Source organism: Peromyscus leucopus, chromosome 16_21, assembly GCF_004664715.2.
Source record: "Peromyscus leucopus breed LL Stock chromosome 16_21, UCI_PerLeu_2.1, whole genome shotgun sequence".
Classification (NCBI taxonomy): Eukaryota; Metazoa; Chordata; class Mammalia; order Rodentia; family Cricetidae; genus Peromyscus; species Peromyscus leucopus.
The window spans coordinates 10,486,828-10,592,152 of record NC_051084.1 but is presented as its reverse complement, the minus strand read 5'-3'; the positions used below and the strand labels follow the sequence as shown (position 1 = coordinate 10,592,152).

The 105,325-nt window shown below is 48.7% G+C and overlaps 2 protein-coding genes across 3 annotated transcripts; both read left to right on the top strand.

Moving 5' to 3' along the window:
* Positions 1 to 25,564: 25,564 nt before the first annotated feature.
* Positions 25,565 to 31,205, top strand: Rps10 (ribosomal protein S10). The gene is made up of 6 exons (XM_028888341.2): positions 25,565 to 25,669; positions 26,595 to 26,744; positions 27,014 to 27,185; positions 28,839 to 28,916; positions 30,304 to 30,359; positions 31,119 to 31,205. The coding sequence occupies exons 2-6, from the start codon at positions 26,595 to 26,597 to the stop codon at positions 31,158 to 31,160; spliced, it is 498 nt and encodes a 165-aa protein (XP_028744174.1). The 5' UTR covers positions 25,565 to 25,669; the 3' UTR covers positions 31,161 to 31,205.
* Positions 31,206 to 37,331: 6,126 nt separating this feature from the next.
* On the top strand, positions 37,332 to 102,495 carry Nudt3 (nudix hydrolase 3). Of its 2 annotated transcripts, none has more exons than XM_028888339.2 (5): positions 37,332 to 37,672; positions 74,082 to 74,192; positions 95,910 to 95,954; positions 97,334 to 97,418; positions 100,882 to 102,495. In XM_028888339.2, exons 1-5 carry the CDS (start codon positions 37,574 to 37,576, stop codon positions 101,046 to 101,048), a joined length of 507 nt encoding a protein of 168 aa, XP_028744172.1. In that variant the 5' UTR covers positions 37,332 to 37,573; the 3' UTR covers positions 101,049 to 102,495. The 2 variants fall into 2 exon arrangements, with proteins under 2 accessions (XP_028744172.1, XP_028744173.1); XM_028888340.2 differs by lacking the exon at positions 37,332 to 37,672 and adding an exon at positions 73,885 to 73,974.
* The last annotated feature ends 2,830 nt before the right edge of the window (positions 102,496 to 105,325 follow it).

The window sequence follows — 105,325 nt, the reverse complement described above, 5'->3', positions numbered from 1 at the left end:
GTGTGTGTGTGTGTGTGTGTGTGTGTGTGTGTGTGTGTGTGTGTGTGCACCGAGGACAAGGGCCTGCGGTCTGGCCCTGGTGTGATGACCCTCTCTTTTACCCATGTGTGTGTGGGGTGCATGCAGGACAGGGGCCTGTGGTCTAGCCATCATGTGATGACTCCCTCTTCTATCCATGTGTTGGGGGGGATGCATGCCAGACAGGGGCCTGCGGTCTAGCCCAGGTGTGATGAGCCCCTGCTCTATGTGTGTGTGGGGGGGGGTGCGCATGCAGAACCGGGGGGCCTGTGGTCTAGCCAAAGGGAGAGAGAGACCGCTCTCCTCCACCCTATCCCATGGCCCACCCAACCCTCAGCTTTGCCAAGAAGGCCCGTGTGGACCCTCAGGCCACAGTTCCGGTTCAGCTGGCTGTCAGCAAAGCCCACCCAAGGCCTTCTCTGAGGCTGTCTGAGACTTGGGATCTAAAAGGTGGCCCCAGATGCTCTCATGTTCCCAGGAACCTGACTTCTGCCCCAGGGGGTGGGGCCTAAGGCGAAGATTCAGTCAGTGTGTCTGCTGAGTCTGCTGTAAGCCAGGCACTGAGCACAGCTGGGCTTCAGTAGGACAGAACTGACCACCTGGGGGGGGGGGTGTTGCGGCCAACACCTTCAATCCCAGCTCTCAGGAGGCAGAGGCAGGGGGATCTCTGTGAGTTCGAGGCCAGCCTGGTCTACAGAGAGAGTCCTGGCTATACAGAGAAACCCTGTCTTGAAAAACAAAACAACCAAAACCAACCAACCAACCAAACAAACAAAAACCTGACTACCTCTGTCCTTCCCTAGCTCACGCTCATGAGAGAACTGGGCATTCACCAAGGGTAGGAGCGTGTATTTTGAAGTGGTATGCCCAAAATTGAAAACAGATCTGGAGAGAAGAGGCTACAGGGCTGTGGCCAGGCCCAGAGTGGTGAGGCTGACCTTGAACACTAGCCTTCCAAAGAGGCGATGCTGAGTCCAGTTTGCTGCAGACTTCACTGCCCTTTATTGCCCCCCTGAGCCCATCTGCACGAGTCTACACTCCCTGGATGCCCTGGCCGTGAACCCTCACTGTGAGCCCTGAAGTTCACCACTCCAGGGACCCGGAAGGGTGCCTGAGTACAGGGTGCGTGCATTTGGTAAGAATTCTCTGAGCACTGATTCCAAGCTAGATGGTTAGAGCAGGCCACAGGGCGGAACCCACACCAAGGTTGGACCAGACCGTCAAGTGTGTAGACGGATTAGTCAGGGAACAGCGATAGAATGGATGTCTATTACCAAGGGGCTGGTTAGGCTGGCTTTCACAATACAAGCCGTCTGCGTGCTGGAGAGGCCGCTCCGTGAGGCTGGGTGCCTTGGCAGTCCCAGTTTGGCACTGAAGGCCTGGAGGACTTCTAAAGAGCCACGGTAGTCATCGTAGGGCCTACAGTAGGCATTGGAAAGGGGAGAGGCGGGGGTCTGGCAGCAGCCGCAGCGGGCAACGGGACTGATGCGTTCTCACGCACAAAGTGAAGCCGGGCAAGCAAACAACACTGTTTCCCCCAAGGCTTCTTATATCAGACCACCACCAGGGGCCACCCACGGTGGGAAAGTGTCTTCCAGACTAACTGCCACAGGGGACGGAGGTCCAGGGAAGGCTGGGGGGCTCTGGGCAGAGCTGTCCTGCAAGGTTTGCTGGAAGTGCTGCAGGACAGCTGAGATTCTGGTGAGCCGGATGGCACAGGGGCCGGGGAACTGTTAGCAAGGCCGGCACCTGTACACGGGGTGGATGGGGCCGATGAGGCCCACCCTCTACTCCAGCCTCAGCACCTCCATTCTCCACCCCTCCTCCTGGAGTTTCCCATCAGCCCCAGGCAAAGATGTGAGGCCCGCTGGGGTGCGACAGAGTTCACGCAGCTCCAGGCAAACTCTCTGTGACTCAACCTCCTGTGACAAGCTGTTAAAGTGGGGTGCCGGGCCTAGGGGAGCCATGGACACACCCAGGGCTCACTGGGTTCATCGTGTTGACAGTGATGGTGGTTACACTTTCCGGGTAGGGTGCTGGAACCAGACAAAGCATGCGGAGTACCAGCCTAATGGCTGTGGGGAAAATGGTGCTCATCTCTATAACCACAGCTATGTGTACCCCGGTGCTGTCAAATCCCGCCTCTAAGACAGACCTGTCTTCATGCCAAGAGGCTGAGTCCCCACAAAGGCTCTTTTTTTGGGAGGGACTCCCCCCAAAAAGCAAGACAGGGTTTCTCTGTGTAGCCTTGGCTGTCTTAGAACTTACTCTATAGATCAGGCTGGCCTCGAACTCATAGAAACCCACCTGCCTCTGCCTCCCAAGTGCAGGCATTAAAGGCGTGCGCCGCCACCGCCCGGCTTCCCTGTGGAGGCAAAGGCTTCTACAGAGCTGTGGAGGAGGGAACGGCTAGAAAACCTGCCCCCCCCCCTTTTCATGCACTGGCCTAACTCAGCGCTAAAGTGTTTTCATGGAGACAGATTGGAGCCCAGAGGGTAAGGGTTGAGAAGGCAGAGAGAAGCCAGTGAGCTCTCTCAATAATAATAACAACAACAACAACAACAACCAGAGTTCATAGCACGAGACTTTGCAGACAGGACATGTGCTGTCCCTTAATGGCAGACATTTGGAGGGGTGAGAAGAGTCAGGAGGGGTGCTCACAGGGGAGAAGGTTGTGATTCAGTGGCGAGGAGAGGCTGAGAGCAAAGCAGCTGCCCTCACAGGAGCTGCGGACCCAGGCAAGAGGCCGGGAGGGCTTTGAGGAACTGCTGAGCTGGCTGAGCGCTTGCCTAGCATGCCCAGATCCGGGGCTCCAGCTCTGGCACCGGTCTACTGGTACAGTGGTCCCAGCACGCTGGAACCAAGGCTAGAGGTCAGAAGGTCAGGAGTGAGCTTGAGGTCAGCTTGAGCCACTTGAAAAATCAAACAGGAGGTGAGGCAGGGTGGCACATGAGTTTCATCCCAGCACTCGGGAGGCAGAGGCAGGTGGATCTCTGAGTTTGAGGCCAGCCTGGTCTACAGAGCAAGTTCCAGGTCAGCCAGGGTTGTTTTCAAGATAGAGAAACCCTGTCTCAAGAAAACAAAACAAAAACCAACCAACCAAAAAACAAAAACAAGCCCCCCCCCCCCAAAAAAAAAACATCAAAAACAGAGAAGGGGTGGGTGAGAAGACAGCCAGAGGCACTGTGTGTGTAGAGCTGAGGTGTGGCTGGGGTTGAATTCAGACTTTAGCAACCAAAAAGCTGAAAAAACTGAAGACACCCCCACCACACACGCCCACACACTCCATCCCTGTATAACCCAAAATAAAATGTTTCAGGAACTGGCATGGAATGTCCACGCTTCCTAAATTAGACCCTCTTCCTCCTAGACTGACTCTGATTGCAGACCTGCTTTCCGAGGTGAACCTGATCCACCTTCCCGCTGTGTTCCCCGCCCAGACCCTCCTTCCCTCCAGTCCTGAGCCTCTGCCTGACACTCTTCTCAGCCTGGTGAGAGTGACCAGTCTTTGTTTCCACAGGACTGCCTCTCCCTCCCAGGGCTCTGAGCCTCCCTCAGGCCAAAGCTTCCTCCCTCAGACTTTGTGCCTCGAGGAGCCAGGCGCAGCTGTCCCTCGGGGGTTTTCGGATGCCAGTGAGACACAAAGACATGTGGACTGTGCCGAACAGGCGTGGGAATAAATAAATCAATGAATGAATAATAGATTGGTAATTGATACTGTGTGCTAGGACTGGGAGAGGGGCAGGCAGAAGAGAGAGCTCAGTTCCTCTTTCTTCCAAAAAAAGGCTGGGGGGCAGGGGGGGAAGGGGGAGGAGTGAGGAGGGGGCCTGAGTTCTCTTTCTCGCTCTCTGAGACAGTTGAATGTATTTTCCTAGGGTAGCCTTGGACAGTTGAGGGTGATGTTCTACTTCTTTGGGGTTTTGTTGTTGTTGTTGTTTTTGTTTTTTGAGACAGGGTTTCTCTGTGTAACCCTGGCTATGCTGGATCTCACTCTGTAGACCAGGCTGCTCTCGAACTCACAGAGATCCGCCTGTCTCTTTCTCTCAAGTGCTGGGATTAAAGGCGTGTGCCACCACCTCCGGTTTCTAACCTTTCCCTGGCCTCTAGAGCACTGGAATTACAAGCATGTGCTGTCATGCCCAGTTTGGGGTTTTGTTGTTGTTTTAATTTCTAAAAAATCATTTTCTTTCTTTCTTTCTTTCTTTTTTTTTTTTTTTGAGACAGGGTATTCCTGACTGTCCTAGAACTCACTTTGTAGACCTGTCTGGCTTTGAACTCACAGAAATCCGCCTGGCTCTGCCTCCTGCCTGCTGGGATTAAAGGTGTGCACCATCCTATTGTGGCTAAAAATGATCTACTATTACTGTATGTGTGTGTGGCATGGGTGACATGTATGTTTGCGCTCAAGTGTCACAGTGCGCAAGTGGAGGTCAGAGGACAACTTTCGGGTGTCAGTACACTCCTTCCTCCAGGTGGGACCACCAGGCTTCTGTGGCAAGCGCCTTTCCTGCTGAGCAGCCCCGTGCCTGGGTTTATAACCAGGGCCCTGTGCATGCTCATCAGGAACTGTGCCAACCCACCCACCCCCGGCCCGACCACCCCGTGCAAGGCCAGGGATTGACCCCACTTTAGGGGATTCTGAAGCCCAGGGAGTGAAAGTGACTCACTCAAGGTCACACAGCACATCAGTGACAGCCAGACCCGGGCTAAAAACAGATCTCTGCGCTCTGATCAAGTTGTGGCTTCCTAGTCTCCTTACTTCCCCATGGAACCTGTTTGGAGGCTGGGTAAGACGGAGCAGGGGATCTGACTGGCTGGGTCGTGGCTGCTCAATGCAGTCTTTTATTTTCTGAGCTCCCTTTCAGCAACATGACGCGGGAACAGGCTCCCCTCTGCCCTCTCCTCATCCCCCGGCCTGTTGGCCTCAGGCTTGAAGATTGTGCTGTCACCTGCCTCGGGGACAGAGACTGTCACCAGCTTCACCTTGAATCCCAAGACCAGGGTGTCAGGAGCCTTGCAACTGTGGGTTTCTCTCCCTGTGACTCACGTCTGGGAGGTGCCCAGACTTAGGACCCACCGTTGGCCTGGAGGCAGTCAACCCCGGACACACAGACACTCGGACAGACAAGAGACTTTCTCCGTACCAGGTTCTTTTGAATTTGAGGCACATGAGCCGTGGGGAGACTGTGATTACTGACTGTCATGTTACAGCAGGGACATGGAGGCCAGAGAAGTTAGGTAACGTGTGCAGTGTCACACAGCTGGAACGCGCTGGAGCTGCCATTCAAAGCCAGGCTGTCTGGTTCCAGGGACTCCATTCTGCTCTGCACCTAGATAGAGCAAGTGCAGACTGGGTGCCGACTCCATCCACTGGGGCTTGACCCTCACTGTGGTATCTGTGCCTATGGCCTGGACACTCTCGCCACCTAGTGGTATGGGACCTCAAATACAAGCGGAATTGCCAAGAGGAGCCAGCGTCCATCCCAACCTGTGTGTATGGTTGGTGGGGGTTGAAGGTGCTGTTTGGTTGGTTGGGGTTTAGGTTTTTTGAGACAAAGTCTTCGGTAGCCCAGACTGGCTGGACTCACTGTGTAGCTGAGGATGGTGTTAAATTTATCATCCTCCACTTCCCAATTGATGGCGCTCTAATCCGCTGGAGCTGTTACAGACAGATGTGAACAGCCACGTGGGTGCTGGGAACTGAGCCTGGGTCCTCTGCAGTGTGTGCTCTTAGCCTCTGAGCCAGCTCCCCAGCCCTCAATTGTCTTCTGAGACAAGGTTTCACCCTGTAGTCCAAGTTGGCCTTGTACTCAGTGTAATCCACCTGCCTCAATCTCCTAAATTCTGAGATCACAGGAACCAGTCCCACAGTGCCCATCTATTCCTTTTTTAAAATTATTTTTATTATTATCAGTGTGTGGTGGAGGGTCAGAGGACAACTTCCTAGAAATGTTCCTCTTCCTAACTATTGAAGAGGGCTAACTTAACACTAGTGCAGCCATGACAGGCTGCAGACTAACAATACTGGGACTAGGTCTCACCCTTATAATAACCAGGAAAAGCCACAAACTACCTTCGGGGGGCCAATCAGAACTGAGACAAACAAGTACTACATGCTCCAGAACATTAAGGATAGCTTACACCACATTAAGTTGCCAATTTCCTTGCAGCTACGCCAGTACCAATCCCTGTTTAACAAGACTTCTGTTACCTCACTCCTGCCCAGTCAACCACCATCTGAATCCAGAATTGCCTACCCCCACATCCTTTACTCCTTAAAAACCCTGTCTCTGGTTAATAAAACAAAAAGACAGCCTACAGAATGGGAAAAGATCTTCACCAACCCCACATCTGACAGATGACTGATCTCCAAAGTATATAAAGAACTCAAGAAACTAGATATCAAAACACTAAACAGTCCAATTAAAAAAATGGGCTACAGAGCTAAACAGAGAATTCTCAAAAGAAGAATCTCAAATGGCTGAAAGACATTTAGAGAAATGCTCAACATCCTTAATCATCAGAGAAATGCAAATCAAAACGACTCTGAGATACCACCATACACCTGTCAGAATGTCTATGATCAAAAACACCAATGACAGTCAATGTTGGAGAGGATGTGGAGCAAGGGGAACACTCCTCCACTGTTGGTGGGAATGCAAACTTGTACAACCACTGTGGAAATCAGTATGGCGGTTTCTCAGAAAATTGGGAATCGAACTACCTCAAGACCCAGCCATACCACATACCCAAGGAATGCTCAATCATACCACAAAGATACATACTCAGCTATGTTCATAGCAGCACTATTTGTAATAGCCAGAACCTGGAAACAACCTAGATGCCCATCAACTGAAGAATGGATTAAGAAAATGTAGTACGTATACACAATGGAGTACTACTCAGCAGAGAAAAACAATGACAGCCTGAAATTTGCAGGCAAATGGATGGAACTAGAAAATATCATCCTGAGTGAGGTAACCCAAATCCAGATGGACAAACATGGTATGTACTCACTCATAAGTGGATACGAGATATAAAGCAAAGAACAATCAGACTGCAACCCACAGAACCAGGGAGGCTACATAGCAGGGGGGACCCTAGGATGACTGTGGCTTATAATAAGTTTCGGTTTTACTCAATTACTGAGCAAGCCTTAGTGAAACATTTCACTATTGGGATAAGAATTTGTACTTATTTATTTATGTATTAAGCTGATAATAGAAAAATAAATAAATTAATTAATTAAAAAAAAGATCAGCCCTGAAAACACCCATCATACATTCAAGTAACTTCATAAAGACTGAGTAGGTTGCATTTATGTGTATATGTGTATGTATGTGTAATATATTCACACATATATGTAACATATATATAACTTGTGTGTATTTTTCATAAAGACTGAGCAGGTTGAAAAAACCCACAGATTGTACATTGTTCACTATACTTTTCTAATAAAGTCATAAAATGAAAAAAAAAAAACAAAAAACCCTGTCTCAACTGAGCTCGATGCTCTCCCGGATCCAACTGCTGTGTCAGAATGGATGGGAAGCCCAAGCTTGAGCTTACAATAAAGGCTCTTTGCTTTTGCATATGAATTTGGACTCCTGGTGGTATCTGGGGGGCTCATGACTTGGAGCATAACACTACATGGTCTCCTGGATTTGAATTCAGATCCTCAGACTTGCATCTTTGGGGAGCAAGTACCTTTAAACCATCTTGTTACCCTATTCTTTTTTTTCAAGTTACTATTTATTTATATGTGTCAGTGTGGGGGTGGTAGGACATGTAGAGGTCAGAAGCCAACTTTTGGGAATTGGTTCTCTCCTTCTGTTGTTATGCCCAGACCTTGGGAACCCCCAAAAGACCACCATGGAGATCTGGAGACCGAATCTGTATGCAAAAGCAAAGAGCCTTTATTTCAAGCTAGAGCTTGGTCTCTCTGTCTGTCCAATGCAGTGGTGAGAGCAGAGAGTGCCAAGCCTGGGCAGGGTAGGGTTTTATCATAGTAGAGGTTGGGGATAAGGGAATTCCAGGGTTCAGGACCTTGAGTGGCTGACATTTGTGTAGGGGTGTCTTGTCAAAAAAGGGAATAGGTGTGTACTGGGCTCAGGGACATCTGGTGATTTATCTAATCTTATCTAAGAGTTGAAATGTTTGGAATATCAGGTATTTCCCCTTAGATGCTGGCCTGTTCCTGGGTGGTACCAGGGTGGTATCAGTTTATAGTCTTTTCTAGAACCAGGTGTTGCCTTAGCGTAAACCGAAACTCAGGCCTATTTTCTGGCTGGTCTCTATAGATCCGGTCACGGCAGCTGTGTAGCCAAGCTGCTGCTTGGGTCCCACACGATCCTATGGGTCATAGGGATCAAACTAGGGTCACTGGGCTTGGCAGCAGGGTCCGTCCCCATTGAGCCACACCATCCCCCTCTATTCTTAACATTCATACGTAGAGCGGACGTGGTGATGCACACCTGTAATCTCAGCGTTCAAAAGACCGAGACAGGAGGATCGAGAGTTTCAATAAGTTTGGGCTGCAGAGCAACACCTTGTCTCAAAGAATCAGATAAAAAAAATACAGTAGTCGGAGGAGGGGCAATCCGTGCAGAGTGTTGCTTTTGCAGTGTTCCAAGGCTTTCAGGCGAGGCTAGTCTCATTCCTCACCATGACAAACACCTGAGGGAAGCCATTTCAGAGGAGAAAGCGTTTATTTTGGCTCGTGGTTTGAACTCAGGGTCGACTGGATCTATTGCCTTGGGTCTGAAGCCAAGCAGACTGTCCTGGGGTGGGAATGTGTTTGTCATACCAGCCAGGGGAGATACAAATTCCTGTACTACTTAGACTCTCTTTCTTTTTCTTTTTTTCTTTCTTTTCTTCCTCCTCCTCTGCTGTGGATATCGCTCTGTACAAATAAAGCACTGATTGGCCATTAGCCAGACAGGAAATACAGGCAGGACTAACAGAGAAGAGAAAAAAAAAAGGAGAGGAAGACAGAGGAAGGAGACACCAGCTGCCGTCCAGGGGGCATCATGTAGAGGCAACAGATAAAGCCACGGAACACATGGCGGCATACAAATTAACAGAAATGGGCTGAGTATAAGAGAGCTAGACAATGGTAGGCCTGAACTAATGGCCGAACAGTTTAAATAATATAAGAGTCGGTGTGTTTATTTTATAAGTGGGCTCTGGGACTGGCGAGGCTTGGCGGGAGCTGGAGAGAAATTCTCCAGCTACACTCCTCCAGTGTTGTGCCCAGATCACACAGCAGTGAGAGCAAAGAGTGCCGAGCCTGAGCGGGGTAGGGGTTTTATCATAGTAGAGATTGGGGGTGCAGGGATTTCCAGGGGTTCAAGACCCTGATTGGCTGACATTTGTGTAGGAGTGTCTTGGCAAAAAGGAGAATAGGCATGTGCTGGTCTCAGCGACATCTCTTGATCTTATCTAATCTTATCTAATGGTTGGAATGTCACGTACTTCCCCTTAGATGCTGGTCCTCCCTTGGTGGTACCAGGGTGGGGTCAGCTTATGGCTTTTCCTGGATCCGGGTGTTGCCTGCCAGTAAGCCTGTCACGGCAGCTGTACGGTCAAGTTTGGGCGCCCCCACATCTAGTAAATCTCTAACATCCCTATTCTTGGTGTAATTAGGAGGACACAATGGGATTCCTGGTTCTGAGGTGGTGGGGATTTTTTTCCCCAAAGAATTATTTTGTTTAGAGAGGCTGCCAATGTATACATTTTCATCCTTCACCAAAGCCTACAAAAAATTTCCCAAAGGGAAAGGCATTAATAGTGAGAATTATTAAAAATGAAAGTTACAGTGTGCTGGAGAAGTGTGGTCTGCAATGTTGAAATGCTGGACCTTTGTCGAGCAGCCATGATGGGCATGTGGTCCACCCCACGATACTACTTTGAAACCCACATTAATTTGATAAGGAAATGGACTGTGCTGATGCTGAACCAAGCCCAGTTCTCCGAAGGCTGCATCTTGTGTCCGTAGGGGCCATATTTGATCAAACAATCTTGCTCTCGGCTGCAAGGTTGGGTGCCTTGCCCACAGGTCTAGGGACACCTATGGGTCTCAAGGCAGGTTCTCCTGAATTGTAGAACGCAGTCTCTCTCCGATCCCGGCTGTCACTGCTTCTTTCTCCAAATCCAACCCCATTGGAAGAGGGCGGGGTTTATGCAGAGACACTGTCCAGGGTCATGGGAACCTTCTAGCCTGTGCTCTCTGCTTTTCTGCTCTCTGTTTTTTAGGGCTTTTTGTTTTGGAGTGTGTGTGTGTGTGTGTGTGTGTGTGTGTGTGTGTGTGTGTGTGTATGGTGTGTATGTATGTGTGTGTGTATGTGTGTATGTATGTGTGTGTGTGGTGTGTGTGTATATGTGTGTGTACATGTGTGTGCGTATGTGTGTGTATGGTGTGTATGTGTGTGTGTATATGTGTGTGTGTATGGTGTGTATGTGTGTGTGTGTATGTGTGTGTATGTATGTATGTGTGTGTATTGTGTATGGTGTGTGTGTATGTATGTGTGTATGTGTGTGTGTATATATGTGTGTGTATGGTGTGTATGTATGTGTGTGTGTATGGTGTGTATGTGTGTGTGTATATGGTGTATGGTGTGTGTATGTATGTGTGTGTGTATGGTGTATGGTGTGTGTATGTGTGAGTACATAGGAGTACATGTACGTGTCATTGGTGTGTGGAGGCCAGAGGTTTGTGACGCAGTCTCTCACCTGGAACTCACAAATTGGGCTAGGTGAGCTGGCCAGTGACACTTGGCCCCTCCTCTCTCCGCTGCCTCAGCACAGGGATGACAAGTGTGCTCCACCACATCTGGAAGCTTTGCATGGGTGCAGGAAACGTAAATTCAAGTCTTTGGGCTCACACGGTTAGCTCCTGACCAACTGAGCCTTCTCCTCAGGCTCTGCTCTGGGGGACATTGTTTTATGTATGTGGGTGTCTTGCCTGCATGTATGTCTATGTACCACATATAACCCAGGATGTGACCTTGTCTCTAAAAACAAACAGAGCTAGTGTGGTGTCGCACCCTTTTGATCCCAGCACTCAGCTGGCAGAGCAGGTGGATGTCTATGAGTCTGAGGCCAGCCTGGGCTACAGAGCCAGTTCAGTGTTGTAGAATATTAGTTTAAGATGTGTTACATTGCTGTGGGATAATGCTTTTGTACATTGTAAAAATTTGTCACTTGAGTTGGTTTAATAAAACGCTGATTGGCCAGTAGCCAGGCGGGAAATTTAGGTGGGGAGAACAGACTAGGAGAATTCTGGGAAGAGGAAGGGCGGAGTCAGGAGTCGCCAGCCAGGCCCAGAGGAAGCAAGATAAGAATGTCACACTAAGCTACCAAGCCATGTGGCTAAACATAGATAAGAATGATGGGTTATCCCAACACTCAGGAGGCAGAGGCAGGCAGATCTCTGGGAGTTTGAGGCCAGTCTGGTCTACAAAGCGAGTTCCAGGACAGGCTCCAAAGCTATACAGAAAAACTCTGTCTCAAAAAAACAAAACAAAACAAAAAGATGGGTTACTTTAAGTGTAAGATCTAGTTAGTAATAAGCCTGAGCTACTGACTGAGCACTTATATGTAATATTAAGCCTCTAAGTCAATTATTTTGGGAAGTGGCTGCTGGCTATTTGGGAGTTGCTGGTGGGACAGAAACTCCATTTACATTACATTTGTTTGTGCTGTGGAATATTTGTTTAATGATGCAAAAATGTGTTGCATTCTTCAATGTTGCATTTGTCTAAGTCTGTGAAGCTGTGTTACTGTGTCTGTCTAAAACACCTGATGCTCTAACAAAAAGCTGAATGGCCAGTAGCAAGGCAGGAGAAAGGATGGGTGGAGCTGGAAGGCAGAGAGAATAAACAGGAAGAGAAATCTGGAAAGAGATCGAGGAGCAAGAAAAGGAGGAGTCCATTAGGGGCCAGCCACAGTCACACAGCAAGCCACAGAGTAAGAAGTGAAGAAAGGAATACAGACTAGAGAAAGATAAAAGACCAGAGGCAAAAGGCAGACAGGGTAATTTAAGAAAAGCTGGTTAGAAACTAAGCCAAGTGAAGGCCAGTCATTCATAATAAAGAATAAGCCTTCATGTGATTTATTTGGGAGCAGGGTGATGGCCCCCCAAAAAGAGTCAAAAAATAAAAACAACCAACTACAGTTCAATTCAGCCAAGGCGTGAACTCACTACAAAGTGAGACTCCATCTCAAAAACAAAACAAAACCCACCACCAACAAAACAGAGTGAATAATGGACTGTTCTTCACAAGGGAGGTCACTGGATGTCTCGAGGATACCATCAATACAATATAAAAATAACCTCAGGAAGAAAAAAATCAAAAATTCTTGCCAGTGGGAGCCTGGCTGGCCATCAGAGGACCGTGGGTGAGGCTAGAGCACCAAGTGCTCACAGACAGGGTGGAGACAGGTCAGCTCTCCCGGAAGAACCCTGCTTCTGAAGGCCAGGCTCACTATCTGGTCAGGGGTGGGGTTGGGGGCCACTGGAAAAGAGTGGTTGGTGTCTTCCGCCAAAGATGAGTCCCACCACCATCCCCAGCATCTGTCTTGGTCTCTGACCAAAATACCTTCCATGGTCCTAAGTGGCCCTGTCTCCCTCAGCCCGCTCTGCCCACTGAACCCCACCTGAAGCAGAGTGGCCAGAGGCAGGAGCAGAGTGAATCCAGCCCCCATTTTGTCCCACACCTAGTCTTGCTTCCACTGACCTTGAACCCGAACTAGGATAAAAAGCCATGGAGGTGACAACAGAGTCCCCAACAACCCTCCAAAGCTGTAAGACTTGGTCAGACTGTAACACATCCCAACACCTGAGACCCTGGCCTCAGCTGTTGACCAGGAAACCATACCAAGTAAGCTCCTGAGATGACCTTGGTCCTTGGCACCATAGATCAGTACATAGTAGTAGAACCACCTGTGGGAATAGTGAGGGTCACCATGTAGGACATTTGAAAAGGGTGTCAGAGCCAGGCCTGAGACACTGCTATGGTGTGGTGATATTTTATTTGTGCTCTAATAAATAAAGCTTGCCTGGAGATGAGAGGAAAAAACCAGCCATTATAAGTTATCACAAAAGTCATGCACTGTTGGCACACACCTTTAATCCTGTCACTTGGGAGGCAGGGATCTGTCTGGATCTCTGTGAGTTCAAGGCTACACTGGGAACAGAGCCAGGCGTGGTGGCACATGCTTTAAATTCCAACACTAGTTAACAATGGAGGTCTGGAGGTCTGTACAGACAGACAGGAAGTGACAGAGCTGGGCAGGAAGAAGTGATGTAGCTGGACAGAGAGGGCAAATCAGATGGCAGAACAGAAAGGCATATAGACCTGGGTAGACAGGAAGTATCTCGCCTTTGGAAGCTGCAGAGTTGGTAAGATGAGGTTAGCTGTGGCTGTTCCTATTCCTCTGATCTCTCTAGGGTTTTCACCCCTATATTTAGCTCTGTGTTTTTCATTTAATAAGACCATTTAGAAATTTGTCTACACTGTGGCACATAATTTCACTTAAGTGCCTTACAGACCATGTGTCTTGGTGCCATTTACCATCCCTGATAGATCTTTGTGTTTTTTTGTTGTTGTTGTTTTTTTTTTTTTTTGCTTTTTTGAGACAGGGTTTCTCTGTGTAGCTTTGCACCTTTCCTGGCCTCAAACTCACAGAGATCTGCCTGGCTCTGCCTCCCGAGTGCTGGGATTAAAGGCGTGCGCCACCACTGCCCAGCAGATGTTTGTGTTTTGTTTTGTTTGTTTGTTTTGTCTCGTTTCTGAGACTTAATCTTACCAATTCCAGGCTGGCCTTTAACTCACCATGTAGCCAAGGATGACCCTGAAATGATTCTCTGGCCTCCATCTCCCAAGTGCTGGGATGACAGGTGTGGACCATCATGCCCAGCATGTGGTCCCAGATCTACAGTAAATATTTGTAGTGGGGTCTCAGATGTCTCTGAGCCAGCTGCTGCAAACCCAGCCAAAGCAGATATTCTGGGGCTGGGGCCTCAACCCCATCTGGTCTCAAGAAGCCAAGAATAACCTGCAGGATGTACAGCCTATTCCTCCATGCTGGGACCTTTCCAACCTGAGCCTTTCCATTCCCTCTGAGGCACAGAGCAAGGAAATGGGGATCCCATTGCCTGTGTAGCATACTTCAACCCAATAACAACTTGTTTCTTTTGTTTTGTTTTGTTTTTTTGAGACAGGGTTTCTCTGGTAGTTTTGGTGCCTGTCCTGTATCCCGGCTAACTTGTTCTTGAGGCGTCTCCATTTTTAATTTTGCCTGCATGTACATATGAGAGCCATGTACATGCAGTGCCCATGGAGGCCAGAAGAGGGCGTCAGATACCCTGGAACTAGAATTACAGGTGGTTGTGAGCGGCCATGTGTATCCTGACAATTGAATTTGGGTTCTCTGGAAGAGCAGCCCGTACTCTTAACTATTGAACAATCCCTCCAGCGCAAATTTTCCACTATAGTTTTAAGACAAGTTCTTGAGTCTATGGCCACACCACCAGAACACACCTGATCTCATAAGCTAAGCAAGTTCGAGACCGGTGAGCTCGTGGGTGGATGAAAGGCAAAAGTCTCACGCAGTCCAGGGTGGCCTCAAGCTCACTGTCCACCAGAAGCTGGCCTTGAGCTCCTTGACCCTCCTGCTTCCACCTCCCAAGAGCACAGATTATAGGCATGTGGCATCATACCTGGCCAAGACTGCCATTTTAGAAAACTACCTGGTACCTCTGTGTGTGTGTGTGTGTGTGTGTGTGTGTGTGTGTGTGCCTGTGTGTTCATATGTTTGTGCATGTATATGTGCATGTGTTCATATGCATTCATGTGCATATGCATGTGTGTGCATGAATACATGTAAATATGTATGTGTGCGTGCATGTGTGTCTTTTATTTTGCTCTGAGTCTCATGATGTAGCCCAGCCTGGCCTGGAACTCTAAACCCTCCTGCCTCAGTCTCCCACATTCTAAGATGGAGGCTGTGCTGCCATGCCAGACTCTAGATGCATATTGAGAATCAACTCAAACACGTTTCCTAGTTCAAGCAAACTTAATGACCTGAAGTAATGGGAATGAACACGAAGGTAAGTGTAGCTTGGTACTCAGATGATCCACAGCTCCCAAAGGCTTCCCTCATCCTGTGTCTCTTCATGCCTCTGCCCCTCTGGGGCTGCCATGAATGCAGACAGACACTTTGGGCTCTGGGGGTAAAGTATCCTTCTTACTGAGGAAGGATGCCTGTGAGACTTGACCAGAGGCAGAAAGTGAAATCTTCACCAGGCGTAGAGATGTATGCCTGTCATCCTAGCACTTGGGAAGCTGAGGAAGAACCACCATAGTTCATGGCCAGCCTGGGCTACACTGTGAGTTTCAGGCTAGCCTGAACTACAGAGTGAGACTCTGTCTCAAAAAATAAATCAATAAATATAAATAGCTGGGCATCTTGGTACATACCTTTAGCCCCAGCACTTAAGAGGCAGAGGGAGGAACAGCCTGGTCTACAGAGTGAGTTCCAGACCAGCCAGGACTACACAGTGAAACCCTGTCTCGAATAAACAAACAAACAAATAAATAAATAAGTAAACAAACAAAGAAATGAAATGAAATATGAACAAAAACAAGAGTGAAATCTCCACCTTGAGGTGATAGAGCTAGGCACAGAGGACAGCTGGAGGAGACACAGAGTCCTGTCCCTAGTTTACAGAAAGCCACTTCTGTGGCTGGAGAAGAACAGCCATATGGAAACAGCCTGGCTGGCACTGCAGCAGCTTAGAAAAAAAAGCTGAGGCAGGAGATCAGAACGCGCTGCCCTTCACCCATTCACGGACACGGCTCGCGGAGCGGCCCCTCCTAGGCCTGGGCGGCTGCCTAGGCTCAGCACCACGCCCTGAGCGCCACCAGGTGGGCCCAGAAGAACCACTTTGGGATTTGTTTACATTGTTGGGTTTTTATTATTATAAACTCGACAGGTAGCCAAATAGAGTGCATTTCTGTTCCTCCTGCCTCTACCTCCCAAATGCCACAGCTACAGGTATGTGACGCCATGTTAGGTTTATTGGCACTGTGGCTCTGGGGGCTTTAAATACAGGTCCTCCCTCACACACTCCGGGCAAGCACCTTAACCACTGGGCTACCCCCCCAGCTCTAGAATGTAACCTGCCCTGCCAGCTCACCCACCTTCCGTTCATCTGTCCTCAGCCCGTGTCCTGTGCGAAGCAGAGAGTTGTAGTGTTGGGACAGGACTTGAGGATTTTCAGGCCAAAGGCAGAGATGGGCCGCCAAGCACTCCAGGGCTGTGAAATGTGTCTTCGGAGCTCTGCCCACCCAGCAGTGTTATGTATGGCGCTGTCCACGCTGATTGGTGATTTCTTGCTGCTCCATCTGGCCCTCACTGGCAGAGCTCCAGGCTTGACTTCCCTCTGGCCGGGCCATATGTCCTGCCAGCCCTGGGAGGCCTGAGAATGATGGGGTGGGAGGCAGATGAGAGCTAATTCCTTTCCACCATCCTGGTGCCAGACCTGGAGCTCCTAGAATCCACAGCGACAGCCTGCGTGGGTAGGGTTGGGACTGGGACTCCTCCACACATCCTCTGGTGATGTCACTGCCCATAGCCGTCACTGCCCAAGGGCCAGGTGTCCTGAGCAACCAAGATGGCACCTGTATGCCTCAGGATTGGCCAAGCCTAAACTGGAACGTTTCTTTAAAAGTGATGTGTGGCCGCGGCGGTGGCGCACACCTTAATCCCAGCACTCGGGAGGCAGAGCCAGGCGGATCTCTGAGTTCAAGGACAGCCTGGTCTACTGAGTGAGTTCCAGGAAAGGCACCAAAAAGACACAGAGGAACCCTGTCTCAAAAACCCAAAATAAGGAAAGGAAGGAAGGAAGGAAGGAAGGAAGGAAGGAAGGAAGGAAGGAAGGAAGGAAGGAAGGAAGGAAGGAAGGAAGGAAGAAAAACGTGTGTTGCCAGCCGGTGGTAGCTCAGGCCTTTATTTGTTTGTTTGTTTATTTTCAGAGCTGAGGACCAAACCTAGGGCCTTGAGCTTGCTAGGCAAGCGCTCTACCACTGAGCTAAATCCCCAACCCCTATTTTTTTTTAAACAGACATGAAGATATTATTATTTATTTTGTTTGTTTGTATTTTGAGACAGTTTCTCTGAGTAGCCTTGGCTAGCCTGGTCTTGAATTCGTGATTCTCCTGTCTCAGTCTCCTGGTAGCTCAGGCCTTTAATCCCAGCAGGTAGAAGCAGGTGGATCTCTACTGAGTTCAAGGTACACAGGGAGTACCAGGACAGCCAGGGCCACACTCTTGTCTCAAAAAGCAAACTGTTCGTGGTGGCACACACCTCTAATCCCAAGCACTTGCCAGCCTGGTCTACAAAGCTAGTTCCAGGACAGCCAGGGCTGATACACAGAGAAACTCTGTCTCAAAAACTAAACAAAGAAAAATAAATAAATCTGTTTCCACAGGATAATCTAAGTCAGAAAACTACAAGTTAACAAGGTGAATTCAGGTCACTGTGATGTCACAGCTAGCAAGAAAGCTCTGAAGGACGGATCATGCCAGAGAGACCGGGCAGCCATCTGCATAGGCTCCCACTAGACCCTGCATGCTTAATAAGAACTACAACAGCCAGGCGGTGGTGGCACATGCCCCTTCTCCCAGCACTCGGGAGGCAGAGGCAGGCAGATCTCTGTGAGTTTGAGGCCAGCCTCAGGATGAGTTCAGGACAGCCAGTACTACAGAGAGAAACCCTGTCTGGAAACACAACCCCCCCTCAAAAAAAAAGAACAACAAATTTAAATCAACCAAACTCAGTGGCTTTTTAACAACATTAAAAGATAATTGAGGAGCTGGAGAGATCACTCAGAGGCTAAGAGCACTGCTTGCTCTTCCAAAGATCCTGAGTTCAAGTCCCAGCAACTACATGGTGGCTCACAGCCATCTGTAATGAGATCTGGTGCCCTCTTCTGGCCTGGCCTGCAGGGATAAATACAGACAGATACTGCATACATAATAAATAAATCTTAAAAAAAAAAAAAAGATAATTAATATCAGGTGTGGTGGCTCCTGTCCGCAATCCCAACACTTAGGCAGTGGAGGCAGGAGGATGAAGAACAAGGTCGTCTTTAAGCTCAAGGCTAGCCCTGGTTCCATTACATCCTGTCTGAAATGAATGTGTGTGTGTGTGTGTGTGTGTGTGTGTGTGTGTGTGTGTGTGTGTGAGAGAGAGAGAGAGAGAGAGAGAGAGAGAGTGGGAGGGCAGCCCTCATCCAGTGAAGACACATGCAGCACAAGCCATCTGGTCTGAGTTTGGTCCTGGGATCCCGTGGTGGAGGAGAGAACTGACTGCCGAGCTGTCTTCTGCCCTCCAGACCTGCAGCCACACTCAGGAGTGAGTGCAATAAATATCTGGGAAGACCGTTCAAGGTCATCATCCTTGGGTGACTTCAGGCCAGCTCTGGTTCACAGGAGACTCTACCTCAAACCACAGCCCGGGGCCTGGGCACCCAGGTGTGGTGGCACATTCCTTGAAAGCCAGCTCTCGGGAGCCAAGGCCGTGAATCTCTGAGTTCAGGGCCAGTCTAGTCAGTTCATATAGTGAGACCCAGCTTCTGAGACACAAGGGGGAGGCATTCTGGCACATGCCTCAACTCTCCCCGAGCGACCTAATGAGTGTCTGTCTGGGGTGTGGGTGGGCTGTGCTTGCTCCCAGCTACAGCATAGGGAGAAAAGCCTCCTTTGGGGGTTGTTTCTTGGTGTTTTGATAAGGGGGCATCTCTCTTTGTAACCCTGGCTGGCTTAGAGTTTTCCATCTCTCACCTCAGTTCCTAGCCAGCACAACCAGATGCTCCTAAGTTCTGCTTTAGTTTTAGGGTTTTTTTGTTCTTTGGTTTTATATTTTTGAGACAAGGTCTCATATAACCCAGGTTGGTCTGGAACTTACTATGTAACCTGCATCCACCTGTCAAGTGCTGGGGTTACAGGCAGGGTGTCTGCTGAAGAATGTCTGGTTTACTGTTACAGCCAGAAGACCACTGTACCGCCATCCTCCAAACTCCAGAACCTGGAACCTTCTATTATATTACAGAGCTCCAGTTTTCAAAATGAAATTCTGGAGATGGACCATCAATGTCCTTAGTCCTCTGAACTGTACATCTAAAATGGTAATTTTTTTTTTTTGGTTTTTCGAGACAGGGTTTCTCTGTGCAGCTTTGCGCCTTTCCTGGAGCTCACTTGGTAGCCCAGGCTGGCCTCGAACTCACAGAGATCCGCCTGGCTCTGCCTCCCGAGTGCTGGGATTAAAGGCGTGCGCCACCAACGCCCAGCCTAAAATGGTAATTTTAAATGATTGTGTGTGTGTGTGTGTGTGTGTGTGTGTATCCTACATGTGTGCAGGTACCCAAGGACGCCAGAAAAGGTGTCAGATCCTCTGGAGCTGGAGTTATAGGCAGTTGTGAGCAGCCTGGCTGGATGCTGGAAATTGAACTTGGGTTCCCTGGAAGAGCAGCAAGTGCCCTTAACCAGTGAGGCGTCTCTCCAACCCCTTAAAAAGGTCATTAAAAGCCAGGCGGTGGTGGCGCACGCCTTTAATCCCAGCACTGGGGAGGCAGAGCCAGGCGGATCTTAGTTCAAGGACAGCCTGGTCTACAAAGAGAGTTCCAGGACAGGCACCAAAATGACACAGAGAAACCCTGTCTTGAGAAAAAAAAAAAAAAGGTCTTTAAATGAGCAGAAATAGAGATAGCCTCTGTGGACCAGCATATGCTGAGGGCTGTGGCAGTATACAGCAGGTGACAACTAGTGTTTGACAAGTCAACCCTTCAGATGGATAACTCTCTGATGGGGAGCCCCACCTGGTAAAGCCGTGGGATCGCTGGCTGTGGAAACCGGTGGTTTTCTGTCTGTGACTTTCTTTCTTTCTTTCTTTTTTTTAAGATTTATTTATTATGTAGACAGAAGAGGGCGCCAGATCTCATTACAGATGGTTGTGAGCCACCATGTGGGTGCTGGGAATTGAACTCAGGACCTCTGGAAGAGCAGTCGGTGCTCTTAACCTCTGAGCCATCTCTCCAGCCCTGTCTGTGACTTTCTTGGGTGCCACTGCTCTGCCTCCCTATAAGAACAGCTGTGGGGTGATTTTCACAGACCTTTGGTAGTGGGCTTTACATCTCTGGGCACACATTTAGCTGTGGATTTCTATTTAAGCTGTATAATTCTGATGTATAGAAATAATGCCAAAATGTTCTTCTTTACTGACACAGGAAAGTAACAGTATTCTCAGTCTCAAAGACAGGCTTTACACATTTTGCAAAGATCTTAGAACTAGTCCAAAACAGACCAAGCTGCCCCGACAGAATACACACAAAGACTAATTCCCAGGTGTTGTTTATTGCTAAATCAAGGCCAGAGTGTTTACATCAAAACAGTCCTTTCTGCGTGTACCCTGACTGCTCAAAGTTCAGCTAACTGTTTAACGTCTGGGACCCCTCACCAACTTAGAGCTATGTGCATGGGTCAATGTGACATTACTAGTCTAAGAGAAACTACATGACTTCTCTTGTGTTTTATGAATGGGTAAGGCCCTGAAAAGGTAACTCATAATTGTCCAGAGTTTGGCTGTGAGGCAACAGCAGTGGCGGTGTGGAGAGAGATAGCTATGTATAGCTATGTGAGAACTGCTGCAGAATGTGAGTGAAGGGTGTGTGTGTGTGTGTGTGTGTGCTGAGTGAGAGATGAAGAAGCATGACAGAAGTGTGAGGGAGCAAGTGCATGAAAGAGTGAGTGAGTAACACATGAGTGAACAATGCAGAAGGATGTGTGTGTATGAAAGAGACAGTGTGTGTGAATGAGCTGCTGCTTCGTAGAGAGAGGAGCTGTGCCCGGAACTGTGTAAGGTGATGTATGCTGAGAGAGCTAAGTGAATGAGATGTTTGCCTGTTGTTGGGCAGAGATTTGTAACTGTGTGGAGACAAGGAAGACGCAGTTGTACAGAAAAGACACGTAGAAGTAAAATGTGTGTAAAAGAGAGATGTGTAGTCATGTGAAAAATGTGTGTATGTAAAGGTATGTAGCTGTATGCAGCAGTGTGGAGATCTGGAGCCGTGTGGGGACAGAAAGAGCCAGAGACCATTTTTAAGATGAAGTAAAAGAGAAAGTTAACACCAGAAAGCATGCATGTTTTCTTATTTCACCAGTCATAGATAGACTGAAACTTGTTTCTAATTAACCTCACATAGAAAAAGTCTAGCCCTTGCTGCCTTCATGGATTTTCCTGCATTACCCTGAATGGCCTTGGAGCAAGGTCTCCACAGGCCCCCAATAAGTCTCTCTCTCTCTCTCTCTCTCTCTCTCTCTCTCTCTCTCTCTCTCTCTCTCTCTCACACACACACACACACACACACACACACACACACACACACAATGTGTGTGGACAGTTTGCTGGAGTCTCCTGGTGTGAGGACTGGCTGCCAGAGCCTTTACCCACAGGACCATCTCACTGGTCATAAAATGGTCAATTTTAAAGACAAGTGTGGTCTCATGTGCCTGCAATACCCACACTCAGGAAGCTGAGGCTGGAGGATTATGAGTTTGAGACAAGTCTGGACTATGTAATAGTTGTCTCAATAAATGAACTAGAATCGTGCACGGTGCCGCAAACCTTTACTCCCAGACTCGGGAGGCAGAAGCAGATGGACCTCTGCAGGTCTACTTGGGGAGCTCCATGACAAACCCAAGCAATAGAGACCGTTTACACCACCATCACTCACTCACTCACTCTCACAGAATCCAGGACGCCAGACAAAAGATCCAGCAGGCTGTAAACTGGGGCCGTTTCCTAACTCTGCTTCTTGCAGCTTGGCACTGGTCTGATGTAGTGGAGGAGAGCCAGACAGGCAGGTGAGGACGGAGGCGCTGCCCCAAGCAGGCAAAGGTGTGATCACCTACAGAGTCAACCCTGTGTGCTTTGCCCGGTCAGAGGGGACCACCAGACCCCATACGCGGAGTCAGAGCCTCACCCACGAACCAGGTGCGGGTGTCCGGGGAGCCTGTCAGGCGCCGTCTCAGCTGCCTTCTATCCACTGCCACAACCCCGTCTGCCGGGGAGCTTTAATGGGGCCTTGCCGCACAGATGGCTCTTCCTGGGAGCCTCTGTGTGCGTGGGAAGAGGCGACGCGCTCCAGGCTTGGGAAGCTATTCTCGGTGTGTGAAGGGCGATGTGCGAAGAGGTGAGGCCCAGGGCATCTGCTGAGCATCATCTGGGTTATTGTTTGCAAGAAAGAATGTATCTGCGGCCACCAAAGCCCCGGCAGTCAACTGTGCTGCCAAGGTCCCGCCGATAGGGGGCGCTGCTCCCCCAGGCCTGCTTTTGGCTCCTGACCTGACAGATTGGATTTAAAGGCCTAAGAATTAAGAGAAGGAACTGGAAGGCCATCTTTATTTCTTTCCAACCTGAGTAGACCCCCAGGGGCCTCAAGAACCCAGTCCTTTGCTTCTGCCCTGGGTTCCAGACTTCAGCTGCTCTGCTACATCCCAGGCACCAGGTTGGCTTAAATACATTCTTTATTTTATTTTGTTTTTTCGAGATAGGGCTTCTCTGTGTAGTCCTGGCTGTCCTGGAACTCCCTCTGTAGACCAGACTGGCCAGTACTCAGAGATCTGGTTCTCTAGTGCTTGGATTAAGGGTGTGAGCCGCCACCACCTGGCTCTTTTTAAAAATTCTTTTCAATTTATTTATTTTTATTTTACTTGCATGTATGTCTGTGTGAGGATGTCAGATCTTGGAGTTAAAGACAGTTGTGAGCTGCCATATGGGTGCTGGGAATTGAACCTGGGTCCTCTGGAAGAGCAGCCAGTGCTCTTAACCACTGAGCCATCTCTCCAGCCCCCTTATTTTAAATTCTTAACTTTTATTTATTTATAAAGAGTTATTTTATTTTATTTTTTTTTTGGTTTTTTCGAGACAGGGTTTATGTGTATAACCTTACTGACCTGAAACTATAAATATATATTCTCTTTTTTTGTATATGTTTTATTTATTTATTTCACCTCCAGCCAGCTTTCCCCCTCTCCCCCTCATGTCCCCTCTACTACTCATCCCCATCCGGTCTCCAAAGCTCCAGTCATTTCCCCGTATGCTCTCAACCTATGACAGGTCTATGTATCACCTGATGTGGAATGCATGTCCCTCCCATCCATTGTAGCCTAAACTCCATTTATGCCCAGTGTTGGGGCCTCAGTGCCCTGAGACTGCAAGGGTGCCAGTGAACCCCATGACGCTTATCATGCCGCTAGAAATCTGGGTGCTCTAGTCTGGCGGTGGTGGCGCACGCCTTTAATCCCAGCACTCGGGAGGCAGAGGCAGGCGGATCTCTGTGAGTTCAAGGCCAGCCTGGGCTACAGAGTGAGTTTGAGGACAGGCACCAAAGCTACACAGAGAAACCCTGTCTCGAAAAAGAAATCAAAAAAGAAATCTGGGGGCTCTTGCCCCAAAGCAAGACACCTGAGATGGAGACAAACACGGGGGGTGGGGGGGCAGGGAGCACAGACTGTTTTCCTGGGGAAGATTCATGTGGAGCGTGCAAAGACCATAGAGGAGACCAGGGTACTCTGTGAACAGAAGGCTTTTATGGGTCTCCTGGGAGGGGCTCAGGAGGGCAGTCATCAAGCTGCCCGATGCCACCCCTGTCTATGTGGGCAGTTCCAGACCAGCCCAGGCTACAGAGTGAGACCCTGGCATCTCCTTTCAGTCACCGGTCAGACATCTGTAGGCCCGTGGTGGGTGGAAAGACGGAGAGCCTAAAGCAGCCTGGGCAGGGGGAAGAGCTCCTCCCCTTGGCATCCACTTTACCTTTCCCGCTGATTGGCAGAGGACAAACGTCAGCACAACTGAGAAATAAGTATTTCCTGAGCAGCCCTCCCCAGCCCAGAGGGTCTGTGCGGAAGAGGACTCCTGACTCTCCACTTCCTCTAGTGTGCCACCACGCCCAGCTGATGTGGTGCTGGGCATCAAACCCAAGGCCTTGTGCATGCCAGGCAAGCACTCTAGCAGCCAGGGGCTTGGCTTACTGAGGAAGTGGTGTTGAGAAGCCAGCTCACCCACCCGGCATGGTGGGGCATGCCAGTAATCCCAGGACTGCGAGGCAGAGGCCGGAGGATTTGCTGGGAGTTCAAGGACAGTGTGTGGGCTACAGAATGAACCCTTGTCTCAAAATCAATAAATAGCTGGGCGGTGGTGGCGCACGCCTTTAATCCCAGCACTCGGGAGGCAGAGCCAGGCGGATCTCTGTGAGTTCGAGGCCAGCCTGGGCTACCAAGTGAGTCCCAGGAAAGGCGCAAAGCTACACAGAGAAAACCTGTCTCGAAAAACCAAAAAAAAAAAAAAAAAAAAAAAAAAAAAAAAAAAAAAAAAAAAAAAAAATCAATAAATAACTGTTTAGTCAGACTGGTAAAGGAGAAATATAGGCTAAAAAGAACAGTGTGAATAACATTTCTTTGGTGGTGTTGGTTTTGTTATTTTGAGATGGGATCTCAGCATGCATCTCTAGCTAGACTGAAACTCACTATGTATAGTAGGGTGGGCTTGAACTCACAGAGATCCACTTGCTTCTGCCGCCACAGTGCATACACCATGCCCTGTCTTTTCATATTTTTAAAATTTTATTTATTTTTATTTTATGTGCATTGGTGTTTTGCCTGCCTGTGTGTCTGTGTGAGGGTGTCGGATCCCCTGGAACAGGAGTTATAGACAGTTGTGAGCTGCCATGTTGGTGCAGGGTACTGAATCCAAGTCCTCTGGAAGAGCAGTCAGTGCTCTTAACTGCTGAGCCATCTCTCCAGTCCGCCTTTTAATATTTTTATAATCTTTTTTAGGGAGGGTCATACATGGATGCTGCTGGCCTGGACGTCGCCTTGCCTGATGGTTAACATTTCTTACCTGAGAGACTAAAGAGCTTAGGTAAAATTCCCTTTGGTCTAAGCAGGGTTAATGGGCAGTGAGCCCCAATTACGGCTGCAAAGGCTATGATAGTTTCTCCCTGCAAATAAATCCGGCACATGTAAAAAGTAACCTAGCCACTGGCGCACGCCTTTAATCCCAGCACTCGGGGGACAGAGGCAGGCGGATCTCTGTGAGTTCGAGGCCAGCCTGGACTACCAAGTGAGTCCCAGGAAAGGCGCAAAGCTACACAGAGAAACCAAAACCAAAAAAAAAAAAAAAAGTAACCTAGCCACATCTGCTTTCTTTTTGTCCTTTTGTGCTGAGGTCTCAGGTAGCTCAGGCTGGCCTAGGGCTCACTATGCAGCTGAGGCTATAACTCACCAGCCCTCTGCTTGCATCCCACCCCTACGCTGTAAACACGGGCTTCTCTGTATCAACTGCGAGCAGGGGGTTCCGGACGCGACGCCTCCCCTCGAACCTGCACAGGAGGGCGGGCGGTGTGTGTGTGTGAGGGGGGGGGGTCTCGCGCATGCGTGCCCGCGCCGTCCTCAGGCACTGCGGAGGCCACCCGAGATGGCTTGCGGGTCCTGCGAGGGAGGGGCGGGGCCACGCGGCCCGGAAGAGACGCTGCGCCGCGCATGCCCCTTCCTTTCCAGCCTCCGTCTCGGACCCGGCCGCCGCCACGGTGAGTTCCCCGGGGTTGGGGCGCTATCGGGCTCCATCCGGGCCCTGGCGCCGCCGTGGCGGGCCTGCGGCCTCGGGGGGCAGGCAGAGGCCTCCCTCGCCCTCCCCGCGGCGCGTCTCACCCCGGCCGGAGGGCTGCGGACGCAGGGGCGCGCGCTGGCGAGGACCGGCGCCCGTCCCGGTGGCGGAGGAGCGGGGAGGAGCGGGACCTGGAGGCCACGTGTGGCGGGAAGCGCCCGGGCCGGGGTGGAGGGCGCCGTCCGCCCGCGCGGGTGTCCACGGCAGGCCCCGTGCCCCTCGCCTGCCCGATCCGCGGTCCCCGAGCGGTCCCCTGCGGAGGGGTCAAGGAGTGCACGCAGCCTTGCTTTTTGGGGTCCTCCGCCCGGCAGGAAGCGGAGCCCCCATGCCGGGTCTTCCCGGAGTTCCTGGAGGAGGAACCACCCGGTCTCACCCTGAGAATGACCGCTGGTTCCGGGGGTCCCCCCCGTGTGCCCACCCTCCTCCCCTGACGCTTGCTGGGAGAGCCGTGACAGCGCCGCGGATGTGCACCGCTGTTTGTGGTCTGTTTAACGACCTGGCAGTTTTCTCAGCTAAATTGTAGCAGTTGGAAAGGGATCTGGTCCCCGGACAGGTTGTTTTGTAGTTTTGGGGATTTATACCTGTGAGTCTACCATGTTGTCTCACCAGTTTAAACTGTGGACGTGGTGGTTGTGAACTTGGAACTTGTGGCCACGATGCTCATGAAGTGCTTTTTTTTCTCTCTTTTTTAATTTTGTCTTGTTTTTAAGAGACAGAATTTCTGTGTAGGCCTAGACCAGACTTAGACCAGGCTGGTTTCAAACTAAAATCCACCTCCCTCTGCCTTCTGAGTGTTGGGATTAACCTGTCCCAGAGATGTCTGTTCACGATCACTTCTCTTTTTGTAGATGTTGATGCCCAAGAAGAACCGGATTGCCATCTATGAACTCCTTTTCAAGGAAGGAGTGATGGTTGCCAAGAAGGATGTCCATATGCCCAAACACCCCGAGCTGGCCGACAAGAACGTGCCCAACCTTCATGTAATGAAGGCAATGCAGGTATGGAGTGGACAGGGGTGGAGGTGGACAGGGATGGAGGTGTTTGCCTCTCCTGTTGGGCTGGACTGCTGTGGAGGGAGGTGAGGCAGATCCACGCTGAAATATGTCTCCTCGGGGCAAGAGCAGGGGACAGTCGAGTTCCTTTTCCTGATCTACTTGCCCCAAAGGACCCTTTAGGATCGGAACCCTTGCCCTCCAGGGGTTTCTCAGCCTACTGCTGTGTTCCATGTCGGCCTGCCAGTCTTGTGTTAACATGGTTCTGTCCGCAGTCTCTGAAATCCCGAGGGTATGTGAAGGAGCAGTTTGCCTGGAGACACTTCTATTGGTACCTTACCAACGAGGGCATCCAGTATCTCCGTGATTACCTCCACCTCCCTCCGGAGATCGTGCCTGCCACCCTGCGCCGCAGCCGTCCTGAAACTGGCAGGCCTCGGCCCAAAGGTATGGATCCCACACACCCCAGGAGCCTCGGAAAGCACTTGGTGGGAGTATTGGTTCTAGGTTAAAGAATGAGCCGTGTAGCCGGGTGGCGCACGCCTTAATCCCAGCACTCAGGAGGCAGAGCCAGGCGGATCTCTGTGAGTTCAAGGCCAGCCTGGGCTACAGAGTGAGTGCCAGGAAAGGCGCAAAGCTACACAGAGAAACCCTGTCTAGTGAGCGGTGTTAGGGTCTCCGGAAGCTCAGAAAGGCCTTGAGCTCTTTATGTAACTGGGGATGAGCTTGAACAACTTTGATCCTCCTGCCTGTGCCTCCAGGGTGCTGGGACTTAGAGGTGTGTGCCACCACTCCCAGCTCAGAAACGTTCTTAGAGTGCATCGGTGTCCGTTTTAGAGACACCATAAAGTGCAGGGTCTTGGGTTAAGCTTTGAATAGTTTCCATGTCTACACCTTTCCCTAATTGTCTGCAATGATGGGATGTACAGAAGGCTGTGACAGAACACAGTGACTTGTCCAGCAGAGCGGGTGTCCTTATCCCAAAGCAGAGCTGTTCACTGTGGAAGAATGAACTGCTTGGTGTATTTCCTTGCAGAGGGAACAGAAGTTAGGAGAAGAAGAAGCCAGCTGTGTATAATCATAGTCTGAGAAGATAAGATACTGTGTTGGGTCTGAAACTGCTGACTCCTAGCTCATCCCTGCTGATTCACTCTCGTGAACTTTGTAGAAGCCACAGGCTGAGGTGATAGGGTAGAGATTCCTGAACTGGATTGGGTTTGCCTGGAGAGGGACCTCAGCACACGAACTTAGTACAGAAACGCTTAAAGGATTCTAGTGTTTAGGTAGGCTTGTATCCTCAGAGCCAAAAAGGGTTCTGAACCTTCAGAACCAGCTGGGGAAAAACCAGGGTCTGGCATGCATATTTACTGCTTGCTACAGAATTGTATGTAGCCTTAAAAGTTTATTTAGGAGCCAGTGGTGGCACATGCCTTTCATCCCAGCACTTGGGAGGAAGAGAAAACTGTTGGAATTCCAGGACAGCCAGGGAGCCCCACAAAAACCAAGAAATGAAGTTTGTTGGTTGGGTTTGGGAACGACAACTTTGATCCTCTAGCACCCAGGAAGGGGAGGCAGGCAGGTCAGCTGGGTCTATATAGCAAGACTCTTGTCTCCAAAAAATTGTGTTTTCAGTGAATATGTGCTAAGTCAGTCCCTTAGAGGAAATGTACAGGAGGCGGCAGCAGGTGTGTGAGTAGTGTGGCATGTGGGAACAACTTTGAAAGTTGGGTCTTTTTTCCATGGAACCTGAAGATCAAGATCAGGTCCCCAGATTTCATAAAGTAGCTTTTATGGGCTGAACTATCACTGACTTCTTGGTTCTGGTTTCTTGTTTGTTTTGGGATTCTCTGTAGATCAGGCTGACCCAGAATTTGCCTGCCTCTGCCCCCCAAGAGCTGGGATTAAAGGTGTGCACCACCACTCTCTGGCCTGTTTGTTTTAATCAAGATAGGAAGAACCAAAATAGTTACAGTGACAGGTTCACTAATCCACACCCAAGTTTGTGGCTGCCAGTGATGGCTGGAAGCACACTGTTGCCCGTTTTTCCTGTTCTCTCGTCATTGGCTGCCTCCTGATCACAGTGCACTTTGGTTTCTGTAGGTCCAGAGGGTGAGCGACCTGCAAGGTTCACCAGAGGGGAGGCAGACAGAGACACCTACAGAAGGAGTGCTGTGCCCCGTAAGTATCGTGTCTCTACCTGGGTTCAAACCCAGATTTTCAGTTACCCTGGGTGGACTGCAGTCCTTGTTGCTAAGGTGGCCAGGAAAGGTCCTTGGTGTGGGAATTGGAGGAAGGCTGGTGTCCTCAGAGCAAAGCTGACCTCTTAAGAGTGACAACAGCATGCTTTCTGTTGTCCTTGTGTGGCCTGACCTCTCATTAAGAACAGTGGAATTTCATTTTTGAGTAGAGGAAATGCTTGCCTTGAGCCAGAGTAGTGGTTGTCTGTTCACTCATGAGTGTGTGTTGGGTGCCTGCTGTGTGCCGGGCACTTTTTGAGGAGCTGAGTGTGGGTCTTGGCACTGAGCTTTCATTTAGTGGTGGAAAATGTGTGGGGAGGGTACTGTAGTTTTCGGGTGTGTAGAGAAAGCTTTACAGAAGGGAGGAGGATTAAGCAAGCACCTGGAAGAGCCAGGTGGGCTCTCAAGGGAAGAACATCCCAGCTGAGGCCTTAGAGGAATACAGGGGAGCCTGGGGGGTAAGGGCAAGGCCAGGCTCTCTTCTCTGCCTTACCCCTTTGTGTCTTCTGTGTGCTTCGAAGTGAAGACCGGCAGACCGGCCTGAACACCTTCCTCAGCTCCCTGTTCAGGGGAAGTAATTGGTGGGATCCTCATTCAGAGGGTGGGGCCTGTGAGGATGACAGGTTAGTCTGCACATTGATGGGAGAACAGACTTGGTTGAGGGCAGGAAGTGGCCAGCAGCAGCCTGTGCTGTGAAGGGGCAGAGAAGTCTCTTAATTGTAGTACTTACCGAAGCTGTGTGTGTTCTCTTGGCCCTGGATCACCCAATCTATAGGAACTGAATTTAAGTGTAAAACCTACATTTAATGGAAATAGTATTTGGCTGTTAGTACATTATATTTAGTCCTAACTAGTCATTTTAACATCTAGCCTCCTTAACACTGAGATATTTTACATCACTTTTCCCTTCGCTCTGAAATGTGCACATTGCAATTTGAACTGGGGCTGCTTTTTTGAACCGGTCTTGCCATGTAGTCCAGGCATCCTGCTTCTGAGTTTTTGGGTTCCAGGCATGTGCCCTGCTGCTTTCTCGTAATGGAAGTTGGACTTTGCTCGCAGGGCTCTTTATTGCCCTTCATGCTTCCCCTGGCTGAGCTTCCTCTACCAGCTTGGTCCTTTGTATCAGAGCAGCTTACCTAGAGGAGGGGATGGTTAGTGAGTTTGGAAGGATCTGAGAAGGGAGGGAGTAGGGGCAAGTCATGTGTTTTCCTCCACCATCAGGGTGATGTGCTTGGTGGGGTGATCTTTCCTGCATGTGTGGGCTCTGTGGCTTGTCTTCCTTACTTCCCAGAGATGAGATTTAGTCACCTAAGTTGTTCTCTTTGCAGCTGGTGCCGACAAGAAAGCTGAGGCGGGGGCAGGCTCGGCCACCGAATTCCAGTTTGTGAGTACCTCCTTGTTTGCTTTCCAGGTCCCTGTAGTGTGGCCTTGCCCAGTGCCTTAGTGGGTGCTGGCTGGTGTGCGATGTCTCATGCCTGCCTTCCCCAGATTAGGATCGGCCTTGCAGTGAAACACTGCAAACCTTGGTGAATACATGCTTTGCTGATCTCATGTCGGTACCTGTGACATGCTGGGGTTACTGATGCTTTTGACTCAGTCTATGAATTAATTTTATGAAGTTTGAGATAGAACTAAACACTGGAGATCCTGTGGGTCCCAGAATAGAATTGCTCTAGAATCAGAATACCTTCAGATGTGGTCTTCGTTCCCTCCTCCTGGTTTCTCTGAAATGGGACAATAATAAAGGCTCTCATAGACCAGCTAATCCAGGTTGTATGCTTGGCATGGAGTCCTGTGGCAGGACTTCAACAGGCAGTTGCTGTCTGTCAGATCTCTAGAACGGTATATATATACACACACATATATATGTATACGTGTATGTATGTATGTATGTGCATATAAACATATATATCTAGTGTGGATCCCTGTGCCAGGGTCTTCATATCTCCTTCATATCTCCAAACACTGAGTTTGTAGCCTGGGCCCCATTCTGACAGGCTCGGAAGTCAAACAAGGCCCCACAGCCCATAAGGGGTGAGGCTGGGATGTACTGGTGTGTGCTCATCTGGCTGTTTAGTTTTGTGGGTGTCTCCAGCCAGGCAGACCTGGGCCTGCTGCTAACTGTATGTGCTTTGTCTTGCAGAGAGGAGGCTTTGGTCGTGGACGTGGGCAGCCACCTCAGTGAACTTGAAGATTGTAATGTTTTGATTAAACTTTAAAGAAAAATGCATCCGCTTTGTTGTGTGGCCTAAAAGGGACTGGTTTAAGGGTCATTGTGAATGGATGTGACCTTGACACCTCCCAAGTGGTTTGGGCTAGAGTAGGAACGACCTAGCTGCTTATTCTTCTCTTTTTAATGCTGCGGGTATGGCTCTGTAGTGGAGTTTGCCTAGAATCAGAGGCCTGGGATTCAAACCCTGACAGTGACAAAGAACTTGGAAGTCCCTGCCCAGGCTTATGAAGGCTGGACTGTTCTATTTCCAGAATTGGAAAATAAGCTGGGGGAGCTGTTACTCTGGGCACCCTGGGAAGAAAATGGTAGTTTTTCTGGGGGGCCCTGAGTGGTGATGACAAGTCCAGTTTTCTGGGTAGAGCAAAGTTAATTTGGTTTGAACACCAGGTAAAAGGCCTATTTTCACAGTCCTGCAGGTCAGTCAATGACCACCCGAAGTTGTAGGTTGGGGCTGGGCTGGGGAGGTTGGCATGGCACACCCCTATCTACAGGTTCAGAACTGCAGAGGCAGGGCGGTCCTGGTGTCCTTGGTAATGTGGACCACTAGGTGGCAGTTTGGTGGCTCAAGTGCAGTTAAAAGTCCTGTGGCTCTCAGTGGTGCTTGGGGGAATCTGGGCCTTCTGCAGTTCTCACTGCTGGGATTCTTGAATGGATTCTTCAGGGAAGTCAGGACCTTGTGTCCTACCTAGGCCAGCCTGTAAATGGGTTTCCTCCACAGCCTTCGTTTTTCTTACGGTGCTCGTCAAACCTCGTGATTTAGATTAGTTGTGGGTTTATTTTGAGGTCCTGCTCTAACTCAGATGTTCTTGGTAGAAGGGCCTTGCCTCCTCGCACCCCCTTTCAAAACAATGTGGTGCACACCCTTAGTCCCAGCACTAGAGAGGCAGAAGTAGGTGGATCTCTTGAGTTTTAGTCTATATAATATAGTGAAACCCTGTTTCAAAAAACCCCAGAACCGGCTGGGCAGTGGTGGCACACACATTTAATCCCAGCACTCGGGACGCAGAGGCAGGCTGATACCTGAGTTCGAGGCCAGCCTGGGCTACAGAGCGAGGTCCAGGACAGGCACCAAAACTACACAGAGAAACTCGAAAAAACAAAAAAACCACACAACCAAACCAGAGTCTTGCTTTGTCAGATCACCCTCTGACTCTTCTCTCAGCCTCTTCCCTGTGCATCTGCCATTGGGCCCAACTAAGACAATGCCCAAGGGCACCCACAGGCACAAAGCAGTCTGCTCTTGTGTTGGTGATTATCTTGTCCCTAACTAGTAATTCTTTTTTCCCCTGTCTTTTGAGACAGGGTTTCTCTAGTTTTTTGGTGCCTGTTCTGGATCTTGCTCTGCAGGTCAGGCTGGCCTTGAACTCAGAGATCTGCCTGGCTCTGCCTCCTGAGTGCTGGGGTTAAAGGCGTGCGCCACTGCCGTCCAGCTAGTCGTTTCTTATGGGCTCAGAGGTAAGTGTTCTGAAGAAACAGTCTGAATATGGCTGTGTTGGTTGGTGCATGCCTGTAATCGTGTTCTGTGATACCAAATACCAAGTGATGTCCCAACTTCCAAGAAAATGGAGGATAGGGAGGTGGGATGGTGAAATTGGGCTGGAGAAGGGTGGGTTAGAGACAGCAAGAGGGGACCTGCAGAGCACGCCAAATGAGCCTTGCAGGTCTCCCAGGCTTTTATTTGTCCCTTTAGTCATTGGCTTGGAGCTGAGCCGCTTAGAAAAGGCTGTGGCAGAGAAGTTCCAGGCCAACAATAACCTCTCAGTACACCTGAGGTGGAGGCAGGGGTGGGGTGGGGGTGGGTGGACTGACTGACCATGACACTGACTGACCTGGGAGACGCTTCCTACTGCTTCTACTGCCTGGGTTGGTTTCCCCGCCCTCCCAAGAAACGACACCAAGAATCTTGGAGGACTTGGACAAACATCAGTAAACAAGCTGACCTCTTGAGAACGCACAAAGAGACAATGACTGGGTAAAGGACGTCGCCACCAAGCCCGATGGTCTCGGTTCAATCTCAAGTCTACTTGGTGAAAGAACAAGCTTGTGAGAAGTTGGCCTTTGACCTCCACACATGCACTGTACATGTTTACCCCACTCCATACATGTAGTAAACACCTGAAAAAATTACATGTTCAGGGGCTGGAGAGATGGCTCAGCAGTTAAGAGCACTGGTTGCTCTTCCCTAGAAATTGGGTTTGATTCTCAAGACTCCACGTGACAGCTCATAACTCCTGTTTTAAGGGAACTGATGCCTTCAGACATTCACACAGGCAGAACCAAGGTACTTAAAATAAATATTCGATCATTGCCATCATCCTATAAAGGGTTAGTAGTGTAGGCAATGAATATGTTGATTAGCTTGATCCCCTGTTCTGAATTCACTGAGACACCTGTGCACACACTGTAAGTCTTCGTTGGGCTTTGGGTATGTGTGTGTTTAAGACAATTCACTGTGCAGACCAGGCTGGCCTCTGGGGATGGTTTAGTGTGGCCAATAGATCATTTTTTTTTTTTAAAAAAAGATTTTTTTTTTTTTGTTTTTTAGCCCCCATACCAAAGGCTTACCTTGAACTTGATGCCTGCCTCCCTCTCAGGTGCTGGGAGTTCAACCTGGGCTACCAGGCCAGGAGTGAGAGGTGGGAACTGACAGACGCACAGGGGGTGTCAAAACATTGAAGCCCTCACTCCAGAATCCAGGGAACAGAGCTCTGGGTGGCTCAGTACCTGCTCTGGGCACCGTAAGACACTAGGTCAATAGTGGCCGCAGCGCCGTGGAACCGTTAGCAAGAGAGGAAGGGAAATCCATCATCTTCTCAGGGTTAGAAGAGGAAGCGGGACAGAATGAGGTCATTGCTGGGGAGGGGGTGAGGAGGATTGTTGGGAAGTTCCAGGGCGTGGAAGCCCAGAGGCCACTGCTGTTCAGAGCTGCTCTGTTGGAAGCCTGTGATAAATGCATGGCTCAGGTCCAGAGGAACAGCCACTTGAGAAGTAAGCCCTGTCGGGTGACTGACACATCAGAGAGGCCATTGTGAGGAAAAGGGCATCTTTAAAGAGTGAAATATGAAATGGGAGAGGATACCGAGGTGGAGGAGCGAGAGGGCCTCAAAATGAAGCAGAATTTTCTGTCATGTCTGCAGTGAACTCACACACATGTCTTGCTTTTATTTATTTATTTAGGTTTTTCAAGACAGGATTTCTCTGTGAAACAGTCCTGTCCTGGAACTCACTTTGTAGCCCAGGCTGGCCTCGAATTCACAAGAGATTCACCTTCCTCTGCCTCCCGAGTGCTGGGATTAAAGGCGTGCGCCGCCACCGCCGCTGCCGTTGCCACCCAAAATGAAGCAAAATTTATGGAAGCTAGAAATCAAGTGGGACTTCAAAATTACGATGAGGGCCCAGAAGCAGCACCGACAGACAGTTAAGGATCTTAAGAATTTGTCTTTATTTTCTGGGTATGTGTGTATGCCTGTATGCAGCGTCATGTGTGTGCAGTGCCTACAGAGTCCAGATGTTAGATCCCCTGGAACCAGGGTCTTCTGCAGACCGTTAGGTGTTCTTACCTGCTGAGCCATCTCTCCAGCCCCTCTCCTACCCCCTTCCCTTTGGAACATGGTTTCTTGGAGCCTAGACTGGCCTCAAACTTGCTGTGTAGCCAGTGGTGGCCTTGAGTTCCTGATCTTCCAGCCTCTATGTCCCGAGTGCTTGGATTACAGAACTGTGCTGTTACTCAGTTTATGTGGTGTTTAGGTTGGAACCTAGAGCTCCATGTATGCTAGGCAAACACTGCCAAATAAGCTACATTCCCAGCTCTTGTTAGTTTAACTTGGATTTTAATGATAATGTCCAGTGCTTTGAACCTACTGGTCACTTGTATATTTTCTTATATATATTATTAGTTATATTAGTTAAAATATCTATTTAACTACTTTGTGTGTGTGTGTACAGCCCTGGCTGTCCTGGAACTTGCAATGTAGATCAGGTTGTTCTAGAACTCACAGAGATCCACCTGCCTCTGCTTCCCCAGTGCTGGGATTCAGGAATGTGCCACCTCATCTGTAAAGTTATTTTTTTATGCAGTGCTGGGGACTGAGTCCATCATACACGGTAGACAAATCCCCAGCCCTCTGGACTGCAACACAGATTGGTAAACAGTCTTATTAATAGAAAACCCGGAGCCAGATATACTGGGGTGAAAGGTGAAAGGTCAGAAACCGAACAAGCCAGCCACAAAGTTCTAACCTCTACGAAATCCTCAGCCTCAAGAGAGAGACTTCCTGTTTACTCGACTTCCTGTTTACTCACGCTTGTATACCTTCCTGTGCCCTGCCATCTTCCTTCCTTCCTAGTGCTGGGATTAAAGGCGTGCACCACGGCCAACCAGCTCAGATTTATCCATTTTATCTTACGGGGTGCTTTGCTTGTATGTTCACCACATATGTGCTTGGTGCCCAGAGAAGTTAGAGGAGAGCATGGGATCCCTTGAAACTGGAATTACAGATGGTTGTAAAGCACCACACGTAGGTCCTAGAAATGCAATCTAGGTCCTCTCCAAGAGCAAAGAATGCTCCAAAACCCAAGTCACCTCTCCAGCCAGACATTTTTATTTATTTCATTTTATTTTATTGGTGTTTTGCCTGCATCTATGTATGTCGAATTGAAGCCGCAGACAGTTGTAAGCTGCCATATGGGTGCTAGGAATTGAACCTGGGACCTCTGGAAGAGCAGTCAGTGCTCTTAACCACTGAGCCATCTCTCCAGCCTTTATTTTTTAATCAGACTGAAAAAAAAAAAAAGTTCAGGGGGATCTATGTGAGTTCCAGGCCGGCCTGGTCTACAGAGCAAGTTCCAGGACAGCCATATCTACACAGAGAAACCTTGTCTCTAAAAAACAAACAAAAAAAGTTACTATGTATGTGGACACATAGGTCAGGGTACTGTGGAAATGACAGTTCTTTGTTTTCACTGTGTGGGTCTCGGATCTAACTCGGGTTGTCAGGCTTCGTGGTGAGTGCCTTTATTTACTGAACCCTTTAGACTATTAATGAGTGTAGTAAATACAAGCTGATTATGTAATAAGTGCCAGCCAGGCCGGGCAGTGGTGGCCCATGCCTTTAGTCCCAGCACTCGGGAGGCAGTGCCAGGTGGATCTCTGTGAGTTCGAGGTCAGCCTGGTCTACAGAGTGAGATCCAGGACAGGCACCAAAACTACACAGAGAAACCCTGTCTTGAAAAACCAAAAAAAAAAAAAAAAAAAAAAAAAAAAAAGCCAGCCAGATGGCCCAGTAAGGTTATCTGCAGCCAGGCCTGACCACTTGAATTCAGTCTCCTGGTACTACATGGTGGGAGAGAAAGAATTCACACAAGCATCATGGCGCACACACACACACACACACACACACACACACATACACATACACACAGGGTTTCTCTTTTTCTCTTCTGCTCTTCCGGTTTACCTTAGGAGGTTGCATTTGCTTTTCTTTTCCTTTTGTAGTGCTGCGGGTCGAACCCAGTCCTCAAACCATGCCAGGCAAAGTGGTCTGCCCCTTAAGGTTCACCCGGAACGGCGGCTTTTGCCTTTTTTGTACAAATAAATAACTGCAGGACGCGCATACGTTCTGATGGCCACCGACTGACTGCAAAGAGCAAACGAACGCCTCGCCCCACTCCTGATTGCCAGCAACCAGGGTTGCCGGTCTACGGCGAGGCACAGCACCCGGGTTTCAGCAGACCTGCGCCGTCACCCTCACTCATGTCAGCTGAGCGGCGCGACCTTGGGTCAGGCTGACCCGCTGACTCTGTGTGTGTGTGTGTGTGTGTGTGCGCGCGCGCGCGCGTGTCTTACTTTCTGTGTGTGTGTGTGTGTGTCGGCGCCGCGGACCGTGGGGGTCTCGAGCGGTGCCCACGCGCCCCGGACTCGCCCGGCTTCCGCCGTCCGCGCTCCTACGCTGTCGGCGTAGCGGCCGCGCCAGCTCCCGCCGCCCCTCGGTGCAGCGGCTCCTTTGCGCCCAGCGCGCGGGGCGGGCGCGATTCCCGAACGCCGCCTGCGCCGCGCACGCGCGACGGCCCCGCGGGCCCGCGTGCCCTTACGCCGCTGACGCAGCGCGCCCAAAATGGCGGCGCGGTCGTCGTCGGGGCGGCGGCGGTAGAGGGGGCGGTGGCGACGGCGACGGCGGCCGTGACTGCGGCGCAGGTCCCGGGCCGGGGGCAATGAGGCTGGCCCGCCGCGGGGCCGTGTAGCGGACACACAGACCCTCCTCCCCGCCTCGGCCAGGCCGGGGGCGCGCGCGCGCGACCGCCCGCAGCAGGCTCCCCCCTCTCCGGACTCCGAGGCCCCGCACGGCACCCCCACCCGGGCCCGGAGGATGATGAAGCTCAAGTCGAACCAGACCCGCACCTACGACGGCGACGGCTACAAGAAGCGGGCCGCGTGCCTGTGCTTCCGCAGCGAGAGCGAGGAGGAGGTGAGGCGCCGGGGCGGGGGGCCGGGGGAGTGCGGGGTGCGGCCCCGAGGGCTTCCGACGGGATTTCCCGAAGGGAAAAGGCGCGGGCAGCGGAGGGGACGCGGGCCTGCGGCAGGGGGATGGCCCTCTGCGGCCCGGGCGTCGGGGGTTCGGCCGCCGTTCCCCCGGGCAGCAGCAGCTCTGACCCAGGAAGGGCGGCCCGGAGCCTGGCAGCCCGGCACACGTGCACGAGGCGCAGGCCGGCCTTTGTGGCGGAGCCCAGGGCCGCCGCGGCGGGTTTGGGGCCGGCCGAGGCGTCGTGGCTGCCGGCGAGCCCGGGCAGGGGCGGCAAGACCCAGGGCAAGATCCTGGGCGCTGTGCACAAGCCAGAGCCAGCCGTTTGATTCTAACGTTGAGCTGAGGAGGCCGTATGGTGGAGCCCGAAAAGAAAGGAGGACGCTGGATACACTTTTGTATGTGTGTGGACTGAAAAATTTCACAACCATCAAAAGCTGTATTTATTAAGGTCTTTATCCCGACACTTTTCTGTTGTGCCCTATAGGATAGCCTGTAGGACTTGCTAGGAAAATAAAAAATATTAGAATCTGTTTCTTTTTGCTTAAGAAACTTAAAAAAAAAATCTCAGCTTCACAAAGCCGTTTCTGTGGTGATGAAGGGAATTCAGAAAAGGCGCATGTTTTGTAAACCCACAAAGAATAGCTGCTTTGGAAATTCATAAGATGCCTGTGAGAACACATTTCTGTCGTGTGCATGGTGGCAAAATGGCAGTTAGCTTGTTAACAATGAAGGACAGTGAAATTGAATATGTTATTCCGGCCGTCAGCGGTGGGCTGCGGTGGCAAGGCGACATCGTGTTGAAATGGGAGGGAAAGGAACTTGACCCGTTAGTTTTGAAAAGCTGAAACAGACAGATGGATTGCCAGGAGTCACTGTCCGGAGATATTTAGGAGGAGGAGGAGGAGGAGGGAATTTAAATTACGGCCTGAAGAAAATCAGTGAAAGCGTTCATTGTTGTGTTGAGGGATTGCCTGTGATACGTTTTCAGCAAACCAGTTCAGAAGTGTATAGTTTGTTACTTTGCTTTTATTACAAAGGTCCTCAAAAGAGATGCTTTGTATGCCGAATCGTGTGGTAAAGGATGAGGGCATTTTAGAATACATTCTTATCTTAAGTAAGGTAAACTGTCATTGGTGATGTGGAGGCTTTGTTCTCTCCGTTATCACATGGGAAGTCAGATGGGGTCTGGGACTGCTAACTGGAGGGACAGCTAATTAGTATAATAACATACCTTACTCCAGTACTGTGGTTAAGTCTGCACCCCAGTTATAGTAGAAGGTTGTGTAATGTAGTCACATGAATGCAGCAAGACTTTCTGTTTTAAAAAGATCATCTGAGAGGTTGAAAAAACGTGAGTGTTTTGGATAGATACTGAAAACTTAAGATCCTAAGCAAAGGAACAACCAAGTTTGCCCTTTGTGGTTAAAATTTGGTGGTGGACTGACAGCAGCGTTGATGTCCATGCTTCTCTGAGTGTTTTGGCCACCTGTGCCCTTGTGCGGGTCAGACCCGGCATAGGACTTGATTTTTAGGAGCTTGAAACTCTAAAATCAAAAGAAGAATCAAAGCATTTGCTTAATGGTGGAGTTTCCTTCATTGAGTTTCTTTTTGCACGTTGGTTAATGAGCAGAACAATCCTGTTAATCATGAATTATTGATTTAGTGGGTACTATAGTCATAGTTTGGTGAGAACAATAATGTTAATGGACACAGGCCGGTGTTAAGAGACTCTGGTAGGTGGGATTTACAGATCAACACGCAGTGAGAGTGTACAGATCCGTCTCTGCCCAGAGGGATTTTTGATAGTCTCTTAGTTCGGAGGGATTTTAGACCACACAGTAATCTCTAGGGTACTGTTTAACTCTCACATTATATAATTGTGTTGGAAGGGAAGTGATTTGTTAGTTCCAGGGAAACTTTTATGTTCTCAGTAGATGTGCCAGAGACTGGAATTGTTAGCTGCCACCATTGTGGGGAAAGTGAAAATTCACACCTAGGAGGGCATTCAGCCCAATTTTATTTTTTTAAATTGGCACTAATGGCTTTAATCAAAAGAGAATTGTTTACAGAATATTATTAGCACAATGCAACACTAATGTAAGTGTAAACAGGACCTTGATTTTTAAATTTAATTAGCCAGTGTCAAGAAACATACATACGATGGGAAGAAAGAGATTAGAACATTAAAAAATAATTTGACCAAAAATCCCTCAGCCCCAGGAAGCTACAGTTACAGGCCCAGCAAGGAGAGCAGCAGAAAGGGGTCCGGGTCAGGATGGGAGTGTACTTATCAGTTATTGAGCGTTCATGAAGGTGAAGTTCTCTCTGTGGTAATGGGAGAGGTCGCTAGGAGTGAGCACAGAGCTGAGTGGAGAAACAGAAAAACCTACCCAACAACACCGTGCTGGTGAGCTCCTTCTGCCAAACTCTGGCTGTTTTTCTGGTTGATAAATTGAAATTAACAGGGGGGAAAAAGTCCCCTGCTTGTGGGCACGACTGGCTATTGCTGGCATTTCTGTGAATGGGTAGTTGATATGCGGACATAGTTGTTGTGATGCTGTGCCATGGGGTTCCCGGCCCTGGGCTCCCTGAACTTGAAGTGTGTGCTCATGAAGACTCTCTCGGTTGTTCTTAGTCCTGTGTTGGTGTAGGTTTGTCGTTCTTGTCATTGTGGAACTTAATTCAGTATGGAGCTCTGCTTCCAAAAGGATTGCTTTGTATATGTGTGCGGGAGGGAGAGAAGCCTTTCAAATGCTCCAGAAAGACTGCAAATGCGTGTCATGGAAGAAGTCATTGCTTAGTTATGCGCACAGGCCAACTGGAAAGGGCTGAACAGCTACTGACTGTAGGACTTTGCACATAGCTACCTCCCGGTGCTTTCAGATTCTTATCCTATTTAGAGGCAAGACCTGGACTAGGTCAGTCATTATGTGGGTGGCATAGGAGACAAGTCAGCTTGTAGTTCCGTGCTTCTTTTTGTTTGTTTTGGTTTGAGACACATTGGAGCCGAGGCTGGCCTTGAACTCCCCCCGTTCTTCCTGCCTCTACTTTTTTTTTTTTTATTAAGATTTATTTATTTATTATGTATACAGAAGAGGGCACCAGATCTCATTACAGGTGGTTGTGAGCCACCATGTGGTTGCTGGGAATTGAACCGAGGACCTCTGGAAGAGCAGCCAGTGCTCTTAACCTCTGAGCCATCTCTCCAGCCCCTGCCTCTACTTCTTAAGTGCTGGGAACACATGCCCAGCTGAAATACTTAAGATTTCTTCCCTCTTCCTCTTCCTCTTTCTCCTCCTCCCCCTTCAGTGCTGAGGATTGAACCCAGAACCTCCTGTGTGCTATGCAAGCGCGCTACCACAAAGTCACATCCACAACTCACAGTTCTGTTTTTATACGGAAATCTTGTCTTTCCAAAGATTAGTAAATAAATATACTTTCATGGTTTTTGAATGAATTGGGTAATGCAGTCACTTGACTCTTAGAGCTATCCCGAGAGATAGCTCTTCCTCACTCTTCTCTTTTGGAGCCGTGGTAGGGGAGGATTTGTTTGTGCTCTATACCCTTAGTACGAGGGCTGAGGAGTGTGGCGCTGGCTTTTCAAACAATTGAAATCTCTCGGAATAAATAGTGATGGACACAAACCTGTGAGAAGGTCAGTTATGCTGAGTTGACACCAGGTGACATTCTAGTGCTTGGGAGAGTCAGGGCAGCCGGCACCTGAAGGTCTGCATTAATTAGCCCAGTGAATCTTCATGTTGTTGTTGTTTTGTTTTTCTTTCTTTCTTTTTTTTTTTTTAATAGTTTTATTTTTATTTTATGTGCTTGCTTGTTTTGCCTACATGTATGTGTGAAGGTGTCACATCGCCTGAAACTGGAGTTATAGGCAGTTATGAGCTGCCATGTGGGTGCTGGGAATTGAACCTGGGTCCTCTGGAAGAGCAGCCAGTGCTCTAAACCGCCAAACCATCTCTCCAGCCCTCTTGTTTGGTTTTTCAAGACAAGGTTTCTCTGAATAGCCCTGACCTTCCTGGAACTCACTCTGTAGACCAGGCTGGCCTCGAACTCAGAGATTCACCTGCCTCTGCCTCCCAAATGCTGTATTTAAAGGTGTGCACCACCACTGCCCGGCACAGCCCAGTAAGTTTTAATAGTGAGTCAGTTAGATTTCCCTCCGTGTGTTTAATGTGTGTGTGTTGTAAGTGTGAATGTATGTGAGCATGGGGGCCTGTGTCTGCCATGACTCTGTAGAGGCCAAAGGACAAGTATCAATCCTTATTTTCACCTTTTTGAGGCATGTTTCTTTGATGCTAAGCAAGCCAGGCTAGCTGGTCTCCACCTCCTGTCTGACTGCTGGGGTGCTAGGATTGCAGATGTGTGCCACCCCATCTGGCTTTATGTGAGTTTGGGGGTGGCTAGCACCCCAAGTGCGTTACCCACCCCATCTCCCCAGCCCTGCCTACTTCTTCAAAGACAGGTTACCACCTGAGGGCTTTCTGTGGTGAGGTGTTAGGTTTGCCTGGCAGATTGCTGTTTGTGTTTTCTCAGATCCTTGAGCTCACCAAGTCGATGGGGAGTGGACTGACTCTGGAGATCCTCCGTGGGTAGAGGGACTCTGGTGGCCTGAGTGTTTGTCTCTGAAATTCCTCAGGGATATAGGTGGAAGGACGTCACTGCAGACCACACCCTCCAGCAAGCTCAGGAGAGGGCAGGAAAGCACTGGTGCAGTCTCTCTCGGGTGGGCCGTAACCCTGGCAGAGGGCTTCAGCGGATCGCAGGCTGCTGGAGAGTCTTGTGCGGGGGCTTGGCTGTGGTCCAGCATTACTTTGTTCTAAGGTTACACTGGGGCATTTCTGCTCTTCATCTCTCTAAATTGGTTATGGTGGCTTTTATCTAATTTCCCTCCTTCCCAGGCTGGGGGTTTGGTCTGATCTATGGTCATACTGCACCTCCTTTCTTGTTTTGTTTTTTAATTTCTTCTCACATCTCAACTATGTTGTCTAGGGAGGCCTCTAACTCACTTCATAGGCCAGGATGGTCTTGAACTCTGATTTCTCCTGCCTTGTTCAGCCTCCCAAGTACTGGGATTATAGGCACTTACCCCCACAACCAGCTGCCCTTCTGTTCCCCTTAAAAGCTGTTCTTTACCCTAGCCCTGCTTTTTGCTTTTAGATGACTCTTATTTCTCAGTCACAAGTTATACATCTACTGTGTGCAACCTGTATCTTTCTTTACCGCCTGCTGCAAGTGAGAAGGATCTCTGTGGGAATACACTTACCATCTGTATTTCTTCAGTGTGTGAGCACATGTGTGTAACTACGCCCGTGGAGGCCACGGCTCAGCCTGTCACTCTCAGTGGCTGCCCACCTTATATTTTCTTTGTTTTTAAGACAGGGCCTCTCGTCGGGCGGTGGCGCACGCCTTTAATCCCAGCACTCGGGAGGCAGAGCCAGGCGGATCTCTGTGAGTTAGAGGCCAGCCTGGGCTACAGAGTGAGATCCAGGAAAGGTGCAAAGCTACACAGAGAAACCCTGTCTCGAAAAACCAAAAAAAAAAAAAAAAAAAAAAAAAAAAAAAAAAAAAAAAGACAAGGCCTCTCATTGGCTTGGAGCTCAATGAAAAAAGTTAAGCTGTCTTGCCAGTGAGCCTCAAATTCACCTGTCTCCCCTTCCTCAGTACTAGCATTATAAGCATGTACATGATGTTCTTTAAAAAAACCCAAAAAACAAAAAACATGGATTCTGGGTATTGAACTCAGGTCCTCATAGCTGTTCAGCAAGTATTTTACCAGTTAAGCTAACTCCCCAGGCGTGTGTGTGTGTGTGTGTGTGTGTGTGTGTGTGTGTGTAGACGTGTATACACACATAGTGGGTGTGTATGCGTGTGTTTAACCAGGTCTTGCTATGTAGTCCAGGCTAGCCTCAAACTCAGGTAACCTTCCTGCCTTAGCTGCTCTAGGCTAAAATTACAGGAGAGCATCACCATGCCAAGCTAAAAGCATAATTTTAGAGAACTTTGCTAAGGATTATGTTCTGTGGTCACTCATAAAGTCAACCCTTCCTGTGTCTGTCCTTGCCTGCTGTGGGCTCACTCCCACAGTGAGGCGGTCTCCCTATACTCCTGCAGTGATGCCCTCGCTTGCGCTCCCTCTCTCTCTTTCTCTTCCCCTCCCTCCCTCCCTCTCTCCCTCCCTCCCTCCTGCAGTGATGTTCTCTGTCTCCTGCAGTGACGCTCTCTGTCTCCTGCAGTGACGCTCTCTGTCTCCTGCAGTGACATTCTCTGTCTCCTGCAGTGATGCTCTCTCTGTCTTCTGCAGTGACGCTCTCTGTCTCCTGCAGTGATGCTCTCTGTCTTCTGCAGTGATGCTCTCTCTGTCTCCTGCAGTGATGTTCTCTGTCTCCTGCAGTGACGCTCTCTGTCTCCTGCAGTGATGCTCTCTGTCTTCTGCAGTGATGCTCTCTCTGTCTCCTGCAGTGATGTTCTCTGTCTCCTGCAGTGATGTTCTCTGTCTCCTGCAGTGATGTTCTCTGTCTCCTGCAGTGATGCTCTCTGTCTCCTGCAGTGATGCTCTCTGTCTTCTGCAGTGATGTTCTCTGTCTCCTGCAGTGATGTTCTCTGTCTCCTGCAGTGATGCTCTCTGTCTCCTGCAGTGATGTTCTCTGTCTCCTGCAGTGACGCTCTCTGTCTCCTGCAGTGATGCTCTCTGTCTTCTGCAGTGATGCTCTCTCTGTCTCCTGCAGTGATGTTCTCTGTCTCCTGCAGTGATGTTCTCTGTCTCCTGCAGTGATGTTCTCTCTGTCTCCTGCAGTGATGTTCTCTCTGTCTCCTGCAGTGATGTTCTCTGTCTCCTGCAGTGATGCTCTCTGTCTCCTGCAGTGATGTTCTCTGTGTCCTGCAGTGATGTTCTCTGTCTCCTGCAGTGATGCTCTCTGTCTCCTGCAGTGATGCTCTCTGTCTCCTGCAGTGATGCTCTCTCTGTCTCCTGCAGTGATGTTCTCTTTCTCCTGCAGTGATGCTCTCTGTCTCCTGCAGTGATGTTCTCTGTCTCCTGCAGTGATGCTCTCTCTGTCTCCTGCAGTGATGTTCTCTCTGTCTCCTGCAGTGATGTTCTCTCTGTCTCCTGCAGTGATGTTCTCTCTGTCTCCTGCAGTGATGTTCTCTGTCTCCTGCAGTGATGTTCTCTGTCTCCTGCAGTGATGTTCTCTGTCTCCTGCAGTGATGTTCTCTGTCTCCTGCAGTGACGCTCTCTGTCTCCTGCAGTGATGTTCTGTCTCCTGCAGTGATGTTCTCTGTCTCCTGCAGTGATGTTCTCTCTGTCTCCTGCAGTGATGTTCTCTCTGTCTCCTGCAGTGATGTTCTCTGTCTCCTGCAGTGATGTTCTCTGTCTCCTGCAGTGATGTTCTCTGTCTCCTGCAGTGACGCTCTCTGTCTCCTGCAGTGATGTTCTCTCTGTCTCCTGCAGTGATGTTCTCTCTGTCTCCTGCAGTGATGTTCTCTCTGTCTCCTGCAGTGATGTTCTCTGTCTCCTGCAGTGATGTTCTCTGTCTCCTGCAGTGATGTTCTCTGTCTCCTGCAGTGATGTTCTCTGTCTCCTGCAGTGACGCTCTCTGTCTCCTGCAGTGATGTTCTGTCTCCTGCAGTGATGTTCTCTGTCTCCTGCAGTGATGTTCTCTCTGTCTCCTGCAGTGATGTTCTCTCTGTCTCCTGCAGTGATGTTCTCTGTCTCCTGCAGTGATGTTCTCTGTCTCCTGCAGTGATGTTCTCTGTCTCCTGCAGTGACGCTCTCTGTCTCCTGCAGTGATGCTCTCTCTGTCTTCTGCAGTGATGCTCTCTCTGTCTCCTGCAGTGATGTTCTCTGTCTCCTGCAGTGATGTTCTCTCTGTCTCCTGCAGTGATGTTCTCTCTGTCTCCTGCAGTGATGTTCTCTGTCTCCTGCAGTGATGTTCTCTGTCTCCTGCAGTGATGTTCTCTGTCTCCTGCAGTGATGTTCTCTCTGTCTCCTGCAGTGATGTTCTCTGTCTCCTGCAGTGATGTTCTCTGTCTCCTGCAGTGATGCTCTCTGTCTCCTGCAGTGATGTTCTCTGTCTCCTACACCACTTTTTTTGGGGGGAAGTGGAGATTGAGACAGGGTCTCACTGTGCAGCTCTGACTATCCTGGAACTCCCTGTTTACACCAGGCTAGCCCCAAACTCATAGGGCTCTTCCCTCCCCTGTCTCCCCATTGCCAGGATTAAAGGCGTATGCCACCATGCCTGGCCACCATTGCTTTTCTTTTCTGTCTCACTTGATTATTCTCCGAGGAGAAGGTTATTATGTTAAGAAAAGTAAAGATGTTGGACAGATGGCCCAGCAGTTAAGAGCACTGGCTGCTCCTCTAGAGGACCTGGGTTCAATTCCCAGCTCACAACCTCCCCCTCTTCTACCATTCTCTCCAGTCAGGTGCTTTTCTAGTCATGTTTACCAAAGCACTCTGGCAGATAGTCCAAAAGTCTTCAGACCCAGTGACCAATTTGAAGGCCTCATGTTACTTGACTTTTTTTTTTTTTTTTTTTTTTGTCCTTTTGGAAACAGGTTTATGTAGCTCATGCTGGCCTGGAACTCAACATGATTTTGAGCCTTCCCAAGTGCTAGTGCTACAGGGACTACCACACCCAGCATGTCTCCCTTCCGCCATGAACCTTTCTTTCTCTCTCCCTCCCTCCCTTCCACCCTCCTTTCCTCCCTTTCTCTCCCTCCCTCCTTCCTTCCCTTCTTTTTTTGTTTTTCAAGACAGGTTTTTTCCTGGTTTTCCAGGAACTTGTTCTGTAGACCAGGCTGGCCTAGAACTCACAGAGTTCTGCCTGCCTCTGCTGGGATTAAAGGTGTGTGCCACCACCGTCCCGCTGCTGTGAACCTCTTCTTCACCATACTTCTGTGGCATCTCTCTCCCATGGTCCTTCCTATGGATTCCTGTTTTCAGTTTTCTGACTCGGTTGCAGTGTGTGAAGCACAGTCTTGGACGCTTCCCCTAAGTACTTGGGACTTTACACTGATTACTTTCAGAAGTCTATTTTTAGCTCTGAACTCTCTTGAAATCAAGACTAATGGCCAGCAGTCTACTCCATAGTTCCATTTGGGAACCTGATAGACGTCTCAAGTTTCAGATACCGGAATGATTTTGGTTTTTTTGACAGGGTTTCACTGTGCAGTCCAAGCTATTTTGGAACTTGTGATCCTCCTGCTTCAGTCTTCCAAGTGCTGGGATTATAGACATGCCTAATGAACCCTGCTTTTTTTTTCTTTAGCCAGGGTGGGTGCGTTAGAAGTTGAACTTAGGCTTCATGCATGCTAGCTAAGCATTCACTTTCCTGGCTATAATGTACCCTCAGCCTTCAAACTGAGATTTTTATTCCATACTCAAAATCCCCAAGCATCCACCTACAAAAACCCGCTTCTCCTCTAGCATGACCAGACTCCGAGCACTCAGGAAGAGAAGTCTCCTTTTCTTTTCTTGCTGTGTAGCTCAGGTTGGAGGCCTCAGGGCCACTCTTGGCTTTTCCTGTTTTGGCTCATACCTAATCTGGCTGGAATCCCAACTGCAGCCTCATCTCTCCAACCCTCGCTCTGCTTTTCCAGCCTCGCCCATTCCCCTCCTTTCCTAGACTGTTGCCATGGCTTCCTCACCTGCCCCTCTGCTCTGCCCTTCCTCCTGTATTATTCTCCACCCCAGCGGCTAGGATGAGTCTTCTAACCCAGAAGTCAGATCCTATCTCTCGCAGAGTAAGTCCAGTAGCCCTGCTCTGGCTCTAACATCATCTCCCTCTCTTCCCCTTCCTTGTTCCTGTTTTCACGTTCATGGCCTCGGTGTTCTTTCTCTCACTTGTTGCCTGCCAGGCTCACCCCTCATGCCTAATCCTTTGCTCAATCATTAGACATCTTTACGAAGCCTATTAAGCAAGCATTTAGTCCCAGCACTTAGGAGGCAGAGGCAGGTGGATGTCTGTGAGTTTGAGGCCAGCCTGGGCTACAGAGCGAGATCCAGGACAGTGTTACACAGCGAGACTGTCTTGGGAAGTCAGAAGCAGCAGCAGCAGCAGCAGCGGGTTCACTGTCGGCTGCTGTCGTTGCAGGCTTTGCTGCTGCTGCTCTCTTGACGGCACAGTCACCGCTAACTAGAGTGGATCTATGGATCGCACGCTTGCTCTGGAGTGCAAGTGAGGCCTTAGGATGGGGGCTTTGTCTTTCTTATCTATTGACTTATTTTAACAATTGCTTCTCTGTCCTGTGTACTTAGAATGAGAGATGCTGAGTACTGTTTGTTAAATCTGGGAATGGATGGACAAGCCCTGAATAGTCAGTCTTGGCCATCAAACTAATGTGTAATGGAAGCATTAATAACCAAAACTCAGGAAATGCTAGTATTTTAATGAGTGTGTCCTGAGAAATCTTCCATCTTCCCATAATTCCATACTCTTAGTGAGAAAGTGTTTGGTAGTGTTGAGTATCAGCCCAATAGAGTTTATGTTCCTTATGCTGTAAACTTTTTAGGGAAAGAGAAGAAATTTAAAAATAAATTTTTATTTTTATTATTTTTAGTTACATGTTTGTGTGCAGGTTTGTGCATGTGAGTACAGGTGCTAACAGTGGATAGAGGCAGCAGCTCCCTCTGGAAGCAAGTTTCAGGTAGTTGTAAACTGCCTGACATGGGTGTTGAAAATCAGTCTTGGGTCTTCTGGAAGAACAGTACACACTCTTAACACCTGAGCCATCTCTAGCCCCAGGAGGGAGGTTTTGAGACAGGGCGTTGCTCTGTAACCTAGCCTGTCCTCAAACTCATGTAGCCTAGGCTGGCCCTACACCTGTCAGTTTCCCTGCTCTTAGCCTCCTGAGTGCTGGGATTACAGACATTTGCCACCAGGCTTAGCCTCTTCTCGGAATCCTACTGGATCATCTTCTGGAAGAGCACACAGGATTTCTTTAGACATTGAACTGTGCCATCTGAGAGGATCTGTGGGTGATTGACATGTCATATGCTAGACGCCAAGCCTAGCAGTGTAGTACCTAAGGCTAGAGGATTTTTTTTGTGCTGACATCCGAGAATCTTTTGTTTGTTCCGTTTTATTTTTTAAATTTGTTTTTGAGACAGGGTTTCTGTGTGTATCCCTGACTTTCTGGAACTGGATCTGTAGACCAGGCTGGCCTTGAACTTGAGCTCCACCTGCCTCTGCCTCCTGAGTTCTTGGGATTAAAGGCGTGTGCCACCATGCCCAGAAAAAGAAATATTTTTAAAAAGCATACATTTCTTATGTGTTGGGTAGGGGCATATGCATGCATGTCAGGATAACTTTCAGGAGTCGGCCTATTATCTGCTGAGCTATTTCTTCAGCCCCAAGAAGCAGTTAGCTTTTATGACGTGCTTTTTGTGTGTGACTTAATGTGAACTCTGGCCATGGTGCTGGCCCTGGGAAGTTTATGTGGTGATTAAATACTTTCATTTGATGTTCCTTTACCAAGATGACTCAGTTGCTGGACTCGCCGCATTCAGCCACCATTAACTGGAGACAGCTGAGCCTGGTCTGATGAGGTGGCTCAGTGGGTACAGTCACTGCTGTCTGCTGCTCTGAGCTGGCTCCCTAGGACAGAACTGACCTGTTCACTTGCCCTCTGACCTCCACACGCAGGCTGTTTCTTCCTACGTGCACACTGTGTGCATGCTTGGGCCAGCACCCATGACATAAATAAAAAGGTAATAAAGGAAATTGAACTGTGATAAAGTAAGAGCATTCCAGGCAGAAAGTCTTGGGCTAGCCAGGTCATGGAAACCCACAGTCTGGATCCTACTTCTCAGAAGCCTGTTTGTGTCAAAGTGTTGATGGTAAAGAACACATCTCCTGCTTGTCCAGTAGCTCCATCTGTGCTGAAAGACAGGGTGTCTAGGCCAGAGGGGGGGCCCTTCCTCCTCGGCATGGACTTTCTTCAAAAAGAAGGAAAGGTGCTCCGAGAAAAGGTTGGCCAGAGGTACTAGACATGATAAACATCCTCTCCCCACAGCCACAGCACCCCACTCCCACCCCCAGAGTTTCTCTGTGTAGCCCTGGCTGTCCTGGAACTCCCTCTGTAGACCAGGCTAGCCTTGCACTCACAGAGAGTTCAGCCTCTGCCTCCTGAGTGCTGGGATTAAAGGTGTGCGCCACCACCACCCAGCACATAGACACTCCTAAAATTGCCCATAAAACAACCTTCAAGAAACAACGTTCTATGTTTTGACTTTATGCCCTCCAAACTCAATCATTAAATACACACTGCCACTATAACTACCCAAGCTTTTCTCAAGAGGCACCTCTGTGAAAGCCATTGCTGCTACTGTCTGTGGCCTTTGCTGCTTCGTCTGGTCACAGCACAGCCTTCTGTGAGCTCCTAGTCAAGTTCTCTGCCGGCTCTTCCTCAGTTATATCCTTAATCACATCATCTAACACAGGAAGGCATGCTGGCTGCTCTTACATCACCTTGACACAAGCTGGAGTCATCCGAAAGGAGGGAACCTGTATTGAGGAAATGCCCCCTTCAGATCTGGCTGTGGGGTATTTTCTTAATTAGTGATTGATGGACCCAGCCCACTGTGGGTGGGGCCATCCCTGGGCTGGTGGTCCTGGGTTCTATAAGAAAGCAGACTGAGCAAGTCATGGGGAGCAAGCCAGTAAGTGGCACCCTCCATGGCCTCTGCTGATATCAGCTCCTGCCTCCAGGTTCCTGCCTGTGTGAGTTCCTGTCCTGACTTCTTCAGCAATGTGGAAGCATAAGCCAAATCAACCTTTTCATCTCCAACTTGCTTTTTGCTCATAGTGTTCCAACACAGCAGTAGAAACCCTAAGACAGTAGGTATCTTCCCTTTCTACTTTTACAGCACTCTTGCTAGCTTAAATTTTTTCATTATAAAAGTTACCTGGGCAGGGGTGGGGAGCTGGAGAGATGACTGCGCTGTTAGAGGGAGTGTTTGCTGCCCTGCTAAGGCACCTGAGGGTGCTTCTCGGCAACCACATCGGGCAGTTCACATCTGCCTGTAACTCCACCTCCAGGGCCTAACACATTCTGGCCTCATGAGGACAGACTCATGCATACACATAAATAAAGGCTGGTTTTTGTCTTTTTTTTTTTTTCCCTTTTTTTTCGAGACAGGGTTTCTCTGTGTAGCTTTGCGCCTTTCCTGGAACTCGCTTTGGAGACCAGGCTGGCCTCGAACTCACAGAGATCCGCCTGGCTCTGCCTCCCGAGTGCTGGGATTAAAGGCGTGCGCCACCACCGCCCGGCCCGTCTTTTTTTTTTTTTTTTTTTTTTTTTTTTTTTAAACCAGGAGATTTGTTAAAAAATTTTATTTTTAAAAATTATGTATACCTTGTCTTCCACACAGCAACTGTTTGAAGATTTTATTATTTACTGTGGTCCCTGTGGGTACTGGAGAGATGGCTCAGAGGCTTCAGAGCATGCTGTGTTCTTGCAGAGGACTGGATTTGGTTCCCAGCACTCAGTAAGGCAGCTCACAACTGTCTGTAACTCCAGCTCTAGGGGATCCGTCTGACACGCTCTTCTGAACTCGGGGCCCTGAGCTCTTGCACCTCCCTACCCCCCACATACATGTGTATGCCTTGAGAAAAGCTTGGGGAGCTATGTGGAAGTGTGTATTGAATGATTGAGTTGGGGGGCACAAAATCAAAGCATAGAATGTTGTTCAGTGGGTAATTTCAGAAGTCTCTTGACTGTGGGGAGAGGGACATCTATCTATCTATCTATCTATCTATCTATCTATCTATCTATCCATCCATCTATTGGCTTTTCAAGACAGGGTTTCTCTGTGTAGCTTTGCGCCTTTCCTGGAACTCACTCTGTAGCCCAAGCTGGCCTCGAGCTCACAGAGATCCGCCTGGCTTTGCCTCCCCGGTGCTGGGATTAAAGGCATGCACCACCACCACCCAGTGGACATTTACGATGTCTGGTATCTCTGGCCAGCCCTTCAGAGCACCCTTCTCTTCTTTCTGGAGGAAGTCCATTTGGGAACAAAGAAGGCCCCCCCCCCAGGTCATATAGTGGACTGGCCAGTAGCGCGCGCTCTCTCTCTCTCTCTCTCTCTCTCTCTCTCTCTCTCTCTCTCTCTCTCTCTCTCTCTCTTTTGGTTCTTGAGACAGGGTTTGTCTGTGTAGCTTTGGAGCCTGTCCTGGAACTCACTCTGTAGCCCAGGCTGGCCTCAAACTCACAGAGATCCACCTGCCTCTGCCTCCCAAGTTCTGGGATTAAAGGCGTGCACCACCACCGCCCGGCCCTCTGGCTCCCTTCTTTTGTGTGCACGTGTAGATGTGGACAGAGGCGCCATAGTTCTGTGCTGGGAGCCCAGGTCCAGAAGAGGCTGAGCAGATAGATACTCCTGCAAAGGTCCAGAATGAGGATTACCAGCATAGCTTGTCCTCCATACTTGGCACTCAGTGTCTCTCTTTAGAACTGCCCTAAAGACTGAGAGTGTGCAGGTCCTAGACCACGAAAATAATGGAAATTCCTGCCAGGCTGAGGTAGTGATGTTAGTATTTGTGACAGTAGTTGATGTGGGAAAAGCTGGAGGGAAGCTCGAGTTGTGTTGGGCTTTAGAGAGGAATGGAGAGCAACAGTGCACAGGAGGAAGGTGGAGAGGGGTGGGAAGGGGTCCTCAGTGCCGTCTACACCGGGGGAGCGGGGGTCCTCAGTGCCGTCTACACCGGGGGAGCGGGGGTCCTCAGTGCCGTCTACACCGGGGAAGCGGGGGTCCTCAGTGCCGTCTACACCGGGGGAGCGGGGGTCCTCAGTGCTGTCTATACCGGGGGAGCGGGGGTCCTCAGTGCCGTCTACACCGGGGGAGCGGGGTCCTCAGTGCCGTCTACACTGGGGGAGCGGGGAGTGTGAGTGTGAGAGGGTAAGTGGGCGTTTGCAGTTGCTGAGTGTAGAGTCTGCAGGCATTAAAAGTCTGCACACGTCTAGAGAGCTTCAGTTTCAACTGTACCACCAAAGGGGAAAATCCCAATTCAGGCTACACAAGATCGACTTCAATGTGGTTTATGAGAAGAAAGGAGAGATTTATTGGTTTGAAAGGGCTTTCTTTCTGGAAGAGGGAAGACTGAGCTTAGGCAGTCTTTAAGTCTGTCAGCCTGGAAGTAACTTTAGCCATGACCTGTCCATTCACCTCAGTAGGATATGGGAATTGAAACCAAGAAGGCCATTTCCGGTAAAATAATGGGAATAAAAAAGGGCATGCATTTTATTTTAGCAAATCCACAGAAGGGACTGAACAAGTAGAATGGGAAAGACTTGAACAAATATGTTTCTAAAGTGACTCAGATACACAGACTGGCGGCGTGTACAGGTCCAGCAGCAGCCTCTGCTGCCGTCACCATAGCTACAGCTGATCACGAAGCTTGGCACCGGTGCATGTGAGTTGTGGGCAGGAGCTTAGTTTGTCAGAAACATGGCTATTTTTGGGCAAGTTTCAAAACAGATTTGAAGGCCACTTTACTATTAGTTTTGATATTTCACGTTTGTTATACAAATTTTTATTAACATTTTTATTTTATGTGTATGGCTATTTTGTCCATGTGTATATCTGAGTACCGTGTGTGCCTGGTGCTCTTGATGTGTGTGCCTGGTGCTCTTGATGTGTGTGCCTGGTGCTCTTGAAGGCCAGAAGAGGGTGTCAGATCCTCCGGAACCATGGTTACAAATAGTTGTGAGCCACAATGTGGGTGCTGGGAACCAACCCGTGGTCCTTTGCAAGAGCAGCAGGTGCTGTTAACTGCTGGGCTGTCTTTCTAACCCCCTTTTTATTTATTTTTGAGACTGGGTCTAATAATGCAGCTCTCTGGCCTGGAACTCATTGTAGACCAGTGTGGCCTTAAGTCACAGAGATCTCTCTGCCTCTGCTTCTGGAGTACTGGCTCAGAAAATATTGTTTTATGAGTCTACCAGATTGTTACTTACTTGGATTCTAAAATGTTTCTTGCATGTGGTTTGTCCTTTGTGGCATTGTGTGGTAACCTCTTCCGTCAGGTCCATACTATTCAGTCTCCAAATAATATTCTCTAGTGCATATGAAAGATATTCCTTTTTGTAGTCAGTAGATTCGTTTTACATCATGAATGATTTATGTGTATTTTTATGATGTCTGGGTACATATAATAAACATTTTTCTAGTCTAAATTCTGTACTTGGTTTTAATGGCTTTGTGCTCATTAGACAGGTGAACATCTGATTTACAGGGACAGAGAGATGGCTCAGCAGTTAAGAGCACTGGTTGCTCTTCCAGAGGATCTGGGTTCGATTCCCAGTACCCACATGGAGGCTCACAACTGCCTATAACGTCTGTCTTCTTCTGCCCTTCAAGGGCATCAGGCATACAGGTAGTACACAGACATACATGTAGGAGAAATACCCATATACATAAAATAAAATGTTAAAAAATCCGATCTACTTGTTCTTCTTTGGATATGGTTGTGGTGACTTAGTTCTGTCTTCCCAGAACCCAAGGGCCTGAGTCAGAAGCACTGCACTTTGTGAGTTCAAGGCCACCTGAGCTGCACAGTAAGTAAGCCCAGGGCAGCCTGGGCTGTGAAGGAAGACTCTGCCTCAAAATAAATAAATAAATAATGAGAAATTGAAAATAAGGGGATAAATGAACATCTTCAATGAATAACCCAGCTTTTCTCCCTGTTGTGGATAATACCGTTACATCACAAAATATGGTAGTGTTGCTAATCACAATAATTACTATTTTTCCATCTCACCAATTGTACATTTCTAAGAACTTATGTGACACTTAGCAAATTACCTTTGACAATTGCTGAAGTCGAGCTAGGTCAGCAAAGTGCTTGCCTGTTACGCACAACCCCCTGGGTTGGGTCCCCACACTGGATAAAAACCTGAGTGTGCAGTGAACACCTGTAATCCCAGCACTCGGGAGGGAGGAGCAGGAGGATCAGTAATTCAAGGTCCATAGTGAGTTTGAAGCTAGCTTGAGCTACTTGAGACCCTGTCTCAGAAAAACCATAAATTTACCGTTCCATTCACCATGCTAGGCATGGTGGGTATATACCTGTAATCCTAAAACTCGGGAGACTGAGGCAGTAGGATCACGAGTTCAAGGCCACCTGGGCTACATAGTGAGACACTGTCTTAAAAATAATTAAGAAAATAAACAAGGGCTGGAGAGATGGCTCAGAGGTTAAGAGCACTGACTGTTCTTCCAGAGGTCCTGAGTTCAATTCCCAGCAACCACATGGTGGCTCACAACCATCTGTAATGAGATCTGGTGCCCTCTTCTGGTCTGCAGTCATACATGCTGTATACATAATAAATAAATAAATCTTTAAAAAAAAAAAGAAAATAAACAAAAATAACTATTCTCTACCTTCCCTCTTCTTCCCTCATTGCTCGTAAGAAGTCTGGTTTTCATTGGATCAGTGTTCAGTGTAAGCTGATAGAGAAAGGGTATCAGACGTCATTACTACATGTCAGTAGGATTTACTAGGTGAAAGCCAGCTATAATGATTTCAGAAAGGACCTGGCATAGGTTTTTTTGCAATAGAAAATCAATAACAATCTGGTAGATTGTCCCTGTGTTGCCTCATACCTGCTGGGTATAGCCAGACTTGTAGCAGTCATAAATGTTCTTTGAAGACATAGAACAGTGCTAATAGACTTATCTGAGTGCTGGGATTGAACCTAGGGTTTTATGCAGGCTGTGCATGCCTTCTATCACTGATCTATATCGTCAGCACATTAATAGATATTTTTTAAAAAAGAATTAACATTCATTTATTTTGTTTGTGTTTTTCAAGACAGGGTCTCACTGTGTAGCTCTGGCTGTCCTGGAACTCACTACGTAAACCAGACTGGCCTCAAACTCAGAGAAATCTGCCTGCCTTTGCCTCCTGAGTGCTGGGATTAAAGGCGTGCGTCATTATGTCTGGCTGTTTTTATAATTTTCAGGTGTCCATGGAGGCCAAAGGTGTAGGGTCTCCTGGAGTTGTGAGCTGTCCGTATTGGTGCTGAGAACAGAACTGGGGTCCTGAAATAGCAGGCTGCCCTTGGCCCTGCTGTCTTTCCAGAGTACCTCCGAGATTTCTCTGTAGTTGAGAATGACTGTGTGACTCAGGAGAACGTCTGTCTCACCTCTTCTGTCTTGAGTGTTGAAGCATCGTGTAGAGTTGTAGGAGACACTTCTGCGGTGTCCCTCGAGCGCCGGAGAGGTGAATAGGCCTCCCACTCAGGACTGAGATCAACAGCTGTGTTGTCAATACTTGGAGCGTTTATGATCTCTGCGGTCATCACTGCCTGTTGCAGAAAGAGGCAGTACTGCTCTGTGAGCGTCAACAGTCATGTGGAAAGAAAGCATCTTGTCCTGTGGCAGACGGGCAGCGGCTTCCCCCGGGGCTGGGGACCTCTCCAGCTGTGGGATTGGACCCATGGTAATGGTGCTGGAGTGAAAGCCTCGTGTGGAGCACGGGGCACCCAAACTCGGCCGAGGGTGCTCTTCCTCACCTTCCACTCTGTTCTGAGCAAGGTCTTTCGGTCAGTGCTGCATATGCCACGTTTCCTGGCCCACAGCTTCCAGGGACTCACCTGTTTCTGCCTCATCTCACTGTGCGCACGCTCGTGTTACAGATACTCATTACCACATCGTTTTTTAATGTGGGTTCTGGGGATCCCAGTTCTGCTCCTCACATTAGTGTAGCAGGTGCTTTATTCACTGAACCATGTCCCTAGCCCTACCCCATTTTTTTTTTAAACCACAACAAAAAACAAGGTCTTTTACTTCCCTGGAATTCACCATTGAGTCAAGACTGGCTAGTCTGGGAGTCCAGGGCTCCACCTCTCTGTCTTCCCAGCTCTGAGATTACAAACTCTGGGCACTATGCGTTTATAATTTTTTATTTTTTAAGACTTAGTGAGTGTCTTCCCTGCAGATGTATCTGTGTACCACTTGCTTGCCTGGTATCCATGGAGGCTAGAAGAGGGTATTGGATCCCCTGGAAAGGGATCTACAGATGTTTGTGAGCCACCATGTGAGTGCTGGGAATAGAACCTGCTCTGGAAGAGCAGCCAGTGCTCTTAACCCCTGAGCCTCAACCATGCTTTTTTAGTTCTTTGCCTTTTTTTTTTTTAAAGGTCTTGGAGCTTGAACTCAGGTCTTCATGTGTGCATGGCAGACACTATTCCAGCTGAGCCGTTTCTCAGCCTGATGTAGCTAGCTATATTGGTGTGTTATGGCTTCTTTTGGAAGTCTTAGATGGTAGTAGATTATTCAACAGCTTTTCATTTCTCCTGTTTTGAGACAAGGTCTTTCCATAGAATCCTGCCATCGTGGACCTCTCTGTAGACCAAGCTGGCCTTGAACTCACAGGTCCACTGTGAGTTACTCTGAGAATCCAGCTAGCGCTTTCTTGCTCATGCCTCACCTAACCCCATCTATGAAATCCATGGACCGGTCTTTTTCTAGACAGTATCATCTCAGTCTGTGACAATGTTTCTGAGTTTATCTTGTTTTTTTTTTTTTTTTTTTTTTTTTTTTTTCCTCTTGTAAGGGCCCCAACAAGAAGCCTGCTTTAAAAATAGTTGTTGCCAGATGTGATGGTGCACACCTTTAATTCCAGCACTCGGGAGGCAGAGGCAGGCCGTTCTCTGAGTTCAAGGCCAGCTGGTCTACAGAGTGAGTTCCAGGACAGGCTCCAAAACCACACAGAGAAACCCTGTCTTGAAAAAACAAAAACCAAAACAAAAAAAATCAACCAAACAAACAAGCAAACAAAAACTGTGGAACGCTTCACAGATTGGTGTGTCGTCCTTGCACGGGCCGTGCTGATCTTTTCTGTGTCTGTGTTCTCAACCGTCTGGTTGTCCTTCTGACAGTGCAGGGCAGGGCATGGGGTGCACATCTGTAACCCTAGCTTCAGGAGGCCGAAACTTGAGTCAGTCTCTACAAGTTCCAGGCCAGGCAGGGCCATGTAGTCTCAGAGAGAGAGAGAGAAATGGAAATAGAGGGAAATGGGGAGGAGGTGGGGAGGGGGTGGGGAGGGGGTGGGGAGGAGGTGGGGAGGGGGTGGGGAGAGGGTGGGAGGAGGTGGGGAGGGGTGGGGAGGGGGTGGGGAGGGATGGCCCAACTGGTGAAGTCGCTGTCACCAAGCCTGCCAACCTGGTTCATTCTGAGGGACCCCCGTGGTGGAGGAGGGTGCCGACTCTCAACTCCACCCCTGTTTTCTGCTTGTGTGCTGTGCTATGTTCTCACACTCTATGAATAAATAAATGTAATAAAAATACTTGAGGAGAAAGAACGGTAAAGGAGATATTTGAAAGGTTTTAATAAAGGCCAGAGTAGTGAGGTAGTAAGCATAGACTCGCTTTGAAGGCTGCTTCAGGCTGCAGAAGAGATCGGAGGAGACGGGCCATGTACTGCGTGGGAGACCAGTTAGTCAGTCTATTATGGTTGTTCAGGCAAGTGAATGACTTGAGTCATGTTAATGGTGGTGAGCAGAAGAAAGCTGACAACTCTCAGAGATTCAGAGGGAGGTTTTCTGACCGAGGGAAGAGGTCAAGTAGGAGGAAGAGTGACTTGTGGGTTCGTGACTTGAGCAGTGGGGTGGTGGTAGGCTTCAGTGTGAGGACCCAGCACAGGAAAAAGAAGCCAGGCAGTTTCGCCCTCAGGTAATCTCCCCCCCCCCCAAGAGACAGAGTCTCATTGTAAGGCTTTAGCCTTGGCTGGTCTAGAACTCCCATTGCAGACCATGGCCTTCCTAGTGCTGGTGACCTGAAATCTTTATTGGCTTTATTTTATCTAGTGTGCCTGTGTGTGTGGGTGCCAGCAGAAGCTGGGGTGGGGCACCGGGCATTAGCTCCTTTAGAGCTGAGTTACAAAGTAAGACCCTGTCTCAAAACAGCACACACACCCAAACAATGAAGTCGAGTTTGTCTTGTTTTTATTCAGTTAATTTCCTTTTGTGACACTGGAGTATGTAAGGGCCTCACACTTGCTAGGCAGCTTAAAACTAGGTCATTCTGGATGCTACTTATGCTTAACCTTTTTATTTATTTGGTAAAGCATATCAGTGCAAACTATTTCTAATTTCTTTAGTTTTTTTTTTTTTTTTTTTTTTTTTTTTTTTTTTCCGAGACAGGGTTTCTCTGTATGGCTTTTGGAGCCTGTCCTGGAATTCATTCTGTAGACCAGGCTGGCCTCGAACTCTCAGAGATCCACCTGCCTCTGTCTCCCGAGTGTTGGAATTAAAGGTGTGCGCCACCACCGCCCAGCTTTCTAGACTATTTTAAAATTGTGACAAAATGTGCACAACATAAAATTGTTATTTTAACAGTTCTGCAGCCCTCATTCCCATCCATCTTCAGACCCTTCCCATCTCCATGCTGGAACCTGTGTCTTCTCCCAGTAAAGGCCCGTTCCTTCATTTCAGAATCCTGGGCAGCCACCTTTCTCCTTGAGTGTGACTGCTGGAGGTTCCTCTCAGAAGTGAGTCAGGCCACTTTATTCTTTCAGTTGGCTTATTACATGTAGCATAGTAGCTTCTGGGTTTGTCCATGTTACAGCGTCAGGGTTTCCCTTCATTCTCAAGCTTACGGTCCAGCCCTTGCTTACCTTCCTGCCAGCGTGAAAGTCTGGAGGTCACTTGTCAGCACTGATTGATCTGACGAGAGTAGTGAGTGTGTTTCAGACGCACTTGGAGGCCCTACAGAGTGCCTCGAGCCCCACCTGGAAGGCTCGTGATGTAATGGGAGAGAGGCTCAGTGGTTAAGAGCATAGGCTGCTCTTGAGGAAGACCTGGTTTTGATTCCTAGCACCTACATGATGGTTCACAGTCACCCATAACTACAGTTCCAGGGATCGGACACCCTCCTTTGGCCTCCTCAGGTCCCAAGCACACACAGTGCACATACATGTACAAAGACACACACAGTGCACATACATGTATGTACAAAGACACACACACAGTGCACATACATGTACAAGGGCACAGACACAGTGCATATACATGTACAAGGGCACACACAGTGCATATACATGTACAAGGGCACACACACAGTGCACATTCATGTACAGAGGCACACACAGTGCACATACATGTACATGTACAGAGGCACACACACAGTGCACATTCATGTACAGAGGCACACACAGTGCACGTACATGTATGTACAAAGACATACACACAGTGCATATACATGTATGTACAAAGGTACACACACAGTGCACATACATGTACAAGGGCACACAAAGATGGCTAAGCAGCTAAGAGCTTGCTGCTCTTGCAGAGAGTCAGGTTCGTTTCCCAGCACCCATGGCTGGGGAGAGGATATACTTTACCACCACCCGTAATTTCAGCTCCAAGGGATTTGATGCCCTCTTCCTGGCCTCTGAGGATGCTTGCAGTCATGTGTATAAACCCGTCCACTACATAGACACACATTCATATGCATTATTAAAAAATAACCACAAATTAAAATGGACAGCAAGGAAACAACTCAGTGGACTTTTATTGGAAACATTAGAAGTGACTTGGGAGTTTTTCTAATACTAAAAAACAAACAGGTGTAGTTACTAGACGAGGCCAGACCTTAGTAAGTTCCTCCAAGTTCAGTTATAGCTGAAACGTGTTCCTCATTCAGATTCAATTCCTTTTTTTTTTTTTTAATTTTTATTATCTGGGAGGTGGTAGCGGTCGCCTTTAATCCCAACACTTGGAGGCAGGAGGATCTCTTGAGTTCAAGGACAGCCAGGGCTACACATAAATCCTGTCTTTAGAAAACCTCCCCCAATTTTATTTTTTTTTTCAAATTTATTGTACCAGGAATGGTGGTACATATCTTTAGTCCCAGCATTTGGGAGGCAGAGGCAGGTGAATCTCTGTGAGGTTGGATCTAGCATGTCTATGTAGCAAATTCCAAGCCAGCTAGAGAGCAGATCTTCAAAAATTTTATTTTTTATGTATTTATGTATGTATGTATGTATTTATTTATTATTTATTGCATGTATGTGTATATATGTGGTATGTGTGCGCCATAGTGCATGCATTCTCTCTTTCTGCTGCTACCCTGTGAACAGCAGCTGTTTGTCTGGTGAAGCTCTGTTCTAGTCAGTTCTGCTGTCTTTCTATTCCATCACAGTGTGGGAGCTGGGATTCCAGAGAGTCAAGGCACCCTACCAGCCTCTCTTCCCTAATTCTGATGTCCAGCTACAGCAGGTTACAGGGTACTGTCCGGAGGTGGGTTGCGCTCTGACAGCGATGTGGGCGCGCCTGTCATTTCTGAAAGCTGTTGGCTGGAGTAGTTTGCACCTGGACATGTACAAATTGTACGTATTCCATTACTAAAAATACACGCTGCTCAGCCCCCCTTAGCTGCACTGAGTGCAGTCTATTTGGGGCCCTTCCCACTGCCAAGACACCCTGACCTCCCACAGCTGCTGAGTGTGCTGCTCACCCCGTGACCAGCGGCTCCCTTCTCTCCATCCTCGCTGGCACGTGAGGTGGTGTGTCTTCGTGCTGCAGGTGCATGGTAAATCTGCCCTTTGTTTCCTTCCTGCTGGCTCTTTGACACTTCAGGCATCTCTTTGGTATAGCTGTCTTCTCTAGTGGAAGTTATTAAAGGCCAGTAGATGATGGAAAGTCAGTAAACAGTTAACTTGGGAAAGGACCCAAGTAGCAGTAGCCCTGGCTGTCCGGGAACTCTCTGTAGACCAGATTGTCCTCCAACTGAGAGGTGCTCCATCACGTCCTGCCAACTGTATACTTTTCTAGTGGTGAGGTGTGTCCTGGAACCCAGTGACCCTTGGTGAATATAGCCCCTCACCTCACAGAAATAACTCTGGAAGGGAAGGCTTGCTTTGTTCATGGTTTCGGAGAGATTTCAGTGGGTCACAGTGAGCAGATTAGGGGCTATTTGTGGTGACAGGAGTTTGTGGTCCTCACACTCCCATGGCCCAAGAAGCAGAGTGCAGAGTCAGAGACAGGTTAGAACTCGGAAGGCCTGCCTTTTATGACTTAAGCTGAAGGCCAGGCCCCAGTTGGACCTAAAGGCTCTCCCAGCCTTCAGTATAGTAACACAAAGCCGGGAACCAAGTGTTGAGAGCGTGAGCTTACGGAGGACGTTTCAGATTCAAACGCCATTTGCCCATGTCCCCCAAATGCTTGTCACAGCCATCTTCTAATGCAAATGAACTTAGTTCCTCCTGAAGTCCCCAGTCTTAAAAGTTCCAAACACTGCTGTGAGGTCCCGCCTCAGTGATAGAGCAGTTGCCTGTTCTGAGCAAGGCTGCTGACTTGATCCCCGAGGGCTGAGAACAAAACAGAGCGCTCAAGTCCAGGGTGTCTCCTGAGGCTCCAGGGAAGATGAGGAAGAATGTTACAGACTTCAGTATACCAGGACACAGAGCAGACATTCCCAGGAGGAGTGGCGCGCGGGGAGAGACTGCACAGCATGACCAACCAGGTCCTCCAGCTCCGCGGGCAGCGTCTGGGGCAGGTGGTGGGCAGTCCACATCCTTGGCTCTGCCATCTACAGCACAGTGGCCTGGACCAGTGTCACTTGCAGCTTCCCTCAGCAGACACCCTCCATTCCTGGCATCTCCAGCACCCGTGACTTAAGTGATAACAACCACAGCTTCACTCGCAACCTACATGGGATCTACTAAGTGGGATCCACCGTGCAGTGTGTTGCTTGGCCTTACTTGTTTTTCATTTGAACCATAGTGTAAGCCTTCATCACCCCATCACGCTTTAATTTTGCCAACCTGCAAGCTAGCACCACATGGATAGTGTCACGTTCTGTCAGCTAAAGATGTAGTTGGGCCCTTGTGAACTGTGGCTGCAGTGTCCTCAGAGCTTACATGACAACATTTTCTAGGCAGCCCCTTTCTGTCAGTGTACCCCTTTGCTGTCTCTGATTGATTGATTGAGACAGGGTCTTTGTATGTTAACCTGAGTTAGAATTCTTTTGCTTCAGCCCCTGAGTGCTAGAATTACGGGTATGTACTATTATGGTCTTTTTTTTTCATTTATTTTTTATTTGCATTGGTATTTTGCCTGCATGTGTGTCTGTGTGAGGATGTCAGATATTGGCGTTACAGACAGTTGTTAGCTGCTATGTGGGTGCTGGGAATAGAACCTAGGTCCTCTGGAAGAACAGTCAGTGCTCTTAACCGCTGAGCCATCTCTCCAGCCGAACTCTCACCTTTTAAACAACTGTAGGCAGAGTTGTTCATCAGGACCACTGGCCAGCTCCCAAATAAACACACAGAGACTTAATATTAATTAATTATAAATGCTCAGGTGATAGCTTAGACTTGTTACTAACTAGCTCTTACAACCCAAATTAGGCTGTATTTCTTACCTAAGTTTTACCATGTGGCTCATGGCTTGTTACCTCATTTTCTCTTTCTTTCTTTCTTTCTTTCTTTCTTTCTTTCTTTCTCTCTCTCTCTCTCTCTCTCTCTCTCTCTCTCTTTCTTTTTTTTTTAAATTTATTATGTATACAGTGTTCTGTCTGAATGTATGCTGCCGGCCAGAAGAGGGCATTAGATCTCACTACAGATGGTTGTGAGCCACCATGTGGTTGCTGGGAATTGAACTCAGGACCTCTGGAAGAGCAGTCAGGGCTCTTAACTGCTGAGCCATCTCTCCAGCCCCATTACCTCATTTTCTACACGTTCTGCTTCCTCTGTGTCTGGCTGGAGACTGCTCAGACTGTGCCCTTCTTCCCAGCATCCTCCTAGTCTGGCTCTCCTGCCCAATCTCTTCCCACCCAGCTATAGGCCAGTCAGCTCTTTATTAACCAGTTAGAGTAGTACATTTTTACAGTGTACAAAGATTGTTCCACAGCAAACAACATGTCCTTTTGTCCCAGTGCAAAATGTGAGGAGGCTTGTTTTACCAAGCGTGTTAAGTCTGTGCTCCCAGACTGTAGTCCACAGCTTCCTGCTTATCTCTTTGCTCCACATTCACATTAAAAGCTAAAAGCAGCAAGCAGTGGCAGAGAGCCGTAGACTGATGTGTACTGTCTAGAATTTCCTCTACTAAACAAATTTGGTTTTTTTTGGGGGGGCAGGGGTGAAGCCCACAAAGGTTTCCTACTGAGATCTGAGCTTGCTTTACCTGGCAGGGGTGCATAAGGGGATGATTTGACCACAGGCGTGGTTACCAGGTGTTTGGAAGGGTCTGCATTTAGCTGTGCGGTGTGCTTTGATCAAGCAAGGGGGAGCTCTTTTGCCCCACCCCTTGGCATTCCTATAAAAAGCCACAGAAGGGGCCGGTGGATTTTGATCCAGGGCCTCCCGAAGCTATCCTGTGTTTCTGTCTGTCTCCTCTCCGCTATCTTTCTATCTACAAATTCCTTATTCCTCTGTCCTCCTCATAGGAACCCTGTAAAAGGTGGGAGCTGGCCTCCCACAGGGTGGGAGAGCATTGAAACAAGATCTCTCGGGCAGCCTCTGCCAGGCTGGCTCCCCACTTCCTATGTAGCTGCACTTCTTGAACTTCTGATCCTCCTGCATCCAAGTGCTGGAGCTGGGATGAGGAGTGTGCTGGGACCAAATTCAGTACTTCACACATGGTGGGCAAACGAAGCCAACTGGGCCATATCATCAGCCCTCCATTGCTTTTTAAATTCAACCTCCTTTTTGGGGATTTGAACAAAACTTAGCTAGATTATTTGTCAAAAAGTTACGTGAGAAGATTGTCAAGCTAGTGGTCTGTCTAGTGGTGTCCTGTCCCCACTGAGACCCGATGAGCATAGTTTTCACTGTCCACACATCTTTTGACATGTAAGTCTTCTTAACTCACAAACGTGAGGGTAATCCTGCTGCTGCAGGATATTTGATCACACGGTGAACCCTAGGTTGTGTCATTTGCTGGAAACACCTGCTTCTAGTTGTGGTGTAGCTCAGCCCTAGCACACGCTTTTAATCCTAGAGCTTTCTGATTGAATATTATAAACAAGATTAAAGTCAACCATAGGTCAAGAGGCGGAGCAAGGAACCAGATGACAGGAAAAAAAAACCATGGAGAGTAAGAGGGAGTAAGGGGGATGGATAGAGAGACACAGAAAGTAGAAGGGAGGGACATTGAGTTTGAGGAGTTTTGTTTGAGGTGATGGAGGAGAGAGCTCTTTTTCTGGGACGTTGGCAGAGGAGGAAGGTCAGAGGGCGCTTTCTCTGGCCCTCCGAGTTGGCGGGCTTTCACCCAGCATCTGGCTCCCGAATTTGTATTGGTTAAATTGAAGAATTGATATTTAGTTAAAAATAACAGCATACAGTAGTCCAGGATTTCTAGCCTGCACGTCCAGCCTCTTCCACTTTGTTCCCACAAACCAGAGGCCTGAGAACCAACATGATGGTGTTTAGTTGCTGCATTGACCTGTCTCCTGGAACCGGTTTTCTGTGTTAGTTGTGTTTGCATTACTCCCGGGTGGAAATGTCATGATGGTTCATGGTCCCATAAGGACTTCAGTCCATGGTGCAGAAATGTGAAGAAATGCCACAAGCAGGGGACCAATGCTGTGCAGTATAGACTCTGGGGGCCGTTCCAGTCAGATCAGACACGGTGGTTTGGGTAGGAATGGCCACCGTAGGCTATCTGTCTGAAGGTGTGCTTTCTTCAGTTGGTGGGACAGCTGGGGAAGGATCAGGAGGCGTGGCCTTGCTGGAATAGGTATGACACTGGGCGTGGCCTCTGAGGTTTAAAAGTCCAGGCCATCCCAGTTAGTATGCTCAGTAGCTCTCTCTCTCTGTCCCTCTGCAGTCGTGAGCCTGAAATTGAATGCTTTCTTGATCATGGTGTCTCTTCACAGCAGTGGCAAAGTAGCCAAGACACCTTAATGCCCAGGAAGCTTTTCACTGTCAGTAAGAATTAGTTGAGTAAATTGTGGAGTCTCCTAGAGTATTCACATGTAGGAAATGGTTGGTGTAAATTGCAACTTGGTTTTAACAACAGCAATTGCCCAAGGTCTCCATTAAGAAGGCTAGGGTTGGCTCAGTGATAGAGTGCTCATCTAGCATGCAGAAGATCTTGGTTTTGGACTCCAATGCTGAAAAACAGAAAACAAAAACAGAAGACTGGTTAAGTAAACTGTGGTATGAATTAATAAAATCCTCAGAGGGCCTGGAGTTCTTGCTGTTCTTCCAGAGTTGCTGGATTCAGTTCCCAGAACCCACATGGCAGCTCATAACTGTTACTCCAGGGGATCTGATGCCTACCACCTTTAATAATTGATTTATTTTTATTTTATGTGAATAGGCATTTTGCCTGCATGTATATTCATGTAGTGCCCACAGAGGCCAGAAGAAGGTTTTAGATCCCCTAGAGTTACAGACTGTTGTGAGCTGCCATGTGAATGCTGGGAATTGAACCAGGGTTTTCTGGAAGAGGTGCTCAGGAGGAGCAGTACCCCTTAATTGCTGAGCCGTGTCTCCCGCTCAGTGGCACCCTTTGCCAGACTCTACTGGCACCAGGTATCCATGCGGCGCGCGCGCGCACACACACACACACACACACACACACACGCAGGCAGAACACTCCCATGATAATCAGTGTAGCTCTGGAACAAGCAGAAGTCATCTCTGCTGGAACAGTCCCTGTCAGGAGCGGCTGAAGGGAAGAAGGTTTGCTCGACCAAGGGCTTGTTGGACAGTTCACTGTGGGGACGCCTGGAGGTAGAGCATGGCAGGCAGCTGGTCACGTTGTCATGTGATGTCATGTCAGGTAAGGTGACTGACAGCTGTGTGCTGCTGCTGGTCAGCTGGCCGCCTCCTTTCCCTCTTAGTTTAGCTGGGAACCCAGCTCGTGGGATGTGCTGCCCATTATCCAAGGTGGGTGTTTCCACCTCGGTAAAACTTCTGGAAATCTTTTCAAGGACACACTTGGGTAATCCCAAGTCTAGTTGGATTGCCCAAGGTTTACCTTCATGGGACATGGGTAGGAAAGAGGTACAAGAATTTGCCAGGAGCTGGGCGTGGTGATGCACACTTTTAGTACCAGTGCTGGGAAGGCAGAGGCAGGTGGATCTCTGTGAGTTTGAAGCCAGTCTGTAAGTTCCATCAGAAGTTCTTGGACAGCCGGAGCTGCACAGTGAATTCTAGGATAGCCAAGGCTGCGTTGTGAGACACAGTCTCAGCACTAAAAACAACAGCACTAAGAAAGGGAGATGGAGCTTGGTCATGGCTGAAAGCTCGGGTGGATGCTCTCATCAGGCTCCACACTTGTGTTGACAATCCTCATTTCAGAGTACGCAAATTACATTTCAGTCTCAACAAACTGTGGTCCTTAAAAATGTAGAACAATACAAATGAATTTGATTGGGGGGCAGGGGGACAAGCTTTCCACATAGTATCTGTTATGTAGCCTTGAAAAAGTATTTGATAGACTGTCTCTGGTATCTAGCTTTGAGCTAGGAACTACAAAGCCATCTTAAACTGCGCTTACTTGTTTTATGGATAATAGTACAGGTAATTCCAAACTGTTGAATAATTTTATGGAGTAAATCAAATAATTAGATTAGTAAAATTTTCAGTGTAATGGAAAGGATAAGTATGAAGCCCAGGGGTGAACCCCGGTCACTAAGTCTGAGTGAGAATGTGTGCACAAGTCATGGCTTCCTTTCTTTCCTGGTACATGTTTGCTGACAGTGAGTGTGTATTAAAGCAGTAACGTCACGCCAGCAGCCGGTATCCCAGTGGCGGTCTGTAAACACCACTTCTCCCTGAAAGGAGCCAGGCGCTCCTTGGAGAAAGCTGGATGCAGATCTGGGCCAGTGACGCCTGCAGTGAGCCTGGCTGTCTTACAGTGACCAAGACCAGACAAGCCAGCCATTCAGAACTAAAGATGTGTGTCAGAAAGATGCAAGGTTTGTGGCCGAGGAGATGTCTCTGTTAAGCATTTTCCATGCAGACATACAAAAACCCAAGTTCAGTCCCCTCTGCCCACCTAAAAAGCCAAGTACACATTTGTCATTGGAGTGCTGAGGAGTCAGAGACAGGAGGGTAGGTGCCAGGAGCTGGCCAGCCAGTAAGCAAGCTCCAGGTCCTGTAGGAAACCTCATCTCAACACACACACACACACACACACACACACACACACACACACACACACACGGTTCAAGGCTTGTGAGAAATGACTGGTAGAATTAAGTGTTGGTAGGTATAGGGTGACATGTTCCATCTTAGCCGTTTAGTCAGAATTTTTACAGCAAAGCAGTCTTTTCTGGGTAAAGGATATACACATTAGCCAGGCGGCGATGGCAGACACCTTTGATCCCAGCATTTGGGAGGCAAAGTAGGCAAATCTCTGAGTTCAAGGCCACCCTGGTCTACAGAGTGAGTTTCAGGATAGCCAGGGCTACACAGAGAAACCCTGTCTCAAAGAAATAAAAAATAATAATGGGTTGGAGAGATGGCTCCGTGGTTAAAAGCACTTGTTGCTCTTTCAGAGGACCCCAAGCTCAGGTCCCAGCACCTACATGGGGACCACAACCATCTGTAATCCTACTTCCAAGGGATCCAGTGCTCTTTCCTGACCTCTGCAGGCACTGGGTGTGCACGTGATACACCTACAGACTTGCAGGCAAACACTCATATAAGTAAAAACATACATACGTTTAAAAATCTTTAATAAATGGTTAAATAAATAAATCATTTAATAAATGAACAACTGCATTTGATTGGTGCACATGAAATTTAAAAATCTGTTAGTTAATAATTGCATAACAGGCATGGTGGAACATGTCTATAATCCCAGAGCTTCGGAGGTAGAGGCAGGGGAAAACCAAGAGTTCTTGCTCATCTTCAGCTATAGCAATTTGGAGGCTAGCCTGGGTTGTGTAAAACCATGTCTCAAACTAGCTAACTATTGACTTATTTTTCTCGAGGCAGGGTTTCACTGTGTATCCCTGACTGTCCTGGAACTCTCTCTGTAGACCAGGCTGGCCTCGAACTCAGAGATTCACCTGCCCCTGCCTCCTGAATGCTGGGATTAAAGGTGTGGGCTGCCGCCACACAGCACTAGCTAACTAAATAAAATGATTGGCAACAACAAAACTGCAGTGGTTACTTAAGCATCATCAGTATTTTGCAAATTAGTGAATAAGTGTGGCAGCTTTCTTGCCTTTCCTGTGTTAGGGAACTGAAGCTGATTTCCGCTAACTAGGATTTAGATAGAGAGGGACACAGGGCTACTCAGTGCTGCTTGCGCCCTGTGGAAATCCTGATAATGACCCGCTCTGCAAACAGGCATTGTAACTAACATTTGTGTTCCCATCCCAGAAATCTGAGCGTGGTCCTGTTCTTAGCTCGTAAGGAACTGTCCGCTTTGCTATGTGCATGAATGACATTATGAGTATTGTGCTAACTCGTCAATTAGAGAAGGAAAACCAAAGTATTCGGTAATAAGAGTCTATTAATGTCTGGAGTTTGCTTTGAATACTCACAAGTGGGGGCTGTAGGCAAGTTAAATGAGATTGGCAAAGCCTTAATGATTATTGAAGCTGGGTGGAAGTTACTTGGGAATCATTGTATTTTTCTATACTTTTAAATATATTTGAAATTTTTTTGTAAATTAAAAATTACAAATGGGGGCTGAAGAGATGGCTTAGTGGTTAATAGCACTGGATGTTCTTTCAGAGGAGCCAGGTTCAATACTCACATGGCAGCTCACACCTGTCTGTAACTCTAGTTCTAGGGGATCTGACACCCTCACACCAGTGCACATAAAAAATAAAATATATTTAAAAAAAAAAAAACTACATATACACGCATGCACGCCAAAAAAAAAAAAAAAAAAAATTACAAGTGGTTTAGAAGCCAGGCAGTGGTGGCGCACACCTTTAATCCTAGCACTCGGGAGGCAGAGGCAGGCAGATCTCTGTGAGTTTGAGGCCAGCCTGGGCTACAGAGTGAGTTCCAGGACAGGCTCCAAAACTACACAGAGAAACCCTGTCTCAAAACAAACAAACCAAAAAAAACCTGAAAAGGTCTGGAGGGATGAACATTTTTCTTTTCATTTGTGGGACTGATGTGTTAGTAGCAGTCTGGTGACACAAGGCTATGTCCTGTCCTGTTGTGTAAAGAGGACAGCACCACGCCTGTGGTTTAATTTTCACATCTTAAGGTAGGTTGAAGCATGAACAGTTGATTGATGCTTGCCTTTGTTTCCAGTGAACTTGTCTTTCTGAGAACATAGAGAAAATGGCCGGGCACAATCGGCCAGGCACAGCAGGGCTTTTCCAGTGCATCTTACAGCTCCGCCCTGAGGGGATACCCTGTTGTGGAGGTCAGGAATGCTGCTGCTTATTTGTTTCAGTGATGTTGAAAAACCAGAGTATCCAAGATATTTAATTCTCCCAGCAGACATTGCTTAGAAAATTGAGCTTAGAGTTCTTCTTGGCCTGCTAGGTCATCCCTAGTGCTTTTTCCAAATTCCCCAGGCCATGGAGTCAGCCATTGTGTCCTTTACACCCATACATACTCTGGGTGGGCTCATGCTGAAGAATGATTCTCCATGTTGTTTCTAAAACGCACTGTTGCTCCCAGGGTGGAAGTGGTAGCAGTTACTGGTGACTACCCAGCACGGCGGTCCTCGGGAAGAGGCACAGTGTTGCTCTGCCCTACCAGACAGCCCTGCCGTCTGCAGGGTGTTTTAAGCTCCTCTAGACTGAAAAATAACTTTAGAATTTTAAAGTAGATATTTTTGAAGGAAAAATAGCATTAAAATCCTAGGAATTGCCTTGTGATCATTGATTGATTGACTTCCAACAATTTATTTTACTTCCTTTTCAGCTTTAAGCATCTCATAACATTGTATGGGGTCATTAATTATGCAGAGGTGTGGCAGCTGCTCTTTAAAACATTCTTTAGTGCTGGAGAGATGGCTCAGTGGTTAGATTGTTGCCTGCTCTTCCAGAGGAAGAGGACCCTGGGTCCATTCCCAGCGCCTACTTGGCAGCTCTTAACTGTCTGGAACTCGAGTCCTAGGTGATCAGATGCACTCTTCTGGCTTCCATGGGCACCAGGCAGGCACATGGTGCACTAACACACACATGAAGTAAAATTTTATTTCTATTTTGTACTTTTGAGGGCCTTTAATCACAGCTTTCAGAAGGCAAGGCAGGCGGATCTCCATGAGTTCAAGGCCAGGCTGGTCTACAGAGCTCCTGGATAGCCACAGTGGTTACACAGAGAGACCTTGTCTCAAGAAACTTTAAAAAAAAAAAAAAAAAGGGAAGAATTTGGTGGATCTTGTTACGTCTGAAATTACAGAGATCTCCTCTTGTTTTTTTCTCAGTGCATCATGGTTTTAGCAATTATATTTAGGTTACTATTCCATTTCGAGTTAGTGTTTGTAAGTTAATTTAAGGGAGGAGTGCAATGAGGACTTCTGTTTTTAATGATGAATTTCATGGCCTGTCCATGTTACCTTTTTTTTAAAAAAAAAACCACATATAAAGGATATGATTGGAGTGCAAACTGTTCCTCACCGGGCTGTGTTTGACCCTTGACCTAGCTGGTGGGACTGTTGTGGAAGGTTGTGGAACCTTTTGGACCTGGGTCGAACTGGCAGGTACTGGGCTCAGTTTGTCTCTGCTTCCTGGCCCGCAGAGATGTGAACTGGTGCCTTTTGTTTGCACTGGTGTGGGACCACCCAGCAGCCACAGCTGCCCTGCCCTGATGAACTTGCCTCTTCAGCTGTAAGCAGGAGGAAAACAAGCCCCACTTTGCTTGTTGAGTATTTGGCCATGACGACAAGGAGAGCAGTCTGCACACAGCTGAAACTAGCAGGATCCTATAGTGTTTTCCTCACCAGAGGAATACATCCTATTACTCAAGTCAGAACTTCCGTTTTTCAGATAGTGCTGTGTAAGTACATGATGTTAGTATGGACTCTTCCTCGGTGCTGCATGTGAACTTGTGGACACCTTCCCAATTCCTGGACTCCTCGTTGTCTGCACATGACAGATTCTGTAGATGAATGTCAGGAGACTCTCTCATGACAGGGAAAGGGGAATTCAAGGATGAGTTTCCAGGAGCCCCCAGGAGGAAAGGAAGCAGCTGGAAGGTCAGTACCCAGAAGGCCTTGTGACATCTGTGAGGGCCAGAAAGGCAGAAGCACATTGCAGCGACAAGGATGGCTGCTGGGTGGGGAGGCATGTAGAGCAGGACGAGGCTCAGTCGTCACCAGAGCCTGAGGTGTGAGGAACAGTTGGTGTTACTTTAGCTTTGGAAATAATGGCAGTTCATCTGCACCTTCACCTGGGAGTTCCAGAGAGTGCATGGTGGAGGAACTGGAACAATTAACATTTTGATTTCAGCCATCATCAGAATGCTGGTTAAGTCAGAATTAGTAAAACTGCAATCCTTAAAGGTTTATTTGTATTTGTTTTTAAAAACTGCTGTGTATGTATGTGTGGGTGTGTACACATGAGTGTGTTCCCTGCTGAGTGAGCAGAAGGAAGGTGTTGGATTCCCTGAGATAGGTGGTTATGAGCTCCCCAGTGTGAGTGCTGGCAACCAAGCTGAGTCCTCTGAGAACAGCAAGCTCACTTAGGTGCTGGGCCGTCTGTCCAGCCATGTCTTCCCATTCTTTTTCTTTCCCAGACAGGGTCTCTCCAGAGCCCTAGCTGTCTTGGAACTCACTGTGTCATCTTCCTGTCGTCGTCGTCGTCGTCCTCCTCCTCCTCCTCTTTTCCCTCCCTCCCCCCCTCCCTCCCTCCTTCCTTCCCTCCTTCCTTCCTTCCTTTCTTTGGTTTTTTGAGACAGGGTTTCTTCTCTGTAGGCTTGGCTGTCCTGGAACTCGCCCTGTGTGGTGATATGTTGTGTACCCTAATAAAATTTGCTCAAAGATCAAAGAGACAAAGGGAGAAGCCACTGCCACGCCTCACCTCGACAACTCCACAGATCCTCTGACTGAACGCCTCTGAATCTTCAGCCAAAAGTTCTTCAGCCAAAAAGCCTTCTAGTTCCTGTCTCCTTTCTCTGCCCAGCCGTATCACTTCCTTCCTAGTGCTGGGATTACTGGCATGTGTGCTTCCCAGATACTGGGATTAAAGGTGTATGACTCCCAAGTAAGGTGTGTGCCACCACTGCCTGGCTGTTTCTCTCCTAGACTGAATCAATCTCATATAGTCCAGGGTGGCTTTGAACTCACAGTCCCGAGTGCTAGGATTAAGGGTGTGTGTGCCACCACTGCCTGCCCTCTATATTTTATCGAGTGGCTTCTCCTGTTCTCTGATCTTCAGGCAATTTTTATTAGGGTACATAATATACCACAGCCCCATAGACCAGGCTGGCCTCGGACTTGCAGAGATCCAACTGCCTCTGCCTCCTGAGTGCTGGGATTAATTGCGTCAGCCACCCAGAACTTAGAATGCATTAAAAAAGAATGGCTCAGTGGTTAAGAGCACTGGCTGTTCTTTCTTCCAGAGGTCCTGAGTTCAATTCCTAGCAACCATCTCTAGTGGGATCTGATGCCCTCTTCTGGCATGCAGGCATATATGCAGACAGAGCACCCATACCTTAAAAAAAAAAAAAAAAGAATATAAATAAAATTTTTAAAAAAGAATATAAAAGAACTCCAGGGCTGGAGAGATAACTCAGCAGTTAAGATTGTTGGCTGCTCTTCCAGAGTGCCCTGGTTCATTTCCCAGCACCACACGGCAGCTCACAGCTGTTTGTAAATACAGCTGTAAGGGATCCACCGTCCTCTTCTGGCCTCTGTACAAGGTGCACAGCCATACTCTGCACGAGATGATCACATGACATGATAACATTTAAAGATAATAGATCACTGGAGCTCCCTCATCAGCTGTCGTTCCGTCGAGTCAGAGGAAGGATTGCTGCTCCAGAGCCGGGAGCGAGCTCAGCCCTTGGAGTGTGCTGCGGGCTCGGGACGGCGCTGTGGCCTGTGGTGCGTCCACGTCCACGGTCGTCGTCGTCGTCGTCGTCGTCGTCGTCCTCCTCCTCCTCCTCCTCCTCCTCCTCCTCGGCGTTTCCAGGCTGTCAGTTGCTCCTGTTTACTTATCACCTCATCGGCGATGTGTTCTGGGGGCTTCCGAACCAGGAGAGGGGGGAGGAGCAGGAGACAGGCGGCTGAGTGTGAAGGAAGGTACAGCCCACAGCCCGCGGTGGTTCCCAGCAGATGCCCTTGGCCTGTCCTGGGCAGAGTGCCTGCTGTTCCCAACACAAGACACTGCCTCGTAAAAGTTATTTGGAGGTGTAAACAGGAGCTGGTTCTTAGTTACTGTGGCATTTGTTTTATCTGGACTGATTTGTGAGTGTTTTCTTGACTGTTTTAATCCTCCCTGTGACCTCTGACTCCAGGTGCTGCTCGTGAGCAGTAGCCGCCATCCAGACCGATGGATTGTCCCTGGAGGAGGCATGGAGCCCGAGGAGGAGCCCAGTGTGGCAGCGGTCCGGGAAGTCTGTGAGGAGGTAAGTGGTGAGGGCCTGTCCTGAGGTACCCACTGAGTGGTGTGCTCGTGAGCACAGAGATGGCATTCGGGGTCACCACATCCTCACTCCGCCGTGCTGTGCCGTGGCAGAGGGGTCAATGTGCTCTGCAGGGGGAAGGCTGTCAGCCGTGACTGTGGAGTGATATCTGCCAGGGCTGTGTGACCTCTTGGGGCGCTCTTCCAGCGTCATCTCTGGTACTTGTCATAGATCAAATATCAGTGCAAACAGGAGCCAGCTGGTCAGTGTAGCTCATTCTGTTACCCACAGGAGGACGAGGCCCTGGCTGCTGTGCCTGCCTGTCACCATGGCTAGTGAGCTGGTGCTGGGGGATGGTCCAGCTTGAGAGGTGATCGGCTTTTAGTCACAGTGTGTGCAGCATACACGGGCTTGAGCACTCCCCTCACCTTCCTAAATATGATGAGATGGACAAAATCCAGATGTGAGTCCTGAACTCCCTCAGTTTGAGAACTTAGACCTAGGAGGGCTGGGTGTGGCTCAGTGGGAGAGTGCTTTCCTAGTACGTGGGAGACCCAGTTCAGTCCCCAGCCGTCCTTCCCTCTCCAGACAAGCTCACAGTCTAGTTGGGGGGGGGGGAGCGAGCCAAGAGGAGGGAGCTGGTGTTTCTCCACAGCCTGTGGTGGCAACACCATGCCCAGCTCTTCATGTGTCACCTCACTTAGGACCTGGGACGATGCAGTGTGTGAGTTCTCATGACCCGTGTACTTCCTTGCCACACACAGTATTCTTTACTTCTATTTGCTTGTTCTAGAGGGAGTTAAGCCTGATTTTATGGGCATATAAAGTATCACTCGGGACATAACAGACCTGGAAATACAGCTCAGTGGTTAAGTGCCTGCCTAGCACATGCAAGGATCGACTCCTGATACTACCTAAACCAAGCAAAAGAGTGTCGGCTGGGGACGTGGCTCAGCTTGCAGAGTGGCTCCTTTGTAGGCCTAAAGCCCTGAGTTCAGCCCAGCACTGTACAAACTGGGATCCTGGTCCGTGCCTATAATCCTAGCACTAACAAGGTACAGGCAGGAGAATCAGAAGTTCAAGGCCCTCTTCAGCAGCATAGTGAATCTGGTAGGAGGCAGCCTGAGCTACATGAGCCCATGTCAAGCAACAGCAGAAACCTGCCTGGCATTCCTATTGGTTGAGCTCTTGCTGAAGCCATGTGAGTTTACTCTTCTTCTTCCTCCTCCTCCTCCTCCTTTTTTGGTTTTTGTTTGTTTGTTTTTGAGACAGGGTTCCTCTCTGTAGTTTGGGAGCCTGTCCTGGATCTCGCTCTATAGACCAGGCTGGCCTTGAACTCACAGAGATCCGCCTGCCTCTGCCTCCTGAGTGCTGGGATTAAAGGTGTGCACCACCATCACCTGGCTGCCATCTGAGGTTTTTTTTTTTTATTTTTTAATTTATTTATATTTTATGTATGAGTGTTCTGCATGTATACCTGCACGCCAGAAGCGGGCATCAGATTCCACGATAGATGGTTGTGAGCCACCATGTGGGTGCTGGAATTGAACTCAGGGCCTCTGAAGAGCAGCCAGTGCTCCTAACCTCTGAGCCACCTCTCTGCCCTGAGTTTTCTTACCCAGAGCACTCTTTCTCCACTTGAGGCTCCGTCACTCTTGTCCTGCCTGTCTCTCTGCACACCTGGGCTGCTAAGGTGACAGCTGGACTGGGACTCCTGCGGCAGCGGTGGCCCGGCCTCCGAGTCTGCCCTTCTTTCCCACTGCTCTCGCTTGGGCCTTTGCCTTGCCTTGTCCCCTCGTGGTGGCAGCTTGGCCATCACTGTTCCGTCCTCACACCCTTCTAACGCGGGGTCTCTCTCTGGAGGGAAGGGTGCCCCCTGAGCCCCAGCAGACCGTTTGGTGTTGCAGAGACGTTTCTCACATCATGCTCAAACCAGCTTCTGCCCGAGGTTGACTGCTCAAGGCTAGAGAGCTTTCCCCTGCTGTGACTCGGCTCTGAGAACAATAAATGAAGACTGAGAATCTCTGATTTTAGTCAGTTAGACAGAAGCACCACACAGGCGTCATGTGACCAACCTCTGTTATAGATGTGGCCATAGAGGATGCAGTGTGTAAGCATGTGGGCCTATGCGTCAACAAGGCAGTACCCATAAACACAGGATTGGGTCGTAGTCCCTGCTGCTAAGAGTGTGGTTAGGAGACTAGCACCTCAGCACTGGCCAGCATCGCTTAGAAACGGGAAGTCCCAGCCCAGCCCAGCCCTGTTGTGCAGACTGATGTGCACAGGGTCTGTGACTGCAGCCCCCCTTTGTTGATGGGTGTGGAGTGGTGGTCCAAGCTCTCTGACAGGGCAGGAAAGGGCTCTGGCAGGGCTTGGCTCCGGGTAGGCCAGCTCCACATCCATTCCAGTCCCCTCACTGCATAAGGAACCAGAAGGCCAGAGAATGCTTTTTCCAGACTCTTAGAGTAGATGCAGCTCAGTTTCCTTTGGGAAACAGGTTCTAGTATAAAGCCTTGCATAGACTGTCTTATTCATGGGCCAGAAGCCAGGGGGCAGAGAAGGGAGCTGGCCTGTTTGGGTGGCGTGTGCTTTGGGAAAGGAGACAGAGTTGTGCAGTTGGCAGCCACCGTGTCCGTTTCCTGAGCTGGCTGGTTTCTTTGGCTTTTATTTTATCTGGGCCCATCCTAGAGGCAGCAGCCCCCTTGGCAGTCCAGCTGTAAAGTGTGTTTTAGGGAATTGCTTCTGGAACCTTGGCCTGCGGGTCTGTTTCTTTATATGTCCCAGTGATTCTGAGAGCTGTTCTTATCCCTTAGTAAATCCTTCTCTTAACCTAATCTGCTGGCGTCTGCTCTGAGCAGGTCCAGAGTCCTGTGAGTAAAGATCACTGTAGTTGTGTGGGCTACCTTTCCCTGCTGGGCCCTGCTGTCCTGCAGGGGAGTGAGATGTGGGGCCGAGTGTCTTCCTCTAGCTGAGGGGATACATCAGCTCCTGAGAGAGCCATTGTGTGTGAGAATCAGATGGGCTTGAGTCCATGGCTTGTGGAAATAGGACAGAATTCACTGCAGATCTGCACCTCCTTTAAGCTCTTTACCAACTGAATGTCGTCTGGCTATTCAGCAAGAAAGCGGCATGCCTTTCTGTCTTGAACAAGCCCTGAGCCGCCTGCCAGAAATACAGAAATATATACAACATGTTTGAGTTTTGCCCTTAGTGACTATAATCTGAAAATTTGAAGATCTGAGAGAATATTTAGTATGACATGCTGTGGACCTTCCTCTTGGGCGAGGTCTGGCTGGCTTTAGACCTCCCGTCCATTTGTGAATGTCGCATGTCGGAAGGGCACTGTCTGAGTGGGAGTGTCACGGTCCTTTCTCTGACTTCCCCCTGAGGGAAATGTTAGAGGAGGGGTAGGAACATGGAGAACAGCTTTGATTTTGCTCTGGAGCAGAAAGAGGGTCGCATATCTTACCGGATCTGAGGTCTTGGGATGTTCAGTGTGCAGGCAGGTCTTGAGGGGCAGGATGACTTTGTACTTTGCCTTCCTAGGCCTGGGGCTCTCAGAAACTTTGCCTGCTTATTTCAAGAGGGTGGGGCTGTGGACCAGTTAAGAATGTCTATGCTGCAGAAGTCCGGTCTAAGTCTAGTTGGCTTCTGTCATTTTCATGGTGCCTAAGGCACAGTGACGTTTGAGTTGTCATCATGCAGTTAGGGACTCGGGCAGGATGATGAAGACCTGAAATAAGGGTGATGGTGAGAGGGGGAGATGCCCGAGACTGTGTACGTCTGCTGCTTGGCTTGGGCCTTCAGTGGGTTGATAGTTCTGTCCTAGAAAGCACGTGTGCTTTGCTCTCTGGCTCTGGAAAGCTCCTCTTTTTGTTGTATGGCTGGATTTTTCCCTTCCCTTCCCATCCCACCATGTGAATGTATATATAGGCTCAGCCATACTTCTTATCTGTGTGGGAGTCCCGGGAACTGGGGAGGATTGAGCTCAGGTCCTGAAGCATGTCAGCAGGCGCCTTTCCCTCTGTGTTTTTGAGAGTCACACCACACCGGAGTTGTCTCTAGTCACACCACACCGGAGCTGTCTCTAGTCACACCACACCGGAGTTGTCTCTAGTCACACCACACCGGGGCTGTCTCTAGTCACACCACACCGGAGTTGTCTCTAGTCACACCACAACGGAGTTGTCTCTAGTCACACCACACCGGAGTTGTCTCTAGTCACACCACACCGGGGCTGTCTCTAGTCACACCACACCGGAGTTGTCTCTAGTCACACCACACCGGGGCTGTCTCTAGTCACACCACACCGGGGTTGTCTCTAGTCACACCACACCGGAGTTGTCTCTAGTCACACCACAACGGAGTTGTCTCTAGTCACACCACACCGGAGTTGTCTCTAGTCACACCACACCGGGGCTGTCTCTAGTCACACCACACCGGAGTTGTCTCTAGTCACACCACACCGGGGCTGTCTCTAGTCACACCACACCGGGGCTGTCTCTAGTCACACCACACCGGAGTTGTCTCTAGTCACACCACAACGGAGTTGTCTCTAGTCACACCACACCGGAGTTGTCTCTAGTCACACCACACCGGGGCTGTCTCTAGTCACACCACACCGGAGTTGTCTCTAGTCACACCACACCGGGCTGTCTCTAGTCACACCACACCGGGGTTGTCTCTAGTCACACCACACCGGAGTTGTCTCTAGTCACACCACACCGGGGTTGTCTCTAGTCACACCACACCGGGGTTGTCTCTAGTCACATGGGCGCAGACCAAACACAGCGAAGCAGGTGGTGTTGGCAGGAGTGCGGAGAGGAGTCAGGGCGGATGCAGGACCCTCTTCCTCTCAATGCTTACTCCTGGGAACTCCATACCAGCCTTTCGGAGGAAGGGGAGAACGAAGTAGGTATAAGATGCTTGAAAATGGAAATGAAAACTTCAGGGCCTGTCACTGAAGGACATTCCTGAGTTAGCGTTTCATCTGCTGCCAGTCATCTGTTTTGAAATGAGGCCATCTGCCATCATAACTCGACAGTCCTGCGTATGCTTCTGCAGACAAAGAAGTTATCACACCCCACACTGTATTCCAGAATTATTGAGAGGATTAAAAAGTGTCTAAGGGAGACGCAGGTAGGCCTGTGGCAGCGGCCCGCGGAGGTAGATGGGTCCAGCGGCAGCAGCCGACAGGGACATTTAGGCCCGGCAGTAGCCGCCGAGACATTCAGGCCCAGCGGCGGCCCACAGAGGTGGACAGGCCCTGTGGCAGAGATAAGCAGATAGAGGTGGACGGGCCGGCGGCGGCGGCTGACAGAGAGAGACATTCAGGCCCAGCGGCGGCGGCGGCCCACAGAAGTAGACAGGCCACTGGGCGGAAACGGGCGGACGCAGGTGGGTCCGCGGCGGCGACTCGCGAAGGTGGAAGGGCCCGGTGGCAGCGGCCAACAGGGACATACAGGCCCAGCGGCAACCGGCAGAGACATACACGCCTGGTGGCAGTTCGCAGAGGTGGATGGGCCCGGCAGCAGTGACGGGCAGGGGTAGGTAGGCCCGCGGTGGCAGCCGGCAGAGACATACAGGCCCGTTGGTCGCCCGCAGAGGCAGACAGACCCAGCGGCAGCTGACAGGGACATACAGGCCCTGCGGCAGAGACAAGTGGACCCAGGTGGGCCTGTGGCGGTGGGCCACAGGGGTGGACAGGCCCGGGGACAGAGAGGGGCAGACGCAGCTTGGAACTGGGACGCCCCTAGCCCCAACACCTGGGGAAGAGGTTATCTCCGTGGGTCAGAACCAGGGCGAGTCTGGGCACTCCGTTTGGGGACAACCCAGGGCCCAACTGCTGATCCTGTGAAACCCAACAACTTGGAGGTGTTGGTGAAACTACCCTGCTCAGCTGAAACCCATCTGGGAGAGGATTCAAATGCCTACAGTTTGAAGTCTGAGGAAACAAGATCACCTGAGGAGTTGACAAATGAACAAAACGTGACCTGGGAACACAGAAGAAGGCGCTACAGCCACTAAACCAGATCACCAGAATCATAAGTATATAATTCACCGACTGAAATCAGCTGTCCCTGAAGAAACAGCCCAATAGCACCAATTTAACCAAGAACCCCTACTAAACCAAGACTAAAAATTAGAACAAGAGAGGCACTCTCAGACACAGACACCACCTGCACCGCACAGAGGAAAAGATGAGTAGACGCCAGTGCAAAAATACAGGCAACAACATAAAGACCTATATGGCAACATCAGAACCTAGTGATTCTACACCTGCAAGACCTAAACATACCATGACAGAAGAAACAGAAGAGATCAACCCTAAAAATGACTTTAAGAAGATGATAGAGGCCCTTAAAGAAGAAATAAAACATTCCCTCAATGAGGAAATAAAAACTTTCCTTAAAGAGGAAATGAAAAACTACCTTAAAGAGGAAATAAAAACTTTCCTTAAAGAGGAAATGAAACACTCTCTTAAAGAGGAAATAAGAACTTCCCTTAAAGAGGAAATGAAAAAACTCCATTAAAGAGGAAATAAAAAACTCCCTTAAAGAAATGGAAGAAAAAATGAACAAAAAATGGGAAGAAATCAAATCAAGCCAAGAAAAAGCAATTAAACAGATGAAAGAAACATTCCAAGATCTGAAAAATGAATTTGAGACAATAAAGAAAACACATGCTGAGGGAATGCTGGAAATAGAAATCCTGACAAAACGAACAGGAACTATAGAAACAAGCATAACCAACCGATTGCAAGAGATGGAACAGAGAATCTCTGACACTGAAGACATGATAGAGAAAATAGATTCGTCAGTCAAAGAAAATACTAAAGACAAAAAAGTTGTAACACAAAACGTCCAGGAAATTTGGGACACCATGAAAAGACCAAACCTAAGAATAATAGGGATAGAAGAAGGAGAAGAATACCAACTCAAAGGCACAGAAAATATATTCAACAAAATCATAGAAGAAAACTTTCCTAACCTAAAGAAAGAAATACCTATGAAGATACAAGAAGCTTACAGAACACCGAATAGGCTGGATCCAAAAAAAAAGTCCCCTCGCCACATAATAATCAAAACACTAAACACACAGAACAAAGAAAAAATATTAAGAGCGGCAAAGGAAAAAGACCAAGTAACATATAAAGGTAAACCCATCAGAATAACACCAGACTACTCAATAGAGACTATGAAAGCGAGAAGATCATGGACAAATCTCATGCAGACACTAAGAGACCACGGATGCCAACCCAGACTATTATACCCAGCAAAACTCTTAATCACCATAGGTGGAATAAACAAAATATTCCAGGATAAAACCAGATTTAATCAATACCTGTCTACAAACCCAGCCCTACAGAAAGCACTAGAAGGGAAAATTCAACCCAAAGAAGCTAAACACATCCATGAAAAATCAAGCAATAGATAATCCCACACCAACATACACCACAGAAGAAACAAGCTGGCGTAGCTATCCTAATATCTAGAGAAAAAGGATGTTTCAAAAGAGAAGAAGTCTTGTGGCAATGCCTCAGTGGTCCAGGTAACTACCAGAACTCAGAAAAGTTGGTTGAACTTGGGATTGACTGGGAGGCCAAAGATTTAAAAAGCAGAAGATTCTCTCAAGACATAAGTTGTGTGATAATAGTGTGGTTTGTGTGTGTGTGAATGAGAATTTGTAAATGTTGAATTCTAGGCTTCGACAATCATTGTCAGTGCAGATTAAGCTGCAAGTATTTATGTTCTAAAACTTAAATTATAAAGCTAGTTACGTCTTTCTAACAACTAGTTTTAATGTTCATGAGCATATTTTACCTACATTACTTTTTCAGGATGTTGAGAAAGCACAGGCTGGAGGCTGGGGGCTAGATGGTTGTGAGGAAGAGGTCTTGGTGGACTCTTTCATAGAGCAAAGGGAAGCAATGCCTTCTGGGAAATGAGCTAAGTTTTAATCTAGTCTTTAAGATTAGAAGTCAAAAACAAAAATATTAAGGAAAGGAAAACTTAATTGATCTTTGAAGTATTGTTATGTGGAATTGAATGGGACTTTTGAGGCCTTTCTTCCAGAAAACAAGGACTTGGTTGTCAGGCCTATATTAGGCCTAAACCTTGGTGCCATGTAGTTGTACTTAAATCATTTCAATGGAAAGTGTCTTAGTGATTGGATCTTCTAGTGCAGTTTGGAGTTCTCCCATTTGAAAAATGTGATATTTACATGGGATTGTTTGAATCTTGTTTTCTAGTCCCTCCCCATCATCACCCTCATAATCTGAAGGTAGATTTTTCTCCTGATAAAGGAACAAAAAAGGTGAACATCTTGTTTGTAAATAGGTATCTAGTAACTAGTGGTAAACTTGAAATGGTAGAATTCTTTAAAGCCTAATTCTAGGTAGCCTTAAGAAAATGTATCTTAATTATTTTTGAACCTGTATTCACCTTGTTTTTTTCAAATATCTTAAGTTATATTTTCTTTTTCAGAGCTGCTTCTTATTTGGGGCTACTTTTTTTTTTTTTTAATTGGGGCGTAATTCATAAAAGGGTATATTGTTTTGATGAGACTTTTTACAACTATGGCTGGATGTCTTTCTTTAGTCTTCCAAGAAGGGCCATCTCACTTTTTTAGAGTTACTTTTTAAAGTCATGAGGTCAACAACTTGGACTACTATGCATGTAAGCGCTAATGCAAATTAAAGCCCAAGTTGACCTCCAGCAGCAGTTCATTCTATGTTGACAGTGAGAGAACACTTTGCCTGTTAGGATACTGTTACTCGTGGACTGAAATGCTGAAAAAACCTCTCCCCCTATTTTGTTTTTTGCAAAAATCAAGGTATATTCTAGGGTTTCCTGGTTGACCTCAACAGATAAACAGGGATGATAGTCTTAGATCAGAAATGATCTGAATGTAGATTTACAGTCTACGTGTACAGCTGGCTAAGTGAGATCGCTTTCACAGTTCTGCATGTATCCCATCGGCTCCCCATTAGTCACTGAACTCTTAAAACTGGTATTGTAACATTATCACAATGTTTTGCGCCAATTTTATAAACTTTACAGTACAATATGTGTTCCTTTTCTGAGGCAAACCAAAGGTATATTTCTCAAGGTTCTGCTGCTATCAGCAGCATTGATGGAGGATTTTTTATACATTTGTAATAGATAGGAATAAACCTGAAAAAAAGAAGAAAAAAAAAGTGGTGGAGGAAAAGGTGAACACTGCAAGAATACTCAAAAGGGCTGAGAGTTGCAAACGCCAAGAATGGCTTTGCATAGTAAATGGAATAGAACAGCTCTGAACTATAGCTTACTTTTCCTGGTTTGGTCTGACGGAATGATTGAATGCTTTTGTACAAAAATCAGAGCCTTAAAAACAAGGATTTGGTGAGATTGTAAAATGGTGTGCCACTTTGGCAAAAGTTTGGTGGTTGGTCAAAATGCAAAACATTGTTACTCTGTTACTCAACAATTCTACCCTTAGGAATATATCCTCAAACTACTGAAAATGTGCACCTATGAAACATGTACATGAAGGTTTACAGCAGTGTGTTGCTAATAGTAAAAAACGTTAAAACAACTCAAATAGCTATCAAATACTGGAGAGAAATAAAATGTGGCTTATTCATACAATAGAATATTATTAAGACATAAAAATGAATGAGAAACTGACAGATTAAATGACTTTGGTGAACCTTCATAATTTCATTTGTAGATCTTTCCATTTCTAATTTATAAATACATTTGGGGTTATAAATTATAAATGTACTGCCTCCTGTCAACATTGTATACTTCTATTTGATGATTTCTGTGTCAAACATTATATGGAAATGTTTCCAAGTATTTTCTGTATTAACTGTGCATGAATAGAACAAAATAAATTGCCTGTGATGGAAAAAAAAAAAAAAAAAAAAAAAAAAAGTGTCTAAGGGCTGGGTGGTGGTGGTGGTGGCGGCGGCGGCGGCGGCGGCGGTGGCGGCGGCAGTGGCAGCGGCGCACGCCTTTGGTCCCAACTCTGGGGAGGCAGAGCCAGGTGGATCTCTGTGAGTTCGAGGCCAGCCTGGTCTACAGAGTGAGATCCAGGACAGGCACCAAAACTACACAGAGAAACCCTGTCTCAACCCCCCCCCCCGAGAGAGAGAGAGAGAGAGAGAGAGAGAGAGAGAGAGAGAGAGAGAGAGAGAAACCAACAAAACAAAGAAACAATGTCAGGGTTGGGGAGACTGTCCATGATTAAGAGCCTGGGGTGTTTGGTCCCATGGCAGCAGTCAGGAAGCAGGAAAGTGAGTGGCGGTGCTCAGCTCCCTTTCTCCTTCTCACTCCATCCAGCACCCCAGCTCCTGGGATGCTGCCACTCAGAGTTAGAGTCTTCCCATCCCAGTACCCTAATCTAGGGAATCCCTCCCAGCAAGTCCAGATCTCTCTGAGTTCCAGGCCGGCCAGAGTAACAGCGAGACCCTGTCTTTTAAAAAACAAAACGAAAAACAGCAGAAGACACTCACACTGAAAAAGGTGGATTGAGGAAGACCCCTGCTGGGATCTGACCAGTACACTCGTGCACAGAACACGTGAGCACACGGAGGACAGGAGGCGAGGAAGTCGGGCTGCGCTGTGGGCCTCTGCACACACGCCGCAGTCCTCGACTCCTCCCCACCCTGTGCTGCTCACTGACGCCCGGCTCACCTTCTCTAGAGGAAGCGTGCACTGTCTAAATTATCACTCGGGTATTCTCAGTGCTGATCTGCACACACTAGAGTAGCCTTGATTCTAGGCTTGGAGAGTTGAAACCAGATTTCCCACCCACACAAAGTGTGTGGCAGGACTTCAGAAAGCAATTCTTGGTCTCAGACTGTCGTTTGTATTGCATGTAGTGGTCTCGGCCCTTCCCGCTGTGTGCTGGTCTCCACCCCCATAGACAGCACCGTCATCATAGAAAGCATAAGCACCCTCACATTTCCACACTTTGGAGGACACCGGTCTGGCAGGGTTTGCAGTGCCTCTTGTCCTCCCCGCAGATCCTCGCTGCTGAGTTAGTTACTCATGCTCATCGCTTAGCAACTGTCGGGCTCCTGCTCTTCTGTGGGCACGCAGGGAAAGCATCGTTTTGAGACCAGTAGGAGGGCTGCACTGTCTGCCCAGGAGTCGAAGGAGGGCACGGTATTGCTCAGTGAATCACAGACCTGTGGAGGACCTGAGAGGTAGCCATGGTCGTTCTTCATGGGCCTTCCCACTTTGAGGAGGAGAGGGTGTTGTAATGACTGGTATCAGGGCCTGGCGAGATGGAGAAGCCAGGTTCCATTCCCAGCACCATTGCTGCTAACCGCTGTGGGGGACTCCAGGCCCTGGGGATCTAACGCCTCCTGGTGGCCTCCTTGGGCACTACACACACACACACACACACACACACACACACACACACACACACACACAGCCTTCGGACACATTTGTTGTTGTTGTTGCTGCTGAGGCAGGGGCTCACTCTGTAGATAAGGCTGCTCTATACCTGCCTCTGTCTCCACCTGCTTCTGTACCCACCCCCCAATTGGGGTTAAAGGCCCCAAATTCCAGCATGCCCAGCTAAAATGTTTTTGTTTTTATTTTTTGAGACAAGGTCTCCTCTATTAACTCTAGAATTTACTGTGTAGACCAGTTTGGCTTTGAACCTGCAGAGATCCACCTGCCTCTGCCTTCCAGGTTCTGGGACTAAAGGCATGCGCCATCACACCTGGCCAAACCTTTGTTTTTATTTTTTATTTTTTTAATTATTATTATTATTTTGTTGTTGTTTTGGTTTTTCGAGACAGGGTTTCTCTGTGTAGTTTTGGTGCCTGTCCTGGATCTCACTCTGTAGCCCAGGCTGGCCTGGAACTCACAGAGATCCGCCTGCCTCTGCCTCCCGAGTGCTGGGATCAAAGGCGTGCACCACCGCCGCCCAGCCAAGCCTTTGTTTTGAATGTGGACATTTGGAAACAGAAAATTAAAAAGGAAATACATTTTCTTACTCCATCAGTAGCATTAGTGTGTTTCCTTCTGTGTTTCCCTGCCATAGCCTTCCTTCTCCGCTGTAGGCTCCTCAGGGCTGTTCTCCAGTAACAGAGTCAGAGAGAAGAGAGAAGGTGGCTAGAAACACATAAACGATGAGGTGGCAAGAGGCTCGGCGGGTGGGGTCCCTGTTGTCAAGACAGCGTGAGTGCCATCCCTAGAGCCAGCGGTAGGAAGAGGGAGCAGTAGTTCTCTGGCAAGTTGTCCTTTGATCCCAGCGTGGGAGCCGGGGTACACACCCACAAGTTAATAAATGTGATGAGCCGGGCGGTGGTGGCGCACGCCTTTGATCCCAGCACTTGGGAGGCAGAGGCAGGTGGATCTCTGTGAGTTCCAGGCCAGCCTGGGCTACAGAGTAAGATCCAGGAGAGGCACCAAAACTACACAGAAAAACCCTGTCTCGAAAAAACAAAAACAAAATGAATGAATGAATGAATGAATAAATGTAATGAAAAATGGGCAGAAGCAGGCATCTACAAGTTTGAGGCTAGCCTGGTTTACATAACAAGTTCCAGGTAGAAGAGTTGCTTGCCTGGGCTACATGGGACCCCGTCTCAAAGAGAACGGTTTCAGCAAGTAGGGCAGTCACTGCCAAGCTGATGTTCAGCTCCCAGACCCACATGTGGAAAGAAAGAATCAAAATTTGCCAGTTGTTTTCTAACTCTATATTCTCAGTGTTATATATTGGTGTGTGCACATGCACTCTTGAAGTAATAAATAAAAACGTAAAAAGCCAGGCCCAGCATGACAGTATACATCTTCCATCCCCATACTCAGAGGCAGGAGGATCTCTGTGAGTATGAGGCCAGCCTGGCCTACATAGTAAGTTGCAGGTCAGCCTTGGCTTAAAAAAAAAAAAAAATTAAAAGCCATCTTTTCTTTGTTTTCTTATCTGCTCCTCATTTCTCTTTGGTGATTGTGTGGAGGTGATGGTGGGTGGATGGGTGGATCCTCACTCTTTAGCCATAGCTTTCCTTCACATCACCTGCCCACTCAGAGCTGCCCTTTGCAAGGCCAGTGGGCTCTGTACATAGACACCTCCATTTCACTTCCTTCTTCCAGACCTATTCCTCCAACAGCCTTTATTCAGGGTGTGTATGTGTGGTTTGTTAAGAAATTCTTCTGGGATGAAGAGGCTGCTAAGCAGGTAAAAGAACTTGCCACCCAAGCCTGCCTCGAGTTCCTGCCCTGGCTTCTGGTGATGGACTGTAACCTGTCAACAAATAGACCCTGTCCTCCCCAAGTTGTGTTTGGTGGTGATGTTTCATCACAGCAACAGAAACTCTTCTTTGTCTCCAGACAAATAAACAACAACAATACAAACCAAACTCAGGTCCTCTGTAAGAGCAGCAAGTTCTCTTAACCACAGAGCCTCCTCTCCAGCCCTCCTGACCTACACTTCCATTTTTTTCTTTTTGTTAGAGCCATTCTGTTTTCCTCTTACTCTACAGTAGTGTTGTAATTATTCTGTTTCTCTAAGCTGTGCACCAAAGATACACAATAGGGTTTTCTTTCTGCTGATAGTTAAGTCTTCCCTACCTCCCAATCACATGTAGGATGAATTTTATAAGTTTGATCATTTGGTGTTAGTTGCCTTAAAGGCTGGCAGGTCCTTAGTCAAAGACAAGACTAATTTAATGGGATTAGCCTAACTTAAAGGTATTGTACTGTTAGCAGTGTAAATAACTGCACAAATTATCTTTCTGCCATTTTACAACTGAAATAGCCAGGTGTGGGGGCACCTGTCTTTATCCTTTTACTCAGGAGGCAAAGGCAGGAGGATCTCTGAGTTTAAGGCCAGCCTGGTCTATACAGCAAGGTCCAGAGCAGCCAGACCTACATAGAGAGACCTTGTACAAAAAAATAAAACCAACCGACCAAAAACAGAAATAAAACAATATATGAGCTGGGAAGGTTGCCCACGCCTGTATTCCCAGCATTTGGGACAGTGAGGCAGGAGGATCAGAGTTCAAAGTAATCCTGGGCTGTCTCAGAACTCTGAATCAAAAACTAAATAAAAAATAAGGAAAGAGGCCAGGCAGTGCATGCCTTTAATCCCAGAACTCAGGAGGCAGAGGCAGGCGGGTCTCTGTGAGCTCAAGGCCAGCCTGGTCTACAGAGCGAGATCCAGGACAGACACCAAAACTACACAGGGAAACCCTGTTTCGAAAAACAAAAAATAAGGGGGGAAAAAAAACCATCTTTTTACTCAGTTTATCACACTTAATTGAATACCACCCATTGGTGAGCAGTTAATTCAGTAGCTAAGTACAGAGATTAGAATCTGCTGTTAGAGAGCCTTGTACTGTGTTTGGACTAGCTTGTGTTGGAACCCTGTTGAATAGAGGTTGAATTACTGGGATAACAGCCAGGCTCCTGTGAAGTGAAATGAGTCCAGCAGAGTCTTCCAGAACAGTTGTGTTTGCTTTCCTGTCCAGCTCCACATTCCAGGAAGGATCTTGAGTCACTAGGAAGGGAGTGCATGGCTTCACAGCGACTTCAGCAAATACTGACTGCAGCCCCTGCCTCCAGATCCTCCACGACCAGGACACTGGACTCGGTCGGATAAGGCTTTCCAGCTGCCTGAAAAGCAGTGTCAGCAGCTTCCTCTCCGCTCCCTGAAGTGAAAGAGGCCAGCTGCCTAGCAGAGCTGATGCACAGAAAGTCAGTCTAGCGTCTGGGTGTATCTCAGGTCATAGAGATCTCCTATGGTGTGTGTGTGTGAGGGGGGGTGTTCCTAGGCTATCTACCTTGTGTTTTCAAAAGGATCTCACTGAGACCTGCAAACGGTGAGCTGGAACAGTCGGGAAAGAGCACTGAGTTCTCACAGCACAGCACAGATGCTGAGCAGACATGGCAGTGCACTCCCGACATTCCAGCACTTGGGAGGTGAAGGCAAGGGGGTCAGATACTCAAGGTCGTCCTTTACTTCATAGCAAGTTCAAGGGCAGCTTGGCAAAGCTTAGTAGCACAGGGCTTTCTACAACGGATGAAGCCCCGAGTTCAAGCCCCAGCACCACACACACACACACACACACACACACACACACACACAACTAAGTGTGTGTTTGTTGAATGTACAAAAAGGTGTGTAATTTCAATTAAAAACAACAGGGTGTGGTGGTGTGCATTTGTGATCCTAGCACCAGGGAGGTAGAGGTTGGAGGATCATGAACGCAAGGACAGCCTGAGCTATGTGACAAGCAAGCCCCTGACTCACAAAATCAAGGGCTGGGTTTTAGCCAGCCCAGTGGTTAAAGGCTAAAGGGCACAAGCTCTTGGGTCCAGGGTCCATCTACAGTGCCACAAAGTAAAGAAAAGAAGAAGTGACAAAGTGATGCCTTGACTGCCTAGGGAGTGGGGGACCGACTGACAGTGAGCGCCAAGTGTGGAGGATCAGCAGTGACGGCCGCTTACAGGAGGGCGTGTGTGTGTGTGTGTGTGTGTGTGTGTGTGTGTGTGTGTGTGTGTTCAGTTACTGTCGCACAAACCATCCCCAGTCAGTGGCTTGACCTGGTAGAGTTATATATATTTGGTTATGCTGTGGCTCACTTGTGGTATTAGCTTTTGATCCAGCTTCCCTCGCCAGGTTAGTGATAACAAGACAGACCTGAGAAACGATGGTTCTCCATCCTTGGGAGTCTAGCAAAGGCATAGTCACATGACCGTGGCAGGGTTCCAGGAGAAACGTCGGAAAGCCCGTTGAGGCCTCAGTTTGGAACCGCTGTGCTTCTTGGCCGGAGTAAATCCCATGGGAGGCTAGATCGGAAGCAGCTTCTCTCTGGATAGGAAGAGCTGCACATTGCCTGTCAGTCAGAGGGTGTGGGCCCGGGGAGAGCTGGGATTGGGAGCTCATCTGCAGTTGCTCTGCTGTAGTGAGCAAGTTGATGGCAAGTGCTCCCTCCCAGGATGGGGAAGCGCGACTTTCAGTCCTGCAGAAACCCCATGGCCACTGAATAGAACGGGCTTTGACGGCAGTTTTTTGTTTGTAAGTGCATCACATTCTTGAATTATATACAGAGGCCAGAAATGGGTGTTGGATTCCCTTGAAACTGGAGTTATTGATGGCTGTGAACTACTATGTGGGTGCTGGGAATTGAGCCTGGATTCTTTGCAAGAGCAGCCAATCCTCATAACCACTGAGCCATCTCTTCAACCCTTTACAGTATCTTATAATGGAACTAAACAGATAATGGTCATTTCCTAAAGCAGGTCAAGAGTATTAAATTAATTAGAGATGTGTGCATCAGCATAACCAAATCTCTCTAATATATATAATATATATATACACACAAAATATGTGTGTGTGTATAATATGTGTGCATACTCTTATATATATATATATACTCTCTCTCTCTCTCTCTCTCTATATATATATATATATATATATATATATATATATGCAGAAAATGCCATATACTGTTACTAGCCGGTGTAGGTTTGAGCAATAGAACACAGTAAGCAAACAGTGAGCTCCCTGCCAGGCAGGGCTCTTTCCCACTGAAGAGCAGTGGCACCAGAGGCTTGGCTTTAATAGTAGTAATAATATTATTATTATTCCTGGGGCCGGCAAGATGGCTCAGTGCACAAAGGCACCTGCTTGCCACCAAGTCTGACATCCTGTGTTCAACACCTTGGATGCACATGTTGGAAAAGAGAACCTACTCCCAAAAGTTGTCCCATGTCCACACATGCTGTGGCTTGGCACATACACAAATTAAGAAATACGTTTTTTAAACCTTCAAATTTCATTTTATTATTTGATAATGTCCAGCTAGTGACAATAGGAATATTTTACTAATTTCTCTCCTTTTTTAAACAGTCTTCACATGGATGTGATTTTTTTTTTATTATGTAGACAGTGTTCTGCTTGTGTATATGCCTTCACACCAGAAGAGGGCGCCAGATCTCATTACAGGTGGTTGTGAGCCACCATGTGGTTGCTGGGAATTGAGCTCAGGACCTCTGGAAGAACAATCATTGCTCTTAACCTCTGAGCCATCTCTCTAGTCCCCCTGATTTCTCTTTCTTAAAGATATTTATTTTTTATTTATGCGGGTGTTACTACATGAATGTGTGTATGTGTCATAATGAGTTTAAGTATCTGCAGGTGCCAGGAGGCATACACTGCCTTAAAACTGAAAACTGCCTTAAAACTTACAGGCAGTAGTGAGCTCCCTGATGTGGGTGCTGGAAACAAACCCAGATCCTCTGCACGAACTGAGTGGGCCGCTAATGCCTGAACAGCTCTCCAGCCCCATTCCCCTTTTGATGCTTAAAGCCCTGTGGGTTGCTTCCCTGGCCCTCTGCTGGCCTTTTCTTTCTGGGTACCCTCAGTGTGGTCCTTTTCCTGTGTAGCTGCCAGTGATGCACATGCCAGACAGTCAGGTGTGCTGATGTGCAGCACTATTATCTCTGGGTGTCCTGCAGGCACATGAAAAGAATTGTCCCCAGAAGCTCCTTTGGGGACTAAGCTTTCTGCCTTCCACAGGGAGCTTCATTGTTCCCACTTTTGTCTTTAGAGTACTTCATCATCCACATCTTTTCTGGTTTTTTGAGAGAGAGTTTCTCTGTGTTACATACAGCTCTGGCTGTCCTGGAACTCACTCTGTAGACCAGGCTGATCTCTGACTCAGAGATCTGCCTACTTTTGCCTCCCGAGTGCTGGGATGAAAGGTGTGTGCCATCACCGCCTAGCTGGAAAACTGCTTTTTGAATCAAGAAAGAGGTAGCAGAAGCTGTCAGCCACAGATGAACATTCCTGACTAGAGCTCATTCCCACCCTGAGTTGTCCAAGGTTGGCTGCTTGGGTATTGGCAGCATTGGTTCTGGCTTAGGTTAGCATCTCACTGGGTTTTTTTGTCCTTTGCTTTAGGGTCACAAGATATCTGCAGTAGCTCCAGGTTTTAGGTCCCTGCCTGATGTGAAAGACATGTAACGTTTCTTTTTGTCCAGTCTCCCTATGGCCTATGGTGGTGAGAAATCTTTCCCACAAGTCCCCAAGTGATCCTCCTAGGAGCTGGTGTTCTGAAATGGGTCTCATGGAGCGCCCCTGAACCCATGCTCCCTGAGTACCTTGCTCAGGCATGCCTTCCCAATTGAACATTTAGAAACTGAGCAGAATCTGGGTGCCCTGATAGTGAGGGTAAGGTGGCATCTGTGTCTACCAGACACCTACCATGAGGGAAACCTACTTCAGAAAGAGCTGGCCCACCTGAGTGGTCAAGCAGGGTTCTGTGTGGTCATAGGTCTGTGGGGCCCTACCTGTTTGTGCTTTGCCTGAGCTGTGTACCCACATGGGAGAGCCTTTTCAAAACCTCCATATGAGTACCAAACACTCTCAAGGAAAAAGACGCAGTTTGTTTATATATATATATGTAATTATATTTTATCTTATATATTTATATCATATTAATGATATATTATGGGCTGGAGAGATGGCTCAGCAGTCAAGAGCACCGACTTCTCTTCCAGAGGACCTGAGTTCAATTCCCAAGCACCACATGGTCCCTCACAGCTGTCTGTACCTCCAAGATCTGACACCCTTAAGTTGGGTGTAATGGTACACACCTTTCATCCTAACACTGAGAGGCAGGGGCAAGAGGATCTCTGTGAGTTCAAGGCTATCCTGGTCTATATAGCAAGTTTCAGGACAACAAGGACATAGAGAACCTGCCTCAAACAAACAAACAATAATCATAATCATAATAAATAAAATTAAAAGACAGTTGTTTATTTTGTTAGATAGATAGAAAATACTAGAATGGGCACAGTGTATTTGGGGTGGGTTTTTGTGTCTGGCTGCTTTCACACTGTTGGGAGTTAAACTGCAGACCTGCCGCCTGCTGGACCAGCACTCTAACCCTGACCTGGTCCCAGCTCTGTACTGTGTGCTGGTGAAGTTCTGTGCTGAAGACAGGGAAGCTCTGTCTCTGCTTCGTGGGTGATGAAGGACGAGTTCTCACCAGTGTTAAAGGAAAGGCTCCTTCCAGATTAGGGTTTGACATGGAGATGACTGAGCAAGTCCACATCAGTGCCTGACTGCACTGAACTTACACGTGTCCGAGTCAAATGTCGGAGCCAGGCGGCTGTCAGATGCTGCGCTGACGCCTGTCTAGATCTGCATCCGCAGTCATGTGAGTGGTAAAAATACCCGAGTTCACACTGCTGCCAGCATTTGAGACTGCACAGTTGAGAGCTGGCTTCTGAAAACATCAGATAGTTTAAAGGAGTGGACCCAGAGGATCTCTCCGTGAAGAGCCTTCCTCCACTAGCGTTAGGCTGGACTGAAGTCGTCTGTTCTGTATCATTGTATGTGGTGCTGGAGATCACACCCAGCCTCCATGCTAGGCAGACACCCCACCTGAGCTGCTCTTCAGCCCTGAAATTCTCTTTTTTTATTTTCCTCACTGTTATTTTGGACAGGATGACCCAGGTTGTCCTCAAACTCATGATAATCCTTTTTTCTCCCTTTTTGGTTTTTTTCAAGACAGGGTTTCTCTGTGTAGCTTTGCGCCTTTCCTGGAACTCGCTCTGTAGACCAGGCTGGCCTTGAACTCACAGAGATCCGCCTGCCTCTGCCTCCCGAGTGCTGGGATTAAAGGCGTGCACCGCCGCCGCCGCCGCCGCCGCCGCCGCCACCACCACCACCACCACCACCACCACCACCGCCCGGCTCTGCCTCAGTCTCTTGAATGCTGGAATTCCAGGCAGGAGTCACTATGCTTGGCTTCTGAAAATTCTTCAAGGGCATTTTCTCTAAGAAACTACTAAGTCCCCCACCCCCACCCCCCCTTTTTTTTTTTTTTTTTTTTTTTAAGATTTATTATGTACATAGTATTCTGCCTGCCTGCATATATGCCTTCAGGCCAGCAGAGGGCACCAGATCTCACTACAGATGGTTGTGAGCCACCATGTGGTTGCTGGGAATTGAACTCAGGACCTCTGGAAGAGCAGTCAGTGCTCTTAACCACTGAGCCATCTCTCCAGCCCCTAAGTCCCAGTTTTTAAAGCTGGTATATAAAGGAATGTTTTTATATTTATTATTTGTTTGGGTTTATTGCTTGCTTGTTTGAGATAAAATTTCACCATGTAGCCCTGGGTGGGCTGAAACACACTGTGTAGACCAGGCTGGCCTCAAGCTCACAGAGATGTGCTGGGATTGATGGCATGACCCACCGTGCCTGGCATGTCTCTGCTTTAGTTGTAGAATGATGGTGAGCTCACTTTAGATAGACTTCTGTAAAGTGGATGGATACCCTCCCTATTAATTTAAAAGTTACAGGCAGCAACATTATTTGAAATACACTAGACTTTGCAAGAATACATCTCCATCATTCTGGAAAATGCCTTTAATCTGTCTCCAGCCTCTCTGATGGCGCGAGTCGTTTGTGTTGTTGCTCAGTGCACAAACAGCCGTGGTTACTGTGGAGGGAGGCTCGGGCGACCAGTGCTCCTGTAGTGTGCATGAGACCCGGGGTTCCGTCCCCTCACCACACAAACTAGAGATCATGCCTGTAACCCCAGCGGTTTGGAGGGGAAGGCAGGAGGGTTAGAGTTCAAGGTTATCTCAACTCTAGAGGGAGTTAAAGACCAGCCTGGGCTCTGTGAGTCCTTGACTGAAAGGGGGGGAAAGAAGTTGTTATTATTGCCTTGTCAAAGTCGCACGTTGAGGGCTGGGGAGGTGGCGCTGGCGTTAGAGCACCGCTGGGCTTGCAGAGAACACCAGGTCTCAGGTTCCCAGTGCCCATGTGGCCGCTCACAACAGTCTGTATTGTAGCTCTAGCTCCGGGGATCTGATGCTGCTTCTGGCCTCTGCAGGCACTAGGCGTGCAGGCAGATATTCATGTACATAAAAATAAATAAATAAGCCATTAAAAGTAATCTTAATCACAGGCTAATTTGTAGTTTTAATGTTGGAGATCATTTCCGTTATCAAATGTTTGGCTTCGTGAGGAAAGGTTCACGTTAGCTCACGGCAGCTGTTGGAGAGGGCACAGGAGGCGCAGCAGCAGCAGACAGGCCTTGGACAGGAAGAAGGAAGGTGCATTAGGAGAGTGGAGACAGCCACACTGTTGATTTGTGTCATGACAGGTCACTAGGACAACCCTATGTTGATGGTTTCATTGGCTTACGTTTGTGGATCCTGTAGGCGTCGGAGCTCTGCTGCAGTCTTGTACACAGCAGACAGCCACTGGCATGCCAGCTAAGGCTCTTGCTGTCGTGGATCACGCTTGTGCCCCAGCCTGGGCATCGCTCCCCTCTGGCCTCGCCTTGTTTCGTGGCTATTTGTTACATGAACGGATAAGTGAATTAACACCTCGGAATGTTTGGGATAGCTATTTGGCAAGCTCTTCCGCAGGGAGAAAGACAAGAGACGTGAAAGGACTCTCTTCCTCTAGTGTGTCTTGCTGTGACCACTATGTGACATACAGGAAATCTAGGAATAAATGAGCTCACAGACCTGAGTCTTCCCAAGCTGCTGCAAATCCATGATTTTTGTTTGGTGGGGGGGGTGGGGCGACGGGCGACTGTGGAGGCCCGGAGAGGGTTTTGGACCCTCTGGTGCTGGAGTTGGCGGCTGTTGTGAGTCATTGCCATGGGTGCTGGGCCCCAGACGCGGGTCCTCTGGAAGAGCAACGGGGGTCACTGTGTGCTCACTCTTCCTTCTCTCCTTCAGGCTGGAGTGAAAGGGACGCTGGGAAGACTGGTTGGAGTTTTTGAGGTAAGTCTGTTAATACCTTGGCTCTAGAGTCGTTAATTAGCCACGTTGTCCTGACTTTGCCTTCTTTGTCTCACTGAGTGTCAGGGCACGCAGCACAGCAGACAGTTTTCTCTGCTCTTTCCTTTTACTGTTTGTATTTATGTGCATACATATGTGTACGTGTCTGTGGAGGCCTGAGACAACTTCACACGTCACTCCTTAGGAGCCATCTAGCTTTTTTCATTCATTCATTCATTCATTCATTCATTCATGGAAAGGGCCTCTCACCGGACTGGAGCTCATCAGATAGGTTGGATTGAGTCCCAGGGATCCCTTGTTCCCACCTCCCCAGGCTGAGATCACAGGCTCAATTGACCTCTATGCCCAGCTGCTTCTCTGGGTTCTGGAGTGAGCTCAGGCCCCAAGCGTGTGCAGAGAACTGCCTATCCCTTCCTGCTGCTCCTTCTCTTCCAGGGTGAGAGGAAAAGAGGAGAAGAGAAGACTGGGGACAGACTGGGTGGAAAGGAGGTGTCAGGACATGAGAAATGGGAACAGAGGAGCAGGGTCGGTACAGTCGGGAGAGAGGATGCGGAACTCACTCAGCTCGTTTGCACAATGGCTCTGCACAGCCACAGTCTGCACACTCCCTTTTTTCCAGATCCCAGCATTCCTGTGAAGTTGTGGTTAGGAGGAGGAGGAGGAGTGTAAAGATTGGACTTGAAGAGTCTGGACACAGGCTAGACAGATGGCTCAGCACATTAAGAGTGCTTGCCAGCCAGGCATGGTGGTGCACACCTTTAATCCGAGCACTCATGAGCCAGAGGCAGGTGGATCTCTATGAGTTCAAGGCCAGCCTGATGTATAGAGTGAATTCCAGGACAGCCAGAACTATGTAGAGAGACCCTATGTCAAAAAAGAAGACGAAGGAGGAGAAAAAGAAGTCCTTGCTGCTTGGGCATGGTGGCATACCCTTTAATCCCCACACCCCCAGGGAGACAGAGGCAAGAGGATCTCTGTGAGTTCAAGGCCAGTCTGGTCTACATAGCAATTTCCAGGCCACCCAGGGCTACACACACATACATACACTAAGAAAACCTTAAAAGCTGGGCAGTGGTGGCGCACACTTTTAATCCTAGCACTCAGGAGGCAGAGCCAGGTGGATTTCAAGGCTCTGGTCTACAGAGCGAGATCCAGAACAAGCTCCAAAACTACACAGAGAAACCCTGTCTGGGGGGGGGGGGGTCTCTTCAAAGGGTGCGCTCTCTATTCTGGTAGAACCCTCTTCAGACAAAACAGCAAAACCAGAGGGCATCATACTTCTGGGCAGCGTATAGCAATGTTTGTTCAAGATCTCCCCCCACTGCGGCGAGCCTCCCCACTGTCCTTTCTGTGCCCTTCAGAACCGGGAGAGGAAGCACAGGACGTACGTGTACGTGCTCATTGTCACGGAAGTGCTGGAGGACTGGGAAGACTCAGTGAACATTGGTAAGTCACCGCAGGACTCGGGCAGCCCCCACACCAGCCTGTCATGTCCAGGCAGGCACTGTCCTGCTGGCTAGGAGAAATGCTAATGCAGCGTACTAAATGAACAGGCGGCTACAGCTTGAAGCTGAGGAAGTTAGGATTTAAGGTGTCTAAAGAGAAGCTGAGGCTTTAATCCCAGCACTCAGGAGGCAGAGGCAGGTGGATCTCTGTGAGTTAAAGGCCAGCCTGGTCTACAGAGTGAGTTCCAGGATAGCCAGGACTGCACAGAGAAACCCTGTCTTGAAAAACCAAAAAAAAAAAAGCAGCTGAGTTTGAGAATAGAGCTAACAAGTGGAAACATGTCCCATAAAATTTAGAAATGTTTCTAAAATAAGATTGGATCCTCCTCAAAAGGGCTATACTGCTCTATCTTTTGAACAGATACTGACCTGGGGCCTCTGCCATGCTGGGTACTGTTGGCCATCAGGACCAAAGATGAGAGTGAGATGTGGTCTTGTCTTAAGCTCTCATTCGTATACTGGGTTGGGGCATGCAGAAGTGGGGTCCCTGTGAGCATGTGCAGGGATGAAAAGAAGCCCAAGATAGGCATGTTGTGTGCCTGTTCTTGCCACTCAGCCTGGCAGGGGCCACACCCAGGTTTAAGGTACCATTGCTTGTTAGTACCCAGACAAGCCTTTTCCTCAATTCTTAGCATTGCTCGGTATTAACTCCAGTGAAGGCATCTAATGCACAAGGAACAAGCCAGTGAGGCTTATTTATTATACATACAGTGTTCTGCCTGCATGTACACCTGCATACCAAAAGAGGGCACCAGATCCCATTCTCGATGGCTGTGAGCCACCATGTGGGTGCTGGGAATTGAACTCAAGACCTCTGGAAGAGCAGCCAGCACTTTTAATCACTTAGCCATCACTCTAGGCCCCGGGGTGCACATACTTCTGACTTTCCTGTCTAGCCACTTGGATGCTGAAGGCACAACTGTATACCATCCCACCCAGCTCCCTGTGACTCTGCTAGTGAAAAGTTGGTCTTCAGTGTAGATCACAAGTGAGCAAAGCTGCATTCATCTTTTGAAATGTTAAATATCTTCATGGTGCTATCACGGGAAAGTGGCTGATGCTGCAGAGGTCGGGGTAGAGAGAGTGTGTGCGTGCACTAATTGGAGCCTCCTCAGAATGGGGAGTAGACAGTAGATGTTGTGCCTCACACCTGGGCTGCCCTGTCTACAAAGTAAGACTAGAGCTGTGGCCGTGTGCTAGACTGCTAGCCTAGTGTGTAGAGGTCCTGGGTTCTCTTCCCTATGCCTGAGCGGGGCTGGCAGTGGAAGCCGTTCTGGGAAGCACTCCAGCAGCAGAGCTTTGGAAGGCCGGTGTTGCTTGGGGTAGTCCTCAGGCCCTGGATCCTCTCCCGGAGGTGAGAACAACAGATGAGTGTCTTTTCTCCACCCGGTGCTGGAGCATTTGCTCATCACACGTAAGGCCCGGGTTCCATCCACACATACACACAACCTGTCTCTCTCTATATATATAGACGTGTGTGTAGAGGTAGATATAAATGAAAAATCATGCCGCCAGTTGGTGCTGGCACACCCCTTCAATCCCAACACTTGAGGAGGCAGAGGCAGGTGGGTCTCTGTAAGTTTGAGGCCAGCCTGGTCTATAGAGTGAGTTCCAGGACGGCCAGGGCTACACAGTGTAACCCAGTCTCCAAACACAAAAGCAAAAAAATAAAAGAACAATAAAATAAATAAAATAACTACAATAAAAAAAGTTTAACCCTTGGGGGCCAGAGAGATAGCTCAGTCAGTGGTTAAGAGCACTGGCTGCTCTTCCAGAGGACCCGGTTCAGACTCCTAGCACCCACGTGGTACCTTACAACCCTCCTGGCTCCAGTTTCAGGGTTTCTGATTCCCTCTTCTGGACTTTGTGGACACCAGGTACGCATGTGGTATACATCCATATTCAGACAGAACACTCACACACATAAATAAGTAAATCTGAAAAGAAAAAAGCAGACTCCTCCTGTCAGGTCCTGGGTGCTGATAGTATTGAGGAGCTTTCTGTAACTGATCTTGAAAGCAGTCTAGGAGGTGAGTCCTATTTATTATCTACCTTAGAGACAAGGAAACTAGGGCACGAAGGGGTCCATGGCTTGACCAGGGCTCCCCAGCTGGAGCCAGTGATGTGCTGGGGTCTGCACACTGACTTCATGACCTTGCTCCTGTATTCTTCTGCACTGTTGGAAGTAGAAGCCCAGACCTCATGCTTTAGACTAGTGTCCAGTCACCGGGGTCACTCCACCTCTGCTTCTCCGTTTTGAAGCAATCCTATTTTACTGCCCTTTATAAGAGAAAAGCAAGCCAGTCGTGGTGGACACGCCTTTAGTCCCAGCACTCGGGAGGCAGAGGCAGGAGGATCTCTGTGAGTTCAGGGCCATCCTGGTCTATATAGCAAGTTCCAGACAGACACTGGGGCTATATCGAAAGACCATGCCTAAAAAACAAACAAACAAAACCCATAAATTTTAATAAAAGTAGGCACAAAATAGTAATTTGTTAAGTTGGGTGGTTTTTATTTTTCTTTTTTCTAAATTAGCATGTATGTTGTATGTACATGTGGGTGCACTCTTGTGTTTTTTTCCCCTCAGACAGGGTTTCTCTGTAGCCCAGGCTGGCCTTGAACTCACAGAGATCCGCCTGCCTCTGCCTCCCGAGTGCTGGGATTACAGGCGTGCGCCACCACCGCCTGCTGTGTGGTTGCGCTCTCGCCATGGCGTGCACAAGGGGTGAGAGAAGAGCTCTGTGGGATCAGCTCTCATTTTCATTTCGTGTGGTTCCAGAGCTTGAACTCGGGTCTCCAGGCCCACACAGCAAGCGCCATCGCCTCTGGGTCGTCTCAGCAGCCCCTTATTTTCTGTGGCCGATCCGTCACTTACAGAGTTTTTTGAATAAAAGAGGGAGTATGGTAGCAGATCATAGGTCAGCCATCATGAGGATCCTGGCAGCTGATGCTGATGTTAATGTTTGCCGAAGATGAGGAGGTTGGGCCCCTCCTTGGAGGTGCAGGCTGACTGCGCTCAGAGCCCCGGAAAGCCCTGGAAAGGGTGGCGTGCAGAGCAGAGCAAGCAAGCAGTTCTCAGTTGGGGCCAGCCCGTCTGCCCCCCAGTTGGCTCTGTAGAACACTGGAATTGGATAGGGCGCTGGCCTTACTATTGTAAGGAAATAAAAGGAGTGAGAGGCATTGCTGTGGGGTTGAGATAGACTCTCGGGTAGCCTAGGCTGGCCTTGGGTTCCCCGTGTAGCCAAGGATGACCTTCCATTCCTGATCCTCCTGCTTTCCCCTCCAGGGTGCGGGAATCACAGGCCTACAGCAGCCCTGAAGCCTGGCCTGCGTGTTCTCCCGACCCTCTCAGAAGTGTCCTCACTGCCCCAGCCTGTCTTCATCTCTCCCCTCTGCCTCCACAGGAAGGAAGAGAGAGTGGTTTACAATAGAAGATGCCATCAAAGTGCTGCAGTGTCACAAGCCTGTGCAGGCGTCCTACTTTGAGACGCTGAGGCAAGGCTACTCTGCCAACAACGGCACCCCTGTCGTGGCCGCCACCTACTCCAGCTCTGTGTCAGGCATCAGATGACTGCAGACTTCCTGTAGGAGCCGAGAGTGGAAACCAGACTCAGTGTGGCTCTCCTCACCGCCCCTCACCTCCTCACAGCTCCTCTTTGACCCGGGCATGGTGGGCAGCAGAGGGTACCCTGAGGTGCTGCTGTGGGGTGCGGGGTGATGTGGGTGGGGTGTGGCGTGGTGGGAACTTTTCTCTTTCTCTTCTTCCTGAGGTGGGGACTGGGATGTAAGTCACAAGTACTTTCCTGCATGCTCCACCCTCCCTTGCTCGCCCTGCCCTCACAGAGGGAACCCGTTCTGCCCCCTGGGTTCTCGAGCGTTCCCATTCGCCTGATCCCAGCCTGGCCAGATATTTTCTCTGATTTTTTTTTTTTTCCATTAAAAGACACCCATGGTGAGATGAAACTTAGTAGGAATCTGTCCTGTGATGTGCTGTTGAGCCCGGTGGGTCGGCTGTGGTCCTTCAGGATGCATTTGTCTATGTTTATACCCCGACCTGATATGTAAATGAGTGATTTAGAAAGAGGATCTTGACTGTTCAGTTTGTCAGTTTTGCTTTTTGTTTTTCATTTTTATTTTATTTTATTTTTTATTCCAGGTATTTCTAGTTTAAAGCCCCTCACACTTCACATGTTTGTTCCAGTGCTAAGTGACCAGGCAGGTTTTCCTGTCCTGTATCCCCAGCCACGTGAGCTTAGCCATCTTCCTCATGCACCTGGGACCCTGGTCTTCTCTAGGCTGTTTCCATGCCAAGGAACCTGTTTTCTGTTCCCAAGCCTGGAGCAAATGGCCCCAGCCCAGAGCCAAAGAAACAGTGATATAAATAGAATTCTGCCCGATATGTTCACAGTAGGCTTTAAACTGGATACCTTCACTGTCTCAGAAACTGGACCATCAAGCACCGTGTCTATCATCCTGCTGGCTGGGAATTTTTTCCGTAACGCTATTCATTGCTGACATGGCCTCTCTTACCCTTGTCTGCCTTACACCACACTGACCTGGATATGGCCCCATGCTCTGAAGCTGTCCTGCACAGTCCTATCCCCACGCTGAGAGGCCCCCCTGAGGTCCTGAGAAGTACATGGGGAAAGTGTGTGCCTGTGTCTCTGAGGTCTGAGCATGTGCCAAGGGTTGCACCAAGAGCATGCTCAGAACATTAGCTTGCTGTGTGCCCTGTGGGAAAGGTCATCTGTAGGAGGGGCTCACTTACAACCCTCTGGCTTGCTGCAGACTCTGGTTGGTGTTCTGTGCTGAACTCATCCGCCAGCTGTGGTGTTTAGTTGGGATTTAAAGGGGCTTGGACAGGGCCTTGATCAAGGAGGGTGGGAGGGAGCTGATTCCTGGCTTAGTGTGGGGCTTGGTACTCTGTGGCATTGCCTGTGTTGAAACGTAGCCAAGATGTGAAATTAAAATAGTACTTCTCTTTATTTAAAAACTAATAAATACTCGAACTTTGAAAAGTTTTTGCTCTTCACTCCACTTAAGGAATATATATCATAACCTGAGGCATCAATATTCAACACTTTTTGGGTATCAGCTGGTGAACTTTAAATTTTACATGTATCTAATTTGCATTTTGTCCCCCAGTGTTGACACACAGATCCCAACTCAGTGTAGGTGATGGGGTCGTGGACTCTCTCAGACCTCTGGGACAGGAATGGCCTCCCAGGCTAGGGCCGCAGTGGGTAGAAGAAGCACCGTGGGATTTGAGTCCAGAGACCCACTTGCTCTCTTTGTGGGTCAAGCTTGTAGACAGACACTGCTGCGTGTTGCCTGGCTTAGAGCATTCTAGAGTCCTTCTGCACACACAGAGGAAACTTAATCCCAAGCCATGTTGTTGTGGAGCAGCTCTGCCGGGCACACGGCGAAGGCGCTCTGCCGGGAACTGCACTCTGCATGTGCTGGCTGGGCCGCTGTTTGCATAACCGGCCCCCAAGGCCAGTTTTGATGGTTCTTGGAGTCACTGGGTCAAGAAAGTGAACGGTGCTGAGTCCCCTCAGTGGCCCCCGTGGTCCTGTGACAGCAGTCAGCAGCAGCAACTGGGCCACCACATTCACTGACAAGCCGGCTCTGAAGAGTCAGGATCTGGTGCTTTCCTGGCCCCAGGAGGAGGGCTGGTGTTTTTCCCTCCTGGCACAGCCAGTGTGCTGGCTGTGGCTGCTGGCATAGTTGGAGACCTTGTGATAGATTGGTCAGGCCCCAGCCTTTAACTTGGTGAAGAAGGTAGAGAAGAAAGGAAAAAGAAATCCAGCCCATCGCCGATGCTGAGTCGCCGCTGATTTTCCCATGCTCCTTCCAGGCTTCGTGGGAACGGATTCCTGTGCTCAATCTCTGGCTCACAGTAAATTTGCATGTCCTAGATTCTGTTGCTGCTGAAAAATACCCATTAGAGTCCACCATACTGGGGTAGAAAAAGATAGCATAGAGTGTTTTTTAATTTTTTTTAAAGAGTTTTTTATTTATTATGTTTACAATGTTCCGTCTGCATATATTCCTACACCCCAGAAGAAGGAACCAGATCTCATCATAGATGGTTGTAAGCCATCATGTGGTTGCTGGGAATTGAACTCAGGACCTCTGGAAGAGCTGCTGTTGCTCTTAACCTCTGAGCCATCTCTCCAGCCCGCCCCCCCCCCCAGTGTTTTTAAATTTAAAAAAAAGAAAACACCTTTGTCTGTTTGTGATTTTAGACATTGGAGAAACACCAGTGAGGTCATGTGATCTTTTTAAGCCGGGAATTAACTGTGCATAGTGATAGGAGAACAGACAAGCAGCAAGAAGCCAGGTACAGTTTAACCTCAGAGTAATGCTTACAATCTCAACTTTTGGGAGGCTGGAGCGGAGGATTGTTGCCGGTTAAGGCCAGCCTGGGCTCCATAGTCTTTTTCTGAGGGCTGGGGAGAGAAATGAATCAGCCATGTTATATTTTCTGTAGTGTCCAGACTCTGCAGCCACCCTAACAAGAGTCCTGACAGTTTCCACAAGGTGCCCCGGCCCTGTCAATGCTGCGTGGAGAAAGCTCCGTCCCCATGCAGGAGGCTGCTGAGAGCCGAGAATCTGGGTACAGTCCTGAGAACAGGGAGGCCACTGGAGGCCTTGCTTCCTGCGGCCCCAGGGCCCATGGCAGGTTACTGCGCCCAGGAGTGGGTCAGAGTGTTGTGTACAGCTGCTACATAGCGGGTTCCTTAGTGGAAAAGAAATACTGTGTGTGCGGGAGGAGCTGGCCCACAAGCCTCTGGGCTGGCTGGAGGAGAGGGCAGCTCTCAGGAAAGCCCGCAGCTGCCCTCCATGCTGCCCCTTCCTCCCCTCTCCATTCTCCCTGGAGGCCCGTTCTGCAGCTCAGCTGGGCGGGGCCTGTGGTCCCCCTGCTGTGTGTTTGGCATGCTGTCCTTCATTCATTTCTCATTTCTGCCCCATGCTGGCACACGCCTCCAGTCCCATCTTCATCTTAAAAATAGCTCAGCCTGAACCACATGCCCCTCCCGGGTCACAGAAAGGCCTGAAGGAGCACTGTGATCACACACACACACACACACACACACACACACACACACACACACACACACGGTTTCTCTGTGTAGCCTCGGCTGTCCCGGAACTCACCCAGCAGACCGGGCTGCCTCTGCCTTCCGAGTGCTGCACCCGACGGCGTGAGCCACCACTCCAGCTAAGCAGTGTGGTTTGAGTTGCCGTGGGCTGATTTTGCTATTTTTGAAGTGTACTCTCAGTGTGTCCTAGTTGAGGTAAGATTTAGAATTAAAGGGGAAATACCTGAAGAAAATTTTTTCAAGAAAAAGGAGAAATGGCCATAACTGACAGTGCTTCCGACTACGTTTCAGAAAACAGTCCTCTTCTTGACAAAGCGGGGTGGGGACAGCATGGGGCAGCCGGACAGCATGGGGGTGCAGGCAAGCCATTTGGCTCTTTGGAAAGGTGCTTCTGCCTGCTGCCGAGAGCGGGGTCTGCTCTCTCCCCCACCTGTGTGGAGCCCGTTTCTCTGTGTGCAGTGATGGCCCAGCAGTGACCCACCTGTCATTTGGAGTGTGCAGAAGCGGAGCCCAGTGTCCGGGGGGCTCTGTTTTCCCCATCACAGTATAACATTGAGACAGGTTGACTGCCATCTGAGGATGCTCCTCCTCTGGGCCCCCAGATCCCCTTTCCCACTCTGCATCTTTGTGCTGTGGCCGTGGTATTTCGCTAGCCCAGAGACTTGGTAGCCGAGTGCTGGAAGGCTCTAAGAAGCTTGATCAAGGGCCCGAGAGTGATGCCTCGCCTTCCCCGTGGCAACCA

What these genes read in the sequence shown, in the direction of transcription:
- Rps10 (XM_028888341.2), top strand. Translation starts at nt 26,595, where the DNA reads ATGTTGATGCCCAAGAAGAACCGGATTGCCATCTATGAACTCCTTTTC. An exon ending in TGGCAGGCCTCGGCCCAAAG is followed by an intron (nt 27,186 to 28,838) that starts GTATGGATCCCA and finishes TGGTTTCTGTAG; the next exon opens with GTCCAGAGGGTGAGCGACCT. An exon ending in CGGCCACCGAATTCCAGTTT is followed by an intron (nt 30,360 to 31,118) that starts GTGAGTACCTCC and finishes TTTGTCTTGCAG; the next exon opens with AGAGGAGGCTTTGGTCGTGG.
- Nudt3 (XM_028888339.2), top strand. Translation starts at nt 37,574, where the DNA reads ATGATGAAGCTCAAGTCGAACCAGACCCGCACCTACGACGGCGACGGC. An exon ending in GACTGGTTGGAGTTTTTGAG is followed by an intron (nt 95,955 to 97,333) that starts GTAAGTCTGTTA and finishes TGTGCCCTTCAG; the next exon opens with AACCGGGAGAGGAAGCACAG. An exon ending in GGAAGACTCAGTGAACATTG is followed by an intron (nt 97,419 to 100,881) that starts GTAAGTCACCGC and finishes CTGCCTCCACAG; the next exon opens with GAAGGAAGAGAGAGTGGTTT.